The 131,121-nt window shown below is 31.6% G+C and overlaps 2 protein-coding genes across 22 annotated transcripts; one reads left to right on the top strand and one right to left on the bottom strand.

The window, feature by feature from the left end:
• Positions 1 to 29,476: 29,476 nt before the first annotated feature.
• LOC132742393 (thioredoxin domain-containing protein 3 homolog) lies at positions 29,477 to 92,043 on the bottom strand. 21 transcript variants are annotated; one of them, XM_060730783.1, is made up of 28 exons: positions 91,952 to 92,043; positions 91,369 to 91,401; positions 90,312 to 90,420; positions 88,493 to 88,596; positions 79,773 to 79,844; positions 79,176 to 79,292; positions 78,288 to 78,360; positions 73,529 to 73,594; positions 67,385 to 67,464; positions 66,440 to 66,532; positions 65,469 to 65,623; positions 64,588 to 64,772; positions 63,827 to 63,971; positions 62,827 to 62,934; positions 62,252 to 62,400; positions 61,227 to 61,371; positions 60,500 to 60,607; positions 50,118 to 50,248; positions 42,926 to 42,937; positions 40,042 to 40,101; positions 35,717 to 35,773; positions 34,247 to 34,273; positions 33,346 to 33,372; positions 32,608 to 32,769; positions 31,620 to 31,640; positions 30,746 to 31,051; positions 30,344 to 30,396; positions 29,477 to 29,975 (listed from the first exon to the last, which is right to left on the bottom strand). In XM_060730783.1, exons 2-27 carry the CDS (start codon positions 91,369 to 91,371, stop codon positions 30,383 to 30,385), a joined length of 2,529 nt encoding a protein of 842 aa, XP_060586766.1. In that variant the 5' UTR covers positions 91,372 to 91,401; positions 91,952 to 92,043; the 3' UTR covers positions 29,477 to 29,975; positions 30,344 to 30,382. The 21 variants fall into 21 exon arrangements, with proteins under 21 accessions (XP_060586766.1, XP_060586772.1, XP_060586774.1 ...); XM_060730789.1 differs by lacking the exon at positions 91,369 to 91,401 and having other exon boundaries at positions 91,952 to 92,037; XM_060730791.1 differs by lacking the exons at positions 88,493 to 88,596; positions 91,369 to 91,401 and adding an exon at positions 85,140 to 85,243 and having other exon boundaries at positions 91,952 to 92,037.
• Positions 92,044 to 92,184: 141 nt separating this feature from the next.
• On the top strand, positions 92,185 to 130,004 carry LOC132742392 (vacuolar protein sorting-associated protein 8 homolog; the record flags this gene model as incomplete). The annotated part of the gene is given in 35 exon segments (XM_060730781.1): positions 92,185 to 92,315; positions 96,533 to 96,753; positions 97,661 to 97,751; positions 98,313 to 98,345; positions 99,209 to 99,263; positions 100,232 to 100,356; positions 101,497 to 101,583; positions 102,743 to 102,810; positions 103,386 to 103,436; positions 104,245 to 104,347; positions 104,547 to 104,726; positions 107,404 to 107,484; positions 108,263 to 108,346; positions 108,770 to 108,856; positions 109,161 to 109,271; positions 110,139 to 110,276; positions 111,053 to 111,145; positions 111,523 to 111,569; positions 112,319 to 112,541; positions 113,064 to 113,205; positions 113,626 to 113,741; positions 114,729 to 114,848; positions 115,558 to 115,592; positions 117,282 to 117,348; positions 118,018 to 118,110; positions 118,735 to 118,874; positions 119,221 to 119,305; positions 120,343 to 120,441; positions 121,247 to 121,386; positions 122,224 to 122,380; positions 123,563 to 123,652; positions 124,238 to 124,301; positions 127,404 to 127,501; positions 128,900 to 128,981; positions 129,841 to 130,004. Coding segments are annotated over 35 exon segments (3,678 nt in total), but the record flags the coding sequence as incomplete, so codon positions are not given.
• Between the last annotated feature and the right edge of the window lie 1,117 nt (positions 130,005 to 131,121).

Raw genomic sequence — 131,121 nt, 5'->3', positions numbered from 1 at the left:
CGTGACTGAACACCAAAAACAGATCATGAGCTGGTGTTGTGACCCTTTGCCGACCTCCAACATGTCTCCTGGCGGATGTACCATGTAGCCGGTATCTCTCCACGGCTCTGGTGATGAGGTTGTGGTGTACACCAAGCGCCGCACAAACCTGAAAATGCTCCCTCCATAACTCTGCTTCTCTCAAATGCCGCCTAATATTAGCGTTCACCATATAGAAGTGACAGATGTAAGAAATGTAAGCCACTGAATGACAATAACCCGGTGATGTCGCCGTATAACAAAAGACATGTAATTGTACTCCGAATCAAGAACTTGAACAGATTGGGGTGAATGATTTCCATGCTACCTAGAAGAGTTGCAACGGATTAGTCAACACAGTTTCATGTCAGGGGTCTATCTTAAAACATTGCTGATTCAGAATTTTCGAAAAATTGGAAAGAAGTCTATTTTACACTTGTGATGATATAAAAATTAACTTATGATGCTAAGCAAAAGTTGAGTAATATAGTTGAACTAAAAAAAGTCGAATTCATCAGGTGGCACAACCTTTAGTCATGCAAACGTGAAGAAGTTTAACTTTTGACTGCATCAAGAATTTGTCACTGTAACTTGCTTAATAGAAGGCTGTATCATCTATCAATAATCCACCGATTTTTGTTCTTATTTTCTAGCAGAATATGTGTCTGCATCCAGAAATCGAAATTGTAAATCACTTAATTGTAGGCCGTTTAATTTATCACTATATTTATCACTAAACCGTCGGGTTTTATGTTTTTATGTATAATCTGTATATCATTTTATATAGCATTATCAAGCATTGCATGCAATGCAAATGAATCGTAATAATTTACGAAAACGGACAGATATTTGCGAAAAGCTTCCAAAGTGTGATTTTTACTAATCGATAAGACATTTTCCCCCATTTTTAAAGACTAAATTTCCCTGTCTGTGTTACCAAACTTAGGATAAATTGTTGTTAACTGTTAGTCACAATTTTTGTGCTAATCTTGCTTCCTCTTTAACAATTTAAAGAAAAATAACACTAAAACTTCACAATTTTAAGAAAAATTGTGCTCGCCTTTCAAAAATAAAAAAGACCCCTTCACAATTTAAGAAAAAACAAAGCCACCGCCTTTCATTATTAAAGCAATAAGATTTTTTCAAGCATTTTAACTCACATTTTACTCTAAACAAGCTTATAACAAATGTTACATTAAGAAGAAACTCCAAAGCTGGCCGCCGAGATCTGATTATTCTTTTTTCCACATAATGGACAGTTTGAGGAGTTTCTCTTACTTGAAACATGTTCTCATTTGTATTCATAAAAGACAGTTGTATAATTCCATGTATTCCATGCGAACATTGAAAATAACTTGCATCCATTGCTTACTTATTCATTGAACACTTGCTTTTGATGGAGGGAAAGGAAATACATGAAGTTAAAAAGCATATCTCCATGCTTTACTGTCTTAGGTTTATAGGTGATATGAAGTCTTCATAAGATCTGATCCCTTTTCAAAATTCCAATTTGTTTAGTTCCCGCCATTGTTTTCTCGTTAAGGACGCACGCTTTCTATTACTTGGGAACAATAAGCCGCTTTTCATGGAATGACACGGAAGTGTCACATTGAAGTTTCCATGATAACCTCCGTATGAACACATCTGCGGATGTTTCTGCATTCAAAATTTTGCCATTTCATTTTCAATTTCGTAGTTTCTCTATTTTTGTGTGTGTGTCCAGGAATGTTAAAACATCACTATCAGTTATTCGTTTGTGACTATAAAACATAGTGGAATAATAAAGAAAAAGTACGTATATTTCTTTATTATCAGTGATTATTGTTAAAATTTGGTTTTTCCCATCATAATTATAGTTTTACAGTTTTACATTATATAATTGAATACTCAAAATTGATGTTTTGTTTTGTTTTTACATTAAAAAAGCTCATTGAAATCAAAGCAGTTTCACTGGCTACAGGTAAACAAGGGGAATAATCCTAATGGAAAGGAAGCAAACTCGCCACAAATCTATGTTTGATGCACATGGTCGTTTGCATTGTTTTATTTTGTTCTTTTTCTTTGTTAATTGTTAAGCATTATGCCTAAAACAAAGTGTTAATTTCTGTATAATAAAGACTCGTATAAATTTAGTTTAAATACATGATCATTTCTGGAATTTAAAAAAAGAAAAAATGCTTGATATTGCTTATATCTTACTAATGTTCATTTTCCTATAATTCATTCATTGATGTTTAAGTGTTCTTGTTTACTAACGGTCAGTTCCAATTGACAAATAATGATTTCAGTGTTACTAGTTATTTCAGAAACTAAAACCCTAATAATCAATATCTTGTTCAACAGACAGGAACCATTTGAGCAATTTTTGTAAAGTACTTTTTATTGATAAGTCCTGTACAGTTTCATCAAACTCTACCTTAAATTTAAGAAGCTATCGTTTAAAAGTTTATTCTACATGTATTTTTAACTATGGTTGCCACCTTGTTCAACAGACAGGAACAATTTAAGCAATTTTTGTAAAAGGATTTTATATAAAGTATTCCTTTATACATGTATCTTCATCAAAATCTATTAAATAGGTAACTCAAGGGACGAGATATCGTTTTTAATTTTTAGTTTAAGCTAGGGCGGTAGACCGGCACCCATTAAGCCATTTTCAAAGAGGGCTATCCGAGGATCATTCCTGTGTAGTTTCATTAAAAATGAAATCCACAGAATAGTTAAATAGGAGTTTATAGCTTTTTTCCCTTTTTTAGGTTTGGTCGCCATCTTGTTCAGCAAACCAAACCAAATGGACATTTTTGAAGGATTATTCGAAGATTACTATTATTCAAAGGATTATTCGAAGATAACTATTATTCCTAACAGCTTCCGTTAGAAGATTTTTTTCTTATTTTAAGCTGTTGCGACCATTTTGTTTAGCAGACCAAATACGACTGACCAACTTTTTTCAAGGATTACCAAATGGTAATTTCTGTGAAGGTTTATCAATATATATAGGGTGACTGAAGATGAATATCAAACTTCACTTTTTCTTCTTTTTTTAAGCTCATTTGGCCATCTTGTACAACAAACCGGAACCATTTGAGCATTGTTTTGTAAAGGACTATATATTTATAATTCCTGTATAATTTCATCAAAATCTATCTCATAGTGAAGGACGAGATATCGTTTAAAGGTTCTTCTATTTTTTAGCTCTGCTGGTTACCTTGTAAAGCAGCTCGCTACCAAATGAGAAATTTTTGGAGGGGGCTATCCAAAGACCATTCCTGTATAGTCACTATTGGTGCAGGGGCTTAGGAGAAAATATTGTTTAAATAAAAATATTACCAACGGACAACAGACGACGGATATTTATCAGGCCGTGATCAGGTGATCTAAAAATGAAAAGTTTTTAAAAAATACTTATTAAGATGAAAGCAACATCAAATCTTAAATTTGGCCTTTAAAATGATTAAGTATATTTCTAACTGGTCAATTTGTCTCAAAAGCTAATGACATGGCTGCAAAAGAGTATATAACACTCAATATATATTTTGCTTGTCCACGAAATAATTTCCATCTATACAAGTAAAAGATCAGTGACATTAACACTGAAAAGTCCCGACAAAAGTTATTGTTAAAAAAAGAATTATTTTACAAGAATCCATCTCCGAAATAGGAAATTATTTTCGAAAAATAAATTGCATCTTCTTTCAGCTGAGAAATAGTAAGACAAAACTAACATAGGGTATTTGAATGACAGGATAACTTGAATTATACTTCATAGACACGTCATTTTGTACGGATATTAATGCTCGAGATTCTCCCTATTTCTTTTATGTTTCGTGAGGATTGATTTTAAATATTCTTCTAGAAAAAAAACCCAACGCAATAAAACTTAAAAAGTAATTTCACTAGACGCATTTATGTACCCTTAAGAAACATAATAAAGCAGAATAACAGTTATAATCCCAGTTAATCACATATTTCTTGGAAGAAATGTCTTATATACTCGTACGGATTGAATTATTATCTTTTATTCAGGAAATAGACAAGAACAAGAAACACATATATTTTTTTTGTAAATGATTAAGTTTTATTTTCAGCTTTTGTAAAATTCGATAACAAAATAAATAATTGGACGGTTTTCTTTGATATAATCACAGTTTTACCAGACTTTTAACAAATTTATCAACATAACTATACAAGACTTTAGTGTAAATAAAATATTGTTATATCACATCTAAAATAAAAATGCACTAGAACACTAGATTAAGATTTCTCTTCATTTTTTGTTTCTCTATTAGTTTCTCTCTTCAAGTTTTATTCGTATATAATTAAAAAAAAATAACGTCGTTTTATAAATCAAAGAAATATCTAGAAAATGACTGTGTATTATACACTTGACAAAGCCAGTCGCTTACACAACACAAATAAGTCATTAGGTCCCTTGTAACACATATAATACAAATCACTTTCACAAAACTAGAATAAAATCTTCATAATGAGCTCCCTTTGTTAATGATTGTTTTCCATAGTTAGCTCCCTTTGATAAGGTCTACTTTATACCTTTGGAAGATGGTAACACTGAAAGAGAAAACAAGGCACATAAGCATGTGATGATTAGATGTGGAACATGGCAATAATAAAAGAAAAACAGACAACTGAATGTTAAAAATAACTCAGAACAGAAATTTTTGTTGGAAGAAAATAAAGTTTCATTTTGGGGTGATAAGGCCCACAAAAAGTAGTTTGGTAATACGACGATTTTTCTAGTTTAAATGGTAGAGAAAATAAATTCCTATGCTTTAAAAGGGTATATCTGCGTTCAGTCTAGAGCTTTCATTAGCAGGCAAAACTCTTATACAAAATAGAAACAAAAGACAGTATAATAATTCTTAACTAATTCAAAATACAAAATTTTCTGTTCGGATACAAAAAAACAAAGTGTTAAAAAAAAAAAAAAAAACAATCAGCAACAATAATATACAAGACTAAGGCGCTAAATATAAATTGACAAAGATGTTGAACCGTAAACATCTAAAATAAACAAATTCAGCAGCTATACAGTACCTTCAGCAGGCGTTTCTTTTTTTCTTTTCAGCTTTTTGGATTTTTTCTGTTGTTTCTTCAACCTTAGGTTGTTCTGTTTTTGCCGGCTCTTCTGCTTGAGCTGGTTCCTCCGTTTTCGCTGGTTCCTCTTCTGTTTTCTTTTATTTTAGCTGGTTTATTTTCATGTTTTCGCTGGATCTTCTTCCGTATTTTCAATTAAACGTTATCTCTTAAGTAGCAGTTTTTTTTATTTCTTTCTCGTCACAAAAAGATCGAATTTTGTGGTAATATTAAATGATGATTAAAGTTTTAAATTTTTCAAATTTTTCAAATTAATCTTGGTCCCTAAATGCACAAAGAAAAAATATCCGAGATTATGATGGTAATTTTATTGTTTAATTAAAAACGTTGAAAAATTTTTAAAATATAAAATAACTCCTTACTTTATTACTAGGACCAAAGTTTGAAATAGTATAAGTTTAGCCCATCTTTAGTTTTTTTACCTATTTTTGGCATTTATTGGCTTATCTTTCATATTTAAGTTCATATCACTTTATCAATAAAAACGGGATTTGATGAACCCCAGACCACTCACATCCTAAACGTGCATCTCCTACCGAACGATTGCAGGGCTGCCTTTCGTAGAACGTCGCAAGTGTATACTAAATCCTAGGAGATAAAACCAACTTTGTGTCTTATCCTAGACCGTTTCAATTATCTTCATTCAAATACTGTAGATTATATTAAACAAATTCTCAAGAGAAAAATTCAGAAATGCAATAATAGACCCTTCTATTCGCAATGGGTAAATGCCCATCATCAATTAAAGAGTCATAATATGGGAGTCAAACGTTATGATATTTTCCTTGAAATGCAAAATTGTTTCAGTTTAAGTCTTAAGACTGTTTTCTGGCATAGCACTATCTATGAAACGCAACCAGTATATATTTATATATAAAGTTATCAGTAAAAAGGTTAGAAGCAAACAATAAATTTCTAAATTTAGAATTTCCTTTAGCGTTTGTAATCATTAAGAAGAAAAAAAAACAACAACAACAAAACCCAAAAAACAACACACACAAGAGTTGTCGGTTAGACACAGCGCTCGACTATTAAAAATACTTGCTTGAACTTTGGGATGATAGTCACTAACAAGAATGTTCATACCTCAAAGGTATAGGAAATATGTAGAGTGGTACGAAAAATTAACCAAAAATCTAAGTAGGAATAAGTGCAAAATTATGTCAAATTCCGTTAAAGAGTTCTTCTGCCGAAAAGTGGGGACGATAATCACTAATAATAACACACAAAATTGCCCAAAGGTGTGACGCTGACAACCGAATGAGGGTAGCTCTCCCTATTATATAAGTTATAATGGTTTCCTGCGGGGGAAGTTTTTTTTATAATTTAAGGATATGTCATTTAACTGTTCAAAATAAATTTTAAAAAAGTTTGTTATCAATAGAAGAAAGTCTTTGAATACCGGAGAGGGTCGATTAGAAGAACATCCGTCTGTATCATACAGACGTTTGAGATTTCTCTTCCAAACGTCTTGATGATAAAGACTACAATGCTATTTTAATGTTTATTATTCTTTTTTCTTTTTTAAATTGCACTTGAATATTCTTTCAAATACCCATTTGATGTTTGAAATGTTTGAATCGTAATATTTCACGAAAACGGACAGACATTTGCGGAAACTTTCAGAAGTGTGATTGTTACTAATCAATACCAAATTTCATATAATACATTCCTCCCATTTTTAAAGACTAAATTTCCCTGTCTGTATTACCAAACTAAGGAAAATCGTGGTTAACTGTTATTCACAATTTTTGTCAGAATCGTGCTTCCTCTTTCACAATCTAAAGAAAAATAACACTTTACAATTTCAAGAAAAATTGTGCTCGTCTTACACAATTTAAGAAGAAAAAAGGCACCGCCTTCCATTATTAAAGCAATAACATTTTTTTCCAACCACTTTATCTCATTTCTTACTCTTAACAAGCTTATAACAAATGGTACATAAAGGAGAAACTCCGAAAACTGTCCGTCGAGATCCGATTATTTTTTCACATAATGGACAGTTTGAGGAGTTTCTCTTACTTAAAACATGTTCTCTTTTGTCTTAATAATGAACAGTTGTATAAGTTCATGCATTCCATGCAAAAATTGAAAATAACTTGCATCCATTGTTTACTTATTCGTTGGACACTTGAAGTAATTTGCTTTTGATGGAGGGATTACCATGATTATGACCTTCTCATAATTATATTGAAATGTGATAATGTCTTTGTATGTTAACATATGCACTGTTCGTTATCTTGTAAATTTATATGCTGTAACTATGTCATCATGGGCTTATTAGCCTTATTTGATTGAAATAAAATGTCTGTCTTAACTGTTTTAGGTTTTGTGTGTTTGTCGAGAATTGTGAAAAAACATCACTATCGGTTATGAGTACATTATGAGTACAGTACATTATGTATATTTCTTTATCATCAGTGATGATTGTTAAACTTAGTTCATTCCCATCATAATTATGATTACGTCTTTACAGTTCTAAATTTATAAAATAATACACAATTGCTCTTTTGCTTTGTTTCTATATTATAAAAGCTCATTGAAATCAAAGCAATTTCACTGGCTACAGTTAATCAAGGGGAATTATCCTAATGAAAAGATTCACCACAAATCTTTGTTTTATTTTGTTCTTTTTCTTTGTTAATAACAATGTGCTTAAAACAAAGTGTTAATTTCTGTATAATATTGACTTATATAAACCAAGATAAAATACAGGATCACTTCTAGAAATTAAAAAAAAAACACATTTGTTTGATATTGCTTATATCTTATCAATGTTTTACAGCATTAGAAAGAGTACCAAAATACCGTTATCCGTGGAAGTTAAACAAATTGTTGAATTTTGTTAGAAAAAAAATATTTGAAGAATTTTTTTACAAATTAACTTAAAATAATAGCGTCAATTTTTACTTGGTAAGATTGTTTTGCCATTTTACCTGACGACTATATGGACAACTGCATGTTTGTTCTCGAAATCGTGACAATTTCCTACTCAATATTGGTTTTCCCAGGGTTAAAATTAGAAACCGCATTGCTTTCAAAATTATGAAAGCTTGCCGATGATTGGCTATGTGAAAGATCACAAGAAATAACTTCGTAATTGGCCAATGTTAGATCTAAAAGCGGTTCGTTATTTGGAGCTATTTTTAATCAGATTGTTATGCAATTAACTGTCATGTGTACGTTACATTAAAAAATTATAAATGCATGCATTCTAGGCATTTGATATCATAAATAATTACACTGTTTTTGTGAAACTGGCATTTACAGGAAAAAAACATGTTTGTTAAATAGCATGATTGTTTAGATAGTTAAGTATCTGAGTAAAATCACACACATACTGATGTTAGTGTTTTCTTGTTTACAAACGGTCAGTTCAAATTGACAAGTAAAGAATGAATTCAGTGCTACTAGGAATTCTAAAAAAACTAAAGCCCTAATATCAAATATCTCGTTCAAAAGATCGGAACCATTTTAGTAATTTTTGTGAAGGATTTCTTATTGATAATTCTAGTATAGTTTCATGAAAATCTACCATAAATTTAAGAACCTAAAGTTTTTCTATTTTTAACTATGGTGGCCATCTTGGTCAGCAGACAGGAACCATTTAAGCAACTTTTGTAAAGGATGTAAATGTAACATAAGGGAGGAGATATCGTTTTCTTCTAGTTTTAGCTTTTGCGGTCACCTTGTTCAGCAGACCGGAACCCATTAAGCCATTTTTGAAGTGGGCTTTTCGAGAATCATTCCGGTAAAGTTTCTTTAAAATAAATTCCACGTAATAGCGAGCTCGACGAGCTGGCCCGAAGGGCCTGCTCGCAAAGCGAGCTTTACGGTAACGCGAGTACCTGCTAAGTGATGGTTTTGAAAACTTTCGTTCGAAGTACCGAATTGGACACATCGCAACCTTTCGAATTTAAAGATAACGATAAAAACTGAGGAATTCTGACTGAAAACGGATGTGTAGACTGGTCACCCGCGCACCATAATTGGACAGGAAACCAGAATAACGGAAGCTGAACGGAAATGTAAAATGAAAATTGAAGGCGCCATTTTGTTTGAAAAATCTAATAAATTAAAACAATTTTTTGTCGAATTTTGTTGTGAAAACTATCTAGAATGAAAGAAAATGGTCTAACTAAGAAAATGAATCCGAACACCAATATCTTTTATTCAGTTGTTAACGCTGTAAAGACGTTTAAAGTATTGTTTACGTGACGTCACAATGTAGCACCAAACAGCACGTGCAAAACAAACAAATCAAGTACGCTATTTTAATGTCGCAAACGTTTTAACTTTAACATTTATTTCACTTTTAATAATCTTTATTTCGCTTGAAAAATTATAGAGTGAAAAAAAATAAACAAAGTTTTATCAACGTTTTCAAAACTCGTTATTCATTTAACGACAGGGGCGGAGCCATATTTAACATAGTACGTGTAACGTCACACGCATTCGTCACTGCATTTGAAATAAAAATGAGCGATTATTCCATACTATTTCACGTTAAAAGCACATCGAGCTCGCTTTGAGGCTTTGCCTTTTTCATATTAGTTATATAGGAGAGGCAGTTTATTGTTTTTTTCCCTTTTTTTAGTCTGCCGCCATCTTGTTCATCAAACCGAACCAAGTGGACATTTTTAAGGATTATTCGAAGATTACTGGTATTTCGGTAAAGTTTCATAAATATCCACCAAAAAGTTGCCTTTAAAGTACGAGATATCGTTTAAAGGTCTCTACTTTTAGCTCTGCTGGCGATCTTGTTAAGCAGATCGGAACCAAATGGGAAATGTTTTGAGGGACTATACAAGGACCATTCCTGTATAGTCACTATTGGTGCAGGAGCTTAGGAGAAAAGATTGTTTATGTAAATGTAAAAATATTAACAACGGACGACAGATGTGTATTCGGCTGTGCTCAGGTGATCTAAAATAATTAAAAAAAAAAAAAAAAAAAAAAAAAAAAAAAACAACAAAAACACACACACAAAAAAAAACTTTTAAAGATGAAAGCACCTTCAAGGCTTCAATTTGGCCTTTAAAATATTTTAGAATATTTCTACCTGGTCAATTTTTCTCAAAAGCTAATGACATGGCTGCCAAAGAGTATAACACTCGATATATTTTGCTTGTCCACAAAATAATTTCCATTTAGGAGTAAAAGATCAATGACATTAAGACTGAAAAGTCTCGACAAAGGTTATTATCAAATAAAGAATTATTTTACAAGAATCAATCTTCGAAATAGGAAATTATTTTCGAAAAATAAATTGCATCTTCTTTCAGCCGATTGAAAACCTTTTGAAAAAGTAAGACAAACCTAACATAGGGGATTTAAATGACAGGATAACTTGAATTATATTTCATAGACACGACTTTAAACGTTTTTTGTACGGGTATTAATGCTCGAGTTTCTTCCTATCGTGAGGATTGATTTCAAACATACTCCTACAAAAAAAACACCCAGCACAATAAAACTAAAATAGTAATTTCACTAGATGCATTAATGCACCCTTAAGAAACATAATAAAGCAGAATTACAGTAATAATCCCAGTTAATCACATATTTCTTGGAAGAAATGTCTTATATACGGATTGAATTATAATCTTTTTTTCAGGAAATAGACAAGAAACAAGAAACACACATATTTTTTGTAAATGATTCAGTTTTATTTTCAGCTTTTGTAAAATTCAATAATAAAATAAATAATTGGACGGTTTTCTTTGATCTAATCACAGTTTTGCCAGACTTTAAACATATTAATCAACAAAACTATACCACACTTTAGTGTAAATAAAATATTTAATAAATAAAATAAATTTAATAAAATACACACCATGACTTTTATGTTAACGACACCCTTATTGAACTGGTGAATTCATTCAAATATTTAGGTATCACTTTGTTAAAGAACGGAAACTGGTATAGAACTCAGAAATATATATCTGAACATGCCTCATTTGCTCTTTATAACGTTTTTACCATATTTAATAATATTGAGTTGTCTGTTTCTCAGAAATGTAAAATTTTTGATTCACTTGTCGGCTCAATCCTTAACTTTGGATCAGAAATTTGGGGAATGCATGACGGACGCGATGTTGAAAAAATTCATACAAAATTTTTGAGACGACTTTTATGTGTTCGAAATTCAACTAAAATCTCAATTAGGCTGTTACCCTTTTTATGTGATGAGACAAATTAAGATGATTCAGTTTTGGGTGAAAATTATTAAGCTTGACGATACAGAGATTGTTGAAAATGTTTATTCAATGCTTAACCAAGATGGGAATACATATAACTCGAAAAACTGGGCTTTTTGCATTAAAAACATTCTAACAAACCCATTATTTAGCGTATATATGGATCAACCAGTTTGATATAGACATCCCTTTTGTTATTATCAGACAAAGAATTATAGATACTTTTATACAGAAATGGTATACTGATAGAAACAATTCTAGTCGTCTGCAAACTTATAGCATTTTTAAACATGATTTTAAATGTGAAAAGTATTTTGATTTAATCACAGACAAAAATCATAGAATTGCTCTTACTAAATTTAGAACGTCATCACATAACTTATGTGTTGAATCTGGTCGATATGAAAACATACCAAGATCAGAAAGAATATGTAAATCTTGTTTAATGAGACAACCTGAAACAGAGTATCATTTTTGTTAGTCTGTCCACGTTATAGAGAATTGAGGAAAAGGCTTTTTAAACCTTATTATTGTCACTGGCCGTCTGTTATAAAATTCGATAGCTTAATGTCTTCTAACTCTAAGAAAACTATATGTGCTTTATCTAAATTTATTTACTTAGCAAATAGACAACGTATTTCATAATATCTCTTCTAGTAATATTTGAAAATGAAATGTTGTATTCGAACCATAATTTATTGTTTAAGATGTTTGCATTTGCATGTATATCTTCCAAAGGAACTGACTTGCAACAGTGAATATTACTTTTAGTCTGTAGGACTTTAGTGTTCTTCATGTCTTTATATTTTAGAAAATGACAGAATAAGTTAAGTGCAGACTATTCAGGATATTGTAGGTTGGCGTCTGTTTATTTGAAACTTATGCATGCAAGTGCAACATATATATTAAACATGTTAAATATTGAATATTAAACATAATATTCTATGAATCATCCTATGTTTACTGGAAAATCTATGTTTTGATCTCCATACATTGTATATATTACAATTAATACTTGTTATAAAATTCGGTAGCCTAATGTCTTCTAATTCTATGAAAACTATATTGTGCTTTGTCTAAATTTATTTACTTAGCAAATACACAACGTATTTCATAATATCTCTTCTAGTAATATTTGAAAATGAAATATATTCGAACCATAACTTATTGTTTAAGATGTTTGCGTTTGCATGTATATCTTTCAAAAGAACTGACTTGCAACAGTGAATATTACTTTTAGTATAAAGGACTTTAGTGTTCTTCATGTCTTTATCTTTTAGAAAATGATAGAATAAGTTAAGTGCAGACTATTCAGGATATTGTAGGTTGGCGTCTGTTTATTTGAAACTTATGCATGCAAGCGCAACATATATATTAAACATGTTAAATATCATATTGAATATTGAACATAATATTCCATGAAACATCTTATGTTTGCTGGAAAAATCCATGTTTTGATCTCCAAACATTGTATATATTACAATTAATACTTGTTATAAGCATTGTACTATGCTTTATACAAATAAACTTTTCGTATTCGTATTCGTATTCGTAAATAAAATATTGTTATACGTATGGAAATATCACATCTAAAATAAAAATGCACTAGATTAAGATTTCTCTTCATTTTTTGTTTCTCTATTTGTTTCTCTCTTCAAGTTTTATTCGAATATAATTTTAAAAAAGTAACGTCGTTTTATAAATCAAAGAAATATCTAGAAAATGACTGTGTATTATACACTACACAAAGCCAGTCGCTTACATTACACAAATAAGTCATTAGGTCCCTTGTAACACATAAAATACAAATCACTTTCACAAAACTAGAATAAAATCTTCATAATAAGCTCCCTTTGTAAATGATTGTTTTCCATAGTTAGCTCCCTTTGATAAAGTCTACTTTTAACCTTTGGAAGATAGTAACACTGAAAAACAAAAAAAAAAAAAAAACAGTTTTGATATAAAAATTAAGCAATCAACTAATATCACCTTTGAGAATACAATCAGCAAAAATAATATACAAGACTAAGGCGCTAAATATAAATTTACAAATATTTTGAACCGTAAACATCTAAAATAAACAAATTCAGTAGCTATACAGCACCTTCAGCAGGCTTTTCTTTTTTTCTTTTCAGCTTCTTGGATTTTCTCTGTTTTGTGCTCAGCTGTTTCTTCAACCTTAGGTTGTTCTGTTTTTGCCGGCTCTTCTGCTGGAGCTGATTCCTCTTCTGTTTTCTTCTATTTTTGCTGGTTTCTCTTCATGTTTTCGCTGGTTCTTCTTCCGCATTTTCAATTATACGTTATCTCTCAAGTAGCAGTTTTTTTATTTCTTTCTCGTCACAAAAAGACCGAATATCGTGGTATTGTTTAATGAAAGATAAAGTTTTAGATTTTTTAAATTTTTCAAATTAATCTTGGTCCCTGAATTCACAAGGGAAAATATTCAAGATTATGATGGTAATTTTATTGTTTAATTAATGATAACATGCATAATATACGGCTATCAGACGAAAAACGTTGATAAATTTTTAAAATATAAAATAACTCCTTACTTTATTACTAGGACCAAAGTTTGAAATAGTATAAGTTTAGTCCATCTTTAGTTGTTTTTTTTAACTATTTTTGGCATATACTGGCTTATCTTTCATATTAAACTTCATATCACTTTATTGATAAAAACGGACACTGGAACTTTGTTTCAGGAACTTTGATCAGGATTTGAACCCCAGACCACTCACATCCTAAACTTGCATCTCCCCCGAACGATTGCAGGGCTGCCTTTCGTAGAACGTTGCAAGTGTATCCTAAGTCCTAGGAGATAAAACCAACTTTGTGTCTTATCCAAGACCGTTACAAAAATCTTCATTCAAATACTGTAGATTATAAACAAATACATTCTCAAGAGAAAAAATCAGAAATACAATAACAGACCCTTCTATTCGCAATGTGTTAATGCCCATCATCAATTAAAGAGTCATAACATGGGAGTCAAATGTTATGATATTTTCCTTGAAATGCAAAATTGTTTCAGTTTAAGTCTTAAGACTGTTTTCAGGCATAGCACTATCTATGAAACGCAACCAGTATATTTATATAATTATGAAGTAATCAGTAAAAAGGCTAGACGCAAACAAAAATTCCTAAATTTAGAATTTCCTTTAGGGTTTGTTATCAGAAGAAACAACAACAAAACAAAAACGAAACAAAAAACAAAAACACACACACACAACAGTTGTCGGTTAGACAGGGCGCTCGACTATTAAAAATACTTGCCTGGACTTTGGGATGATAGTCACTAACAAGAATGTTTATACCTCAAAGGTATAGGAAATATGTAGGGTGGTACGAAAATTAACCGAAAATCAAAGTAGGAATAAGTGCAAAATTATGTCAAATTCCGTGAAAGAGTTCTTCTACCGAAAAGTGAGGACGATAATCACTAATAATAACACAAAAATTTGCGCAAAGGTGTGACGTACGCTGACAACCGAATGAGGGTAGCTCTCCCTATTATACAAGTTATAATGGTTTCCTGCGGGGGAAGTTTTTTTTTATAATTTAAAGATATTTCATTTAACTGTTCAAAATAAATTTTAAAAAAGTTTGTTATCAATAGAAGAAAGTCTTTGAATACCGGAGAGGGTCGATTAGAAGAACATCCGTCTGTATCATACAGACGTTTGAGATTTCTCTTCCAAACGTCTTGATGATAAAGACTACAATGCTATTTTAATGTTTATTATTCTTTTTTCTTTTTTAAATTGCACTTGAATATTCTTTCATATACCCATTTGATACTACATTATGTGCATGACGTATAGATTTTATTAATTTATTTTAAATGTTTTACAACGTTGATTAACCAATCAAGTACGATAAAACGTTGATTAACCAATCAAGTACGATTTACAGATCATTTGCTCCTTCATGTGCTGAAAACAGGTCACGTGCTCCTCTATGCCTCAAAAACTAATCGCATACCAATACATTGCAGGCCTCATCCTGCAGAGCTAACAAGGGTCGAATTCATCATGTGGCACAACCTTTAATCATGCAAACGTGAAGAAGTTAAACTCTTGATTGCATCAAGAATTTGTCACTGTAACATTTTTTTATAGAAGGCTGCATTATCTATCAATAATCCACCAAACTTTGTTCTTATTTTCTAGCAGAATATGTGTCTGCATCGAGAAATCGAAATTGTAAATCACTTAATAGTAAGCCGTTAAGTTTATTACTATATTTATCACATAACCATCGGGTTTTATGTTTTTATGTATAATTTGTATATCATTTTATATAGCATAATCAAGCATTGCATGCAATGCAAATGTTTGAATCGTAATAATTCACGAAAACGGACAGACATTTGCGAAAAGCTTCCAAAGTGTGATTTTTACTAATCGATACCAAATTTCATATAACACCTTTTCCCCCATTTTTAAAGACTGAATTTCCCTGTCTGTGTTACCAAACTTAGGATGATGAATTGTTGTTAACTGTTATTCACAATTTTTGTGCTAATCTTGCTTCCTCTTTAACAATTTAAAGAAAAATAACACTAAAACTTCACAATTTCAAAAAAAAATTGTGCTTGCCTTTCAAAAGTAAAAAAAGACCCCCTTCACAATTTAAGAAAAAACAAAGCCACCGCCTTTCATTATTAAAGCAATAAGATTTTTTCAAGCATTCTAACTTACATTTTACTCTAACAAATGTTACATTAAGGAGAAACTCCGAAAACTGTCCGCCGAGATCTGATTATTTTGTTTCTTCACATAATGGACAGTTTGAGGAGTTTCTCTTACTTGAAACATGTTCTCATTTGTATTCATAAAAGACAGTTGTATAATTCCATGCATTCCATGTGAAAATTGAAAATAACTTACATCCATTGTTTACTTATTCATTGAACACTTGCTTTTGATGGAGGGAAAGGAAATACATGAAGTTAAAAAGCATATTTCCATGCTTTACTGTCTTATGCTTATAGGTGATATGAAGGCTTCATAACATCTGATCCCTTTTCAAAATTTCAATTTGTTTAGTTCCCGCCATTGTTTTCTCGTTAAGGACACACGCTTTCTATTACTTGGGAACAATACGCCACTTATCATTGAATGACACGGAAGTGTCACATTGAAGTTTCCATGATAACCGCCGTATGAACACATCTGCGGATGTTTCTAAATTCAAAATGTTGCCATTTCATTTTCAATTTCGTAGTTTTGGACTTTCATTTTCTCTATTTTTGTGTGTTTGTCCAGGAATGTTAAAACATCACTATCAGTTATTCGTTTGTAACTATAAAACATAGTGGAATAATAAATTAAAGTAAAAGTACGTATATTTCTTTATTATCAGTGATTATTGTTAAAATTTGTTCTTTCCCATCATAATTATAGTTTTACAGTTTTACATTATATAATTAAATAATCAAAATTTCTGTTTTGCTTTGTTTCTATATAAAAAACCAAGCAGTTTCACTGGCTACAGGTAAACAAGGGGAATAATCCTAATGGAAAGAAAGCAAACTCACCACAAATCTACGTTTGATGCACATGGTCGTTTGCATTGTTTTATTTTGTTCTTTTTCTTTGTAAAATTGTTAACCATTATGCCTAAAACAAAGTGTTAATTTCTGTATAATATAGACTCGTATAAACTTAGTTTAAATACATGATCATTTCTGGACATCAAAAAAAAGAAAACATGTTTGATATTGCTTATATCTTACTAATGTTCATTTTCTTATAATTCATTCACTGATATTAAAGCGTTATTGTTTACTAACGGTCAGTTCCAAATGACAAATAATGAATTCAGTGTTACTAGTTATTTAAGAAACTAAAACCCTAATAATCAATATCTTGTTCAACAGACAGGAACCATTTGAGCAATTTTTGTAAAGTACTTTTGAATGATAATTCCTGTATAGTTTCATCAAACTATACCATAAATTTAAGAAGCTATCGTTTAAAAGTTTATTCTACATGTATTTTTAACTATGGTTGCCACCTTGTTCAACAGACAGGAACCATTTAAGCAATTTTTGTAAAGGATTTTCTATAAATTATTCCTTTATACATGTAACTTCATCAAAATCTATTAAATAGGTAACTCAAGGGACGAGATATCGTTTTTAATTTTTAGTTTTAGCTAGGGCGGTAGACCGGCACCCATTAAGCCATTTTCAAAGAGGGCTATCCGAGGATCATTCCTGTGTAGTTTCATTAAAATGAAATCCACAGAATAGTTAAATAGGAGTTTATAGCTTTTTCCCTTTTTAGGTTTGGTCGCCATCTTGTTCAGCAAACCGAACCAAACGGACATTTTTGAAGGATTATTCGAAGATTACTATTATTCAAAGGATTATTCGAAGATAACTATTATTCCTGAAAAGCTTCATGAAAAACATCACCAAACAGCTCCGTTAAAAGATTGTTTTCTATTTTAAGCTGTTGCGACCATTTTGTTTAGCAGACCAAAAACGACTGACCAACTTTATTCAAGGATTACCAAATGGTAATTTCTATAAAGTTTTATCAAAATATATAGGGTGACTGAGGATGGATATCAAACTTCACTTTTTCTTCTTTCTTTTTAAGCTCATTTGGCCATCTTGTACAACAAACCGGAACCATTTGAGCATTGTTTTGTAAAGGACTACGTATTTATAATTCCTGTATAATTTCATCAAAATATATCTTATAGTGAAGGATGAGATATCGTTTAAAGGTTCCTCTATTTTCAGCTCTGCTGGTCACCTTGTAAAGCAGCTCGCTACCAAATGAGAATTTTTTGGAGGCGGCTATCCAAAGACCATTCCTGTATAGTCACTATTGGTGCAGGGGCTTAGGAGAAAATATTGTTTAAATAAAAATATTACCAACGGACGACAGACGACGGATATATATCAGGCCGTAATCAGGTGATCTAAAATGAAAAGTTTAAAAAATACTTATTAAGATGAAAGCAACCTAAGATCTTAAATTTGGCCTTTAAAATGATTAAGTATATTTCTAACTGGTCAATTTGTCTCAAAAGCTAATGACATGGCTGCAAAAGAGTATATAACACTCAATATAATTTGCTTGTCCACGACATAATTTCCATCTATACAAGTAAAAGATCAGTGACACTAACACTGAAAAGTCCCGACCAAAGTTATTGTTAAAAAAAGAATTATTTTACAAGAATCCATCTCCGAAATAGGAAATTATTTTCGAAAAATAAATTGCATCTTCTTTCAGCTGATTGAAAACATATTGAAATAGTAAGACAAACCTAACATAGGGTATTTGAATGACAGGATAACTTGAATTATACTTCATAGACACGACTATTTTGTACGGATATTAATGCTCGAGATTCTCCCTATTTCTTTTATGTTTCGTGAGGATTGATTTTAAACATTCTTCTAGAAAAAAAGCCCAACGCAATAAAACTTAAAAAGTAATTTCACTAGACGCATTTATGTGCCCTTAAGAAACATAATTAAGCAGAATTACAGTAATAATCCCAGTTAATCACATATTTCTTGGAAGAAATGTCTTACATACGGATTGAATTATAATCTTTTATTCAGGAAATAGACTAGAACAAGAAACACATATATATTTTTTTGTAAATGATTAAGTTTTATTTTCAGCTTTTGTAAAATTCGATAACAAAATAAATAATTGGACGGTTTTCTTTGATATAATCACAGTTTTACCAGACTTTTAACATATTTATCAACATAACTATACAAGACTTTAGTGTAAATAAAATATTGTTATACTTATGAAAATATCACATCTAAATTAAAAATGCACTAGAACACTAGATTAAGATTTCTCTTCATTTTTTGTTTCTCTATTTGTTTCTCTCTTCAAGTTTTAAATAATTTATAATTTACAAAAAGTAACGTCGTTTTATAAATCAAAGAAATATCTAGAAAATGACTGTGTATTATACACTACACAAAGCCAGTCGCTTACACAACACAAATAAGTCATTAGGTCCCTTGAAACACATATAATACAAATCACTTTCACAAAACTAGAATAATATCTTCATAATAAGCTCCCTTTGTTAATGATTGTTTTCCATAGTTAGCTCCCGTTGATAAAGTCTACTTTTAACCTTTGGAAGATGGTAACACTGAAAGAGAAAACAAGGCACATAAGCATGAGATAATTAGATGTGGAACATGGCAATAATAAAAGAAAAACAGACAACTGAATGTTAAAAATAACTCAGAACAGAAATTTTTGTTAGAAGAAAATAAAGTCTCATTTTGGGGTGATAAGGCCCACAAAAAGTAGTTTGGTAATACGACGATTTTTCTAGTTTAAATGGTAGAGAAGATACAGTTTTGATATAAAAAATATGCAATCAACTAATACCACCTTTGAGAATACAATCAGCCACAATAATATACAAGACTAAGGCGCCAAATATAAATTGACAAAGATGTTGAACCGTAACCATCTAAAATAAACAAATTCAGCAGCTATACAGCACCTTCAGCAGGCTTTTCTTTTTTTCTTTTCAGCTCCTTGGATTTTCTCTGTTTTGTGCTCAGCTGTTTCTTCAACCTTATGTTGTTCTGTTTTTACCGACTCTTCTGCTTGAGCTGGTTCCTCCGTTTTCGCTGGTTCCTCTTCTGTTTTCTTCTATTTTAGCTAGTTTCTCTTCATGTTTTCGCTGGTTCTTCTTCCGTATTTTCAATTATACGTTATCTCTCAAGTAGCAGTTTTTTTTATTTCTTTCTCGTCACAAAAAGATCGAATAGTGTGGTAATATTAAATGATGATTAAAGTTTTAGATTTTTAAAATTTTTCAAATTAATCTTGGTCCCTGAATTCACAAAGAAAAAAAACACAAAGATTATGATGGTATTTTATTGTTTAATTAATGATAACATGCACAATATACGGCTATCAGACGAAAAACGTTGATAAATTTTTAAAATATAAAATAACTTCTTACTTTATAACTAGGACCAAAGTTTGAAATAGTATAAGTTTAGTCCATCTTTAGTTTTTTTTAAAACTATTTTTGGCATATATTGGCTTATCTTTCATATTAAACTTTATATCACTTTATCAATACAAGAGGGCCATGATGGCCCTATATCGCTCACCTTAAGGAATAGATCTTAACTGGATTTTTCTTATTTAAAACAAGCAACATGTTTATAAAATACTTTAATGTTATTTAGTTAGTGTCAAATGTAAAGTATTTTTGGCCAACAGCAACAGGAATTCAATCAAGTGTATAGAAATACCTCTTTTTTCTTTTCTTTAAAGTATAGGTTGCTAAAAAATACACTCCCTGTAGTGTGTTTACATCATGAAAATTTTAACAATGACATCATAATTAACAAGGCGAAGTACAAATTTGGATAATACTTCAATAAAAATGGGTCAAAGACAAAAATGGCCGGGTTGCATTTGTATACCAAATAACATGACTCATGAGGCTGTGATGTTACAAAAATGTACTACCATTGACCATTAATGTCGAACATTTAACTAAGTCAGTAAACAGGAAGTGGATAAGCGATAGACCTGAACTTGGGACCACATATTAATGCAGTAACATTACCAAATATCAAGAGGCTGTTATGTAGTTGCTGAGAAAACTGTTACGGAAATTTCCTTCCATTTACAATTAATGCCGAAAATTTAACTAAGTCATCAAACGGGAAGTGGATGAGCCACATACCTGAAATCATATCCCATTGTATGTGACTACATGTTGATGCTGTATACCAAATATCAAGAGGCTGTGATAAGTAGTTGCTGAGAAAATTGTTAGGAAAAATTCCTACCATTGACCATTATTATGAATTTAACTAAGTCAGTAAACATGAAGTGGATGAGTGACAGACCTGAAATCGAATCCCATGGTATGGGACAATGTGTTAATGCTGTATACTAAATATTATGAGGTTCTCTAGAGTAGTTGCGGAGAAAAATGTTACCAAAAATGGCCCAACCAATTCGTCTGCCTGCCCGGAATCAAGTCTCAATACATGATGGTAAACAGTATTTTTTTGCATATGATTATGTAAATTTTTTCGAAAACCAGTATTATAGTTGTACCAGATATCCCATTAGTGTTTAAATATTAAAATAATTTTTGATAAAAGTGTTTACTCAGGGGTATCATGTTGGGGACAGGATCTAACCCCCAAGCATCTATGGTTTATCATATTAGGACATCCCTTTCTACAAAAACTTCTTCCTGTTCACATGAGTAGCTCTATACACAGGTTTAATCATAAAATTAAATCATGTAATTATGTAAAATGTTATTAAAAAAAAACAACAGCAGGGATCTCAGGAAGGTCAGAATTTCACGTGGCAGACTGTTTGGCCAAAAATTTTCATGAGTCAAATCAGTTTTTTCTAATGTTATTTTTCTACACGAATCATTTTATGTTTTCAGAAATTACTGTGTGGGAAGTCATTTAGAGTAGATTTTCAAGTTTAAATTGATAACTATTGTAAGGTTAGGCAATTATAAGCTTCTTGTTTAGTTAACATGATAAAGATAATTAAGTATTTCTAGCACCATGGATAATTACCATAATTATTGTTCCATTTTCACTTACATTTATTGAGGTGATAAACACATGTGTACATGCAGGGGTAAAAGTTACAGAAACTGAAAATACTGAAAGAAAAAGTTGGGGGCCAGGGGGCCGCTAGGGCCCCCGGTGGGTCCAGGGCAACGCCCTGGCTAGGGGTTCAGGGGGCTGGAGGCCCTCGAAAGCTTTTGCAATTTAGTGAATTTAAAAGTTCAAAAAAAGGCTCAGATACATACTCAAGTGCTTTATTTATCTTCAGATGTAATTAATCTGATATGTTAAAATTTACACAAATTCACTGAGCAATACTATTTAAGCAATATATACACATTCCACATAACAAATTATGTTCATTCTTTTTACTATTTTCAATTTCATATCTTAAATTTAATCCTTTTCCATTGTCTTCCACTTATTGATGCAGCACACTTTCAACTGACTTGACAATTTCTTCAGATGTGGAAACATTTTGAAATCTCAATCCTACATGATCCATTACTACTTGACTAGTTTCATCATCAAAGTACTGAAAGATTATATTCAGTACTTTGTTATTGTTTTTTTGTTAGTTGCCTCATCCATATTCAAAGATATTAACTTATCTTTCACTTTTGACTTCACTCCATCCTTAACAGATTTGGCTACACCATGTGTTGTTATGTACATTGCACTGGTTGGAGAAAGAGTAGTTTTTTCAAGAGCAGGCTTGTCTTCAGCTAAACGTTTGGCAAGATGTTAGAGATCGCCTGCTATGGAAAATGGCAGTCAATGTTCACTAAGAAAGGCAGTTGTGATTGCTCTTTGTTTGGCAATGCGGTCTTGCATACTTTCAATCTTTTTGTCCACAGCTTTTGATGAGCCTGGCAGTACCTGAAAAGACAATTTTCAAATAAAAGATAAATTTTCAAATAAAAGATGTATGAAAACATATCAAATAAAATATCACACTCATAAATTGTCAATTTAGTTTGGAAACAAGGAGATATAATCAAACTAAAAAGTTTGGAAACAAGGAGATAATCAAACTAAAAAAAACATAGATAAAGAAAATCGTGTTCTAATCCTTAAAATAATATTAAGCTGGAAAAAATCTCCAGACCTATTAAAAATTTGGGCATAGGTTCCCCTGCACAAGGCCATTTTTTAATTCAACCCCCAACCCTTGCCCAGACCACATGAAAGTTGGGGGAAGACAGAAGAAAAAGAGGGTGGGGTAATGTGCATTGTTTATTAACTACACAATGCACAACTAAACCTCTTTTCGTTGCTTACTCTAGATAGTGGCTAAACTACACAGAGAAATGATCTTACTTGGTCTAACATTCTTTTAGTGGTCCTCATCTTCAGCTCATCGTGATTAAGAAGCACCTTTTTTCTGTTCGATTTGTCTAGTTGATCGTTTTGGAACAGACTTCACAAAAGCCCACTGCATTTGGTTTCTTCAACCAAGCATCCCATTTTTCACCTTTAAAGTCCTTTTCCGCTAACCACTCCCACCTCCATTTGTTTTTTGCACCCTTTTTCAGATCGTTAGTATTAAAATCAGGCGGTTAACACTTCACTGTTGTTGTCATTGTATTTGTACATGTATTTTGACATCAAATGACTATGCAACAAACGATTTCATTGGCTGGTAAAAATAACGACGACCAATCAAATCTGATCTTGTATATTCTAGCTCAATTTTTCATCGGCAATCTCCGTAATGTAATTGTTTTGATTCGTATACAAACGGGTCTAAGATGGACAAATTTATTTTAAAATATATATCAAGCATTATCAAGCAATGTGCACACGCTAATTAATGAGGCATGCACACACACCCTTCCCGATTTCTCATCGGATTTACGTCATTCAGAAAAATGACCTCGGAGATCGCCGAAAACATGTATAATTTTAGAAATCATATTACGGGAGGTGATAGTTACATAAATACTAAATGTCATCCCTTAATACTTCACAAATAGTTAACAAAATACCTGTTACAACGAAGCACACCGATAATTGTATTCATCTTCACTTCTTTGTTTTGAAATACGAGTTTATGTTACAAAATTTCTCAATTTCCTTGTTCAAGGCCGCCATTTTGTCCTAATTCCGGTTTAGTTTAGTTTATAGGTCAGATTGATACATATGTTTTCTAAGACTCAGGACTGATTGATATCCATTATTTAATGATTTGAATTGTATGTTTATAATCAGAATGAAATATTATGTCATAAATCGTTCAGCAGATTCAGTAAGACCGGTGTACATAATGTTGAAATATATGATTTTTCCCGCAAACCGGAAGGAAGAATTTAAGAAATATCCGCACTGTAAATTAAACTTTTATCTTAATAAGCTATTTTTTGTGAAAAAAAATACAACATTTTTTGTTCACTTTCGTTTCTTTGTGCAATATCTTACAAATAAAATGTGCAAGTCAATGTCAAGAACCAAAATACATTGCATTTTATTTCGGAAATGACACAGTCTCCTTTCTGATGATGTTACGAAATTAAAGGAAGAGTCCATTATTAAATGGGGAAATCAACTACACTGTATCTCTGAAATTGGGGCTATTCTGATTGACTTTGTTTTGAATTAACATTCACATTCAACAAACTTTTCATCCTTCTTATGCTTTAAAAGAAAAATCTCCATAACAATGTCTGTTGAGACAAAAAATACAAGATACACTGTCTCAATTTATCCCTACAAAGAAAGTCTTGCAATAAAAAACCCTTTAACTCCCAAAATAGAGACCAATTTTCAACTTTAGACCATAATTTGAATATACTTTGTAGGAACTAACAAGCTAATGCCTTGTGAGAAATATCTAAGCTCTAGCCCTTTCCATTTTGATGTATAAGAACTTTTAAGTTTTTTCTTTTAGTTGCCATAGCAACCAGAGTTTACCATGGAAATGCATTCTTTGAACAATCTTGATAGAGCTTCATAAAATGAGTATTCCTGACAAGTTTCATTAATATTGGCCAAGTGGTATTGTAGAAGATGTCGTCTGAATAAAATGTGGACGGACGCCGGACACCGGACGCCATTTGGTTGGCCATCCTAAAAGCTCACCTGCACTTTGTGCAAGGTGAGCTAAAAAACGGACACTGAAACTTTGTTTCATGAACTTTGAACGGGATTTGAACCCTATACCACTCACATCCTAAACCGTTGCAATCTCAACCCCTTCACCCTCCCCCCCCCCCCCCCGAAACGATTATCAGGGCTGCCTCCTTCCTAGAACCGTCGCCAAGTGTATCCTAAGTCCTAGGAGATAAAACCAACTTTGTGTCTTATCCAAGATCGTTTCAAAAATCTTCATTCAAATACTGTAGATTATAAACAAATTCATATTCTCAAGAGAAAAATTCAGAAATACAATAACAGACCCTTCTATTCGCAATGTGTAAATGTCCATCATCAATTAAAGAGTCATAACATGGGAGTCAAAAGTTATGATATTTTCTTTGAAATGCAAAATTGTTTCAGTTTAAGTCTTAAGACTGTTTTCTGGCATAGCACTATCTGTGAAACGCAACCAGTAGTATATTTATATATAAAGTTATCAGTAAAAAACAAAAACCCAAATCCCTGTTATCAGTAGACGCAAACAATTAAATTCCTAATTTAGAATTTCCTTTAGGGTTTGTTATCATTAAGAAGAAAAAAAACAACAACAACAACAACAAAAAAACAACACACACACAAGAGTTGTCCGGTGAGACATAGCGCTCGCACTATTAAAAATACTGCTTTGGACTTTGGGCGATGATAGTCACTAACAAGAATGTTTATACCTCAAAGGTATAGAAATATGAGAGTGCGCTACGAAAAATTAACCAAAAATCTAAGTAGGAAAAAAAATAATAAAGTGCAAAATTATGTCAAATTCCGTAAAAGAGTTCTTTACTTGCCCGAAAAGTGGGACGATAATCACTAATAATAACACACAAAATTGCCCAAAGGTGTAGACGCTAGACAACGAATGAGGGTAGCTCTCCCTATTATATAAGTTTATAATTGCGTTTCCTGCGGGGGAAGTTTTTTTTATAATTTTCAAAGATATTTCATTTTACTGTTCAAAATAAATTTTAAAAAAAGTTATGTTCTATCAATAGAAGAAAGTCTTTGAATACCAGAGAGGGTCGATAGAAGAACATCCGTCTGTATCATACAGACGTTTGAGATTTCTCTTCCAAACGTCTTGGTGATAAAGACTACAATGCCCTATTTAATGTTTATTATTCCTTTTTCTTTTTTAAATTGCACTTGAATATTCTTTCATATACCCATTTGATACTACATTATGTGCATGACGTATAGATTTTATTAATTTATTTTAAATGTTTTTACAACGTTGATTAACCAATCAAGTACGATTTACAGATCATTTGCTCCTTCATGTGCTGAAAACAGGTCACGTGCTCCTCTATGCCTCAAAAAATAATCGCATACCAATACATTGCGGGCCTCATCCTGCAGAGCTAACAAGGGTCGAATTCATCATGTGGCACAACCTTTTGTCATGCAAACGTGAAGAAGTAAAACTCTTGACTGCATCAAGAATTTGTCACTGTAACTTTTTTAATAGAAGGCCGCATTATCTATCAATAATCCACCGATGTTTGTTCTTATTTTCTAGCAGAATATGTGTCTGCATCCAGAAATCGAAATTATAAATCACTTAATTGTAGGCCGATTAATTTATCACTATATTTATCACTAAACCATCGGGTTTTATGTTTTTATGTATATTTTTTCAACATTTTATATAGCATTATCAAGCATTGCATGCAATGCAAATGTTTGAATCGTAATATTTCACGAAAACGGACAGACATTTGCGGAAACCTTCCGAAGTGTGATTGTTACTAATCAATACTAAATTTCATATCATACATTCCCCCCCATTTTTAAAGACTAAATTTCCCTGTCTGTATTACCAAACTAAGGAAAATCGTTGTTAACTGTTATTCACAATTTTTGTCAGAATCGTGCTTCCTCTTTCACAATCTAAAGAAAAATAACACTTCACAATTTCAAGAAAAATTGTGCTCGTCTTAGACAATTTAAGAAGAAAAAAGGCACCGCCTTCCATTATTAAAGCAATAAGATTTTTTTCCAAACCATTTTATCTCATTTCTTACTCTTAACAAGGTTATAACAAATGGTACATAAAGGAGAAACTCCGAAAACTGTCCGCCGAGATCCGATTATTTTTTCACATAATGGACAGTTTGAGGAGTTTCTCTTACTTAAAACATGTTCTCTTTTGTCTTAATAATGAACAGTTGTATAAGTTCATGCATTCCATGCGAAAATTGAAAATAACTTTAATTTCTGTATAATATAGACTTATATAAACTAAGATAAAATACAGGAACACTTCTAGTAATTAAAAAAAACAACACACATTTGTTTGATATTGCTTATATCTTATCAATGTTTTTACGGCATTAGAAAGAGTACCAAAATACCGTTATCAAACAAATTGTTGAATTTTGTTAGAAAAAAATATTTGAAGATTTTTTTAACAAATTAACTTAAAATAATAGCGTTAGTTTTTACTTGGCAAGATTGTTTTGCCATTTTACCTGACGACAACATTTCAATTCAATTCAATTCAACGGCATGTTTGCTCGAAATCGTGACAATTTCCTACTCAATATTGGTTTTCCCAGGGTTAAAATTAGAAACCGCATTGCTTTCAAAATTATGAAAGCTTGACGATGAACGATGATTGGCTATGTGAAAGATCACAAGAAATAACTTCGTAATTGGCCAATGTTAGATCTAAAAGCGGTACGTTATTTAGAGCTATTTTTAATCAGATTGTTATGCAATTAACTGTCATGTGTACGTTACATTAAAAAATGATAAATGCATGCATTCTAGGCATTTGATATCATAGATAATTACACTGTTTTTGTGAAACTGGCATTTACAGGGAAAAACATGTTTGTTAAATAGCATGATTGTTTAGATAGTTAAGTATCTGAGTAAAATCACACACAAACTGATGTTAGAGTTTTCTTGTTTACAAACGGTCAGTTCAAATTGACAAGTAAAGAAAGAATTCAGTGCTACTAGGAATAAAAAAAAAACAACTAAAGCCCTAATATCAAATATCTCGTTCAAAAGATCGGAACCATTTGAGTAATTTTTTGAAGGATTTCTTATTGATAATTCTAGTATAGTTTCATCAAAATCTACCATAAATTTAAGAACCTAAAGTTTTTCTATTTTTAACTATGGTGGCCATCTTGTTCAGCAGACAGGAACCATTTAAGCAACTTTTGTAAAGGATTTTCTATAAATTATTCCTGTATAACTTCATCTAAATCCATCAAATAGGTAACATAAGGGAGGAGATATCGTTTTCTTCTAGTTGTAGCTTTGGCGGCCACCTTGTTCAGCAGACCGGAACCCATTAAGCCATTTTTGAAGTGGGCTTTTCGAGAATCATTCCGGTATAGTTTCTTTAAAATAAAGTCCACGTAATAGTTATATAGGAGGCAGTTTATTGTTTCCCCCCCCCTTTTTTTAGTCTGCCGCCATCTTGTTCATCAAATCGAACCAAATGGACATTTTTAAGGATTATTCGAAGATTATTGGTATTTCGGTAAAGTTTCATAAATATCCACCAAAAAGTTGCCTTAAAAGTAAGAGATATCGTTTAAAGGTCGTCTCTGCTTTTAGCTCTGCTGGCGATCTTGTTAAGCAGATCGGAACCAAATGGGAAATGTTTTAGGGACTATCCAAGGACCATTCCTGTATAGTCACTATTGGTGCAGGAGCTTAGGAGAAAAGATTGTTTATGTAAATGTAAAAATATTAACAACGGACGACAGATGTGTATTCGGCTGTGCTCAGGTGATCTAAAATAAAAAAAAAAACACAAACACACACAAAAAACTTATTAAGATGAAAGCACCTTCAAGGCTTCAATTTGGCCTTTAAAATATTTAAGTATATTTCTACCTGGTCAATTTTTCTCAAAAGCTAATGACATGGCTGCCAAAGAGTATAACACTCGATATATTTTGCTTGTCCACGAAATAATTTCCATTTAGGAGTAAAAGATCAATGACATTAAGACTGAAAAGTCTCGACAAAAGTTATTATCAAATAAAGAATTATTTTACAAGAATCAATCTTCGAAATAGGAAATTATTTTCGAAAGATAAATTGCATCTTCTTTCAGCCGATTGAAAACCTTTTGAAAAAGTAAGACAAACCTAACATAGGGGATTTGAATGACAGGATAACTTGAATTATATTTCATAGACACGACTTTAAACGTTTTTTTGTACGAGTTTCTTCCTATTTCTTTTAGGTTTCGTGAGGATTGATTTCAAACATACTTCTAGAAAAAAACACCCAACACAATAAAACTAAAATAGTAATTTCACTAGACGCATTAATGTACCCTTAAGAAACATAATAAGGCAGAAGTACAGTAATAATCCCAGTTAATCACATATTTCTTGGAAGAAATGTCTTATATACGGATTGAATTATTATCTTTTATTCAGGAAATAGACAAGAACAAGAAACACATATATTTTTTGTAAATGATTCAGTTTTATTTTCAGCTTTTGTAAAATTCAATAATAAAATAAATAATTGGACGGTTTTCTTTGATCTAATCACAGTTTTGCCAGACTTTAAACATATTAATCAACAAAACTATACCAAACTTTAGTGTAAATAAAATATTGTTATACTTATGAAAATATCGCATCTAAAATAAAAATGCACTAGAACACAAGATTAAAATTTCTCTTCATTTTTTGTTTCTCTCTTCATGTTTTATTCGTTTATAATTTAAAGAAATATCTAGAAAATGACTGTGTATTATACACTAGACAAAGCCAGTCGCTTACACAACACAAATAAGTCATTAGGTCCCTTGTAACACATATAATACAAATCACTTTCACAAAACACGAATAAAATCTTCATAATAAGCTCTCTTTGTTAATGATTATTTTTTCATAGTTAGCTCCCTTTGATAAGATAACAATAGTTCGTCTACTTTCAACCTTTTGAAGATGGTAACACTGAAAGAGAAAACGAGGCACGTAAGTATTTTATACTTAGATGTGGAACATGGCAATAATAAAAGAAAAACAGACAACTGAATGTTAAAATGACTCGGGACAGAAAATTTTGTTATTTCATTTTTGGGGTGATAGACCCACAAAAAGTAATTTGGTTATACGACGATTTTTTCTAGTTTAAATGGTAGAGAAAATAAATTCCCATGCTATAACAGGGTATATCTGCAGGGTATAGCAAGCAAGGCAACATAATTATTATTATCAACTAATTAAAGGGCCACATTCAAAATTTTCTTTTCGGGTGCAAAGAAACTAAAAAAGTTATTTTCGAGTAAAAACAAATTTGAATTAATAATCCCAACACTTACATGTTTAATATGATAACAATTTTATAACCTATGCACTTCCTATTGGCCGCCCCCTGAAATAGTAAAGGATAATAATCACTTAAAAATAAACCACATCTTACGTGGCACACAATGAAGTGACACGAACGCAGAAGTGAAGAAACATTCTCATACGTCTTAAGTAATATAAATTTGATGCATTATTCCTGTCAATGAAACATTTAAGAAAATCATCAATAGAAAACGTGGTGCTACACAATATTCAAAAGCTAGTGCATGTAGTGCTACCTTTTGATAAAAAAATGAACAATTGCAGATACAATCACCAACAACAATATAAAAGACTTATGTGCTAAATATAAATTTACAAATATGTTGGACTGGTAACATCTAAAATAAACAAATTCAGCAGCTATACAGCACCTTCAGCAGGCTTATCTTCCTTCTTTTCTTCAGTATTTTCAGCTTCTTGTGTTGCCTCTGTTTTCTGCTCAGTTGTTTCTTCTGCCTTAGGTTCTTCTGTTTTCGCCGGCTCTTCTTCCGTTTTTGCTGGCTCTTCTTCCGTTTTCGCTGGTTCCTCTTCCGTTTTAGCTGGTTCCTCTTCTGTTTTTGCTGGTTCCTCTTCAGTTTTAGCTGGTTCCTCTTCTGTTTTCGCTGGTTCCTCTTCAGTTTTAGCTGGTTCCTCTGCTTTTTGTTCCGTCTGAGCTGGTTCCTCAGTAGGCTTTGATTCTTTTGTGCAAAACAATTAAGTGTGATTGACAATCATAAGTATATAATCAAAAGAGATGTGTTACGGGTATAAAGACTATAAAACTACTGGATGAACGTTGACCATATCATTACATATCCGTTCAACTCTTTTTCAGACAGGTACCATACAGACTCCCTGCAGTTCACAGACATTTTACAAACCTGTTCATGACATGCAATCTCTGTATCTTAACAATTGACAGAACAAATCATCTTTGATACATTTCCAACTAAGTAAATGCAAAGAAGTCAATATCTCAGCTTCAAGATTAAAGCATCACTCACTATAATGCTAAACGATTATCTTAAATGAAAATATAAAGTTAAACATCTCTTTAAAATCATAACATCGACATTATCTGGTGCTATGTGCAATGCTTTACCCATAATTGCTAAAAAATGTTTTCTAATCTAATCACATGAGACTTTTCACTTTGTGTAGCCATAACCATGCAATAAAAAAGTCTTTACATGCAAAATAAGAAAATCATCAGTGTTTTGTATACCTTTTAAAAATGTACAATAATAATTATAATAATCTAATTACCTTCCTTCTCTTCTGCTTGTTCTGCAAAATAAAAACAAATATTTTCATCAAAATAAAGTATAATTTAAAAAAATAATTATAATTATAACATGTATAATATTTTTTTAAAGTTGTTAGTGCTCAAATACTTTGTGAAGGTATCTAACTCAGTGCGTTAAGGAAAAATGGTAAGGGATAAGTAGATGACTTGTTAAATTAAAGCAACACAATAAAGATAACAGTGAATGGGTGATCGTTTTACATGGCGCTTACTCATTAACTTTTAATGTATATTTATTTAACATTGATAACTGACATACAACATTCACGATTTAAAGGATGTTCACTGCTGATGTTTGCTACATTTTGCATATTTCATCAAACTTGCTAGTGTTTAAATGCATTTACATGTAAACATTGTATCATAGTTTTGGATATTTCTGTTGAAAATGTCAGAGTATTATTTACCCGCACTTAAAGAGGATACTCATTGATTGGCTCATTTTTTCTGGGGTTTACTTATTGTTACGACAGAGAAAAAGATAGCGATGGAAATATCAGATGCTCGTTCATTTGTTACTTTTTTCTGGGTTTTCATATTGTGACATCAGATGTTCGTTCATTTGTTACTTTTTTTGCTGGGCTTTCATATTGTGACAACAAGGAACATGTTTTTATGTTTGCCTATGATACAAAAGAGAAAGGACATCAAAACACCCTAGTATTTCGATGCTTTTTCTATTACTTCTGTTTTACAATATACACACACAATATATAAATTTGTGTCTAAAATCAATAATTTAAAAAAAATTTAACCATTTTTTTAAACATTTATAAACACAAGAGATGCAAATGTTCTTGCCGAACTGATTTAAATATATTAGACAACATTGTTTTGAGTTTGTGAATACCACATTTCTAGTTTCTAATATGCAGATCAAGGTAACCTCATGATACTTTTAAGTGATATCATTATGCTACCCTACTTTAATACGTTTTACATTACAACCTTCAGGTTTTGTTTCAGGTTGCTGTTCCTCTTGCGTTTGTGGTTCAGGACTTTTTGCTTTCTCTTCTGTTGTTTCAGCTTGCTGTTCACCCTGTCCTTCTGTTTGTTGTTCAGGTGCTGCTTCGGACTCTTTTTGCTCTTCAGTTTTTTCTTGCGTTTCACCTGTGATGTTAGGATTGTGAAATTTTCGTGCAATATGTAGGTTCTCATGATGGTTAACAAAATTTCTGCTACTCTTTCCTTACTCATTTCAATTAATTAATTTTAATGCTTAAAAGTGAAGCAATGTGTTAACAAAGGGTTAAATAAAAAAGTGAGAGTAGTAACAATGGTGAATTTTGAGGAACAAATTGTGATTATGGAAACAGTACATAAAATTTGAAGACAATACCTGATAACTATTAAATACCAGATTGCCAAAAATACATGCATTTTCGCTACGAAAATAAAGGGCTTAAAAGTCGATGGTAAAACAGTTGATATTATTATATTAACTTCATTAAAATTTACTTAAAGATATGCAATGCTCATCTGTAAGTAAAATATCTAAATCGTACTTTCAAAAAAAATTTCATAGAGACATGTTCAAAGAGCTATCAAATTGTTTTGTTGTACACATCCACAGAGCAAATTGTATTATATAATAATGAAAGCAATGACTCGGAAGATATTAATTAATTGAATAATAATTAAAATATGGAAGATTTGTTGTTTTTGTTCATATTTGTGACAACTTACTTTCACTGGGCTGCTGTGGGGTTTGATCTGAAACAAACAGAATATAAAACTTAAAACTAAGAAAAAATAGATGTCATCTGTTTTTTTGCATGTAAAATATAATTTTATTTCATACAGTGAACACCAGATGGAAAATCAAATAAGTGGCTAAGCCACACGACAAAATAAAACTGCTTGTGTTCACGAGAGAGGTATAATTAAATCATGCATAGTCAAATATATCAACTCTATTTATTTCGTACTATTTAAGTGAATTTAGCAAAATTTTACTGATTGTGCAATGTAACGTCACACGCTCTTCTTCATAAGGCCATTAAATAGTAAAGAAAAAAAGTTCCTTTAATAATTATGTAGATATTCTCGAAGTATGTTTTAATTTAACATGAAGGGTTTGAATTCCAATAAACATGTATTACATTTCCCTAATGGGATTGGCGACTATTTTCTTAAACATTTACATTAATTTCTGATTTATGTTTTACATCTGCATTCAAATACAGTTCGGTTACAAAAACGGTTACATTATATTTTGCTATTTAACATTCGTGCTTAATTGTTAAACCGTGTGACTTTTCTTCTTATATACTATAAAACCATTTTAAATACAATTCCGCTATAGTGACACTATATTTTGGTATTTCATATTCGTGCTTTATTGTTTAAACGAGTGACTTTTCTTCTTTTTACTATAAAAACATTTCAAATACAATTCCGCTACAGTGACATTATATTTTGGTATTTCATATTCGTGCTTTATTGTTAAACCGTGTGACTTTTCTTCTTATATACTATAATACAGTTTATTCTCCACAATGACACATAGTAATGTCATTAAAATTAATCATCTTGAATGAACTCCCAATTTTCCTAAACGTTTAAATATAAAATGAAAATATGTTACCTTCGGCGGGTTTTTCTTCTTTTTTAGCTGGAAATTAAAGAAAAAAAAAGAAGATATATATTTCACTTTTAATGACAGTTAATGCCTCAATTTTCTAAGATTGATTTGTCTTTAAGATGTAATTTTCAACGTTTATCTATACTAACCAACATATGTAAAAAATATATTAAATGCACTTGTAAAAGAAATCGTGATTCCCTAATTGACATATCACTCATTGCAAATAAGATTCATTAACTGTGGAAAAAAATGTTTTATTCAACATGTGAGTGCTTTTAATCAACATGTCCTTTAAAGATCTGCTTGCTACTGGTTAGAGGGTGTGATAAACTGCGACACAAGTGGAACATAAACAACTGTTAGGTCCCAATTATCTCAATGAAAATGCAATATTTATCATATTCTGTAACTGTAAACAAATATGTTGATGCTTTGAGAAATATTCTGTCTGAAAGAGTAGCTTTTGAAGTTTTCTGAATATAGAAGCAGATAAAAAAGTTATGACTTTTTTTTGAAGTATAGATGAGAACTAACTATGGTGTCTTTTAGAGCTTTTATCACACACCCGTGCTGCTTTTGCGACTCCAATAATATGTACAGCAGTGCATATATTTTGACCTTACGTCATTTGCGTTATACAAACATGACGTAAAGACGCGCTACAATACATGCACATCAAAGAAAACGTGATTCTTTTTCACAGTTCCTATTTTGGGTATGTGATAAATATAGAATATTAAATTAGTGTCAATTCAATACTAAATTTATTGAACTTGTTGAATAAAACAATATTATGCTAGCCAGAGACTCGCATAATATGGTTTAATTTAACTCATTCAATAAACTTAGTATTGAACTAACACTCATGCATCTTTTACATACTAGTTATTTAAACACCAGCATGCACTTTTAGTTCAAAACAAGAACAAAAAGTATTTAAATTTAGATAAATTGGAAAATTAATTCTAGCACCAAGTACAGGTCTAAGAAACCCTGAACCATCCTTAAATCTAAAACTATCCGTTGGTTTAGCAAAAAAAATAAAATTATAAATATGAAACAAATACATGAAACAAATTTATAAGTAAGTAAAGAAATGAAGTACATTAAAGTAATAAAATATCTAAGTGATTTCATGTCAATTGCCAATAAAACTTTTAAAATTGAACATAAGAAGTATCTAAATGGATATGAAATGATAGATATTATGGGATCGAAAGCATCTTATAATTTTAGACAATAAAGAAACGATAGTTCGGAACCCAATCATCAAATAAATACAGAGAAGAGAAGAAAATACAGAAAACAAGAAATGTTCTGTTACATTTTGGCTTATACCAATACAGAATGAAATAAATACAGAATAAATAATAATAAAGCAGCAGAAAAAAAAAACACAAAAAGGTACATTGTCAGGTATATCTAGATTAATATACGAGTACATGGGAATTTTTATATCTTTTTCACTACCTTCATCGGGAGATTCACTTTGTTCTTGATTTTCTGCCTTAGTGTCGGTTTCCGTTTCTATAAGTTGAAGTTAAAATAACTCATTTAATGAGGAAAAACATTTGAATAATGCTAATCTTAAGACGCGGAAGGGCAAGTTGTGAGCAATGTATTAAAACATGATTCTATTAGCATAAATCTTGCTTTACATGTACAAGCAAATAAAGCAATTCTTATGAATATATTAAACTTATGTTTTATAAGGAAATTCGATAAAGAGTAATTAAACTTTTTCATTTTTAATTATGTATAGTTTTAAAGATACAAGGCAATTTCATCTGTGAATTTCACCTAGAAATGCCGACTCAAATGATAATTAGACGTCTGACAAAAATTTTCCTATAAAGAATAAAAGGTGTTTTAACTGACGTGCGTAGACGATATAATTTCATATTTCAAGTGCCTGGAAATTTAAAACATTCAAGAATGCATTTAACTTGTTCAATCATGACAATTCCAAATATCTGATTACTTAGTTAATACTGACGTTTAAAAATTTTGGTGATTTATTGCGCTAAATTGTCACATTTAGTTTATATGTTCAACCCATATAAATTCAACAGAAATCATGCGAAACTTCATCATTTTAGCTATTTATACATAAGATCATTTTAATTTTGCATTATTTCCTGAAAATTGAGATATCAATATTAATGATATCTATAATATCACAATCGAAATACTTAAATTTGAAAAGAACCATTGTAACTAGGTTCATGCACCTTAAAAGTTTTGTGATGTGAAACTTTAAAATGTCCGAAACAAATCTATAATATAAACCATGCAAACAGTTTTAATCATCGAATGTGGCTGTCTCTATAAAGTACAAAAATAAGAAACCCTAGAATAACAAATGTTTTCTTGCGTTGTTTTTAATGAACATGAAACATCATTATGATATGATACACTTGTATGATTGAGCTAGACGTTCTACAACTTTGATCCCGTTAACATAAATCCTACAACGAGCAAACAACATAGCTTCTAACCCCATATATATTATCTATATTACCTTCCTTGATAGATTTTCCCTTTGATTTCTTTACTTTCTTATCAAAATTTTTTACTGACAAAAGAAAATTACAGACATTTCTGATGTAAAATCACACAGAACAATGCAATCAACAGTTCAACGAAGGCTTCTCCCCCGCCCATTTAAAACATAGTCACTTAAAATAATTGAGTCACAACCACCAAAACCATGTCACATTGTCAGGTCAAGAGTCCAAAAGATGTCTCGAATATATAAAACATCTTCTGTCATAAAACTTACATGTACAGACTCAATCAAACAGAGTCTGCAATTTTCATGTTATTTTGCTGTTGCGTCCAAGGGATCACTTTTTTCCAGATATTTACGTAAGTAGAAGTACAATTTAGATGTTTTGTAGGCTCTTTGTAGTTTTACACTACATTTAAGTTTGAACATAGTAGAAAGCGTGCAAACACTTTCATCAGTTATCAAATAGACAACACGTCAATAGATAACATTTAACAACAAGTTTTCAATAAAAATCCGAACATTCTAAAATATCATGCTAGAAATAAAAGATACCGACTTGATTATGTTAAGTGGTTCAGTATTAGTTTCTCGACAAGGAAGAAAGACAAAACTAAAATTCATCCATCATCAACCTCTCAATTTCAATATTTTGTTTACAAATAATTCAGCCAAAGCTAAAATCCAATAAAACATTTAGTGTGATAGGGGATTGTCCCTAGAAAGTCATTACCACTAATGAAACAGCAACATGTAAAAAATGAACGGACATCTTAATCACCAAACAATTACACCATTACTCTATTGCTAATTCAATTAAAACAAAATTTCAACTCCTTAAGCATTTATAAATTATGATTTATAACTTTGAAAATAATTAGAAAGATTTAAAAGAAATAATTAAAACATTTTAATAGACATTTAAAATAAATTTCAACCAAACAAATAAAGAAAAAGGTTAAAAAGGAACACACATTGTTGTAAAAAAATCTAGCACAGATCCTCATGCAAATTAAAATTGTACTTCTGTAAGGAAAGCAATATCAGAGATTTTTTTTGGAAAAAAATATTATTCATTAACTGACTATATGTTCGAGTCAAACGGTGGATGCAATCGACAGTGTAAATGTAAAGAAACATTTAAATGCGCATTTTATTACACACAGAGCTTTATATAGACTATGGTTTTTGGAAAACAAATAAGGAAAGTACTTCTGATAAAACTCAAAGTAAAAAAATGCATAAATTGCTTTTTTTTTTATCTAAACTCCGATTATGGTTCCAATGAAATGAATTATTTCTAAATGCCTTTGACGAAATCTATGCTTTTTGATTATTTATGGTACATTATTTATAAACATAGCACTTTAAAGCCATTAAAGTGAGTGATTTACTTTGCAAAAACTCTCGATAACTGTCTCTCTGTCTCTTAAACATAGAAAAACTCACAAAACAGAAACTTATTGTACTAAGAATCGGGAAATAAATAAAACTTCATGCCTTGAACCATAGTAAACACAGGAGAAAAAACACTAATTATTTTATTCATTGCTGCCAAGCGAAAAAACGATAAATGAATAACTGCAAACGAAAGAGGATCTGAAAGCAAGGAAAGATAAAATTAGATATAGGTCAGAATTACAATTCACTTTTCTGAAACACCTAGATAACGAGCATTTCAGGAACTAAACTATCAAACTATTGAAGACGGAGTTGTCTTTTCTGAAAGATAGATTGGAGATATTTCAGCAATGCAATAATCAAGAAAAGATAGAAGCAGCCAGAATTTTAATATTGGGCCTTCATCAAACTATTGATTTAACATAAGATTATACGCTGCCCAATCAAAGGGCCAACTTAGATTATGGCCCAATATTATCTTGCTGACATGTACAAGGTGCTGGTAACCAAACCAACTGTGAAAGGGGAAATAGGTGCCTGTATACAATAAAGGTTATTAATATAAACATGGTGAAAAAGAGCAACCTGACATGTATATACAATTAAATACTGAATAAAGTTGTTTTGTAAATAAGTGGTACACACTTATTTGGTCGCATCTCGTCTTAACCGTTTGAATTAAGGATGATAGACAAATGAACATTATTTGTCTCATTTGACTCAATGCCCAAGATCAATTATCATAAAAAGATTTCAGCTCGACCGAGATTCAAGCCAGCATCCCATGTTTAACAAAATCGATGTATTCCCTTTAAAGCTAATTAAGTGGTCCGAGTAGATGTGCCGACAAACTTCTCTCACTAATGACACATTAGGTAAAGTAAAGGCAAACTAGGTTTAGTTTTCAAAATTCACGAAATAGTACGCAAATATAATTTTGTCTTATGCAAGTTTAATATTAGCGAAGGAAAACAACAAAAAACAAATGCTAGAAAAACACGTTCCGGAGCTTTATAAATGTCATAGCAATTTATTACTAAAATAACCTAATATTGTAACGATTTCAATTCAGAATTCATTATTTCGAAGTATGTAAAGAAAAACATATGTTTTATATTTAAGAAATAATATATCCCAAACAGTGATTTTATCGCTCAATAACATCACTGTTTGGAGTTCGGATGCGCGGAATTATATCACGAGGGCGTAGCCCGAGTGATATAATGATGCGCATCCGAACGACAAACAGTGATGTTATCAAGCGATAAAATCACTGGTTTTGGATATATTATTTCGATTCTAACACGACATCAACAAATAAATGTTGCCATACTTGATAGTTAAGAAAAATTGCGCCTGGTTTGTTTCCGTACTTATTTTCAGCGCGTCGGATTTTTAGTGGTTACGCCACGTGTATAATGATTACGTCACATGTCTAAATATAGAACGTCAAACTGTGCATCTGTTGCATAATAACACACACTTTCTGTTCTTCTATGTTTAATAGGGAAAATTGCGGGTCGTGTTAGAATTGGCATTTTATTAATGGCAAATACTAAGCAATAAACAAGTTAAGATTTAAGATAGCTATTGTTTAGCATAATAGTTCGTGAACTTAGCGTGAGGGATATTCAACCTTTTTATTATCCCAGTCAAACCGAGTCTGCGATTTTCATGTAATTTTGTTGTGATTAATGCTTCCGAGGGATCACCTTCTTCCAGACTTTTAGTAGTCACTCTAAAATGTTAATTCACAAATTTAATCAAACAAAAATGATATAAAATTGTCCTGTTATTTATAACGAATACAAAAAGTCAACAATCTACAGTCAGGTTGCTCTATGTTTTGCATATATTTGAAGGTTAATATTATAAAAGAAGTAACCTGTTTTGTCATATTCAGGGGCAGGTTCATACGTGGTTTCTTGGTGTTCTGCTATAGCCACTGTTTTAGATAAAAAATTAGTTTTAAATATAAAGCAAACAAATCGTTACGTTACATCTGCCAAAAAGGTTAAAGAAACGCAATAAATGAATAGTGAATTCATAATTTAACGTAACTTAGTTGTTTTATTATAAGTTTTTTTTTCGGGCATAAGGTATTTTTAATTTTTGTCTCAATATCAAAAGGAAAATCAAAAGAAAATCATAAAGTATTTCATCTCCTAAATACATAGAAGTACCAGCTACACTCATTTATTTTTCCTGCTTTTTTTAGTGTTTTGTTTTTGCAGCTACCATTTTTTTTGTAAATTGTCCATACAAAAACGGTGGGAAAGAATGAAGACTTCAGACAAAATTTTACTTTCATGCCATGTTGTATTACAATGTATTATTATTACAATAATAATATAATATTGTAATATCAAAGAAAAAAAGGTATTTGCAAAATGGGAAAAAAGGATCCGTAAAGAACTTCGAAAACTGCAAAATTTAAAATGCTACTATAGCCTGTTCTCATAGACAGCACTGGAAAGTGCAAATTATCGTCCATGCTCTCTAGCAACGGCTAATTCAAAATTTAACATATGTGAAGTCTTGCGAAGAGGACATGAAATATATATAAAATTGTGTAGCATAATTATACATTCTACACTAGTGCATTCAGGTCGCATACTAGTAATCAAGGAGAGAAGAAAATATACAAATAATGAATAAGCTGTACCAGTTGCTTTGAAATCTCACATGAACTTTGTTTGCATTTGTATTATGAATCACGTATTTCATTAAATGTAATGCAGTGTGGCGGCTGACTGTTGTTGTTTTAAGAGTCCAATGTTTCTTGTTAGTTTTTAACTGACAATGTCGTTGATTTACATTTTGTATGCACGCATGGTTTACCAAAATAGACACGACTTTCAGATTTATAGTCAGAAACAGTTGTGAAGCCTTCAAATTGGAGTGAAGGCTAAATAAATATACATAGCTTGTAATAAAATAATAGATTACTAATATCAAAGCGAGGATTATGATTAAGAATATGCTGTATAAGTTAGTATAAACCTTCTTCTTGGTCAGGATCAATAGATGGAACATCTGCTATTGGGTGTGCAGGAACATCTAATAGACAAGCACATCAAAAGCGAAATATTAGTGAGTGGCAAACTGAAGGTAAATACTTATTACCATGATGAATAATATGAAAGATAATTGAGTGAAGATTTGCAGCATGCTCAATTGAATAAGATTCACAATGGGACACGTAATATATGTTAAAGTTAACCAACAAATGAGGTCAATTTTTGGTCTCAATATTAAGAAATAAATAAAAGAACGAAAGACAAACACGACACAAATTAATCATCAGTGCATGTAATAAAAAAAGTATTTTAAAGTGACATCATGCCCATCCAAGTGTAAATGGTCATGTAGAAATAACTCGACATCTTGCTAGACTAATACTGTAATAAAGTAGATTTGACGTTGTGAACCTAATATTTCAAAGGGGGTGGGGACACCATGTACTGTCATTACTGTATTTCAAAGGGGTGGGGACACCATGTACTGTCATAATTGTATTTCAAAGGGGGTGGGGACACCATCTACTGTCAATATTGTGGTAGTATTTTTTTTTTCTTCTTTTAAATGTGAAACTCGTCTAAATATATACAAAAAAAATCCAATTTAAAAATGAGATAACAAAATTGTGAAGTGAGGTAAGAATATTTCTGACAAAGTGAAACTCATCTAGAACATATAACAACCATACTCGGATACAAATGTATTACATAAAAATGCTTCCCATTTTATGAAATTGACACAATAGGGTTATATTTAGGGTTAAATGCAAAAATATTGTTACTTCATAGAGATATAAAATATACAATAGTCTTGCACCATTCCCTTGAAACGACCAATTACTTACCTATACAAGATTCAAACAATTGGTCTGATTATGATTTAGCAAATAAAAAAGAACAAAACATTGAACAAGCGTACTGGGCCGAAGAATCCACGTCTTTGAAATTTAACAAAAAAATTAAACTTCTGGAAAAGGAAAACCCCTCAACAGCAATGAAAACACAAACTAGAAAGTTGAAAATTTGAGACCCTATTTTATTCCCTCTGTGCATGAGGGGTAATTTAAATTTGAATATCTATCTCCCATATCCCCTAGCACCGCCGTTGTATTGAATCTTAAACACATCATGTCTAAATCAAAATTAAATTTTAAACAAATTTAAAACAGGCATGTCCGATCATTTAAGCAGTAACAGAGCAAAAAAAACCCTTCTTTGAACGAACATTTGAACGATAACAACGAACATTTGAACGATAACAATGAACATTTGAACAAAAATTTGAAGGATAACAATAAACAAACACTAAATAAAATGTCAACTATTTTACTTTGTTGCTGGGATTGCACACTTTGATTCGAGCTGATTTTATAAAGTGACTCGAATTTCTGGGAGGGTTCTGGAGGCCATTGTGTAACAATAAACTCAACTACAAAAATAAAGAGAATAAACTAAATGGCTTTTAGCTTACAATTGCTGCTAAAATTGTTAATACATGTATATTTAATAAAAAAATTAAAATGAAAGACCTAGTGATGCATCCATGTTTTGATTGGGTCCTTAGTGCAGGAAATGAATTGATATAATGTGTGATCCATTTCACACCCGTGACCCAACCCAACACACCGCTTAAAGCAAAATGTGGAACTTTATGATCAACAATGAGTTGAATTAATAATCAAAAACAAACGGAAGCTTTGTTTGGGTAAAACATATTTTAGGTAAATAAAGTAATTAATGAGTACACACCTTCTGTTTCATCTGTGAGATCCAACATGAAAATTAAAACAAAAATAGTATTAGATTTGTTGAATATAAAAAGATAAGATCAATTTAAGAAATATATGTTGTATATATTTGAGAAGTGTACCTTTCTTAAATATTAAGGATTGAAATAAAACTTAAAAATCATATCATTAATAGAAAAAGAGAGGGGAAACTTATTAAAATTTTATGAAAATTTTATGATTCTGTAAAAGTATATGCAACTGAACATCATAATATCACATGAATATACAATTAAATCTATAAACATAAATTTCTGGTTACACAGTCTTAAAATATGTTTGATAATAAGAAATATATTGGGAAGTCTTTAAGACAAAGTTTGTGTGGCATATTAAAAAATAAAGATATGAATGAACAGCAATAAAAAACTCACACAATTTTTTTAATAAATAACATCTAATACATTATATTTAAAAAAAAACATCGTTTTTTTCTTTTTTATCAAAGCTCCACTCATGCCTTATAATGAGCAAAGAAAATTGAAAGAATTGTCAAGAACATTTCTCTTTTTTTTGCCAGAATAAACATAAGGTTTGTGCAGACTAAAAATTGATAAATATACATAAAGCAACTACTGTTATATAATATATATATATATATATATATATATATATATATATATATATATATATATATATATATATATAAAATAAATCCCATCCACCAAACTACAGGGCAATACAAAATAATAATAATAATAATAGAAAATAAATAATATAAAACAATACAATCGGGTCCTAAATTTCCTTAAGTTTTAACGGTTAAATGTTGTATCATAATTTTAATGTTTTACTGTCATAGCTGAGACCATAAGATATAAATATATCCATGAAATTTACATTATTAATAAAAATGATTTAACAACATTAATAAATATAGACGGTCAAAAGCCATTTTTTTTTACTTCTACAACTCGTACAAATATAAAACTCGTATCCATGGCATTTTTCACTTATGAAAAGTTTACAATGTTTTATGATACACATACGCACTATACCTATAACTTTTAAGTTACTATTAATCTATTAATTTCTTTCTTTTTTTTTAAATGTTCCACCCATTTTGGTAAAAAAAATCGTTTTCTTCTGCAATGAAATATGTAAAAAAGAGAAAACGGAATGCTTTAAGATCTCTAAAATTACAAGCTTCAAAATTTAAATGTTTTCATGCACTGCATCGCAGATATTAATTATAAATATAAAATTTTCTTGTTGACATAAGTTCACTACCTATCAAATTTCCTATTTTACAGCCTACCACAAAATAGACAGACACATATGAGGCAGAAATAATATTATCCTTGAAAATAAAAATAAATAAAGTGCAAGTTCAGATTAAAGAGGTGAATTCGAAGCAATATAAGATATATGTCAAGTTGATATGGCTATATAGAAAAGACACACAACAGAATATAATAAACTATAAATCATGGTTAATATGACTCCATATCCCATAAAACGAGAACGCAATCCTAAATTCTATATCTTGCGTATCAAGCTAATAATCAGAAACTAATTAGTTTCCATTCAACAACTTTCAGCGTGCTGAAACTTACCTAGATAGAAATCAACAACTTACAACCTGCATAAAAAGCTTTTGGAGAAAAAAAACTTGAAAATGTGTTAAAAGGGCGAGTGTTTTTTTTCCCCAAAAAAGATGGTGTATCTTTTGCATTATCAAGGTTTTACGGAGCTATTGATCAATATATGATTATCTAGCAGTATATCGAGGGCTTAGTGCAAAACTGTTGTAACCCATATGTTCCCTAAAGATGGATCCCACCAAGCAGTCGATATTATGTCTAGACAGACGTTTATTAGTGGTTAGCATCAGATTAATATCTGTAGCATTTACAGGGAGATATTTCAACATTACTTTATTATAAGGTTGTAAATACTGTTATTGCAATATATGATACATATGGTTTGATAAAATATTACCAGTACAATATACCGGTCATATCTGTAGATTTAGTACAAATTTGGTATTAGTTTGCAGTCATGACTACACCTTTATAATGAACTTTAATGCTATCTTTCGGTACAAGAATAATGAACTAATTTTCCGGCATGATCTAATGCTAGTTTGAATAGATTTGTGACAGTCTATTTCCATATATATTTAATATTACGAGCAGTTATCTAATTTTTAGGCCATTATAACTTGCAACATTACCTTTCCCTGCAAACAATGTTGTTTACACTAAAGGATAAACGGGACTAGTCATATTCATTGCTTTCTAAGAACTAACTCGTCATACAAAACATGTGCAAGCACAACAGCTTTGATGCTGCTTGCAAACCTTATGGGCAATAGACTTCGTTTTTCTATTAAGCTTACATAGATTTCTAGCTTATATTTAAACTACAAGTGGGTCTTAAATCTATCCATTTTCTGATAAGGGTCTATCATTCAACAAGAATAGAACGTAATTCGAAAGTGTCCTTGCTGTCACTAAACCATACAAATATTTCTGAATTGTGTACCATTTTTAACCTATCCATGGTGTGACTGTTAATTTTTCCCTTGTATTATAAAAGTCAGAGAAAGTAGGCAAAATAACCTTAATGTCTAAGGTCAAAGGTCAAGGACAATCTGCCCCATCAGGATTTGTATTTAAACCAATGGTTAGTATAGTAATAGGAGAAATTCTTTGAAATTTTTAATTTAGAGAATTGAAAGTCCAAACTATTGAATAATCTGTTGTATATACCATAGGTCTAGTAAATAATATTTTAACCTGGCAAGTGGCCATGTAATACAGAACTTAGTCTAAGAAAAGAGTAGTGTGTGTGTGTGTATAAACCAACAACCGCAAACAGATACAAACATGCTACAAATAACACAAATAGTAGTTCCATCGTTTCTTACATGTATAACACTGCGCATGCTTGTTGTCAACCTCTTATACAAATCTTGTATTCAAAGACCTGCTAACCAATTCTCAGGAAAAAAAATTAGGTTGTCAGTCTTTCTGTAATTTTCTCATCTTGATTTAAAACTTTAACTCATACAATGTATAGGAAACTATAATGGCATTACGTAATGAAAAAAACTAAAGAGCCTTAAGATGAAAATCGGAAGTACATATAATAAAGTCATCCTAATACAAAAGGAAAATTCGTATAAAACATGTGACTGGGAACCAGTTTATAACACTGGCATCTGATTTGCTGAATCTTTCTCATAAATTTGAAATCAACCAATGACAATTCCCAATGTCTGTATCACTGGTTCCCAACCGCAAATCTTATGCTGGAGCCAAAACAGAATGAGCTGTAACTCTTCTGAAGTAGAAAGTGAAGACTAAAGAATCTTACACTAAATAATATATATACTGAAGAAACAAAAATTCAGAGTAATACATGTGTAAATATATGTTTTGATAAAAAAACTAACTACTGAACATTTGTGTGTGCAAAGATCTTAGAGAACTATCTAGCTTACATCAAGAGCTTCATGAACAAATAGTTTATCTCCCACAATATTTCATTATGAGATATAATTGTATTGCACAAAGTTTTGATATAATGATTTGATACACTTGAAGGGAATATTTCTCAATGGAAAAAAAATAAAAATACATTTTAGACAATATAACATAATGGAAAGTACTTTTTTCTTCTTCAAAAAATGAGTAGAAATACTTTGCAAGGAATTCTTTCATATAATCACATTAGTGCAGTAATGGGTTAACTCCTTTTATAATTTAATAGGAGTTAACATGTTACTGCACTAAGATGAAGATATAATGTTCAAAAATGACCATATGAGATAGAAAAGGAATGCATGAATTTTAACCTTTAATCTACAGGAACCAACAGATTAGTCTTTGCAACCCGAGTATGCAGCCAGGCCAGCCATTAGGCTCTTTATCTTATTACCATTTCATTCTAACAAAATACAGTCACATTTAGCTTTATAAAACAATAAAGAGAAAAAAATCAGGATTATTTCATCCTGATCCAGATCTTTTCTTAGTAAACATGGGGCCAGGTTAAGGGTTGATTAATCTTTTTAATTATTAATTAAAGACATAATGAGCATTGGTTTACTCATGTAAAGATTTGGAACATCTAGGGTTGTTGCTGTTTTTGTTTCGTCTTTAAATATGATTTATTTTATTTTTCCTTTCCTTTTGCAATGTGATTTTGTTACTGTTTTGGTGAATTATTCACCAAACATAAGGACTGAGTTCTTAGGCACATCTAAATTTTCTGACATTCTTATATTTCTGGCAAAATAATGAACAAGAACAGTTCATGCTTTACAAATAAATAATAAAAATCCATTTCAAGCAAGATTTAAAGCAAATGTTCTAGACTGTAATAAACCAAAAGTAAATTTACTTTCTAACTGAGGGTACAAAGTTTTTTATTCGTATTTTTGTACATCTGACCATCTATGCTCTATGAAAACTCAAAATGCATAGTTACGGTTAGAACTTGTGGAAATTTTTGTTTATTTTGTGTTGTCATTTTTTTTAATTAAACAAATTTTAACATTTTTTTGGGGTCATATCTCTGTAATGGACCACCTAACTGGTATTCCTGGACAACTAACTAGTAAATTACCAATTCATCCTCAAGTGACCCACTGCTAATCCCATATGATCTCTTAATCAGCAGTGAGATCTTACAGTCATTAAATTCAATGTCCAATATCTATAGTCACAGAGAAATTTCGACTCACTCGAGCATCAAACAAGCAACCCATGGACAATAAATAGTTGTTCTCTCTTTTGAGCTCAGCAGGCTGACTGATCAAGAAAGGCAGCAACACCCTTGTTTACGTTCTTTCATACATGAACACTTGGTTGGAAACACCAATCTTACAAACATAAGCTATCTCCATTGCTTTCTCATATGCATGATTATAGCTTTTCTTATTAACAGACATTTCTTATTAACAGCAAAGAGGGCTACATGCTTTGAAGCCTGCAAGTTTAACACTTGTATCACAGAGATCACCATCTCAATTACAAGAATAATTCTGATAAAAATGCACTTTCAATAGCACAAAGTAGCTCTCTTTTATAAACTCATTTTAAGGTTTTCTTCAAAATGTGGAAACGTTAATACTACTTATTCTTATTTCATTTTTTCTTGATACAGCCAATTTGGAGTTCGGCTGAACATAACTGTATTTACAACAGTTACTGTTAGCTGTAGGGGGCAGAATCAAACAGTACTTGAAAAAACAAATTGTGCTAATCTTAAGAAATAAGGTATGCAAAATTCCAAAAACTTTCTATTCTAACATGCACATGCATTTAGATTTACAATTAATTGAAACATCTAGAATATTACTTTAAAGGGATATTCAGGCAAAATATTGACAAAAATATGAAAATGATCTTTTCTAATCAACTTGCGCTAAAATGACATTTCCAAAAGTTCCAGCATGAATTTCTGTTTAAATTCTATATATTTTGGGTTTGAAGCATAAATATATCTATATATGTTGAACAAAATTTAGACGCCAATAGAATAGCCGAATATTTTTAAAACAAGTCAGGTGACTTGAACAAATCCTTGAAGTTACATTAACAGATACTGTGGATATTGTATGATTGAAACAAGTCAAAATCATTCATTTGATATGTTCTTTAACGTTTCCAGAGTTCACTGTGACAACTATTGTGAAATTCTAGCGCTCTAACCTGACCCACGCGGGTGAGGTTATAAAACCGCCATTTTATTCTTTATATGGAGAAAAGTTTTGTTCGTTTGACTTTCTAATATATTCATTTTGAGGGCATTTACAGAATTAGGAATGAAAAATTCAAAACTAAGAAATGAAAATTTTGCCTGTGTCTCCCTTTAAATGGTGAAAAATAACTTGATTAAACTACATTATATTTGATATCATTATCGTGTGCTCAAAGAACATTTCTTAAACATGTAACATATTGCACTATTATTTGCACCTATTTTCGGTTAATCCAGAAAAAAATGACCCCATGTTAGACAGTAACAGTAAACTTCCACCGCATGCCAAACAGTTATCCAAAACCGACACTTTGGGGGTTAAAACACTTCAATTAAATTTGGAACCAATCTTCAATTCTGACAGAAAAAAATTTATAAAAATCAGAAACCAGTCTAAAGTTTGATATTTTGATTGGTTGAATGATTTCTAAATTTTAGAAATTGACCAATTTGAGAAATTCTTTACTACGACTATTCTTGAAAATCAAAGTTTATAACTTTTGACTATTTTTTCTGTTAAATAACTTGATATTGATAAAAAAGAACAGTCATGTGTGCAAGTAACCCTAATCTCAAATAATATTGTTTTTTTATCTATTTATTATATGCTTTATAAAAAAACAACTGATATTTCACTGTTTGAAACAATGAAATAATCAATTTGATTTCACAGTTTTAAATTTAAGCCCGTTACATTGTTTCAGTGAAATACCAGTGTGCAAGTCAGTCCCGGAAACCAACTTAATGACATGATGTTGTAAATGACGTCACATTGTATCATTGTTTGGCGCGCTTTTCATTCAAGGTAGGTTTTTTTTAAACGTTTCTTTGCATATAATAAAAAGAAAATTTGCTTAGTTTTAGTGAAATATATTTCACCTCGCGAACACCATAAATTTAAATTTCACTAGTGACTGTGCCACTCGTGAAATATATCTTTTGGCACTCAGCGAAATATATCTTACACTGAACTAAACAAATATCCTCTATTTATTTTGGTTTCACAAAATCAATAGAAAATGAGCAGAACTGTATTTCATGAGAGACAGCCAGTGATTTGAGAGAAGCAAAATAGCATTAAATATGGCCATAATTCTACTAATTTATAGCACAACTGTATCAAATAACAGTAAGTCTACCCAACGTTTTTTGGGGATTCAAAAACCTAACTTTAACAATTATTATAGTTCAATGCACATGCAACAAAATTAATAACTTAAATACAAAAATTTTCTTGCATCTATCTACATTTTTTTTTTCATTCGTTAGAGAAAACAACAAAAATCTGAACTAAGTTTTAATTACCAAAAAAATGAAAAAAGATAATAATACTGACATGGTATTATTTAAACCTAAACTATTGATTATGAAAAACATTCGCCAAATTAAGGTGGTTATATACATGAACAAGCAGTGCTGTACAGTGGAAACATTGGATCTACCTTTCAAGGACCCATCTCTATTGAAGTATAATTCACCGAAAATTTTGGCGATCTGTGTCTTGGCATGATCTGGATTCGATGAACCATGAACAGCGTTTTTAAGTTTGTCACTTCCATACAATGCTCTGATCCTGAAAGCAGAAAATTATAAAAATAAGAACATCTAGTGCTAAAAATAGAAACCTTAGGCTAAAAATAGAAATTTCTTATGCTAAAATTAGATATTTTGATGCTAAAAATAGATTTATTACTGCTCTAATACTGTGTAACACATCAAACTGAAAGCAAATGTAAGCAAACTATAAAATCAATCCAAATCTGTGAAATCTCAAATGTGTAACTCTCAGAATTAAACACTAGCATGCAATATTTTCGTAAATACAATAATTATAAACTGAAAAAATTAATCAGTCAAGAACTTTCTTATTGTGTATTGATAGATAATATGAAACAAAAAATCTCAATTATACAAATAAACAACTGTTATATGTAATATTTCATAAATTGGAAAAAGGACCACTTTCCATACAAAAATACCCTAGCCAATTACTTAATAATAATTGTCCAAATAATGTGTATAGATAGTTCCAAACCATGCATGCAAAGTTTTACTGGAAAAGCTCAACATTTTTCATAAATAGTAAGCCTGAACAAAAAACTAATCTCAAAAGATAAGTTGTGACAAATTTAAATTCTATTTTTTTCCCTCTCTCTCTTCTCTTTTAATGGGAAATTATCTAAAATTTATATAAATAATTATGAACATGAACCAAACACAATAAAAGATGCTTCCTTGACTGCTCTTTATAGTAAAACAAGAGTATTACGTTAAAATTTAAAGAATGATAACAAAGGGAAATAATTAAGTACAAATTCAGACTAGTTATGTTCCTTTGTCAGAGAACTATAATTATGACCCTGACCTTGAAGATGTGTTTCAAGTGAATAACTTTACTGGTTATGGAAATAAAACCTGTGTGCAAACCTTTACCATTAGTAATTTTGTATGATAATAACAATGTGGTGAAATACAGTACAATTCCAAGCTAGAGTTATAACACTTGGACAGTGAACTATAGTTGTACTCCTGAATATAACTGTGAAGTTTCAAGTGAAAAAGTTTGACCAACTTTTGTTAACAAGATATTTACCTAAATGCAAAATAAAACCAGAACCAAGTGATGTGTTCAAGACACCAGTGTGAAAAAGAAAGAACCACTATTATTTTGTTCAGTGGAGCTAAAAACAGTCAGAAAGATTATACAACAGATAGAAAGAAGATTATATATTACATCTAAGAAACATCTGCCTAAATATAACCATATATTTACATGCATAACCATATATTTACATGCATAACCATATATTTACATGCTTAACCATATATTTACATGCATAATAAAATCATTATAAAAAAAAGAAAGAACAATCTCTGAATATGATATCAAATTTATTCTTTGCTCTATAAAAATCATAAGGAACATAATAAAGGTTTTTTAAGGTCTCTATTTTTCAGGTATTCTAAAATCATCATTTAAAATTGAATGATGGCAAACAAAATAGAGGTGAACAAAATAAAAATCAAATTAAACTGAACAGAGCATTGAAAATAGGTCTACATGAACTTCTGATCAAAGGTATGAAATAAATGATGAACAGCTTCAAATTGAGCTTCTAAGGGGAGGAGTGTAGCCTAGTGGTGACAACTAGGGGATCACAACATCACTAAAATGCCAGCTAACACATAACAAGTGATAATAAATTGATAATGAAAAATATATTGACTCCAGTGAAATATTATTATCTTGGGTTGTAATAAAAGGGAATCTAGCTATTCTAAACCACCAATGACCACATAACAAAATACTATTTTAATCAATGATAACATCTAAAAGAGATTTACATGTTACGATGTATTTTGTTGTAAAACTCTACACCAAAGTTGCAGCTATACCTATTGTATGTCTAGTACTGGGGAGAGAGGGAATCTACAACCTTTTATTCTCTAACAGAAAAATCTACATTCTGTGAATTTTTGGTGGGTTTTAAATGTCACACAAACGCTAGTGTCATAAATTATAATACAAAAGACCGGTGGGGACATTTCTACTTCATGAATTCCTGATTTCATCTTCATGAAACAATTTCGTGAATTCGTGAAGTTGAAATCGCGAATTCATGAAGTTAAAATCGTGAATTGATGACGTTGAAATCATGAATTCGTGAAGTTGAAATAGTCCTACAGTTTTTTTGTAATATAATGAGTTTTCTACTTTATTGATGTATAGTGTGACATTTGGGAGATCTTCTCTGTGCATTATATTGCACACTAGCAGGCATCTGAGAAGAAGCAAAGACTCTCCCAACCTTTTATAACATAGCTTGAATTAAACTTTCAGATATGAAAAACTCAAAAGTCCTTGGAAGATTTATAAGTTACCCACTGTTAGGCACTGCAGTAATTGGTAACCACTTGGGCAAAAGATATTCTTAATTATACATTTGTATACATTTAAGTTATGGTCACAGACTAGTTTTTAACCAAGCTTAAATTGTAAGAAAAAAACTCACACCATTCCGTTTGCTTATAGTAACATTGTAATGTAACGACTTAATCTTGTTTTATCTTTATATTTATTACAATAATTACGATAATCATTACTTTGATCCTTATGCCTGTTGATACCATCTGATTCTACCCATGTAATCAGTACATACCAAGATCAGCAAGCTTATTTCGAGGGTTGATCACAAAACTGCAGTTACTTTTATGAAAAAAAGGAGGACTTACAACAGTTTTGCAATCAGCCCTCCATTTGTGCCGTCTCATCATGGTCGGCACTGTTTGCTGCTCAGTCTTACATTATTTTGAAATTTTCTCTAAAAAATGATGAATGATCTTTTCGGAATTGGAGATGGACTTAAGAGATGGAAAAGTCCATTTAAAGATATTAATAATGGTAAGAGTTAAAATTGAAAACAATAACGAAAAGGTTCCACAAAATGTGCACAAAACTTTCAATCTAAAAACAATTAATATAATATTAATAAGTAATAATTTAAAAAAAAAACCCAGCAAGAAACAGATTAGTATTGGACATTATAAACAAATTGTAGGAGTTCTAAGTTGAAATAATCATCATTAAGAAGATTGCTAAGTATATGATAGTGTAATTTTTGTGCAGCATGATGAAGATTTTACTTTGTATTTTAGTCTCTATCTCTTGCTTTTTGTCTTTCCTACTTTTCTATGTGTCTTTAAATAGATCACCGTCTTTTTTTTTATTATTATTGGGTTTTATGTCCCACAAACACAGTACAGGTCATATGGCGACTTTGCAGCTTTACTGATGGAGGCAGATCTAAGGTGCCCCTCTGTGCATTATTTCAGGCACAAACAGGCACCAGAGTAGAACCAAAGACATTCCGTAAGGTATTATCTGGATTATCTTAGGTTTCTCACATGATAGAATCAGAAGATGTTCACGTTGCTTGGACCTTAAGCCGCGAGAGGCAAGAGTTGGTGATTTATGTCAACAACCTTAACCAGGTGGCCATGGACAGCCTCTTTTTGCCACCTTGCATGCTTCATGGCCTTGTACATATAAATAAGCCACAATGCAAATTAACTGTGAAATAAGATTTAAACTCTTTGTAGCCTGTTGAAACTGAAAATGATTAGCTTTTGCCACCAGTATAGAGCCAGACCAGCCTGTATGTCTGTGCATTCTTACCAGGTTCAATACTGTTGGTAGCTCAATTTTTGTATTTTGATCCTGAAATCCCCTTAAACTTTGAATGAACTGTTCTAAATACAAACTTTGGCAAATCCATTACACAAATTCAGAAGGTTTAGGGTTAAAAAGGTTGTTAATTTGTGATAAATACAAATGACACAAAAAGGTAGGTAGGTGAAGCTGTGACAATTATAAGGACAAGGACAAGTTCAAGAACTGTACAAAAATATATATATAAAGTAAAAAATAACAACTAAAAAATAAATTCAAACAAAATATTTCTGCATAATATGCCACTGTGAGTGTAAAATGATAAAAAATAAACAAAAACAGGCTGACATTTTGCAGAGGGTAATTGTGATAAAATGTGAGCAAATTGATTAATTTGGGATAATCAATCATTGATTGCTTTGGAATGATCAATAATTAATTAATTTGGGATAATCAATTATTGATAAATTTTGGGATGATCAATCATAGATTTATTTGGAATGATTAATAATTAATCAATTTCGGATCATCAATCATTGATTAATTTTGGGATGATCAATCATAGATTAATTTGGAATGATTAATCAATTTCAGATAATCAATCATTGATTAATTTTGGGATGATCAATCATAGATTAATTTGGAATGATAAATAATTAATTAATTTTTTGGGATAATCAATCACTGATTAATTTTGGATAATCATTTGGGATAATCAATTATTGATTAATTTTGGAATGATCAATTATTGAATGATTTGGGATAATCAATCATACTTACGGAAGATCAGTTCTGAAATTGCAACAGACATAGGCCTCTTATATCAACGTTAAACTTAAAATATTTCACCAGAAGAGTTTTGTAGATCTCAATATAAATTATAATGGAAAACTTATATGAGTTCTCCAGTCTCCTCAATGGTATTTTTAACACATTAAACTAAAAGATTTTTAACATATTATACTAAATACTTAAGCCTTTATAAGGTAAAATTAGATATAAAAAAAAAAAATTGCTTAGGGAGATTTTTTTTCTCAATAAGGTTTCATAGTAAATTCATGCCATTTCCACATTGGGAATTTTAAACAAACAAGTGTTTCCAAAGGGATTCATCAACTGAATAAAATATATCATGGGATTTTTAACAAAAAATATAATATAACAATCCCTATGGAAATTTATACAATATGAGTGTTTGAAATTATTTTTTGTGCAATAGGTTTGCAGTATTTCAAATGAATCGCAACACATTTACTTTGGTAGATCGGCAAACTGTAAATTGGCCGCGTCTGATCAATTTAATTTTGTAAATACATACAAATAAACTGAAATAACCTATACTCAGCTATAGTAAAACTAAAGGAGTTTCTATCACAAGTTGACATAACTAAGACTGAGACAAAAATAAAAATGTCATGGGAGGTTTGCTTCCCGTAGCATTAAGACAATTTAAGTTTTAAATTAAAAAAGTTCTGTTTCACATAAAACTGCTGGTACCCAATAAGATCCCTATAAATTAATTATCATAATCATAAGTGTAATCAAATTTATGAGCTAAATTGACATTATATATATATCAAAATTAAAGGGAACTCCACTGAGGTTTTTTGACATGATGAGACTGGAAATAATTTTTTGAGATTACTTATATATTTGACGTAAGTCAATCAAGACCAATGACATGTGTGAAAAATTTCAGATCATTTAATTACTTGCTTCATTATCACCACGAACAAAATTTAAATTTCAATTATTCTAATTGTGAAAAATGTCCCAAAATTATAAAGCATCGCCGCTTTGCACTTAAATCGGGCAAAGTTTAGCACCAAAAAAAAAAACAAATTCAATTTCTTTCTGAGTGTATTTCCTTAATTTTCTTTTGAATATCTTTCTATTTTAAGTCCCTCAGTAGATCTAGCTATGTCAAAAAGTCAAATTGAAATTTTCGGACTTTTGGACCTCAGTGGAGTTGCTTTAAAAACAGTTTGAAGGAATTTATTATTACATAAAAGGTACACATAAAGGTTATCAATTTGAATTTTCACAACAATAAGAAAGAGAATATTGTTTCAAGTACTACATGACAGAGTTTCATGTTGTTTTTTCCTCATCGCATAATATAGCGTACACTCATAATATTTACAGCTGTGTTTCCCTATTAATACTCACATTTGTTCGCTACTGAAACGTTGAAAAGAATTATCGTAAAATATCTATAGATGCAAGTTTTGCGTAAATAAAATATTAGTTCTGTATTAGTTCTCATAAACATATAACTAAATGATATGCGTGTTTTTCGATTTAAATAACAAATATATTGAAGAATATAATTTAAAAATCATGTGATGAATCAAAATTTGTTTGTTTTAAAGTATAGTATCATTTTTGATGCTGATTTTAACCAAATTGTCTGGTTATCTGACTGCAGTAAATCTACCGAAACCGGCTTTCCCGGATAATAAACCAGTTAATATGCACCAATTTCTCTGACAGTGACAGACTACTAATCTGACATGATTTCTGAATCAGCTGTGAGAGACAAATCACCATTAGACTCATTGTCCCAGATTAATTGTCATGGAAAAACATTGCTTCCCCTCACATGAGGATTGAACTAGCCATTTTCTGGGTTACTAAACTAGTGCTTTCGTTATTGAGTTTTAAGTGGCTGCAGTCGTCATGCATCTCAAATTATAATTTCAAAAAAGGTTTCATGCTTATGAAATCTAAAAGGCTTAATAACCATGCTTTTCTATTGCAGGATAATGCAAAAAAAAATCCATACCATGAAAAACTAAGTAAGGTTGGTGATTGTACACAATAAACAATTGTAAAAATTAAAAAAAATCAGGTTATATAATGTATGTATATATGAGTACAAATGGAAGTATACTTGGAAGTATAAAAATAAATATGTTTATTTCATGAAATCATTTTTAAAAAATTATTCAACAGAAAAAAAATCATAGATCTTTGATGAAATAGAGAAAAAAAAACATAATTGCTTAAGAGAGCCTAAAATGACAAAATTGTAAATGTTGCAGGCTTGGTTTGATTGAGTCTTCTATGGATGGTACTGGAAAGTGCAAGTTACCGTCCACACCCCCTAGCACAGGCTTCAGCAGAATTCAACATTTTAACATAACAAGAGCTGTCGGAAGGACAGCACGCTCGACTATTCTAAGTGCTTGATAGTTAAAGAGTCTTGATAATGTTAAATTTTCTAAGTTCACAAAAGGGCTAGTTTTTTTTATAAATTCATGTTATAGGCCTTAAAGAGAGTCTAATTATACAGTATTGGCTTGACTATTTGGAAGGTAATGTCACAAGGGTGTTTTATTGAGTATAATAATACTAATTACCTATGAATACATAAAATTGACAGAAAAGGTACAAAGGCTTGTTATTAAGATGTTTTATCAAGTAAATCACTGTTTATTATTATGAATGCATAAAATTGTCCCAAAAAAGGCACAAACCCTTCAGTAGTTATGGCGATAACAGCTTACAAGCAAAACTTTACCATGAATTTTTTAAGTTGAAAAAGGGAAGAAAAATCAGCCTAAATGCAAGATAGAATTATGGATCTTTGTCAGTGACCTACAATTCTGACCCTAAATGCATATGTGAAGTTTTAAATAAATATCTTTCATAGTTATTGAGATATGTAAAACTTGCATGTAAACATTAACCAAGAGACTAAGTAGAAAAGGGGATATGAATCAGCCTTAATGCAAGATAGAGTTATGGAACTTGGTCAGTGACATACAATTATGACCCTCAAATTATGACCCTAAGTACATGTGTAAAGTTTCAAGGAAATATCTCTGAAGACCTTTAACCTTTAACCAAAATCTTTAAGTTTCAAAGAGGAAAATAATTCTGCAAATATTGCAGACAGAGTTATGCAATTTTGCAAAATGATGTACATTGTTACTATAAAACAGTATTGTAAATTTCAATTGAATATCTCAAGCAATAATTGAGATATTTGACTTTACAAAAAAAACTTTTACCAAAATTTCTAAGTTTCAAAGGGGCATAATTCCGTCAATATTGTAGGCAGAGTTATCCAACTTGTCAATCTGATGTACATTATTACTATAAATAAGTATTGTAAGTTTCAATTGAATATCTCAAACAATAATTGAGATATTTGTCTTAACAAAAAACTTTAATGGATATCTTAATTTGTGTCCAGACAATGCATTTGAAAACATTTACAAGATTTCTTTTAAAATACTTAAAATCTTCAGTCTGACCTTCAGAGTCTTTGCAAACTGTCTGATAGCTGTGAAATTCAATGCATTTGCTATTTTCAAAAATTTTCAGTTCATTATAGATACATACTGTAAAATCAATATTATTCATGGGGCTCTAATTTTTGTGTTTTTTCAATGATATGTCAAACCACAAATTCTAATATCCAACAAAAATTCATTCCATATGCTTTATATTACATTATTTGCATTTTAATCATCTGCAGAAACAGACAATTTATGAAAATATCATTTTTGACAAACCCACGAAATTTCATGCCCACGAAATTAAGTGAATTTATAGTAAATGTAAGATTATTCACAAATACAGTTTGTCATGAAATACTCATCATTTTCTTTTATTTTTGTTGTTGTTGATATTTCAAATGATATTTTCTGAGAACTGGACTCTTAAAGCAAGTTTCTTTCAAATTTTATGAAAAAAAAACCCAAAAACAATTTACTCTACAAAATATGGTATTTAAGACTCTTACTAGTTAATTAAAAGGAAATTATTAAAAAAGGTAAAATTTCAGTTTTATTACTTAAGCCTTACATTTGATATATATCTTTTAATTCTAATATCATGAATATTGTCAACTAAATGTCAAATATTGATTCATTCAGTTAGAAATCCCTACCAATTACAAATAAAATATGTTGATACCATGTTATGCAAACCACACTAAACCATTAATCACTGATGACTAAATATTGTACAATTAAGTCTATTAACAAACTAATAAACATGTTATAAATTTCTAATTGATATTCTTTATTGATATAAAGGTTTAAAATATATTACAGACAAAACTTTTTTCAACTGGTTCAAACTATGTTAAACCATTTCCCTGCAGGAACCAAAAAGTGATAACCCTTTGCCTCCAGCATAGAATCACAAGGCCCAGCCTCAATTGATAATTTTATATAATACAATGTCAGGTAAAAAACAAAACAAATCAGCTTGTTAAGCTAACATAGATAATAAGTACTGATTTTTTTTTTATTATCATTATCTAACAGGATAGAACTTTTGTTTATCATGATATCATGGCACTATTAAAGTTCACATCTTCATCTTCATGACTTGATTACATAAAGTTAAAAGTTTTCCTTTTACGCAGAAATTATGTTGTTTTTAGAAATTTTCCGACAAATATTCTTCTTTCTAACTATAAATAACAATTCTGATTCACAGCAGTTTGAAACAAAAAGCTGAAAAGCATGTTCTTTAAGATAATTAATGAAAAAAAAAGGTTAAAAAACAAACAAAACAAAAAAATCTGAATTTCTGATTAACCTTTTAACAAACAAAAAATTCTATTATGTGAAAAAGCAAATATTTATGGTTCAACACTATAAAATTTCAACATGAAATAAATACATTTCTGTTTGAAATTTTTGTTTTTAATTCCACAATTTTCATGTAAAAAGCTGTATAGAAATAATATCCAATTAATTTCCTTAATTCAAATACCAGTTATGTAAAGAAGAAATAAAAAATATAATTCAGACAAAACTTCCAATTTACAGTGTTTTTTTCTTTTCCATTAATACCTTAAGTTTCTGTTCAAACAAAATAGTAACTGGAATAGTATACTGAATATAACATTTTGCCTATTGGGCGCAAATGAATCAATCGTTGCGATCTGTGCACACCAAGATCAGCCAGCACATCTTTGCCTTCCGATCAAGACCTGCACTGTTCGTTATTCAGTCAATTATTTATTTAAAATGTATCCCTAAAATTGATATATGAAATCAAATCGTTGAGATCTGTGTTTTATCCCGATTAAAGCGTTGGACAAGTTCATTTCCGATATTTAGTTGGAGAAAGGTTTTTATTACATGCTTTTCGATGGATTATAGAAATATATCAGATTTATAAACTGGTAATTTCACTGTTTGAAACAGTGAAATTATCAATTTGATAATTTCACTGTTTTGAATTTAAGCCCGTTACGTTGTCTCAGAGAAATACCAGCGTGCACAGTACTGGGAAACCAGCTTAATGACGTGACGTCCTAAATGACGTCACGTTGTATTAGAATTTGGCGCGCTTTTCATTTAGTACTAGGATAAAATGTCTTTTTAAACGTTTCTTAGCATGTAATAAAAAGAAAATTTGTTTAGTTAAGTGTAAGATCGCAATATATTTCACCTCGTGAACACCAAAAGTTCATATTTCACTCGTGGCTGCGCCACTCGTGAAATATACCTTTTGGTGCTCACTCGGTGAAATATATTCCGATCTTACACTGAACTTAACAAATATCCTCTATATAAAATAAAATGTTCCCCAAAAATGATATATGGTTTTGTCCCGATTAAAGAGATGGACAAGTCCATTTCAGATATTTAGGGGAGGGGGAAGAAAAGTTTATAAAATACTTACGTATCTACATCAGCTTCCTTTGCCTGTGATGGGTCAGTGGGTCCAATAAGGGATCTCCATCCGTCCACAGCCCCTTCTCTAGATAGCACCATGAAGCATGTGGGTCCACTGTTATATCAAACATAAAACATTTCATAATCAATGGTGTAGAATAGTTTATACAGAATTTAATTAAGTTTGATAATGAAAGCTAAATGCTTTTAAACACTCTCTTAAATAAGTTATTTATCAAACCAGTACTGAGCAATGAGTGTAAAGTTTTTAGTGCTAAAGGAAACAATGGCCTGCCCCTGGCCAGACTGAGTTTGAACACATATGGAAAAGGATCCTTTGATTTACTCATCTGAAGCCTGTACCAAAGCATGCTTAAAATCCTAATTCAAACCTACTTAGAAACAGTTGAGTATATTTTGTTAAGATATATTATATATATTGCTTGATAGTAAAACAAGAGCCTGGATGATGTAGAATTTTCTTATTTCAAAAAGGGCTATAATTCTGTCAATTTCCATTTTAGAAATATATATGAGTCTTGCAAAGTGACCTATTATGCTCTAAAATAAGCATGTGAAGGTTCAACTTGTTCCATTCAGTTGTTCAAGAGAATTTGCCAACTTGCATGCAATAACTTAATTGTGACGGTGACGGTGATGCTGACGCTTGGGTGAGTACAATAACTCTCCCTATTACTCAAAATGGCAAGCTAATAAATGTATCTATCACTAACCTTGTCATGTGGTCTACAAGTTCATTATAATATTCCTTGTCTTTGTGGTCTGCATAGAACTCTTCGGCAATTTCTTTAGATAACGTGGTTTCTTTTCTCGCAGCAATTCTGAATCCAGCCTCGTGAATTTTGTCAATAATCTCATCTGAAATTAGTTAATACCAGATTTATTTTAAATTGCAGATTTAACTGACAACTTCAGGTACAAAACTGGTAATGATGACACCGTCACTTCCCATGTTTCGTTTGCTTGTCATCAGTTGTTTTCATTTTATGTCAGAAGTTTTTTCAGTATAATTGTATACAAAGCTATAAACTTATTGGCACACTGTCATCTGAAATTTCAACATAAACCTAATTTTTTACACATGCTTTTCATGCTTTATGTAAATAATCCATGTACATATATTTAGAAAGTTACCAAGCCTGGGCAATCAGAGAATAGGTGGCCTATATGGTGTCAGCTTCTTATCCTAGAGAACATAGGTTTGAGTTCATATAAAGCCATATACAGAAAATTAATCAAATTTAAACTTGTGTTTTATATCTTTACCCAGTGGCAACTGAATCTACCCATGCAACAAGTAGATATCTGCTGTCTGATATGATGGTCTACACTAGTTGCTTTTCTGAGGCAGTACTAATTTTGATTTCTTTTTTCCCAAAAAAATGTTGTATGCAGTGCTTTTTTCACTTTTAGGGGAATGGTGGCAGGGCACATGGAAAGAGGAAAATTGTGTAGCAGAGCGGAAAAAAGAGAAATTAAGAAATGAATAAAATAGTCAATTTGATGTCAAATTGAGATTCAATACCAATATTTGTTAGACAACAATGCCCTTCTTAGTCTCACTAATATGATAAAATAGGTCTCAAGAGAAAAAAAAAATTCTTTGAAAATGAGATTTTTTTCAGAAATAGGTGAAAAAAACATATACTTTTGTGGAAGATAACTTTTGCCCCAAATTGGCCCTAAAGAAAGCACTGAGATTTAAGATATTTAGCAAGGTGAGTGTTAAATGACATACCTTTGGTACCATAAGCATCTGGTTTGATAACAGCAACAGTTTGTTCCATTGGGAAGAAGTATTCTATTTCTTTCTTGGCCGTTTCTTCAGAGTCCGAGCCGTGTAACATATTTATCTGTGCACCCTCCTCTGAAAACTGTGCCCTCAAACTGTAACACAAAATAAATGATAAAGATATATATGCAGTCAAATTCCATACACTTCAACTCTTAGGGCCTCATGCAAATACATGTGAACTTTTTTTGATGATCAAGTGGGAGATTTTTCTTCAAAGAGTGGGAGATTTTAGAATTTGCAATAAACAAAGAAGGAAGTTCTGTCCTCAAAAATAGGGAGATTTCTTTAATTTGTGAAAATACCTCTTCAAAAAAATCTTTGACAATATGGCTGCAGAAAGTGGGAGTCTAACACTAAAAGTGGGAGAGTTCACACGTATGCATGCAAATTTGTCTGCTTAGAGTACAGACAATACTAAAAAAAAAAGTGTACCAAACAGTTTTCTATCTCAATGAACATACACAGATTACATTAAAACAGAGAAGATTGAGGTATAAGCTAAATTAATAGAACTGAACCTTTCTGGTGCTTTCTCCTTTGCTTCTTCAACCTTAGTTGGTCCTAACATTTCTCTCCAGCCTGATATAGCCTCTTCTCTAGCCAAACCAAGTGCCAATAGAGGACCACTGAAAGTAAAATCACAAAATATCTGAATATGTAAAGCTATTAATACCTTACAAATGTTTGGGTTTTTTATTTGTTGTTTTTTAAATTGAAAATATCATTACTAGGTTTAAAAATAGAGAATACCATGCAAGTGTCTGATATTATAAAAATTTATCAGCCTCACCTTTCATTTTTTTCATGCCAAGACTGATCAATTTTATAACAATGTAATGACATGATAAAAATACATATTAGGAAAAGAAAAAGATTAATTTTTTTGTTTAATTTTCATTACATAAGCACAAAGAAACAGAAATAACAATAATCTATGTCAATGGACACATTAAAACATAATTCATACATATGTTACTCGTCAATGGACACATTAAAACATAATTCATACATATGTTACTCGTCAATGGACACATTAAAACATAATTCATACATATGTTACAAATTCCTCCAATTAAAAGATGCTCCACTTCATCACCACAACTTCCACCCCCTAAATCTCAAGTTCATTCTGAAATACACCCTAAACTCCAATTTCCCCCACCCAAACCCCTTTAAAATGGTAAAACATACAGCCTCAGCCCTTTGCCCTGCTGGTCGCAACTTATTATACCCAATGGGATCAGTGCAGAATAAAATCAGCTAGCACATCCCTGTCGTCTCTACTGTGTACTATTCAGTGTATATTTTGAAAAATAAAATCCTTCAAATGGTTTTGTCGGGACTGAATGATGGACAAGTCCATTTCAGATATTTAGGAGGGAGATTGAATGATGGACAAGCCCATTTCAGATATTCGGGGGGGGGGGGGAGACTGAAAGATGGACAAGTCAATTTTAAATATTTAGGAGGCAGGTATGATAAACCTGACCATATTTATAGCCACCATCATTGACTTACCTGGACATTCTAGTTGTAAGTTCTTCAAAGTACTCTTGACCCTGGTGTTCTTTGTAAAATTCTTCTGCTTGTTCCTTTGTGAGGTGAATCTCTTTAGACATAGCAACTTTGAATCCTGACTCACGAATCTTGGCGAGAATTTGATCTATATAAATAGATAAAAGACTAAAATTAATTCTCTCAACTGTTATATAGTGTTTATTCTATTTTATTTCTTAATTTTTACTTTTTGGTTAGGTTATAAGTAACACCAGTAACATTAAGGTTATATGGCAATTTTACAGCTTTGATGGAGCAGAAAAAACAGTTTATCCCCCACCACCAACTCATCCCTGACAATTCAGGTTTATAGAGAATTTATTTTAGTTCCATTATGTGGAAGCTATAAGCTTATAGACACACTGTAGAATCCTTTCCTGGAACCAACCAGTACTGACCAATGAGTGAAAAGTTGCTTGCTCAAGGAAACAACAAAATGCCCCTGATTCTTCTACATTATGCTTACTTATGATAGAATTGAATTTAAAATTCTTACATACAGACATTCCTCAAGAGCAATAAAAAACAACAAAAAAACAATTCTTCAAATTGAAATCAGAAACTTGGATCAGCAAGTCTAATAATGACCATGATTTCATGTTTATTCAATTCCTAAAAGCAATCCAGATGGACCTTATTATAAATTTCCATCTGCATCTAGACTTAACTATTTCTCCCCTTTCTTTCCCCCTACTAGTCCCCGGCCCAACTGCTACTCATACCTTTGTTATTTTTATAAGCATCTGGTCTGACAAGGGCCAGTGTTCTCTGAAGTTTTGGTTTCCCTTCAACCTTTGGTGCAACAAAGTCTGGGAAGAAAAATGCAAGTTCTCTGGCAGCAGTGTCTGACGAGTCGCTCCCGTGTACAGCGTTCATGTACTTCTCTTGACCAAACTTGGCGCGTAAACTAAAAAATAAGAGGTCAAAATATTTTCATTACACTGATTCTATAATTATTTTACAGTCATATTTGAAACAGCCTACCTTGAATTGGGCTATTTGTATGCAAAATTTCAGTTCATTTGATTTTACATAATAAACATTTTAATTAACCAAAATGAAAAGCATTTAAAAGCTTTAAACTATGATTGAACTAAAATCACACAAAAACAAGAGCCGGTCCAACCAAATGATGCTCCCTGAATAGGTTTTGGATACACAGAAGTAGTTTCTTGTTGTATCTCTTGTAGTTCCAGACAAAATTCAAAGTGGAAAAAATGAAATAAAAGGGCAATAACTCCAAAATTAGACTAGGCAGACTTACAGTTCTTATGCACTGCACTTTCGCTCAATGAGATGTATCTAACTACAAAATTTCATGCTGATACCTCTTGTAGTTTAAGAATTATGTCCGAGACAAGAAAATGAGGACAGACGGACAAAGTGGCAAATACATGCTCTTCCTTCGGTGAGCATAAAAATCTTCATATTAATCCGGAGTTTATTCTATTATTACTGATTGCGTATTTTTCAATTTTTAGTGCTAAAGCTGATCTAATTGTAAGATTTTCATTTCTTTGTTTGTTTTGATTTTTAGGCCATTTTGGACGTCAAATGAGACCCTTAAAAATTAATGTAACTATACAATGTAAAACTATCCTACCTTTCAGGAGCAGCTTCCTTTGCATCCTCTACTTCAGGTGGACCAATCAGATCTCTGAATTCCTTGATAATGTTTTCACCTGTCTTTCCTTTAGTAATAGCCAGTACAATACTTGGACTACTTGTCATGAAAGCACAGAGTTCCTCAAAGAATGGCTGTAAATAAATATAAGAAATTCATTTTTTTTTTTTGTAAAATTAAAAGTACCTTAACAAACTGGTGGGGACTGAATAGGAACTGATATAAGTAATATTATTTCTTTACTAATGTTTTCCAATCCAATCTTTCTTTGTTGAAAAATGATAATGTTGTATAAATAGAGGATATTGAATGAGTGTAAGTTCAATACTGAATTTATTGCACGAGTTGAATAAAATTATATTATGCGAGCCTCTGGCGAGCATAATATTATTTTATTCAACGAGTGCAATAAATTCAGAAATGAACTTACACGAATTTAATATTCTATTTATCACATACCAAAAATAAATACAGTTTAAAGTGAAATAAGAGTCATTTTTCATTGACGCGCATATAGTATAACGCCAACATTTAGCGCGTCTTTACACTATGTTTGTATAACGCTAATGACGTCACGTCAAAATATATGCACGGCCGTGCAATACCATATTTATGGAGTCACAAAATCGGCACGGGTGTGTGATAAGTACAATTTATCCAATAAATTCAGTTGAAACAAATTTGGTGAAAAGGTTCCAGCCCAGTATTACTTTGCCAACAAAAGTATCTACCTATTCTTGACAAAAACAAGAGCGATCAGTAGGAGAGCATGCTCAACTATTCTCATACTTGATAGTATAACAAAAGCCTGAATAATGTGAATTCTTTAAGTTCAAAAGGGGTCATAATTCTGACAAAATCCAAATTGGAGTTCTGGGCCTTGGATAGTGACCTCTTATTATGCTCTCAAATAAATGTGTGAAGTTTTATGGGGGGGAGGGGTGTTTTACCTCATCTTGTAGGTGGGTGTATACATTCTTCACTTCATCATCTGTCAATTGTCTCTCCTCTTGTCTCAGAATTTCGATACCTCTGTTCCTCATCTGTAAAACATCAAATACTCATTAAATAATATATTTCAAACAATACAAACTTTGCAAACACATATTCTATTATCATTCACATTAACAAGAAATGCAAAATGCCCATGGTCTGTGTTATATTCCCTGTGCACAATCATGCCCAGACAAACAGGCATAGATCATGACTTATGTCGCATTGCCTGTGCACAATCATGCAAAGACATGAATCAATGCAGAACTTATGTGCACAATCACAATTCACAAACTATGAATTATGTTTAAATGCATCTGTATATTCTCATGTCCAGAACAGAATAGATGCTGAATTGCCTGTGCACAAACAGTGTACAGATCATGATTTATGCTGAATTGTCTGTGCACATTATCATGCCCAGACCATGATTTATGTTCATTCAATTGTCTGTGCACAATGGCATCTATATCATGATTTATTTTAAATTACCTGCACAGAATCATTGGGACAGTAATTTATATTAAATCATCTGTGCACAATCATGCCTGTGCACAATTATGTCTAAGACAAGAAATAGCAAAATATTCCTTAGATGGGTCTATGAATAGCAAATTTATAATGTCTATTAAATGACTTAGTTTGAGGGGATAAATATTAAATAAGACATTAAATTGTATTTCTAATTTTTTTTTGCTATTATTTTTTGTTTGAATACAAAGGGACATAAAAGTCATTAAACACCAAACATATTTGTATCTATTTTTTGCATGCATTTAATGAAGATATTCATTATACAATGTATATTTATACCCAGTAAATTGACATACATTTATGTCTAGAACAAATATGAATAAGTATGTCAAGTACTAAAATAGATATCGAAAATTTTGCCTGATTACCTCAGCTAGAATTTCTTCAGCCTTGCCTGATTGAACAGCATCTGGTTTGATTATCACCACTGATACTTCCTTCACTGGCTCTGTAAACAGGAAAATTTAAGTATTATTATTCTATGCAGTAAAATTACAAATCATTTGGTATGTAAACAGGAAAAATGAGAAAAGAGAATGGGTAAACAGGCAAAATCTAAGTATTATTCTTGCTGTGAAATAACAAGTACAAATAATTTGATATGTTAACAGGTAAAATGAGAAATGAGATTGTGTAGACAGGGAAATCAAAGTATTATTCTTGCCATGAAATAACAAGTACAAATAATTTGATATGTAAACAGGAAAAATGAGATTGTGTAAACAGCCAGATTAAAGCATTATATTTGTTGTAAAATTACAAATAATTTGATATGTAAACAGGAAAAATGAGAAATGAGATTGTGTAAACAGGCAAATCTAAGTGTTATTCTTGCTGTGAAATAACAAGTCCAAATAATTTGATATGTAAACAGGAAATATGAGAAATGAGATTGTGTAAACAGGCAAATTAAAGCATTATATTTGCTGTAAAATTACAAATAAATTGATATGTAAACAGGAAAAATAAGAAATGAGATTGTGTAAACAGGCAAATCAAAGCATTATTTTTGCTATGGAATAACAAGTACAAATAATTTGATATGTAACAGATAAAATATCAAATGAGATTGTGTCAACAGGCAAATTAAAGTATTATTATTTTTTGCTGTAAAATTACAAATAAAAATTGATATGTAAACAGGAAAAATGAGATTGTGTAAACAGGCAAATCAAAGTGTTATTCTTGCCATGAAATAACATGTACAAATATGATTTGGTATGTAAACGGGAAAAATGAGAAATGAGATTCTGTAAACAGGCAAATCTAAGTTACTTGTTTTTGCAGCAAAATAAAAATGTAAACAGGAACCATGAGAAATATCTTATCTTTTAGTATTTAAACAGCCAAGACAATATATGTAAAAAAGAAAACAGGCATATAAATGTTCTAAATGTTGCAAAAGAAAAATACATATTACATTTATTGGTAAACAGTTGAGTAAGATATGCCCAAAAAAAACAGAATAAAAAATATTTTTGGTCATTTAAAAAAAAAAGAACAACAAAATTATCAGTTGAAATCTAAAATCAATAAATATTTTTTATCTTATCTTTTAATATGTAAACAGGCAATTTTTGTTTGAGTGTAAAAAGGCAAAACAATCCCCTTATCATATAACAATGAAGTAAACAGGCAAAAATTTACCATCTTATTATGAAGGTAAAATAAATTAATAAAAAAGGTTATATTAAGTGCAAACAAACATTTTGAAATTATAGTCTTTCAGATAATGACTTTGAAAAAGCATTTAAAAAAAGCAAAGTGTTGTTTTTTGTGTGTTTATAATGCAATTCAATGCACAAAACTATCATTATGTCAGGTTTTTATTTCATTATCATCTTAATAAAAAGACAATATTTTTCCCCCTTGATGATATTATTTCATGAATGTGGTTTGGTTGAATTAAAATATTCTCTTTTTGTCTAATTGAATCAGCAATTATTTTTGTTCTGGGGAAAATATCATTCTCAGTTATAACTGCAGTTACACGATGTATTGGCGTGCTGATTAAAATTAACCTGGAGGGAGTGTCACTCAGTCATAGCAAATAGTTTAACAACAATCTTGTGTGCCAGAGCCACTTGCTACCCAACCTGCTCCACAAGTGGCAAGCAACTTCCCTGTAACATACTACACATAAAAAACAGCATTCTTAGAATTATAAGAACAATAGCATTAATCTAAAATCTGTTAACTTTTTCATTAAATTTTGTAATGTTGAAATCTGAATGGCCTATAATTTAAGAATTTAATGATGATGATGTCCTTGAAATATAAATGGGTTACCATTATTTCAAATTCACTACAGGATTAATATATTATAAAGAATATTATAACGGACTTTTAACAGCTTTGATTTTGGAACAATTAAAATCATAAGTAACATTAAAGGATCATACTGCAATGTTGATTTTTTGACAATAATGACATTTTTCCTGCAACAAGAAGTTGCGAGAGCAAAAAAAGTGGATGCACCCTCTTTTTAACTTTAAAGGAAGTCTGACTCTAATGCTTTCTTGCCAAAAAAAATGTAACATCTGCAACCAATCTCGTAGCAAATTGGTTATTTCCTAAATATTATTTTTTATTTTTTCAAAATCTTGGGAATTCACAATCACTAATCCTTTATGGCTATGTACTAAATTCTGGTTTGGAACGATTAAAAGTTATTGAATACCGAACATCGTAAATAATTATGTTCTCGAAATGACCGATTTATTACAATATTGGCCAATGTAAGATTATTTTTGGCGGGAAAGCAATATACAGACTACTATAAGACTACCTTAACTATAAGTGAGGTTACAACCAGGTTACGTCTAATGGTTGTAAGGTTTTTTTTCTATAACTCTTCACTATATATTAATAAGTACACGCAAACATTTGCAGCAAAAGCCAGTACAAGCACAATACTTTGATTATACCATACATAGAGGATATTTGAATGAGTGTAGATAAAATACAAAATCTATTGAGCGATTTGAAAAAAAACAAGGGTGCCATAGTCACAAAATACGCCCGTTTACGAAAAAGCTTTAGATGGAGATGGGGGCATTATGGATAAGTGTTATCTAGCAAGCAAGTTTTTATTCTTGGCACTGTGTTGTTAAATGAACCTTAAAACAAATCAATAGGGAAGATATGCACAGAATGTGTGACCTTGACCTTGGTTGCAGGGACCTGAATTTTATGCACGGCACTCAGCCTCACAATGATGAACATTTGTGCCAAATTATATTGAAATCCCTCTATGCATGTAGAAGTTTTGCTCCAGACAAGTGTTTTTCTATGAGCTCTAACTGTGACCTTCACCTTTGACCTAGAGACTTGGTTTATGTGCAGGGCACTACGTCTCATGGTGGTGAACAATTCTATAAAAGTAACATTAAAATTCCTCCATGCATGTAGAAAATATGCTCCGGACAACATCTGGATATTTAATCATCTCCAGTGACCTTGACCTTGCAAATATTAACCTAAATTAAATGTGTAACACCTGTAGTCATGATAGTTACCATTTGTGCTACAATCCATCAATAAATGATGACTCAATGGTCCCTATAACCATCTTCAAATTTTTATCTGAACTTTGACCTCTAAGTGTAACCTTGACTTTGGTCGCAGGGATCTGAATTTTGCATGCGACACTCAGCCTCACAATGGTGAACATTTGTGCCAAGTTATATTGAAAACCCCCTATGAATGTAGAAGTTTTGCTCCGGACAAGCGTTTTTCAATGAGTTCTAAGTGTGACCTTGACCTTTGACCTGGAGACCTGGATCATGCATGGAGCAATACATATCATGGTGGTGAACATTTCCATAAAGTATTATAAAAATTCTTCCATACATGTATGAGATATGCTCCAGACAAAATCTGGATATTTCACCATCTTTAGTGACCTTGACCTTGCATATATTGACCTAAAGTACATGTGTCACAGCCGTAGTCATTATAATGACCATTTGTGTTAACAATCCCTCAATAAATGATGATTAAATCGTCCCTATACACATCTTCATATTTTTATCTTTTTTTAAACGGGCGTATAAAAAGTACATGTAATTTAATAACTAAAAAATTCTGATTTAAGATTTTATTCTAGGGAAATACATTTCATTACAATTCTTAATCTTTGAATGAGCTGAACTGATATTTACTTGAAAATTAAAATATAATTAAATTTCTATGAGAAAGTATTTACATTTGATAAGGTAATTACTGTATGATCTTTATGAACAAATACCAAGTCTACAGAACACCATAGTTATCACAGTTAAGAATCTTGACCAATGAATGAAACATGTGTAAATAAATGTTACATTCTTTACAACATACTCAAGTCCAAGAAAGAGGATTATTTCATGCCCTTTGATTAAATTCTATTTTTAGATCAAGGGGAGTAATTGTGTAAGTCATTTATGAACAAAGTAATAACTTTGTTGTCTCCCTTTGATTAAATTCTATTTACAAAATCTGGATATTTCATCATCTTTAGTGACCTTGACCTTGTATATATTGACCTAAATTATATGTATCACAGCCATAGTCTTGATAATGACCATTTGTGTTACAATCCCTCAATTAATGATGACTAAATGGTCCATATAGACATCTTCATATTTTTATCTGAACTTTGACCTCTATGTGTGACCTTGACCTTGGCCGCAAGGACCTGAATCTTGCACGCGACACTCCGCCTCACAATGGTGAACATTTGTGCCAAGTAATATTGAAATCCCTCTATACATGTGGAAGTTTTGCTCCGGACAAGCATTTTTCAATGACCTCTAAGTGTGACCTTGACCTTTGACCTAGAGACCTGGTTCATGTGCGCGACACTGCTCCTCATAGTGGTGAACATTTATATGAAGTTTCATTAAAATCCCTCCATACATGTAGGAGATATGCTCCGGACAAAATTGGACGCCGCCCGCCCGCCCGCCCGACCGCCCGCCCCGCCCGCCAGGGGCGTTCCCATAATACGTCCCGTTTTTCAAACGGGCGTATAAAAATCAAATTTTAGAGATTGATTCTCTGGCAAGCAATACATTGTATATAGTTTTATTCAAGAAGTTCAATAAATTTAGTATTGCATCTACACAATTATAATATTATATTTATCACATATCTAAAAAAAGAACGGTTTACAGTTAAAAATTATATTGAAAATTCATTTTTTATTGATGCGCCTATAGTGTTATGTTAACATTAGCGTGCTTTAATGCTTGTATATATAATTATATTTGATGTCCAATTTTCAATGTTAAACATTAGAGTAATTGTGTTGCATTTATTAAAAAGCTTTTTTACACTTCAACGTGCTGTTGTTTATGTGATAAATATATATTATTATAAATATCTATATAAGTACAAAGCAATTACTCGGCACTAACTAAAATACAGAATTGAATAACAAAACAATAATAACTGTATTATAATACGGATTATATAATAATTTGTCACCTTAGTGCAGTAACAGGTTAACTCCTATTAAATTATATAAGGAGTTAACCAGTTACTGCACTAAGGTGACAATATATATTTAACATCATACAGGGCATAGTTTTCAATATGCACTTCGGCTAATTTTGCTGTTTTTCGGCAAGTTCTTGCTTTTTAGCACAATGTGATAAAAAAAATTGAAGATCATGTAATAACTAGTGAAAGTTATCAAAATTTTTGCTCATGTCACTCCCCATAGAAAACAACCTGAAACTCCAGCTAAGCTAAATTTTTTATTTTAATCAAAGCAGTCCATATCACTTATAATGTACCTCAATGCATCGCATGCAGGATGTAAGTCAATCAAAAGTTTTAGCATACAACAATAAAAAGTGACTTGAATGAAATGATTTCAAACAGCCCATATGTTTTATTTCAACTCTTGATACAGATGAAAGACAAAAAATATGCTATTTAATTGGGTAATTTATTTTGTTATTTTTAAAGACAAAACTTCAAAGCAAAAAAAAAAAAAATTAACAAAATATAAAGCAACAAATAACCAAAAAATATGTTATATTCATCATACATATACTATAAACAACTGTTTTTACATTTGTTTATCTTAACAAGAGCTGTCAGTAGGACTGCATGCTTGACTTATAATTCTCAGTGCTTGATTATAAGTAAAACAAGAGCCTGGATAATGTAGAATTTTCTAAGTTCAAAAAGAGGCCATTATGTTAGAGTTATGGGCCTTGGACAGTGACCTCCTATTATGCTCTCAAATAAGTGTGTAAAGTTTCACACCATTCTATTCAGTGGCTTTGGAGATACACATGTACTTAATTTGCACGCAAAAAAACTTAACCAAAGTGTGACGTCGACACCAATGCTGACACCGACGTCAATGTCAATAGCTCTCCTTATTCCTTGAATAGTCAAGCTTAAAAAAATTAATGTACCAAACTAAAATTAATTTTCTGACTGGGAATACAACAGAATAATATAATTACTATGGTTACAAGGGGAGCAGTGCTTATTTCAATGTACAACAATTTAACCTGATTCATCATGATCTATCTCATCACCAAAGTCAATGATTTCTCCCTGAAATTGCATTCTCATGGCTGGAAAAAATGAGCGAGAAAAGAAAAAGAAAATCAATAAAAATGATTTTTTTGCCTGCAGTTCCATGATATAGTGTTTTTGTGACTAAAAAAGTTTTATAACTGTTAAAAGCAGTATAAATTTAATTTAGCGCTGAATGTGACATTATTTGTCAAAAAAAGTGCATACAATGACTGCCAAAAGGCAACAGAAGCAAAAGTTCGCTCAGGTATTTGGCAAATAAGTAATTCTTTGGAAACTCAAACAGGGCACTAAAAATAGAAAGCTTTCGAGACATAAAAATAGTTATAAGCATTTCTGGGGGCATAATGGGCCTTTAATTAAATCTTCAAAAAGCTTTAGAGACATAAAAATATTTATAAGCAATTCTAAGGGCATAATGGGATCTCAATGTAATCTTCCCTGTAAAAAAATAAACAAACAACAACCAACCACACTAACTCTTGTAAAAAGAAAATCACGCTCTATTTATAATAATCAAATATCAAAATATAAAATTTTTTTTTTTAATTATTTCCTTTTCAACCTCATTTTGATATCTTAAATTGTAAATTCCAATACAAAAAGCTAACATTTCTTGAAGAAGATATGATTTTATGAAAAAAAAAAAAAAAAAATGTTGATAAAAGCTTTATAATTATCATGTTTTGCTTTTTTTCTCTAATTTTGATCATAAAATTAAAACTTCATGTTCAATGCTGAAAATTTTGCTGGAAAACAATAACAGCACTGTTAGAGAATGGGGCACTGTAAATATCATATGAAATAAGATATGGGCCTTAAACACTTAAATTTGCCATGGTCAGGTTACTGTTTCAAACTATATGCAAATTTCATCATAAAGTTCTTATTCCAAAAATAAAATTTACTGAAATTTAACTATTAGCCAAACCCAGTTGTTAAAACAAAGCTATTTAAAAAAAAATTGCAACACATTCTCAGCAAAATGTACTGAAAAAAAAAGAAAACTTTCCCATTAAAGCCTAGGTCATTATAGTTGCAAAAAACACACAAATGATCTCAAACATTTAAAACCTTAGATATTATTTATAGTTATTTCACCAAAAAAGCAACAAAACATAGTTTTTGTTTCAAATAAAAGCACACAAAAAAGTCATACATATATCATGTTATTTAGATTATCTGTAACAAAGTATATAGATCAAAACACAAAAAAAAACAACAACAAAATCACATCAATCTTAATGCCATCTTCTTTATAATTCTCTGATAAATTCAAATCCACATTTACGTTAGTTAAAACAGTAACATTCATTTCAACAACTTCTTTACCTCTACCTGCTGGGCCCTTTGGTTTTGCTTTACAAATTATAATCAATCAATTTATTTGAACAGAGATTTCAATTCCTTTGCAACATTTTTACCAAAAGGTGACAAAAATGTTGTTTTTTTTTAGAAATTTGTTACTTATAATTTGCTCTGAATTAAATTAAACAATTTTGATTTTTAGCTGAAAATACTGTTTTATCACTTGACAAAATAATAATAATGGACAACTATAAAAGTCAATTTCTTTAAAAACAACATCAATTTTTCAGGTGTTTTAATACAGGTAGATGTCACCTCAGTTCAACCAAAAATGTTTAAATCAGGGGTATTAAAATGTGACCAAATAAATTGAACTTTAACACAACTAAATTTTTATAATGGACTTTTCCTGCTTTTAATTTTGAAACTGTCCATTGTTACGTTAGAGGGTAATTTCAGAGTAGTTTTGAAAAGTTAAAGTTTAAGCAAATAACAGTAATATAGCCTGATAAAGACTTCTTGCATAAGTAACAAGTGCATGCCTAATCCTACGGAAACATTCTCCTTAGGTCTTAAACAAGTACTTCTGTTGTATGTTATAATTGTTAAGGTTTTTAAGTCAGGCCGATACTTGGAAAGCCATAAGGGGACTGTACAGCTTAAAACCGGTTCAAAGATGACCTCAGATTCCCCTTTAAGCATTGTTTCAGGCTTAAAATAGGCCCCAGAGCAGTCATCACACTCATAATTTTTGGCCAGCTGAAAAGCTACCAAACATATTGATTTTTTTGTCTAAAACTTCTATTCTACATATTGAACAAGTCTTTAAGCTAACAAGACATTTCTAGCTTCTAGCCTATAAAGTTTTTGAAGAAAAAGAAATTACACTTTGATAAAAAGAATACAAACAAAAAAAGCAAAAAAGTTATATTTTCATTTTTTTTTCCTGAAATCTAAAAATTCTTTAGTATTTTTTTTACAAATGCAAAAAAAACCCTATCTTTGTGAAAAGACACCCCCCCCCCCAAAAAAAAAAACAAAAACAAGATTGCATTTGAGAAAAATGCTATGCCACCGCATGGTTCAAATTTCATAGCTGTACATCAAAGGACAAGAAAGTAGGTCATATCATCAAAATCTAGGTCAAAGTTAAATTTTACAACTAAAACTGTGCACATGGTCAAAATGTCATTGCTGTACATCAAAGGACAAGAAAGTAGGTCACTGTCCCCTTGGGCAAGGCATAATTTTGACCCAAGGGTTTAATAACAATCTTGATACAGGTCCACCACTCAACATTTCACGTCAAATATCTAAGCTATAGCTTTCTCCCATTCAGAAAACATTTGTTTTATTTTCTGTTTTTACTACGTGTACATAATGAGAATCACTGCCCCCGGGCAGGGCCAATTTTTGACATTTGAACAACTTTGGTAGAGGACCTATAGATGATATTATATATCAAACATCAAAGCTCTATGCCTTGAACCTTCAGACAATTTTTTTTCACTATATGTACATTATGAAAATCAATGACCCCCGGGGCGGAACCAATTTTGACCCCAGGGCTATAATTTGAACAATCTTGCTAGAGGTTCACTACACAATGTTTCATGCAAAATATCTTAACTCTATCCTTTGTTAATTTAGAGAAGATGATTTTTTTAAGTTCTAACTATATACATATGAGAAAAACCTCTGGCTCCCAGGGGCGGGGCTAATTTTGACACAAGAGGCATAATTTGAACAACTTTGGTAGAGTACCTTTAGATGATATTATTTAACAAATATTAAAGCTCTAAGCCTTGTACCTTCAGACAATAAGATTTTTTTGTTTTTTTACTATATGTATATATTGAAATCAATGACCCCCAGGGCGGGGGCAATTTTGACCCCAGGGCTATAATTTGAACAATCTTGCTAGAGTTTTACAACACAATGTTTTTATGCAAAATATCTAACTTCTAGCATCTGTCAATTGCTAGAATAATTTTTTTAAAGTTTTTACTATATACATATAAGGAAAACCAATGACCCCTGGGGCGGGCCAATTTTGACCCCAGGGCTATAATTTGAACAATCTGGGTAGAGGTCTACCAGACAATGCCTTATGCAAAATATCTAAGCTCTAGGCCTTTTGGGTCTTTACAAGAAGGTGTTTAAGTTTTTACTATATGTACATATAGCGAAAATCAATGACCCCGGGGCGGGCCGATTTTGACCCAAGGGCTATGGCAAAATTTGAACAACTTTGGTAGAGTACCTTTAGATGATATTATTTAACAAATATTAAAGCTGTAAGCCTTGTACCTTCAGACAATAAGATTTTTTTATTTTTTACTATATGTATATATTGAAATCAATGACCCCCAGGGCGGGGGCAATTTTGACCCCAGGGCTATATTTTGAACAATCTTGCTTGAGTTTTACAACACAATGTTTCATGCAAAATATCTAACTTCTAGCATTTGTCAATTGCTAGAAGAATTTTTTTTAAGTTTTTACTATATACATATAAGGAAAACCAATGACCCCTGGGGCAGGCCGGTTTTGACCCCAGGGCTATAATTTGAACAATCTGGGTAAAGGTCTACCAGACAATGCCTTATGCAAAATATCTAAGCTCTAGGCCTTTTGGGTCTTTACAAGAAGGTGTTTTAAGTTTTTACTATATGTACATATAGCGAAAATCAATGACCCCGGGGCGGGGCCGATTTTGACCCAAGGGCTATAATTTGAACAATCGTGGTAAGGGTCTACCAGATGATGCCTTATGCAAAATATCTAAGCTCTAAGCCTTTTGGGTTTCTATAAGAAGGTATTTCAAGTTTTTACTATATGTACATAGTGAAAATCAATGACCCCCGGGGCGGGGCCAATTTTGACCCCAGGGCTATAATTTGAACAATCTTGTTAGAGGTCTATCAGACAATGCCTTATGCAAAATATCTAAGCTCTAGGCCTTTTGGGTCTTTACAAGTAGATTTTTTAAATTTATTCTTATAATTCCTTTTGGTTGCCATGGCAACCAGATTTCTGCATGGAATGAAATTCTTTGAACAACTTTGGAAGCCCTTCACCCAAGGAACAATCCTGCCAAGTTTGGTTGAAATTGGACTAGTGGTTTTTCACAAGAAGATTTTTTAAGTTCACTATATAATCTATATAACACACACACAAACACACACACACACACACAGGTGAATCGCTATATGCCACCGCATCGCAGATGCTGCGGTGGCATAAAAACAACACAACCCCAAAACAATCCCATCAGCCCCCCCACCCCCCAAACCAAAAAAAAAAAAATATCAATAATAAACTATTGCTGATCTATATTGCTTCCTTCCATGCTTTTCTTTCCCAAAAAAAAATGAAACAAGTATATGTATTAGTGAGAGAAAAAAACAAATATATAAATACCTTCTACTTCTTCTTCTTCGTCTTCCATCTGTTTGTCTCTCTCTTCTAACTGAGCTATTACAGTGTCCTTGATCTAAAGAAAAAAATATTCTTCCCTACATAATTAAAATAATAATAATAATAATAATAATATCAATAATAATAATAATAATTTAAAGGGTCTGCATTTCATCTAAAACCTTTGATATAGATTTTTTTTATGATGATAAGGGTTTTAAATTTTGAAGCCTACATGCAGTTGATGCTACCGTGGTCCAACTTTGAAAATTATATAATATACAATTAAGCAATTTTTTCTTCCCCCTAACATGTGAGTGAAAGCAAAGATAGGTTTTTGCAAGAAAAAAGCATGGTTTTATCAAACTTACAGTGAGAAGGAATTCAGAAAGGGATTTTACCATATATTGGCCCCAAAAGGACCAGAAAAAGAGCCAGGGGTTTGTAAATCCAATGTTAAAAGTTTCAGTTTTTCCACAGGGTGCAACCCTACATTACAATTGACTAGTGCAAAAAGATTTACGTCTTCTATTTAGAACAAGTTCTTCATGTACATGTGTGAAATTATTTTATAAGTTATCTAAGTCAATGGCTGCTCGAGATCATTTTACATAATATGTAAGAAATTTTTCTTCATTACGAAAAAAATTAAAGAGGACCTGTGGCCTAGTGGTTAAGGTGTCTGCCTTATAACCCAGAGATCATGGGTTTGAACCCTAACCAGGTCACGACCATGTTTCTTCATATTACACCAGTACTGGATGGTTTCAGGTATTGAACTCAAAAGTGATTAATATCAGTTGCAAGAACTTGTTTCAAATCAAACTTTAATAAAAATGTTTTTAAAAAAATAAAGTAAGTAAAATGAGAGACATGTAACAAACACTCTACCTCCTTCCTTTCCGCCTGTCCATCAAGAACCTTATGCTCCTGTGCCAACTGTTCTGTAATGGTTCTGAGAATCAAAGGAGCATTTGCCCCGCGCACGACCGCCACCAAGACACCACCCTGTAAAAACAAAGAACAATTCTGAAAAATGAAACTCCAGTATATACAGGAATACAGTATTTAGTATGGTGCTCCAACACTTTTTAGTCTTGATGTTTAAAAAAAACCCCACCAATTCTGAAAAATGAAACCCTTAAGGCCTTACAGAAATAAATTGTTTTTCCAAACATAATTATATTACACAGTAAAAATATGGTGAAAATTAAATACTGCAAAATCGGTCATTGCATATAACATGGATATTAATACTTTTATCTTGAATCTTTTTTACTTTTGCTTCAAATATCCATACAATTTTCTCAAGTTTGATTTTCTTGAAATATTTTGGCTGACGTATTGACACATGCAGCTTTAATTGTAGGTTAAAATTTAATTTGGCGAAGATCTCATATACTGTAATTGGTCTTGTCATAGGGAAACTATGTACGGGTAATGTCCTGTATTTCTAATAAATTTAGAAAACCCAAAACAATTACTTACAGCATAGAACAGGAAGCATGGTTCACAGCGCCCTCTATACTTCTCTAGAGCATCTATAGTATCTGCCTTAGCCTGTACGTATAATAGTAACTATGATAATATATGTTAAATGGAACTCGGCAAATGTGGGTTTTTCCCAGTTTATCCGTAGGTACAACCAGTTTTACTTTTACTGTTCTAGCTCTGTGGTTCACTATAATACCAGTCAGTGAGTCACAATAGATTAGTCATCCTAATGCACTTATTTTGGAAGCTGTAACAGTAAAAGTTTGTTTGTATAAAGTATACCTACGAATAAGCTGGGAAAAACCCAAAATATTCTTAATTCCGGATTGTCTATTTTAGATAAGAACAGTTAATTACAGATAATTATTAATAAATATCATTCTATTTTAAATACATGTACATTATGCCAGTATTACAGAAATTTAACAATCAATTTAATTAAAAACATAAAGCATATAAAATTATTTCATAAATCATTATCTTTATGTGAATTTCTATTAAAATATTATCATAATTTTTACCTGTAAATCATATAAATACAAATGTTAAATTTCTTTAAGGCTTATAAATGTTAAGACATTTCACCAAAAACATTAAAATTTTACAGAAATTCATATTATATATAATAAAGTTAGGAGAGATTATCATATAAAATATAATTAAAACCTTGAATGGTTATCACCATAACATTTTATTGTAATAATCTTTATCCACCCAATACTCATTATTCACCCAATACTACTATTATTATTATTTGTGAGGCACGAATTTTTGTGTTTTTCGTGGGTAGGTCAATCATGAATAATAAATTATAGATCCAACAAATATGATAATTCGTAGGCTGTAAAAACATTACATTATTTGCATTTAATTCTTTAAAAAAATAGACAATCCACGAATATAAGAAGCCACGAAAATGTCTTTTGTGACAAAACCATGAAACTTTATATCCACGAAATAAGGTGAATTCACAGTAGTACTCTTAAAAATTTAGTAACATTGAGTATAATAGTCTCATTAAATAACATATACATGATATATAATGACCCTAATTAAAGCTTGCTAAAAAAAGAACAGGGAAATCAAAGTGATATGCAAAAGCAATGCATGATATATAATAAAGGAGCAGAAGATTTGTTAATAAAGATAGGTTACTCAGGGAAATTAAGCATTATGCAATACATGTAATATCTTTGAAGTAAAAATGTACTAAAAGATCTCAGCACAACTCTAATAATATAACTTGTCATGTTCATCGATGATCATTCTTATCTTAATGATTTTTTTTTCCATTTTTGAATCACTATAATAATTATCATCATCATCATCATTATTATCATCATCATTTATATTATCCTCCTTTTAATATTCATCATTATAAAAATTATTGTTTCCTATTTTTGCATCATAATAATAATAATAATAATAATCATAATCATTTTTATTTCATCATCATGATCAACATGATCATCATCATCATCAAATTCATCATCATCATTATCAAGTTTGAATGTTAATATTGAAAAAAGCTTACCAGTTCTAATATACTAGCTGTTAAAGAGGGAAAAAAGGACAAAAGAAAAGAAACAAAAAGCCAAAAAAGAAAAAAACGTAACTCTAGCTGAGGGAAAGTAATGGAGTAACTAGCCTAAGAAAGAATGGGCACATTTTACTCTAGCCTCTTAACAACTTCAACATGTTTTGAAACCCTCCCAAAATCTAATGAAAGCATTGCTGCACATTGCATGAAGTGTAACCAAATTTTCTAATCTAAATAGAAAAATATCAACAAATATATCATTTGCATTTCCTAACTTAATAATTAATATCATTTGCATTTCCTAACTTAATAATTAACATTTTTCTTCATAACGTGAAGGCTGTAGTCTAAGCATAAAGTATAGTTCTAATTGCTACTTGAGAAAATATTTCATAGAAAGTAGCATGAAATTCTAAAATTTCCGTTTCAAGAGACGAGACATGCAGATGTGAATAGATATAAATTCCGTCACCAGGGTGCCTACCTACATACAGATGATAGAGATCTACATCTTGGATAAAATATTTAAAAGGTACTGTTGTGCAATCTAATTTTTGTTCTACTCTTAACTTACGACAAAGAATTTTAATAAATCATCGCCAAGTTCATTTTTAAGTCGGCGTAAATTTGGAACTAATGGAGTAACTGGGCCAGCCCATTCCTGATATGCATCCACCACTGAAAAAAATAACAGCACAGCAAAGGTCAAAGACACAGCAAAAAGGTCAAAGGTGAACAAAGGTGAACAATCTTTGTTTATGTATTGTGTGAGACCAAGTGATGGAGTCTGAGTGCATATAAAATATCCTTAGAAGTTCTGAAATAAATAAGAACAGCTGTAAAAAAAAATAAAGCTTTAAAATATAAGTTTTGTTATTCAAAACACCATACAAACAGAGGTAACATGTGTTAGTAAACAATAACCAAGTTAGACAGCAACAAGTTGTACATATAGAGGATATTGAATTAGTGTAAGTTCAATACTGAATTTATTGCACGAGTTGAATAAAGTTATATTATGCGAGCCTCTGGCGAGCATAACATTATTTTATTCAACGAGTGCAATAAATTCAGTAATGAACTTACACGAATTTAATATTCTATTTATCACATACCCAAAATAAAGACCGTTTAAAGTAAAATAAGTGTCATTTTTCATTGACGTGCCTATAGTATAACGCTAACATTTAGCGCGTCTTTACACTATGTTTGTATAACGCTTATGATGTCACGTCAAAATATATGCACGGCCGTGCAATACCATTTTTACGGAGTCGCAATTTCGGCACGGGTGTGTTATAAATTAACTTAATCAACCTATTTTCTATCAAAGCAAATGGTTTCATTTCCATTCCTGCAGTTAGTATTATTATAAAAGATCAAATTCTGCCCATTCCATACTGTGATTAAAGAGGAAAACAATTAAGCAAGTGGTGTAAGGAGAAAAAAATAATATTAGAACCAGCAGGTCCAACCCACTGACGGAAAAATTAGCCAATAAGTGCATAAAAAGTTAGAGCCAGTAGGCTCTTCCCACTGACTAAAAATATCAACCAATCAGTGCATTTATTAGAGCCAGCAGGTTCATCCCACTGAAGGGAAAATTAGCCAATCAGTGCATATGTTAGAACCAGTAGGCTCTTCCCACTGGATAAAAAAATATTAACCAATCAGTGCATTTATTAGAGTCAGCAGGTTCATCCCACTGAAGGAAAAGTTGTGCTTGACTTACAATAACAAATTTAAGAAGATCATCCCCTAATTCATTTTTAACTCTCCTGAAGGTTCCTAGCATAGCGCTTACAGGACCACACCACTCTTGGTAAGCATCAATCACTGTGAAAAAAATTGGACCATTCAGTAATTTAAGTTAAACTTAAAAACTTTCAAAGTTTTCCACCATGCATAAAAGCTGTCAATCAAAACAACTAACTCCGCCTACTGAAACAACAGCAGCCAATTAGAACTCTGTAAGAGATTAATTGATTTTTTTTCCACCTGAAAATGTACAAAGCATAAGCTGAAAAAGACAAACAAGCTAAAAGCCCGTTAGACTTGGTCATGCACATAAAGACTCCCAAATCTATAGTAATAGATTAAACAACATTATAATTAAAAATTTGACCCCAAAATTTAAAACTTGGTTTAAATTTAAATTAATAAGAATTAATTACAAAAATAGTATCCAACTTTATCTTAAAATCTTTCAGTCAAGACTATTGTACTATAGAACACTTTGGTAAAAAAAAAAACAATAGCTAAAAGCAAGAAAAACCAAACTGTCCTATAGTCCATTTTTCACTAATACCCCTTTTATGGAGAATTAGTATTCTTGCAGAAAGTTAGTCACTCTTAAACATCAAACAAATTGAATCAAATTCAAGAAGCAAGGTGAAAGTTCCAGAAGCACTACTGTAACCTGATTGACAAACCAATCGAGTTACAACAGCCTTTCCTTAAACCTGTAGAGTGTTCCACTTACAATAATAAACTTAAGGAGAGGATCTCCTATTTCGTTATTGATTTTCTTAAATACTCCTAGCATGGAAATACATGGACCGCACCAGATAGAGAAGCAGTCCACAACTGAAATTGTCAAACAAGAGCTCAAAACACGGAACCAGTCCACAGTAAAATGTAAAATAAAGTGAAGCAGTCTGCCAATTTGAAGAAAGAAAGAGCCAAAAAAAGGCAGTCCAGTCTGGAACTGAAATAGTAGTAAATACAGTGTTCAAACACTGTAACTGACATGCATCTAAGGTTGTATGTTTATTAAAGGCCCATAAATCAGCTTGTGTGGTTTATTTAAGGCCCATAACTCTGAAAAGTAATAGCAAAGAATATCCAAATCAAGATAATGATTTGAATAATTCCAAAAAAGAAAAAAAGAAAATACAGTTTTCCACATGTAGAGTCCTACAAATAATGAAAGAATAGCTCACACAAGCACTGGAAAAAGCAAAGACTTTTTCCTATCATTTTGTTCTATCTCTGTTTTCTGGTTGATTAGGGTCCTAAACAACATAATGTAAATTTACTACAATTGTATAATGCAAATCTTAAAATAAGTCTAAATAGATGAGATTTATTTTAACGGATGAACCTTTTCCGATGGAACATAGAATATGATCTTTGGCCTCGTGTAACAATAACTATAATTATAACTAAAATGAAAAAAAAATGAAAAAGAAAAAAAGAGTAATTTTCTGAGCTTTATTGCAATGATTAGCTTGTAGTTAACCTTAATTAATGGGGTAATAAATAGCTTTTACATAAAAAAAATAAAAATTTAAGGGTGTAACTTTTAATAATTAAGAGAAAAAAGACCCTAGGAAGAAGAAATCTGCAGCAAAGGAAGTCTTAGATATTTAATATGTAAATTATTATCGGTGGTAATTGCCTAGAAATTTAGAAAGGAAAGTTGTGTTAGAAAATGTATAGTTGTTAACAATTATTGTTAATAGTTTAACAATAAATAGTTAATGTGATTAGTCAGACTAAATATTATTTATATAAAATATATATATCATAACATTATCTTGTTTGACAAAACTAATTCAAAAGAGGCAGCCCACATATAATTTTTAACTCTAAGCCAATCAAAGCTCATTAAAATTTAGGCTCCTCCTTCAAATGATCAAACAATCAATCAATGCACTTACAACATGCCAGGCTTTAACAAATACTTATTGTTAGCCAATAAACATGCACACTGAGTTTCAAAACTCCACCCATAGATAAGCAATTAACCAATCAACATGTAGTCTAGTTATAAGACTCCACCCATGGATGAGCAATTATCCAATCAACACGGGACTTACTGTGATGAATTTCAATAAGTCATCACCAAGTTCATTTTTGATTTTCCTGAATACACTAACTATACTGGCTGTTGGTCCACACCATTCAGCATAAGCATCTACCACTGAAACAAAATGCATATACATTTCTCTGATGATATTCTTTTTTTTTATCAAAGGTAGGCCATTTAGAGTTCCACTTCAAACATGCGATGAGGCAACTAAACAGATATCATTTTAACTTTGCGTAAAAATTCTCTAACAGATATCATTTTTATTCACAGACATAGATTTTTTTCATCAATAATAAGCAAATGAGAATGTGTCTGGGTCCACAGAATAGGAAGGTTTAGAATTCTGAAAATATGTACATATGGGAAACAAGGATCTTGACAAACCCTGGAAGAGTGTGGATTTTGGTTACTGTATCAGGTCTGTATCCAAAAGAAGGAATGATATCATAATGTTTTTAAATACTGAAATATAATGAAATTAAATTAAACAACAATAATTATGCTGTGTCTGAGATCTGAAAAGGTTTGAAATGAGCATATAAATAATAATAAAAAAAAATCAAAATCAACGAAAATCAATGAAACTTTCTGAAACAGAAACAAATGATATTTAACATCAGTATAAGAATTTATAAGAATATATCATTCCAAATTAAGAAATTTACAAAATTCATCAAGCAACCAATAATAATTATACTGTAATTAAATGCATGCCATATCAATACATACCAATATAACAATTACAGCCATACCATCTTTTCTTGTTTTATAGGGCATATTTTTAATAGTCTTCCAAATTCTCACTTAATAAAATGTTTTGAACATCCTAATCCTTCTAAGCATGTTTTTATGTAGACCACTTGAATTATGCCTCAGTTTTTCATGGTTCTTTGTTGTTTTTTTTACAAAATATCTTTAGACAGACAATTTTTATAATATATAAACATTTTGACAGTTTAAATCCTGCTGACACTAAGACTAAAAGAGTATTCCGATATTTGTTTCAAAAATGCAAATTATTCATCGAAATATTGCAGCGATTATTCCGGTTTAGATGGTTTTTGTAGTTTAAATACCCTCTAGATCATGGCCTTAAAGCTACTTTGAATTCACCAGAGCACGCAGTTCAGCCACTGCATCATTCCTGGACAATCTGTCAAGCAGTTTTACCAGTACTAAGTGCCAAAATTCACTATCACAAGGAACTGATATATTATTTCTGTAAAGGCCAACATGGAGGTACAGTGCAAATGACAGTAGAAAGAATTTCATGATCATTCACAACGAAAAAAAGAGTCAGAGACCTATTTATAGCAAAATCAACTTGCGCCCCTTTCTTTCGGAAAAGATGGTTTGGCACAAATTATTATAAATAAATACTACACAACTAACTCATATAACTCATAGTTTCAGTCTGTAAAATGCAAGTGAAACAAATTCATGGTCATATAACAGTGCACTTTGTGTGGAAATCTGTGAAATTTTCAGCATGCTTGAAAAAAAAAAGACACAACAAAACATTAAACAAAACAAAAATTACAAATTATTTACACAGGCTTTGACATTTGATTCTGTTGTACTTTCGTTTTTTTTGTAGGTTTAAAAGTACATCAGTGCTCTACAAAGCCCTTAGATCATAATTATGAGGAGAAATAATGTACATGTACTGCGTGTATTGAAATTTTATGCTTAACTTATTCTGCATTTTGAAATTTGAGATACTAGAAAATCCAATTTTTTAATTTGTTATCAAAAGGAAATTTCCATTAATTAAGGGCAATCCGAAAAAAGCAATTTAATCTTGCCACCAAAATGTTACAGTCTGACTTAAGGATTTATACTTTTGGCAGCTCAATTTTTGTATTTTGATTTTGAAGACATTTACATTCTGAAAATGGACTGTTGTAAAACTCAAATGCTGAATAAATTAATTTAATTATACAAGTTTTGCAAGGTTAATGGGTTAGATACCCGAGTACTGCAGCCAAATGTTAACTGCAGACTTAAAGAGTCTGTTTCACAGAGAAGCTTTATGAGTCCGACCCTCTCTTGGGTGACCTGCAAGCTTATTATTTATTACACATTATCATAGCTGTCATTCAAAATTTAACCTGCTAAATTTAAGGAACAGCTTTGCCATTATTATAGCTCTGTTCTTAAATTAGAATAAGTCCATTAAAAATCAAAGGGACTTCAATATCAAAATTCAGAAATTTGAGATACCTACAGTATGGATGTCATATCCTTTAGTCAGACAGACATATATAGCCTGGTAGTGCAGGCCCTGACCTGGATCTTTACTCATGGGGGACGGCAAAAATTTAATCACTTTTGATTCCAGTAGGTAATGTGGGTTAATTATAATGAATGTAATCAATATATCATCTGAATAAATTAATTTTATTGTCTACAGACTAAATGAAAGTTTTGATAATGATATTTTCATCATCTATTTTATTATAAAGATTTCTCATCATAATTAATATCGTCTTTGTAAAAATTGACATCCTGAATGCATCAGTGTAAAGGTGTTGTTTGAATAATTTGTAATAGTAATATTTCAACTGGAAGTTGTTGGCACAAAAAAACTTATGAAAATGTATAGAAACAAATGTGACACCAGTTTTACAATAAATTCATTCAAGAAATCATAACAACAATGAAAATGTTATATAAACCTGAATTAAAGACTATTTGCTATACCAAAGACCATTGAATCTTACAAGTATTTATCAGTAATGATGAGCAAAAGGTGTAGGGAATATATAAAGAACCAGTGTACAAATTTCATTTGCAGCGTTCATTTTTCCAGAAATCTTATTTTAATTATTGAGAATAATGACCCCCAAAAAATGAAAACAATTTTAACTCAAATCAAGCTCAATGTAACTTTTAATTCACTTCTAAGTACATTTCTTTATTATCTTTTATTATTATATATTGTTTTGTTTTAAGTTCTAGCCACTTTATTTTATTATTTTTAAGTAAGAAATTCAAATTTTATGTTTTAAGGCTTTTGGACATCTGCAGCCAGGAGTCAGTTTTTTAAATTATCTTGACTCATGTAACCTTTAAAATTTTCATAAATCGTTTGGTCAGTTACTGTAACTTATGGCAAAGCAATCTTAAATGCTTTTTTTTTCTATAAATTTGTAAAATTAAAAGCCTTTGATATAGCAATTACATGTAACAAACAAATCAATAAAGTTTTCAGTACAATAATAAAATGTATATGAAAATTATACATATAAATATACATATAAATTACACACAAAACCTCCATTCATAATAAAAATAACACAAAATGCAAACATTCATTCACAACCGGGAGTTGAACAGCGCCAGGTTTTTCTTACTTACTGCATACAATAAAAGTAGCTCATCATCAATGTCCAAACGATATTTTCTAAAACTGCCTATCATTCCAGAGCACAAGCCGCACCAAGCCTGGTACACATCTATCACTTTATCATAAGGAGAAAAATGTTTAAATGGACAGAATCACAAAAATAAAAATAATAGAATAAGTATTAATATATTAGGACATCCTTAATTAATTAAATGTTAATTATTTACAAGTAATTACAACTAAGTTGTCCAAAAGAGCTCTAAACTGAAATATATATAGATATTTTACAAAATTAATGCCACCATTTACCCCTTCCTTCTACTTTTCAACATATATATGATTTAAAAAAGAATTCTAATTGTTTTCATAAACATCTTCCAATGTTTTTTACAAGGTTTTCATTAGATGGCAGATGTATGTCAAACTTTCTTCACTGCACTTTGTGCGAGCAGTGATTTTTCTTACTTGGGATTCGAGCTAAGTAAAGCTGCCTCTTGATTTTGGGAAAATTTATCACTAAAATTGCTAATTTGGGAAGTGAAGAAGCTGATTAAGTTCAGATTTTTGGAAAAACTGCAAGATTCTAAAGAAAATATTAATTGGGAAGAGGCCTTAGGCCATTTTGTAGGCTTTGGTTATATAAGGTGAAATATCACTGGCCAGTAATACAAATCACTCTGTGCTGTCAGTGATTTTTCACCTTAAATAATAGAGACCTATAAAGGGTCTCTTCCCAATTGATTTTTTTTTTTAAATCACATAGTTTTCCCAAAAATCGAAACTTACCCTAGATTTTTAATTCCCAAACTAGCAATTTTAGCAATATTTTTTCCCAAAATCAAGAGGTTAAATTCTCTTCCCAATTAATGATAAAAAATATGTAATAAATAATGATAATAATAAAAAAAAAATGGCAACAACCCTGTTTTTAGCTGCAAACTAGCATTTTTTTTAAAAAGATGACCTTAAGCTGAAAAAGAGCAAATATTATAATGCTATCACATATCACATTCAAGTATTTTTAAGTTTGATTAATATAATAATACAAAAGGTCTGTGACATTTGGCCTACATGTTGTTAATAATATGAATTAACTTATTCAATTTAATGACAATTCTTGTCATCAGGCCTTTTAAAAGACCTATCTGAATGCAAAAATGTGAAATTATTATCAAAATGTAAAGATATTTTACATTATAAATAATACAATGTACTTTCTTTTCAGGAATTACCAATGTTATTCTGTATAGATTCCTTAAATTTGACAACCTCTGTATTTATTAAAGGCCCATTATGCCCAGAAAAGTTTTTATTTCACAAAGGCTTTTTATAGTTGGTGTCCTGTTAATTAGTTTCCAAAGTGACACTTATATTGGCCAATTACTTGAACTAAATTTTGCTTCTGTTTCTTTCAATGAATTTATACAGTTTTAGTAATTTAGTATTTTGTACAAAGTCAAAATACTGCTTTAATTGATCCCTATTGATTCTTTCTTTAGAAAGGGCAAACATCAGTTTTATAATGTTAAAATAATAATTTTATAGCATGCTAGATGCTTATTACCTTAAAAAATAACCCTCAATGTGAAATTAATCATCATAAGAATAGCAAAAGGTAAACAAAGCAGTATTTTGACTTCAGTACAAAATACTAAATCAATATAACTGTATTGATTCTCAGAAAGCAACAGAAGCAATTTTTTTCCTTGGTTCAATATAAGTGTCATTTTGGAAACTATAACAGAACACCAGCTATAAAAAGCCTTTTTAAAATAAAACCTTTTCTTGGGCATAATGGGCCTTTAACATAACTACCAAATTCTGTCTTACCACAAAGTCCCTCTTTAGAGAGCATATCCTCCCACTCCTCCTGTGTTTCTATCTCCCTCTGTAACTGAATTTCCTTCCCTTTTCTAGCCATGCTTTTTTTCTTTTCACTCTGAAGTACAGCGAGAATTAAACTTGGTGACAATTGATTATATAATTAAGGTTAAAGTAAATTGGAAGGTTGGGATATAAAATTGAAAGGTCAAGGCAAACCGATAAGATTCTGGATAAAATCCCATAAAAATGGATGTCTTGAATTAGCTTAAGAACGTAAAACAGTTAACTGTGAAAAATGTTAATTTAAAACCAATTTCATAGTTGATAAAGTCTTAACTAGCTAAGCAACAAAATCATATGCTTTAAATGTCAAAATCAAGTAAAATTTAATGAAATATTATGAATCTTTAAGGGAGAAAAAATATTTTGCAAAGCAGGATAAGACCAATGAATGAAATTAAAATTTCAGAATAAATAAAATAATAATTAAAAACAAAACAAAAAATCACATGTACTACAAGTAGTAAATGTATACTTATTTAAAATTGAAAAATGAAATGAATTTTAGTTAATCATTTTTGATATTCTGTTGGAAAAACTTAATAATTATAAATGTTTAATCAATATTAACATGTTAAATTTAATGTAATTTTATTAAAATTAAAAACTGTGAGAAAAAAATGAAATTTTTAAAAATAAAGAATAAAAATCAACAATACAGATATAATGGGTAAAACTTGACAATAATATAACTTTTGAACATGAAACAACATGTATACATATCACACATTTCATTTCACACATAATGTAACCCCTTTAACATGAACTTCAAGTATTTTATTGATACATAATGAACATAAAAATGCTAACTATTTTGTGGTTATCTAATTTCATCTGTGGTGAAATTGAATATATATACCCATTAAAGTAATTAAAGTAGTTGCAACATAAAATTCCCACTCAAAAAGGGACCAAATTATCACCTTTGCCAAAATTCTAGGAAAAAAAGTGTACATCATCTTATTATCAAATGAAATGTGTGATTTTAAATAAACAGGATTACCATTATGATACACTGCTTAAAAGCTTAGCAGCCCTGAAATTCATATATGTCCAAGCAATTTTAATTAGCTTGTTAGGATCTGTGCAACAAAACAATATCTTGTCATATAACTTTTAAATCTTTAACAGTCAAAACAAACAATTGCTCATTAAAATTACTATTGCATTGTATGTCATCACTTAAAATGTCTAATAAGAATTTAAAGAAGCATTTTTATTTAAGTTGAAAATAAATATATCACGATACTTCCAGCTAACTAAATTAAGTAAAGAAAAACTTCTTGAAAATCATGTGTTATTTTTCATAACAAATCCCAACTGACAGTGCATTACACTAAGGACATAACAATCGGAATAAGACACTAGCAAACAATCAGATGCACCCAGAAGGAAAAAAACAACAACAAAAAAAACTTTATGACATTACCCCACCCACCTAGAAACATATTGGAGGCTTGCATTATTTTAGCAAAAAAAAGCTGTTTTAAATATAAATGATTATTAAACAAGGTATGAATATATTGCACTAAGTAACAAATAATAAATTTATTCACGATAAAATGTTATCACTTTGTTTTACTTACTGAATCCTTTGTACAATTTAATTTTGTGTCAAAAAACACTAAAACAAACGCGCACCTGTCGAATGTTTATGGTTGCTGCCGACAGCATAAACTTCCGGTTAAATTTATATTTTAAATTGTTTTGTAAACGAAATAAAAAAAATGATATAACTCTTTTTTGCTTAAATTGATATCAGCTTTCATAAATGCGCATATTTTTTATTTGAATATGGTAATATAAACATTTTATATGAACATGTTATATTTCTAAAGTCGGATGATTTTAAAATTATTTCGTCTACAAAAAAAATGTTTTATTATTTTAAAGATGGCTTCCGAAGCTACTGCGGAATCATCCAAACAGGAAATAAACTTTGATATTGAGGTACTTTCTCGCTCCTTTTCAATGACACTTATGGTTTTCTTTGTTTATAACTTGTTTATTTATTTGCATTTGTTTAATTTACATAAGCTTTTGTTAAAGCGTTGAATTTACTGTAAGATTTAGTGGGTGTATTTCTATATTCATAATTTATTGTAGAAAAAAGTGGGTGGGGTACGTCTTAAAAGAATATCTGAATCTGAATGTATACACTGCAGAACCTTCCGGTATGTACGCAGCGGGAGAGAGGAGCTAAGTAATTTAGTAGCACTGTTGGAGAGCTGTTTTAAAGCTCTGTACTGTCTCTGCGCACACAACGGCACTGTCTAAGTTATTCCAATCACTAATAGTCTTAGGAAAGAATGAATGTTCAAATTGGTCACTTTTTGAGATAATAGGTTTATAGCACTTATGATGGTTTATAGCTTGGTTTTCTACAATGTTTTTAGTTATGTAATTGTCTAGTTTCTTAGGTTTAATTAGGCGTTTACCACAAATAGGGGTCAGATAGGTATCGGTGGGCATAGCTGGCACCAGCCCCTCAGCCACCTTGAAGAAGAATGTCAATCGTGCCATTTTCCTTCTGTCTTGTAATGGAGATAGCTCAAGTTGCTTCAACATCCTGGTAACGCAGCCTTGATCTCTTGATTTGTAATCCCAAGAAATAAATCTAGCAGCCTTCCGTTGGATCGACTCAAGCTTGTCTATATCATTCTGTAGGAATGGGTCCCATACAATTGAGCTGTATTCAAGAGTGGATCTAACAAGGGATAAATAAGCTGTTTTCCTGCAGAGTAGCGGGCAGTGTTTAAGGTTTCTCTTGAGGAATCCGAGTGTAGAGCTGGCTTTGTTGGTTATCTTCGTGATGTGGGTTCCAAATTTTAGATTGTCTGTAAAAGTGACACCAAGGTATGGATTTTCATCAACTTGTTGTACGATATGATTGTCTAGTTGGTAAAAGTTAGTGGATCTGTTGTTGATACTCATAACATAACATTGTTTGGCATTGAATTTCATACCCCAAGTAGATGCCCAAGTTTCCAGTGATTTCAGGTCTGTTTGTAGTTGGAGATGGTCTTTTCTGGTTTTAATTTGCCGGTATAGGAGACAGTCATCGGCGAAGAGACGGACAGTTGATTTAACGCAGTCTGGTAAGTCACTTATATGGCAGAGGATGGCTAGTGGTCCGAGGACAGTACCTTGCGGAACTCCTGAGTCTACTGTGACTGGTTCGGATGCTTCACCGTCTACCACTACTCTCATAGTTCTGTTGGTGAGAAAGTCTCGAAGCCACCAGTTAATGTTTCCGTCAATACCATATAATGACATCTTGTGAAGTAAGCTTTCATGAGGGACGGTAATATATAAATGAAAAACATATAAGAAATGGACGCTTACCCCGATCAGTTATTTTTATGGAAGTCAGTTGTTTCATGAATGCCTTTTTTTGACAAAATTTGGGATGCCACGAACACAGTTGGAAATCATTAATATGAAATTAGGCAAAGCCTATGAACGGGGAAGTCGTTGAAAAATTCCTTTCATTCTTTCCGTTTTAAAGGTGTCATTCGGTATTACATGCGTCGCTTCCTTTTTCACTCGGAACACTCGACGATTATTATTGATTCGAAAAGTTGAGATTTGTTCCGTTATCGGAATACCCCGCCTATTATCATTGATTTACATTGTAAATAGCGGCGCCCGACTAGAACTGACACTGAAAATTTCATTGATAGGTATAGAATTCTATATATTTTTTAATTTTTTTTTATTTGATTTTCTTTTAAATATACACGTGTAGTCTATAGCCGGGCAAGCCAAAGCCCGGACCAGCTTCGCGGGCCCGGTCTTTGACTTCCCCGTATTAGCCAGCTGTCATTTGAAATTGGTAGTTTATGATAATCATAATTTGAAATTAAGCAATTCCTCTGAACAGGGTAGTCGTTAAAAAATTTCTTCTATTTTCTGTTTCAAAGGTGTCATTAGGTATTTCATGCACCGCCTCGGTTTTCACTCGGAACACTCGCTGATTATTATTAATCCGAAAAGGTGAGATTTGTTCTATTATCGGTATGGAAGTGGCTACCCGTTCTAGCCGTGCGTGAGTCACGTACGACTAGCAAGGACACGCTGTATTGGCTAGCCGTACGGCATTTTCAAAATTATATATATATAAAATGCATAATGATGTTATTTTATGACTTTAAACAAGGATTTTAACCAAGAAACAGCAATTGTCTTCGTACATGTATGTTTACTTTTTAGAGATTAATCGCCTTGTTGGCTACAGTGAAAAAAGTACGAATATGTTTCTTTGTCATCTCAACACGTTGAGAAAAAATAGCGTTTGGTCGCAGTTAAATAACATCAATTGAAATAGTTTACAAAATTTTGATGATAATCCTTTTTTGTTTCATTAAGTTTAATTTTCGACACCTTTAAAATAAAACAAAAAAAAAACGAAAATTATTGTTGTTGGGCTCTGATAATTGCGTCAATTACCGACGGTATAGAAGTTTGTCCATCACTAAGGAAAGTTTGCATGTTCGGTGAAACGCATTTTAAAATTCTATTGTCAGTCCCTGGGTAGGCTTTAATTAAGGCTAATTAATTGATTGTGCTTTTATGTTGGATATTTATCTACTGTATTTGAAAATTATACAATTATTTATGCCTTTCACCGTTTTTTTTTTCAATATTCTTTTTATTTATTCCACTCTGACACGGATTTATATTACAATAAAATATAAATCCGTGACTCCGATCATTATTTATTCGATCCATGTGCTTAATTCACAAAAATTCAACTTTCATACAAATAAAACAACAAATCATAATCATGAGGCACAAAATAACATATGCATGTTTGACTTCCATATAGGTAATTTTGAAAAGTGCCGTACGGCTAGACAATACAGTGAGTCCTGGCTAGTCGTACGTGACTCACGTACGGCTAGAACTTTTGGCTAGCCGTACGGCTAGCCACTTCCTATCAGTATACCCAGCCTATTATCCCTGTGTTAATTTGTAAATGGCGGCACCTAACTAGAACTGACACTGAAAATTTCATTGATAGGTATAGAATTCTATATATACTTTAATTGTTTTTTATTTGATTTTGTAAATATATTGTATACACAATCATGTAGTCTATAGCTGGGCAAGCCAAAGCCCAGGCCCGCTTTACAGGCCCGGTCATTGACTTCCCTGTATTAAAGTGATACAAAAAAGACCAGAATTTGATCAATGATATGATGAAATCAATAATATCTGCACAAAAATCAGACAAACTAACATAATAAAAATAATCATGAAGAACAGACAATGTCAATCTGATTTTATTAAAATGAAATTAGGTATACCTATCATGAGTATGACACAGAAAAACCTTATTTGATAATATGCATAAATTTTTTAATATATAAATCAGATCTTTCAAAAATGATGAGTAATTGCAGGTATTGTGAAGCATTAATTAGATACAAATGAATTGAAAGTGTTCCTTATAATCATTCAAGTGTTCGGAATGATTCAGAATGTACAATGTATCGTCCATCATTTTTGTTAATCACTAATCAGAGTTGTTCAAGGTTTTACGCTATTTAAACGTGATACTAAAGTAACTTACATTTAGTCAATATGAATGCAGTTTGTAATGCTCAAGTTTTTACTTTGCTAATATCCATAATATTATAGTTCTGTTTTATATCATTCTGTTTTACCATTTTAGTGACTAGATCTTGACTAGAACAAACTTTAAATCTCAAAATGAGTATTTATTCATCATTGCTCTGGCTTGAATTATGTCAAAAAGTAATAAATGATAATCAGTTACAATTCTCTGAAAGAAGAGTGCTGTTTGAACAATTAACCTAACAATATAAAAGTGTATTGTTAGATACCAATATGTCTTAACATTGTATTGATCACAGTATTGTATTTTAAGGGTATGTCAATGATCTCAATTCATCTATAGTACATGTATCATTTAATATGTATATAACACCCAACAGGTTTTTTTTTCACTTTATAAAAGCCTCTTTCCAATATAAAATTTCTTCAAAATTTTGCAGATATCCCAAAAATCTTTCACCCCGTTTTACTTTCCCAAAGTGTGTTTCTTCCCAAAATTCAAGAGGCTAAGGCCTCTTCCTGATAAAAAGGAGAAAACTGCTGCTAAAGGCTTTAAATGTGATATACATGTAATTATCTTCTTACAGTTTGATGATTCAGAGTTTCAGTCCGATCTACCTGTGATAGATGCACCTCCTACACTAGAGAGTATTCTGAATGAAGATGAGGCGACTTCCATTTTGGAGGATGATGCTATCTCCATTCCATCGTCTATTCAGATGTTCAAGGACTCACAGTCGCAGGACACTTCATCTCTGTCCAGCCAGGACAGCTCGGCTATTTTAGAAAAGCCAAACAAAAGGGACAGGTATTGATGTATTTGATTTTACGTCTTGTCATGCAGCATGCTTTTTAATATTCATAAAAAACAAAGGGTCCACTTCCATCCATTCATGATTACTTTAAACATAAGGTAAATAAATAAATAGAAGTGTGAGTAGTTTTTCTTACAACTCATATTTTTTTATATAAAAAATGTAAGTAATGGTAAATTGACATTGATTTTTTTTTTTATTTCTGTGAAATGTCTTTTTTATTCATGAAAAATCACTAAGCATACCCCGGTATATTAATTTTATATATAAATCAGCCAAATTGAAAAAAAATGTGTTTTACAGAATAAAAATTGCAAGTTCATGCAATTACAATTTTGGAATTTCTTGTACTTGCTAATATTTGCAAGACAGTGTTGTAAAAGAAAAGTTTCAAACATATATTGTTTATATTATTAGCAGACTGTGTATTTTTTCTCAGAAAAGTGATTGATTTTTATCAGTTAATAAGTTTATATTATAGATTTATTTTTGTTCGTTTAGTTTTGTTCATTTACATTCAATACAAAGCTATTACACCAGGCGTGCATGATAAAACAGGTAGGCTTAATTTAAAATCAAACATGTCTCTCAACGCTGATTCGGAAATAACGTAGGATAAGTAATGGTCATTGGTGATAAAATTGGTTCTCACTGGTTAGTTATTTAGGAAAGCCTGTTGGGTGGATCTGCTGCCAAAATATTACCAAAAATGTATCAAAATCAACAGAAAAACTAGATAAACAGACAAATAAATTTCCATTTTGGTCCCTGTCATTTTTGGTGTGACGCAAAATGTCATGTACTTTTTTGTCAAACAGCAGTGATCATTTTACATGAAGTTAATTGCTTCGACTCATTATGATATGCATCATTAAATATATTTTAAAAAAAATATTTCAGGCATAGAATTAAGAAGCAGAAGGCAATTCACGGGTCTGTGTTAAAGCCAAGTCGACTGAAAAGCATCGCAGCTCAGTTACAGTCTGCCGCAGTAAGTTGTCTAATGCATAAAACAGCACTCTTCTTGTGCTATTTTTAGCTTGACTATTCGAAAAATAGAAGAGCTATTGTACTGTATCAATTACTAGTTCACAGCTTTAAAATCTTGTTAGACTCGCCTAGTGGCTGGTCCAATATGGTTTCCTTAGCTGTGTATTTCTCCAAATATATTCTTGTATTGTACAGTTAAATGTTTAATAACAGGGGTTACAATTTGGAAGTCAAAACTGAAAACGTCTGACATTGGAATTCATGTTGTATACGTAAAGAAGGAAAAGCATTACATTTTGGAAGTCAAACTCAAGAGTAAATGACTCCCAAACTTCCACTAATGGATACCCATGAAATAACCTATAAATCTCTCATTAGTTGTCCAATAATATCATTTTAGATTTCAAGAAATTGTTACAAAGCAAGCCTCTGGTTAACTTTATTAATAATTGTATATCACATTGAAAACAAGCTTATATAAAGAAATATGTATTGGTTTATATCTTACATGGAAAACAAGTGACATCTTATGATAAAAAAAAGGAATCTGTTCTATTTTCAGGATAAAGTAGATGCTGGAATGCCCACAGCAATGGTATGAAAGTTTCTTTTTTGTTTACTACAAGCATAAAAACATTTCTATATTTTGATGTGTAGCAATTAGTAATCTACTTTAAAGAGTCAAATTGTTTGTAATAAGTTTTACAATTTAGCGATTTTTTGGAGGCTTATTTTATAGCTAATATTTGGTCGTATTCCCAAATAGTTTATTATTTTCCCAATCCACAGAAAAAAATTCCCAATTGAAAGTTACCAAATAGAAATATTGAGTAACAAATTCTAAAATCTTTGAAATTAAGGCTTATTCACTGTTATGATGCTTAAATGTTTGAAAATGCCTTCCTAGACAGCAGTGATTGTTTGCATTCATTTAATCACTACAAAATTTCAGTCATGCATTTTTCCCAATTTTAACAAAACATCGCTTATATTCCCAATTCCATGGGTATGGGTCATATTCCCAAAATTCTGGAGAAAAACCTGCAATTCTTGTGACCAAGGAACCTGTAAACAAGTAAAATGTTTTTTGAATTAATTTATATTATCTTTGTATATAGTTGCTGCAAATATATGTATTTAATTTAATGTCCATCTTATCTTGTGCAGTATTATAATTTTTAGCCCATTTTTTTTTTTTTAAGAAAAAGTCAAGGTATTATGATCCTTGCGGCACATTGTTGTCGTTGTTGTTCAAAAACTTTGACATAGCCCATTATTCATACATTTAAATAGTTACCAGTGTGAAAAATACTTGCTAATTGTGACATGGTGCAGTTGTTAGACATTGGTATAACTCTGTTTATACTGGCCATTTAACTCACCAAAAAACTTCATAATTATATTATTAATAATATACTTATTAATTGAATTGTGTGATTTTGGTATTTTAATTTTCAGGCAGTATCCAATCTGATAGCTATTGGAACATCTCATGGTCTTGTCTTGGTCTTTGGTAAGCACTTGATTCTTTATGGTTCAGATTATTAAGGAGGAAAATCAATCACAAATAAATGAGCATGCCATGACAAAACCAACATAACGTATTTGCAACCAGCATGTGCATCTGCGCAGTCTGATCAGGATCCATGCTGTTCACTATCAGTTTCTCTACCTGTAATAGGGTTGGTAAGCCAACAGCATGTCTCCTGATCAGACTGCGCGGATGCGCAGGCTTGTCTGGATCAATGCTGGTCGCAAAAGCTCTATGTTGCTATTGTTGTGATGCGGCTCAAATGATAATGGAATTTCCCTTTTGATGTTGTTTAATGTTTACTAACTTACCTGTTTCTGCACTTTGATCGTTATTCAGAGCTAATTTTAATCAGATTGCCTGTTTCTGATATTTTAAAGTCTTTCCATAAAATTGTAACTGTTCATTGCTACAGCTATTGTAAGTTGTGATTTATGCAGACATGGGGTACATGTATAGGGTCTTCATGGCCAAGTGGTTAAGGTGGCCAACTTTAGATCATTTGCCTCTCACCGCTGTGGGTTTAAATCATTTCAGGGACTTTGGAGTCTTTCATGTGAGGAACCTGTCCAGCTAGCTTACAGTAGGTTGGTGGTTCTTGTGTCTGAAATATTGTATCTGAAATATTGTATCAAGTGGCACCTGAGTTCTGTCTCAACCAGTAGGCTTAGAAATAACCATTTGACCTTTGCAGTGCCGGTGTGGTTTAAAATCCAAGAAAACAAACAATGGAGCTTATGTTTGCATATTTGGAACTAAATAGTATAACATTTGAAATTTTGGCTGCATTTGTGGCATGACAACACATTTCTAGTTATTTTTGCGATACAAGAAATAATATTCACAACAATAATGGCAAAATTTAAAGTTATTTTATCTTTAGTTTGAAAATATTAAATTATAAAATATGTCGTTATTTTTTAAAATTTATTTATTTTTATTTTTTACAGATCCTAAACAAGTTTTAAAATGGTGTTTAGGAAGCACTGCTGTTGGAGCCCAGTATGGTGCTGTTTCTTCTCTCAGCTTTAATAAGGATTGTACCCGGCTTCTGAGTGGCTTCGCTAGAGGACAGGTATGCATGCTTCATCCCAGCAGTTAAAAATAGATTTGGAGATTTTTTTTAGCTCAACTATTCGATAAGAATAAGTAGAGCTATTGCAGTCACCCGAGCGTCGGCGTCAGCGTCCGCGTCGGCGTAACCACTTATGTTAAAGTTTTGGTAATAGTTCAAATATTTTCAAAGTCCATTGACATATGGCTTTGAAACTTTGCACACTTGTTCACCATCATGACCCCAACCTGTAGACAGGAGGAGGTAAGTCTATCAAGCATTTTGACAGAATTATGCCCCTTTTTCGACTTAGAATTTATGTTAAAGTTTTTGTAATACCTCAAATATTTTCAAAGTCCATTGACATATGGCTTTGAAACTTTGCACACTTGTTCACCATCATGACCCCAACCTGTAAACAGGAGGAGGTAACTGTATCAAGCATTTTTTTTACTATCAAGCACTAAGAATAGTCGAGCGTTGCTGTCCTACCAACAGCTCTTGTTGTCCTGTCTGGTCTGGATGTCCCTCTGTCGACCCCTGTTACAGTAATCATACCCATAAGTTCTTTAGTCTATAAACTAGTGCATTTATACTGTATAACCTATTTTAAGGGAATTTAACTCAATACAGGATTGGAGCAGTACCTCTAGGCACTTGCAGAAATCATGATCACAAAATAGACAAATATTGTTTTTTTCGCTGATTTTTACATTTTTCATTCATTATCATACATAAATCGGTGTGAAAAGATGAATTAGTACTGTTAAAGTTCATTCCGTTGGGTAAAAAGGCAAGATTTTATCATTTTATCATTCAAGCGCCTTATCCGGTATGTACCGGAATACGGTATTTGGTGTGGTGCTCCAATCCTTTTTTTAGTCTCACTCATTTTAAGGACCACCTATGAATAAAGATCAGTCACTCTTGAACAACCCATTATTGATTTAACAGAACAGTGTAACCAACTCCAAATAAAGACTATCTGTCTGGTGTATATGGTTTATATAAATGGCACAATTATCCAATAACAAAAGTGATGTTACAAACATGCAGTATTATAAAGACTGTCTAACATACTGGTATTGATGTTCCAATTCAGAGGTTGTCTGCATCTGGTATCTGTACGAAATAATAAGACATATTCTGTTTTTCCTACAGATAACCATGTGGGATCTCACCAATGGAAAACTGATTCGAACAATCACAGATGCCCACCCACCTGGTACAGCTGTTCTTCATATAAAGGTAATTATATTTCTTTACCTTAAAAGATATTTGTAGCATTCCCAAGCATTCTTAGTTTTTACTACTTTTTCCTGGTATTTTTTAAGAATACTATCCCACACATTGTAGTTTGGGCGTTTTTGAAATCAGATATCATCAAAAGATAAAATTTCACCACAGACTCGAATAATCATATGGAACTAGATGATTAATATATGACTTGTCCGATGAAAAAACCATCTTAGTAAAGTGTTTGCAATGTTTATCCTGCTATAATTTTAAACTGCTGCAACATTTTATTTTGTAAAGATTGACTTACATTATAAACACACCTGTTAACTGGTTTTTAAGTAGATCAGTTTGTTACGGATAGAATAATTGTGCACTGATAAAATATGTCTTTTAAAAGAGACAAAAAAAAAAGAACATAATAATTATCTTGGTAATCCAGCTTAAAAATTATTATATATAAATATTCCTGACAGGTTATACGACCCTATATAAACTGTTGTTTGGAAATAAAACCCGAGCTGCTAAGTGAGCTTTATATATCGCAAACAACCGTTTATATACAATTATATAAGTTAACCTGTCAGGAATATTAATAACAAAGTTATGATACAGCAAACTTTACCTTTTTAAACATTTTTTGTCACAGTATAAATACAGATACGCTGAAAAACTTACGCTACCACAGTGATAAAATATAACGCATGCTTTACTGTATCATGATATTTGAAAGTTGTAAATATTGGTTTACTAGGTTACATGCTGCTATATTAATTTAAGAAACATTTTTAAAGTGTCGCAGAAATCAGTCTGGACATTATGGCATGTATGACTATATAGATGTATATTTCTTTTGTTTGTAATTCACAGACAGTATGTGTGATTCCTGTGTAGTTTACTTACAGAATGTATGTTGTTTTATTAGAGCCGTGTCACGACAAAACCAACATAATGGATTTGCGACCAGCATGGATCCAGACCAGCCTGCGCATCCGCGCAGTCTGATCAGGATCCATGCTGTTCGCTTACAGACCCTATAATAAGTAAAAAAACTGATAGGGAACAGCATGGATCCTGATCAGACTGCCAGATGCGCAGTCTGATCTGGATCCATGCTGGTCGCAAACCCATTATGTTGGTTTTGTCGTGACGTAGCTCATTTGTTTTTTAGTTCACAGACAGTCTGGTGTTTGCAGTTTGCAGTGACAGTGGCGGTTCTGTATTTGAACTGGAATTCAAGTATGTATAGTGGTTGTACTATGTATGTTAAGTTTTTTACACTTAAAGCTTCAAGTTCCATATGATATAACCAATTAAAAAAAAAATCCATGATTTGCTGGTGAGATGGAAGTTTTAACCACAATAAGTGATTTTAGACATTGAGTCTAATGTCCATTTGTCTCTTAATTGCTGACTGAGGAATCATGTGATATAAGTGGTCGGAACCTTGTAGAGAAATTGGTTGTTACTGGTTAGTTATCCAGGTTCCGGAAAGATGGAATGACTGAGATATGGTCAAAAGTGCGTTGAAATTAGCGCCAAAAAAATCAGATAATTTTAAACAGTTAAATCGTAAGAAAAGTAATATAATTGATTGATAATTAAAGAAATGTATACCATATTCACAATCTATATAATACGTCGGGAGTTTAATGCAAAATATGATTATACTTACTTTCGTCACCATATTTCTACACTGTTGCGATAAAGAAAGGGCCTATTTCTGACAAAGTTTATGTTTTTTTTTTAATTCTTTTTAATAGTGTCAGAGGCTTCTTTTCAAAAGAAAATATTTGTTTTATTTCTATTTATAGACGATTGATAGGCATGAGAACATGCGAGTCTAAATGTCTCTTCTCTGGAAGGTAAGGCCGTTTTACTTGTTTGTACGCAAATTAATACTTGTTTGTACGCAAATTGAAATTTTACCACTTTATCTTTCGGTACTTTCAATGTTGACGATCTATATGAATACGGAAAAGGATCGAAAACTTGAGGTCAATGTATTAGAATGCTGAAAACTGCATGCCTCAAAATAAGCCAAAATATTTTAAGAAAATAAAATTTGAGAAAAATGCATTAGGATTTAAAGAAAAGTAAAAAGATTAAAGTAATAATTTACATTTTTGTGGGATGAATGACTGATTTTGCAGTACAGTACAGTAAATTTCCTCTATTAAGACCACTAACAGAACTGACTTGGTGTTCTTAATAGTGAACTGGTCTTAATAGCGAACTGGTCTTAATAGTGAATAAACCACTTTGAGAACTTATGCAGTCAACTAAACTAAAAATACTACTTAGTTTACATTTTGCTACCTTTACAGTAAATTCCCTCTATTAAGACCACTAACAGGACTGACTGTAAAGAATGGTTTCTGATGTGCCTTTAAAACCAAAATAGCTTACCAAAATCACCTATAACATGTTGGAATTGAAATGGATTTGCCCTCTGTGCCGTCTGACATAGCTATATACTGGCATACTTTTAACTTTAAATTTTTATCGTGACATCCCCTAAATTTTAAATGAACAGTTCCAGAAATGGAAGCTGGACAAGTCCATTTTAGAAACTCGGCAGATTAATGGTTAAAACAACACAATTGTTACATGCTCAAGGTGTTATACAAGTTCATTATCTTGTTGGGCTTGAACTTTAGTTTAACGTTTCAGCCGAGGAGAGGTTTGCGTCATAGAACCACTTCACATGAGCCTGGCCAGTAAAGATCACCCAATGCAAGATGTCTCTATTTTAGCCATGGCCTCCCTGTCAAAGGTAAACAGTTGTTTCTTTTGTTTTTGTTTTTTTTTGCTGGCACCAAGTCTATCAAAAGAGGATGTAGTTTATAAAATTTATGCTTATAGCTTTTTGTATTTCAAATTTGGCAATATATATATAACTCGCTATTGAGCTAAGTGGAGGAAACCATTGGATCTAAATATACTGTATTCCCATGTGTGAATATATTTTTCAGGTGCTGTTAGTCACTTTAACCCCACAGTTGAAGGTTGTTTTCACACATCCGTTAAAAGGTAACCCATCGACGCTTCCTTTGCTAGCATGGCAGTTTGTAGTTATACAAGTATCGGAAAGTGACAGAGTTATAGACCCTGTTCTAGCATTTGCTCGAGAATCAACAATATATTTTCACCAGGTTGGTTGTTTCTATAGATGTTTTTCACATTGCACGAATTACCTCCCCTGGCTGCCATTTTGAAGATCAATTTATTTTTATGCCACCGCAGCATCTGCGATGCGGTGGCATATAGCGATTCACCTGTGTGTGTGTTTGTTTGTGTGTGTGTGTGTTATATAGATTATATAGTGAACTTAAAAAATCTTCTTGTGAAAAACCACTAGTCCAATTTCAACCAAACTTGGCAGGATTGATCCTTGGGTGAAGGGCTTCCAAAGTTGTTGAAAGAATTTCATTCCATGCAGAAATCTGGTTGCCATGGCAACCAAAAGGAATTATTAGAATAAATTTAAAAAATCTTCTTGTAAAGAACCAAAAGGCCTAGAGCTTAGATATTTTGCATAAGGCATTGTCTGGTAGACCTCTACCAAGATTATTCAAATTATAGCCCTGGGATCAGAATCGGCCCCGCCCCGGGGGTCATTGGTTTTCCTTATATGTATATAGGAAAAAAAACTTAAACATGACTTGTAGTAAAAACTTTAAAAAAATTTCTTCTAGTAATTGACAAATGCTAGAGGTTAGATATTTTGCATGAAACATTATGAAATGAACTTCTAGCAAGATTGTTTAAATTATAGCAATGGGGTCAAAATTGCCTTTGCCCCGAGGGTCATTGATTTTCAATATAAACATAATTATAGTCAAAAAATCTTATTGTCTGAAGGTACAAGGATTAATGCGGTGGCATAGCATTTTTCTCAAATGCAATCTTGTTTATGCCTAAGATAAGATACAAAAAGTGTCTCGCAATTCTGTCATTTTTATATAAGCTGATTAGATTTTTTATATATTAATGCTTGAATAATATTTTCCTTTATATGTTTAAAGGAATTTCACAATTCAATTTAATTAGCTGTATATTTTGTACTTTACATGTTTTGTCAAGAAAATTATATGAAATACTGACACCCCCAAAAATGGCTGCCACTTTTGGCAAGGGAGGTCAATATTGTAAAAATTGGAAAATATCTTACATATATTAACCTGTACAACTTAAAATTCTATAAATGGAGTTGTGCTGTTTTTTATGCCACCGCAGCATTTGCGATGCGGTGGCATATAGTGATTCACCTGTGTGTGTGTGTTTGTATGTGTGTTATATAGATTATATAGTGAACTTAAAAAACTTTCTTGTGAAAAACCACTTGTCCAATTTCAACCAAACTTGGCATGATTGATCCTTGGGTGAAGGGCTTCCAAAGTTGTTCAAAGAATTTCATTCCATGCAGAAATCTGGGTGCCATGGCAACCAAAAGAAATTATAAGAATAAATTTAATAAATCTTCTTGTAAAGACCCACAAGGCCTAGAGCATAGATATTTTGCATAAGGCATTGTCGGGTAGACAATTGTTCAAATTATAGCCCTGGGGTCAAAATTGGCCCCGCCAAGTGGGTCATTGATTTTCACTATATGTACATATAGTAAAAACTTAAATACCTTCTTGTCTGAAGGTACAAGACTTAAACCTTTGATATTTGGTATATCATCTATACATACTTTATCAAAGTTGTTCAAATTTTACCTCTAGCGTTAAAATTAGCCCCGCCCCGGGGGCCATAATTTTTCCTTACATGTATATAGTAAAAACTTAAAAAATCATCTTCTTGAAATTGACAAAGTATGGAAGTTAGATATTTTGCATGAAACATTGTGTAGTAAACCTCTACCAAGATTTTCAAATTATAGCCCTGGGGTCAAAATTGGCCCTGCGCCTGGGGGTCATTGATTTTTACTATATGTACATATAGTAAAAGCTTAAAATACCTTTCACTATATGTACATATAGTAAAAGCTTAAAATACCTTCTTGTCTGAAGTTACAAGGCTTAGAGCTTTGATATTTGGTATATGATATCATCTTTAGTTCCGCTACCAAAGTTGTTCAAATTTTGTCTCTAGTGTCAAAATTAGCCCCGCCCTGGGGGTCATAGGTTTTCCTTACATGTATATAGTAAAAACTTTAAAAAATCATCTTCTGTAATTGACAAAGGCTAGAGGCTAGATATTTTGCATAAAACATTGTGTAGTGAACCTCTAGCAAGATTGTTCAAATTATAGCCCTTGGATCAAAATTGGCCCCACCAGGGGGTCATTGATTTTCAGTCACTATGTCATAAAGCAAAAAATTAAAATTCTTCTTGTCTGAAGGTACTAATCTGATAATAACAATTAGATAAGTCAGTTATCTGTGCATTATGGCAATCTTCAATTGTATAGAAACAAAAATATTGTGTTCCTACTATTTAGTGTTGTATTAATGCAGTGGCATAGCATTTTTCACAAATGCAATCTTGTTTTTTTTTAATTTGGAGCTGTATGTTGTTAATCACTTTCAGTTCCAGCCAGTAATGGGTGAAATAAAACTGATATCTTTTACAGTGAAATATTTTTATACAACTGCTATTTATCTCTTCCAGTGCAAAATTAATGTTTTTATCATCCCAGAAATACACAATTTAAAAACAGATTTCACAAACTTACATGAACATAAAATGTGCATTGAAAGGCAACATTTTCCGATGAAATATGAATGTTGTATGAAAAAGAAGATAAAAAAAAAAAAACAGCAACAAAGGTACAAGCAAATTGAATTTGTAATGACATACATTTTTATATATTTTTTGAATACAGGTTGTGTGTACAAGTGCCCAGGATATAAGATGCACAGGGCTTCAAAAGATCTCCTTGTCTTATAAACTACTTAATATCACTGTAAGTGTACAAGACCCTTGGGCATTGCAATTTATGGAATCTAGTGCCATGAAATTATCTTTTTCTAAACTGCTGCATTAGTTTATACGATTTGTTTTAGTTCAATTGTGTTGGAAGCTATAAGCTTAATGAAACAGTTTCGAATCCATTTCTGGAACTAACCGGTACTTAGCAATGAGAGTAAAGTTTTTTGTTCAAGAAAACAACGGCTTGTGTTGCTGAGTAGTTAAAGTATCTGACTAGTAATCTAATGACTGCTGGCTGCATGGGTTCAAACACGCACATTGCTTCTAGTATTAATAAAAAATCATTTGGGAAATGCCTTAAAAAGAATTGGTCTATAATAGAAAGTGTGTAATACAAAAAACAATTATGATGATAGTACTTAGTATTACACATAGCAACAAATCATGACCAATAAGTAAGTTTGGGAAACTTTAGTTGCAAAAAAGCTTTTGAAAAATGAAAATTTTTGCTTTAGGATTGATGTGCATTTTAAGGCTATCTCTTTTGTTGAAACTAATTGTACTGTCTGTATGTGTTTACTGTGAATTCACTTAAGTTTTTGGGAATGAAATTTCGTGGTTTTGTCAGACATTAAATTTTCGTGGGTTCTTATATTCTTGGACTGTCTGTTTTTGCAAATTTATTTGAATATAGTTTTGTTTGATCATTTATTTTGGGATAGACGTATCAACGAAAAACCACAGAAGTTAGTGCCCCCACAAATAATATAGATTTTACAGTAATAGTTATATTTTGTATTTGTTTTCTGAAGTGGATGAATACAAGAACTTTGGTTACCATAGATACCAGAGAGAAGATGCATGTGATTGATGTGAGGTCGGAGGAAGAGTTGGAGGTAAGATATTTCCAGAAAACCGGAAACAAATTTTTATCTCTAGTTTCAAAAATCTTTAATGCCAACTGTATAGATTGATTAAGGAGGTAGTCTGTGTGTCTGTCTGTCAGTATTTCAGTCATACAGATCAGGTATTTAGTTTCTCAAAACTTCAACATTGCATATAAAATTAAAACAAGAAATCATGCCGGACTAAGTTGTGGAATTAGGGATAAGAAGCTATCAAAATAGAATATTTTCACGGCCAGACCCACAGTTCTTTGCACAAGATTAATTGACCCGTGAAGTTGGTGGATTTACATAATCTTAATGACATCATAGCTTCTGTATTAAAATATAGCTCTGTGAATATAGTACTAAACTATGATTGTAAAACGTAAAGATATTATCAGTCCTTATCTTAGGTGTTTTTCTTTATTGCAGATTATTGACATGAGTGAAGTTCAGTTAATATATAATACAAGTTTCTTTAAATCTTTGGCCACTGGAGGAAATGTCAGTCAAGCTTTGGTAAGTGTGTGTTTTTTTTTGAATATTTACTTTCCACATAAATCATGTGAAACTTCAGGAAAGAGCAATTGATAATAAGTGTATTTTTAGCTCAACTATTCACCCAGGCATTGGCGTCAGCTGCATATTTGCATGCAAGTTGGTATCTCCACAACTACTGAAGGGAATTGGTTGATACTTCACACACTTATTTTAGGGTGTAATTGGAGGTTCCTGTCTAAGGCCAATGACTAACATTGATTTTAATAGAATTATGGCCGTTTTTTTTAAAGTAAGAAATTTTTACAATATCTTATTGTTTCAGGCTTATGCTGGGGACCATGCCTGTTACCAGACAATAGTTAGTCATGGTGGACAATTATTCCTGCTGGGAACCAAAACTGTTCATGTTTTCTCTCTCAGGACTTGGAGGGAGGTAAGAATAAGAGAAAAAGAGAAAAAAAATCAAGTCTGCCCACATAGTTCAATAGTTGTAATTCAGGGGGCCAAGGTTATAAAGAAATACTCTAATCTCAAACTCAGATCATATGTATTTGATTGATCTGAAACAGGCACAGAAAGTGAAATTACCAATAAAAATTCTGAGATTCAAGCCAGATCTCAGGAAAAGGTTTTATAACCAACCTTGGTGCCAGGAATTGCTGGTTCAATCCTTGAGAAATGTGAAATTTCTCCCAGGACAATTGATCTTGGACATTGAGTTTAAGGATCATTTATCACTGGCCTCCAGTTCAGAAATCACATGGGATATGTAGCTCATCACTTGCTGAAAAATTGGTTATTACTGGTTAGTTATCCAGGAAAGCCAGTTTGGTGGACAGACCATGGAGATATTACCAAAAATATGTAGAAAAATGTCCATAAATCTTAACAAAGAGAAAAGTTTAAATTTTTTCATAAATGTAGTTACGTTCTGACACTATGATATTTGCCTTTTACTTAAGGATACTTGATATTTATTATTAGACACTAAGGAAAATAGATTGGAAGGGACTAAGTAATGAATGAATTCTTCTTAAGCATCACTGTTTTTTGTTGACAAAAAAAAATACAGGCCGAAGAATTACAGCTCTTTGTGAACTTCTACATTCTACATTATCATCATGGCTGTTGTTTGCTATCAAGCACTGATAGTCTGTCACGCTGTCCTACCAACAACACTTGATAGAATGCTGTATGCTGTATTCATTTTACTAAGGCTGAATGTTGACTTTCCTTTTACACATTGTTGGGGTTTTTTTTGTGTTATTTTTTTATACACATATTATCAACTTGTTCACAGAGAATTGACGTGTTGGTGAAGGAAAATCGGTACCAGGATGCCTTGTCCCTGGCTCTGTCATTCTATGAAGGCAAGGCTAAAGCTGTGGTAGGACTGCAGGGACCCAGTGCTAAGAAAAAAGAAGTGGTTGCTGATTTGGTAAGGATTTTATAAGATTAACTAAATGAAAGTTAAATGAAAAAATATTACTGAAAGCTCAGCTATGTGTTACAAAGTATCATAAGTTTTAAATTAGATTTGATCAGCTGACGAAGCTAATAAAGCGAAACATGTAATGATATTTAAATTTGTGTTGGTTTTGATCTATATGTCCTATACAATTAGATTTTATGTAAGCCAAAGATTTTAAATGCTGCTAATGGTGATAATAAAATTTTGAGACTCATCTTGGTGTCTTATGTGAAGCTTGAAAGTTACCATGTTACTCTGAAATAAGTAAAAAAACAATATATCAGAAATATACCAGAAATAGAGGATATTAAATGAGTGCTGGTTCAATACTGAATTTTTTGTACGGGTTAAATAAAACTATATTATGCAGGCTTCTGGCACACATTATTTTAATCAACAAGTTCGATAAATTTAGTAATGAACCTGCACAAATATAATATTCCATTTATCACATACCTAAAAAAGAACCATTTTTCAATTTAAAATTATTTTTTTCATTAACACGCCTATAGTGTAATGCTAACATTTAGTACAATGTTTATACTTGTATATGTTTGTATAATGCAAGTGTCTTCGTGTCAAAATATATACAAGGACATGCTATTCAATTGTTATGGAGTGTCAAAATCGGCGCAGGTATGCTATAAAGATAAGAAAAGGAATGTAAAAAGAGTAAATGTTCAATACTTTGTTTAACTTAAGTATAAATGTGTAAGAGTTTTTGTTTTGAATTTTAATTGCAGATGCTAGAGTTGTTGTTTCAATTCGTAGATTTAGCTATGACCCAGTTTTGCCCTGAGAAGGGAAAAATTGAAGAGCTGGAGGAATATTATCAGGTATTGATACTTGCCAAACTGTAAAGATTGTTTTGATTGGTTGAAATTTTCTGTCATGTACATGTCAGACTGATATCAAAATGCTTTGTACTTTTCACACAGATATCAATTGTTATGTACCTTTCACACTGATGTAGAAAATCTGTCAATAATGCTATGTACTTTCTACCCTGATATCAAAATGTCATATATTTTTCACATTGGTAACAAAATTTTATGAACTTTTCACATTGATATTAAAATGTCATGACTTTTTTACACTATATCAAAATGTCATGTACTTTCACACTGATATCAAAATGTCATGTGCTTTTCACATTGATATCAAAATGTCATGTGCTTTTCACACTGATATCAAAATGTCATTTACCTTTCAGAGCATTGTGCCAGTGTGTGTGGATTATTGTTTACATTTAAACAGGATGTAAGTTCATCATGTTTTATTGAGTGATCTCCCTTTATATGTAATTTTCAAATTTATTAAGAGAAGTGGTAAAAACGTAAAAGTGCCATATAACTTTATTATCTTGATGGTCTAGTGAATGGAATGATCTTTCTGTTTAGTTTTTATTTTGGGGCATGTCTTAAACGCATATTATGTCTCAAAAACCAGTATTTTTTTTAAAAATTTAGGAAGGGCAGGCATTAATTTTATAATGGATAAATAATGATTATAGAGCACGTTAGATGCTTGTAATCTGAAGAAAGTAGTTTAGTGGTCTAAACCTACATTAAATGGAACATTTATCTGGCAAAAATATTTTCAGTCCCATCATGTCAAAAAACCTCAGTGGAGTCCCTTTAAATAATGCCATACTTTTATGAATGAATTGCATTCTTAGGATGACATCATTTTGCCATTATGAATGAAATTGTAAATTCTTACACTTCTATAAGAAAAAGTGCTAAATGGAAATATTAGTTTTTTTTGTAATTTGTGTTAAAAATGAAATTAACATGTTATATGCAAGGAAAAGAATCAGACATTGGCTGTTGTAACAGACCTGAATATCTAGCACTGGGGTAATTGTTTGGCAGAAACTTGGCAGAGCCTCTTAACTGCCGTAAACAGTTACCATTAAGCTAGATAGTTCGGTCTGTAACGGCAGCTGATGTAAGATCCTTATAACCCATTATTGCAACCAATATTCTTATCTTGGTTTTACATTACAGGGATATACTATTCGGTCGTATATACGAGAGATTCAGTATGGACGTTATTGCTATGGGAACGTTTCTTGAATGCTTAGAGCCATATATAATCAATGATAGGCTGAGAACGATGCCTCCTGTAGTAATGAAGGATTTTGTGACACATTACGAGCAGAAATCCATGTTAGAGAGTGTGGAAGCCTGTGTTGTTCACATGGACGTCGCCAGTCTTGATATTCACCATGTAAGTTTTCTTTATAATACTGCATGTTTGTAACATCGCTTTTCATTGGATAATTGTGAAGGTAACTTTATAATACTGCCAATTGTAACATCGTTTTTCATTGGATAATCCTGGCATTCAGATACTTTAATATTCTTCCAATATACTGCCAATTTATTAAGAAAACTCACTTTTTTCTCTTATAAATTTGTCATAAATATTTCTGACAGGTTATATGACCTAACATAAATGGTTGTTTGCAATATAATTATTTCAGGTTGTTCACTAATGTTGGGGCCATGGTCTCTCTGATTTTTATGAAATATTTAAGATTGTTTACCCAGGTTGGAACCATGGTATCACTGATTTTAATGAAATACTTCAGGTTGTTTACCTATGTTGGAGCCATGGTCATTTTAGTTTTGATGAAATATTTCAGGTTGTTCAGCAATGATGGAACCATGGTCTCTCTAATTTTGATGAAATATTTCAAGTTGTTCAGCTATTGGAGCCATGGTCTCTGATTTTTATAAAATATTTCAGGTTGTTCACCTATGCTGGAGCCATGGACTTTATGATGCCATAATATATGTATATAATAAGGGGATGTTTGATTACACTACACCACTAGAGGAACTACTTTCAACTCTAAAAGCTGCTGTAGATACTGGAAAACAGTTATCAGGTACTTGGCTGTTTTGAGGGGTTCTTTTTACCTTGACCATTCTGATAATTATTTCTAATAATGCCTTTAATTTGACACACTAATTAAAAAAAATGTCTGCATCTACACATAAGCATAAGCATAGACAAGCTTGCTGTTTGAAGACTGCACCAGATTGTTCTTGTCAGGTGTATTCTCTCAAAGATATTTTATTTGTGCAACTATTACAATTTTGTTAACGACTTCCCTGACTGAGTGGTTAAGGTTGCTGACTTCAAATAATACATTCATAGTTTAATCTGAATTGTGAATATTTACATATTTCATCATCTTGAAAAAAAAACATTTTTAATAATCCAATTTTCTTCATGATTCAAATATATATATTTTACTTATCTGGTGGTGTGTGACTTTAAAATGCCTATTATTTTTTTTTAACAGATAGTCAGATAAAGCTGGGGAACAAGTTGCTGGTATACATTAGTTGTTGCCTAGCGGGGAGAGCCTATCCTTTAGGTGATATACCTGAGGAATATGTGGGTAAAGTCAAACATGATGTAAGTCAATAAAGGGTTAATGCATGTTTTTTTCATGCAATAACATCTGCAAAAGCACAAGGATACATTTCAGGGCCAAATCCATAGAGCGAGGGATTGAATAAGTCAGGGGGCTTCTTGCATAAAAGTATATACGTCCATATTGATTATTCTGCTTTTCGTTGTTTGAATTTCATGTAAAGAAACCCTTGCATTTTTATGGGCTAGTGCAACGTCATTTGACAATTATGTTTTGATTTTATGTTGGTGGGTCTACTCAGGTGCCTGGTTGTGCCTGAAATAAAGCATGAAAGGGCAACTGAGGTCTTCTGTCACCAGTAAAACTGCAACCTCGCCATATGACCTATACTGTGTCAGTGTGAAGTAAAACCCAATTAAACAAGCAAACAAATGTTTTGATGATACAACTACCAGGGCTATCATTGCATTAAGCTGTTTTTACATTGTGCCCTTAGTCAGGCATATTCAAAAAATGTGCCACAACGGCATGTGGTCACAAGATTCTTCTCAATTAATGCATGTTCTGTCCTCCGTTAATGTATACATGTGTCCGCAGTTATTATGCAAGAATATTTTATACTGTACAGCCTCTGTGAAGCAACATCGTTTTGGAGACAAATATTTTGGTTTGTTGCTGACAGGTGTTGCTTTTTGAAATTAGAATTTCACATCAAAATTTATTTTAATTACTTGTAAGTATCTTCCTGAAATATTTTTTGCATATTTTTTTCATTTTATGTGCCCCAGTTGATCTTTATAAGAATTTCAAATTTTGTGTGTTTAGACTTTTGGACATCAGTAGAAGGAATTTCAAATTTTGTGTGTTTAGACTTTTGGACATCAGTGGAGCTCCTTTAAAACCCAACTTTTAAAAAAAATATCATTGAAATTGATCGGGATAAAAATAGGATGGCAATAGATATATTATTTTCTTGAATTCATAAAATGCATCATTCTGCAGATATTTACATTTATATATATTTCCAGGTGTTTGAAAGTCTCACCTGTCGACAGTCAAAGGGTAGTTCCCCAGATGAGCTGCCATACCCATATCTCCGTACACTTCTTGCCTTCGATACGAGAGAATTTCTTAATGTCTTGGCTCTGGTAAGAATCTTTCATTTCAAATTTTATTGTTTTTATATAAAAGGGTGTTTACAGATCACAACAGAAGGCTAAGAATTTAACTTTATTATTATTAATTTCATTATTAATCCTACTATTATTACAACAAGTATTTTTTCTTTAGAACTTGAACATACAGTGTAGGCTTAATCGAATGAACTTTTGAACGAAAGTTTGTAATGTAAGTTTAAATGTAGGGAATTTTGCACAAAAAAAATGATTTCAAATGCTTGAATGTAGAATAAACTTGGCATGATTTTTTTTCAAACAAATGCTTGAATGTAGAATATTTAGCTTGGCACAAAAAGATGGTTTCAAATGCTTGAATGTAGAATAAACTTGGCATGATTTTTTTCAAACAAATGCTTGAATGTAGAATATTTAGCTTGGCACAAAAAGATGGTTTCAAATGCTTGAATATAGATTAAGCTTGCCATGATATTTTTTTCAAATGCTCTACCACACAGACAGTTACAGAGACATTTGATATGAAACGATTGATTTCAATGTTGAAAAGGGTGTAAATATGAAAAAATATAATTACCATAACAACGAAAAAGAAAAAAAAAATGAAAAAAATATTGATTTGAAAAATAGTACTTTTAGTAATTAGTATATTATTTCATTATAATTTTTTGTTAATTTACAGTTAAAATTATATTTCTTTATTATTATTATTGTTATTTTACAGGCATTTGAAGAAGAGGAGTTTAATACGACTGAGGGGTAAGTTATTTATCACATACATTTGGTATATATGTATGATCCAAAACAAATGATATATTCGTAGAAAAAAATTTAAAAAAAGACTTTAAAAATGACTGCCTGTATTCAAAAGATCAAAAGAATGCTCAGCATTGTTATTTTCAATGCTCATTGTATGAAAATATTTTCAAACGCTTAGGAAGTGGTGGGGTGTGCTTATTTCAAGCAATATGTTGTTCGAAAATTTAAAAAAATTGTAAGCAATTGGGGTTTGGGCTTTTTTGAACCAATATGGTAGTTTTGTCTGTTTTTAGCTCACCTGTCACAAAGTGACATGGTGAGCTTTTGTGATTGTTTATCGTCCGGCGTCCGTCCGTCCGTAAACTTTTACTTTAAATGACATCTCCTCATAACCACTAGGCCAATTTCATTCAAACTTCACAGGAATGTTCCTTTGGTGGTCACCTTTAAAAAATGTTCAAAGAATTTATTTCCATGCAGAACTCTGGTTGCCATGGCAACCAAAAGAAAAAACTTTAAATGTCTTCTTTTAAAAATCCTAAGAGCTAGAGCTTAGATATTTGGCATGAAACATCTTCTAGTGAGTGTCTACCAAATTTGTTCAAATTAAAGCCCTGGGGTCAAAATTGGCCCCGCCCCAGGGGGTCATTGATTTTCCCTATATGCATATAGTAAAAACTTTAAAAATCTTCTTTTAAAGAACTCAAAGAGCTAGAGCTAAGATATTTAGCATGAAACTTGTTCTAATGAGTGTCTACCAAGTTTGTTCAAATAAAGGCCCAGGGGTCAAAATTGGCCCCGCCCCAGGGGGTCATTGATTTTCCCTATATGCATATAGTAAAAACTTAAAAAATCTTCTTTTAAAGAACTCAAAGAGCTAGAGCTAAGATATTTAGCATGAAACATGTTCTAATGAGTGTCTACCAAGTTTGTTCAAATAAAAGCCCTTGGGTCAAAATTGGCCCCGCCCCGGGGGTCATTGATTTTCCTTATATGTCTATAGCAAAAACTGAAAAAATCTTCTTTGAAAAAACCCAAATAGCTAGAGTTTAGATATTAAGCATGAAACATCTTCTAGTGAGTGTCTACCAAGTTTGTTCAAATAAAAGCCCTGGGGTCAAAATTGGCCCCCCCCCCCCAGGGGTCATTGATTTTCCCTATATGCAAATAGTAAAAACTTAAAAAAATCTTCTTTTAAAGAACTCAAAGAGCTAGAGCTAAGATATTTAGCATGAAACATGTTCTAATGAGTGTCTACCAAGTTTGTTCAAATAAAAGCCCTGGGGTCAAAATTGGCCCCGCTCCAGGGGGTCATTGATTTTTTCCTATATGCATATAGTAAAAACTTTAAAAATCTTCTTTTAAGAAATCAAAGAGCTAGAGCTAAGATATTTAGCATGAAACATGTTCTAATGAGTGTCTACCAAGTTTGTTCAAATAAAAGCCCTTGGGTCAAAATTGGCCCCGCCCCGGGGGTCATTGATTTTCCTTATATGTCTATAGCAAAAACTGAAAAAAATCTTCTTTGAAAAAACCCAAATAGCTAGAGTTTAGATATTAAGCATGAAACATCTTCTAGCGAGTGTCTACTAAGTTTGTTCAAATAAAAGCCCTGGGGTCAAAATAACAAACAAAACCATTATTATATACATTTTATACAGATATGTCAGTGATATCTTTGTATTGTAGAATTGCAAAGCGTCAACACACTGTTGATATACTGCTACAGATAATGGTGGAAAGTGTTGGGTTCACTGTAAGTAGATACTGCGTATACTTTATATTTATCTTATATCACAACATGTTTAATACTGATAATCAACACAATAAACTTAAAAAAATACTTACAACTTATAACACTTTTACAGCTTTATTCAAAATAAATGTTGGCACAATGCCAATTTCAAGGACTACTTTGATGAATTTAATAACTGTAGTAAATGAAATCCTATACTAAATATTTAGTAAGATAATAAAAAAGAATTGTTCTAGAACAGTATAAAAATGAAAATCCATCATATGAATGTTGATACTTAAAACGATATCAACATTTTTTTTTTAAGGAATATTTCATAAAAATGTGGAAATGATATATTTCAGTTGTTTTTGTCTTAAATTGATAAAATTTACCCATTGGAGACCAATCCACTTTAAATCTAGAAATGAAAGTTGTTTGACAATTTCTGATAAAGCTGATGTAGCATATGCAATATATATGCTAAGCCTTCAAAAAAAATTAGATGAATATTTTGCTAGGGGAATATTTCATTCTTTTTCATATTAAATTCATGCGTGTGAAATAGCACTTGCCACATACAATGTGATTGTAAAACTTGTGTTTTATTTTAAAACTTGTGTTCTATTGTAAAACTTTTGTTTTATTTTAAAACCTTTGTTTAATTGCAAAACTTTTGTTTAATTGCAGCCGACTCAGGTTGGAATACTGTTTACTTTTCTGGCAAGGCAGATGGCAAGACATGAAAATACAATTACTGTCAACAAAATTTTATTTGAACAGGTAGGCTAACTTTAAACTATTGGTATCAATTTTGAATAACCTGTTCCAACAAGTGTTGTTCACCCTTTCATCTTAATACAGTGAGAATTGGCAAAGTAATACAGGCATAATTTTTCCGTGACAATTGATCTTGGACATTGTCATTGGTATCTCTCACTAGTCACTACTGATTCAGAAATCATGTGGGATTAGTAAAGAACTTGCTAATTACTGATTTGTTATCCATGAAAGCTGGTTTGTTTGATCAACCACTTAGATATGACCAAAACGTGTTAAAATAGTGTCTTAAGACACTACAGGCACATCTACAGCTTTAAAGGCAAACAGCCACAAAAACATTACACTCACTTTATTGGTTGTGTACAATTTAAAATTTGATAGTCACATGAAATATTATTATCACATGAAACTAAGATAGCACATGAAATTTGAATAAAAATATCACATGAAATTTTAATCAAAACGTCACATGAAATTTTGTCATCACATGGGACTTTTTCGGTCTTCTCCTAAAAGTAAAGCTCAAGAGTTGCTGTACAATCTGTTGGTGTAACTTTACACCCAACAATTTACAAATAACAACATATATGTTATCTATATGTCAAATTATTGATTATATGTCAGGTTTTGGAGTTTTTGTGTAATCCGGATGACGAGTCTAGGCACGAGGAGAGACAGCAGGCGTTATTAGAGCTATCACATGCCGGGGGTCTACAGCAAGTGGACGAGGAAAGATTTCTATACTTGGCTGAGAGAGCTAAATTGTAAGTTAGTTGTCATCCTCTCAAAGTTCATTGAAGAAAAAGCTACATGATTGTATAATTGTTGAATAAAATATTACCAAATAAAAAAAAAAATGTGTTAAAATTGATGTTAATTCTAGAAAAATAAACAAACAGTGGTTGTTTGTGAAAGCTAATCAGTTAGCTTACAGATAGACTTCATTTATATTCAGATGTTTGCTTGAGCCTGGAATAATGCAAAGGAGGCCCAACTTAAGGTTTCTGCACCAAAAAAAGTCGGAAAGTATTTTATGCTGTGCAAGTATTTGATCGCCCTATCTGTTTAATAGGGGAATAGTGTGTAAGAATATGAATTATATACTTTCAGTTACCGCGTCTGTGAGTTGTTGTATGAGAAGAGGAGACAGTTTGACAAGATTTTATCCTGTTACTTGAGAGATTATGCTAGAAAGGTATATCTATACAAGTTGATTTGTTGCCAAAGGGCGTCCTTGGCCAACTGGTGAGGTTGTTGGCTTCAAACTACTTACCCCCCACCGCTGTTGGTTAGAATCTGTCTATTAGTAAGGACTATGGTTTCTTTTATGTGAGGGTGTGATCCTTCTAGGTTATGTTTCTAGCTTACGGAAGTGGGTGGTTCTCCTCGGGTGCCCGTTCTTGCCCTAAAATTTGCAGTGAGAAGCTACAAAGGTCTTCTTGGCAGTGTATTGAAAATAGTTTTAATCGTGAAATTGTTTTTCATTTTCTGAATTTTAGAAATATTGCAAATTTTAGGATAGGTAGGAAAGATTTTAGTTCTTTTATAGTTACTGCCCTTGATTTAGTCAAATTTTGCAATTTTCAACTTGTGTCGCATGTAACTCAAAAAGTATTTGACCTAGAGTCATGAAATTTTACAGGAATGTTGATCAGCATGTGTAGTTGTGCACCTGGGTATTTTTGTCTGGATATTTTTAGTATTTATAGAGTTACTGCCCTTGACTTAGTAAAATTTTGCAATTTTCAACTTGTGTTGCATGTAACTCAAAAAGTATTTGACCTAGTGTCATGAAACTTTACAGGAATGTTGATCAGCATGTGTAGTTATGCACCTGGGTATTTTCGTATGGATATTTTTAGTATTTTTAGAGTTATTGCCCTTGACTTAGAAAATTTTTGCAATTTTCAACTTGCATCGCATGTAACTCAAAAAGAATTTGACATAGAGTCATTAAACCTTACGGGAAGGTTGCTCAGCATATTTAGTTTTGCCTTTTACTTAGTAAATGATTTTTAGTTTTCAAAAAATATTTGTCCTAGAGTCATAAGATTGACAGAACAGTGGCCCGGTGGGGGCACCCGTGTCCTATGGACACATTTCTAGTTTACCATGGAATGCAATATTTTGAAAATATTTTACTTCAGTTATGTTAACTTTACCATGAAATGTGATACATAGAACTGTTCTGAACAATTAGCATGATTTATAATATTCATATTTATTTTCCAGTACCATGCTTTCAATTTCATCATAACAATACTAGATAGTGGGAGATTTTCAGCAGAAGAGAAAGCCAGTGTCCAAGCAGAAGCCCTGAAAAATCTGGAGGTATGTTTATTTATCACATAAACTGCGGCACAGGCGTGTAACAAAGCCATTTAATAAAAAAGATATTACACTAAGTTATTGTAATAACACTTTGATGTGATGTCATTTGCGTTATATACAAACATAGCATAAAAAAGCGTGCTTATGTTAGCGTTACACTATAGAAGGGTCAATGAAAAGTGACTCTTTTAAACAGTTAACAGTTCTTATTTTAGATATGCGATAAATATAATACTATATTCGTATAGATTCAATATTAAATTTATTGAACAAGTTGAATAAAACAATATTATGCTTGCCAGAGGCTCGCATAATATTATTTTATTCAACTTTTTCAATAAATTAAGTATTAAACCTACACTCAATCAATATCATCTATTTATATAATTGGATTTTTAAAAAAAATCATCTTTCTTTGCTTCTTATTGTTCATTTTTCCATAAATGTTAAATATCATACTTTTTTGAGTTGGCCCGATTGACCGCTTCTTAGGCATCTGAACCAGTAACCACAATTGAGAAAAGTTAAAGATAATGTATACGGTCGAGTGGTTAAGGTTGTTGACTTCAAACCACTTGCCCTTAACCGCTGTAGGTTCGAATCTTACCATGGACTTTGGAGTCTATGCATTGCTTACTTACAGGAGGTGAAGTGGCTTTGACCCCTGTATTTGGTTTGAAGTTCGTTACACCAGATGTTAGCCAAAAACCATCTTTTCTGTTTCGGCGCCTTATTACCCAAATTGTGTTGGTGCGCAAGAAAACCGGACAAACCCCACACCACTCTTCTTGTTTGTATTATATAGGAATTGATTTCAATAGACAGCAAGCAAGCGGCCCAGATGATAGTGTCAAACCTGTCCGTAAGTTTAGCTGATGTCGTCAAACAACTGAAAACGGAAAAACCTGTTCTGTTTGAATTCCTTCATGGTGTAATGGCGTTCAGGTTAGAAAGCGATCTTTTATGATATCAGTTTTTTATGTTTTGATTAAAGGTGGGTATTTATTAGGGCAATGCATTTTATTTGAAAATTAAGAAGAAAAAAAAAGACTAAAGACAGACCATACTACAGTATAACCCCTTCAGAGCAACACTGATTGGAAGACAAAGGTATTGGTTTTTACCAAGAGGGAAGACAAAGGTATTGGTTTTTACTAAGAGGGAAGACAAAGATATTGGTTTTTACCAAGAGGGAAGACAAAGATATTGGTTTTTACCAAGAGGGAAGACAAAGATATTGGTTTTTACTAAGAGATGTTGCTCTAGAAAGGGTTAGTTTGTTGTAAAGTCTCACGTTGGGTAAGAATTGATGCAGTTGTTGTAAAAGAGGTTGTTGCTTTAAAGATGGCCACTCTGTGGCAGTTACACTGTATGTAATTGTTCCTTACCTTGGTTTTAGATGGCCATCCTGTAGAGGTTTCACTGTAGTGTATATATTAAATCTATTGATCAGAAAAATATTGTGAACATGCATGTAAGTAAAGAACAATTACCTATTGAGAAATTTTGACATGATCAACGAGTTGTTATTACTTTAAAATTTTGAAACTGTTATAATTCTTTCATCAGGGACACATCTGACCGTGTGATTCTTATGGAGATATGAGTCTGTTTGTAGTATTATACTTAAAGAGTTGTTACTTCAGGTTTTGAAACTGTTATAATTCTGTTATCAGAGACACATTGGAAGTGCGATTTATATAGAAATACAGTTCAGTTTTTGTAATATGGTCAAAAGAGTAGTTACTCTAGGATTTGAAACCGTTATAATTCTGTTTTCAGGGACACATCTGGGAGTGCAATTCATACAGAAAAGCAAGTGCATGTAGAGGCTGGTATATTTGAACTATACATCGACCTTATGTGCGAGTTCAAGCCCCAACAAGTAGAAAATTTCATCAAGACGAATGAAGGATACAGACTCGAGGAAACTCTGGCCGTAAGATCATTTAATCTTAAGCTCATTGATGACTCTTTGTTTGTTGCCTGTACATTCATTTTCAACAATTTTTTTCTGGACTGTTCAAAGAATAGGGAGAGCTATTGTAGTAACTTCAGAATCGTTGTCATACTTTGCTTAAGTTTTTGCATCAATCTGATTAAAATCAGCTTCTAATTAATGCTACCCATTAGGATCTGACTGGCACCAATTGGAGTATACCTACTCATGACCTTTAAAGGGACTCGAGGAAACTCTGGCTGTAAGATCAATTACTTTTTAGCTCATTTGATTTCTTTATGCTCAAGGTGAGCTATTTTTGAGAGCTCTATGTTTGTTGCCTGTACATGTGTGATCAACAATATTTAGGTTGACATATAGGGAGAGCTAGTGCAGTATTGTCAGCGTCATCATCACACTCTGGTTAAGTTTTTCCTTGCAAGTTGGTATTTCAAAACCTATTGAAGGGAATTGCTTAAAACTTCACACATTTATTTCAGAGCATTATAGGAAGTCACTATATAAAGCCCATAAATCTAACTTGGATTTTGACAGAATTATGGCTCTTTCTTAAAAATAGAAAATTTTACACTATCCAGGCTCTTTTTTACTATCAAGCACTGAGAAAAGTCACAAACACTCTCCTACCAACAGATAACTTCTCTTTTTAACCTATTTTTCCAGTTTAATGAAACTTTTCGGAAGTGTTGTTATTTTACTGCTTCAACTATTTCTATGTTAGCGATAGAATCTTTTGAGTCTATTTTAGTTTAGACTTGTCACAGTTAACAACTGTTCACTAAAAGACGAGGACATGCTTTGTGGTAGAGCTGGGTAAAGGTATTCTGAGTGTCCTGTTTTTGAGTTCCATTCAGACTGCATATTTCTGTGACCATGTGACCGACTCAATGTACATGAACTTCAAGAATTGACTCGGACTTAATTTATAGCATGTCAAAATTCTTCGCTGTCACATTGTTGGTTAAATTTTTGCATGCAAGCTTGTATCTCCAAAACTACTGAAGGGAATAGGCTGAAATTTCATACACTTGGTTCTTCATAATTTCCCTTAAATGATGGGCACAGGTTCCATAACTTTGAGCCGCATTTTTACAGAGTTATGCCCCTGTTCTTGTCAAGTACTGAGAATAATCGAGTACAATTGCTATCAAAAATTTTCAGATATGCAGACGACATCATCGGTCAGAAGCCACTGCTTATCTGTTAGAGAAAGCTGGAGACATACAAGGGGCTTTTGGAATCTATCTTGAGGTTGGTGAATATTTTACTTAAATCTCATTGTTAGGTTGATAATATATTACTGGAATACCATCAAGAGATTGGTTACTACTATCTTGAGATTGGTAATATTTCACTGAAAATCCCATTGTGAGGATGGTAATATTTACTTGAATACCATTTTTAGGTTGCTTATATTTTATTTGAATACCATTTTTAGGTTGCTTATATTTTACTTGAATACCATTTTTAGGTCGCTTATATTTTACTTGGATACCATTTTTAGGTCGCTTATATTTTACTTGGATACCATTTTAAGGTCACTTATATTTTACTTGAATACCATTTTTAGGTTGCTTATATTTTACTTGAATACCATTTTGAGGTTCGTTACATTTTACTTAATATTGATTTTTAAGCTTGTAACATTTAATTAATAGTTAAGCTAGCAAATTTATATTTATATCAAAAATACTGATCTTGGGGTTGGTAACACTTGATATACATGTATTTATCTTGAGAATGGTAACATTTAACATGGAAAAATTTGTTTGGTAACATTTTTCAAGCGATTTTAAGTACATGTTTATAAATTGATATAAATATAATTTTTTGCAGAATTTGACTGGAAAATTAAAGAAATTGACAGAATGCCTACTGAATAAATCGGATGAGGGAAAAGGTAATATTTATAACCCCTCACTATTTTTGTAATAGTAATTTCTGATAGGCCAATGGGAGTTATTCTTACTGTTAATTCAAGAGTACCATGTGACTTGAAATTTTGTGCTGTTACCTAGGTAACAGTGCTTTTTCACAGTTTTAAAAATGAAACCTAAAGAAACATTGTTCTAATGAAGTATCCGTTCAGGGTAATAAAATAAAGCCTTTGGTAACAGTTTTTCCCTGGCGATGATATTTTTACTGTTACTCACAAACCTATGTGTTTATATGATATTCATTTATTAAGGGCATTTTTTTAGCTCACCTGACCACGAAGTGGTCAAGGTGAGGTATAGTGATGGGGCTATGTCCGGCGTCCGTCGTCGTGCGTCGTGCGTCGTGCGTCGTGCGTCGTCAACAATTGGGTTGTTAACAGTCTAGCAGTCACAGTTTTGATTGGATCATCATCAAACTTTGTCAGAATGTTTATCTCAATGAAATACAGGTCGAGTTCGAAGATGGGTTATCTCGGGTCAAAAAACTAGGTCACAGGAGCTAAAAATAGAAAAAACCTTGTTAACACTCTAGAGGCTGCAGTTTTCATCCAAATATTCTGGAAATTTGTCAGGAAGGTTGTTTTTAATGATATCTAGGTCAAGTTCGAAGATGGGTCATCTCCGGTCAAAAACTAGGTCACAGGAGCTAAAAATAGAAAAAGCTTGTTAACGCTCTAATAATTGGGTTGTTAACAGTCTAGCAGTCACAGTTTGATTGGATCATCATCAAACTTTGTCAGAATGTTTGTCTTAATGAAATACAGATCAAGTTCGAAGATGGGTTATCTCGGGTCAAAAACTAGGTCACAGGAGCTAAAAATAGAAAAAGCTTGTTAACACTCTAGAGGCTGCAGTTTTCATCCAAATATTCTGGAAATTTGTCAGGAAGGTTGTTTTGATGATATCTAGGTCAAGTTCGAAGATGGGTCATCTCCGGTCAAAAACTAGGTCACAGGAGCTAAAAATAGAAAAAGCTTGTTAACACTCTAGTGGCTGCAGTTTTCATCCAAATATTCTGGAAATTTGTCAGGAAGGTTGTTTTGATGATATCTAGGTCAAGTTCGAAGATGGGTCATGTCCGGTCAAAAACTAGGTCACAGGAGCTAAAAATAGAAAAAGCTTGTTAACACTCTAGTGGCTGCAGTTTTGATCCAAATATTTTGGAAATTTGTCAGGAAGGTTGTTTTGATAATATCTAGGTCAAGTTCGAAGATGGGTCATCTCGGGTCAAAAACTAGGTCACAGGAGCTAAAAATAGAAAAAGCTTGTTAACACTCTAGGGGCTGCAGTTTTCATCTAAATATTCTGGAAATTTGTCAGGAAGGTTGCTTAGATAATATCTAGGTCAAGTTTGAAGATGGGTCATCTCAGGTCAAAAACTAGGTCACAGGAGCTAAAAATAGAAAAAGTTTGTTAACACTCTAGTGGCTGCAGTTTTCATCCAAATATTCTGGAAATTTGTCAGGAAACTTGTTTTGATGATATCTAAGTCAAGTTGGAAGATGGGTCATGTCTGGTCAAAAACTAGGTCACAGGAGCTAAAAATAGAAAAAGCTTGTTAACACTCTAATGGTTGCAGTTTTCATCCAAACATTCTGGAAATTTGTCAGAAAGGTTGTTTCGATGATTTCTAGGTCAAGTTCGAAGATGGGTTATCTCCGGTCAAAAACTAGGTCACAGGAGCTAAACATAGAAAAAGCTTGTTAACACTCTAGTGGCTGCAGTATTGATTCAAATATTCTGTAAATTTGTCAGGAAGGTTGTTTTGATGATTTCTAGGTCAAGTTCGAAGATGGGTCATCTCAGGTCAAAAACTAGGTCACAGGAGTTAAAAATAGAAAAAGCTTGTTTACACTCTAGTGGCTGCAGTTTTGATTCAAATATTCTGGAAATTTGTCAAGAATGTTGTTTTGATGTTTTCTGGGTCAAGTGCTAAGATTGGTCATGTCCGGTCAAAAACTAGGTCACAGGAGCTAAAAATAGAAATTTTTTTTTAACACTCTAGTGGCTGCAGTTTTGATCCAAATTTCCTGGAAATTGGTCAGGAAGGTTGTTTTGATGATTTCTAGGTCAAGTTTGAATATGGGTTGTGTCCAGTCAAAAATTAGGTCACATTGCCCAAATATGGAAAAATCTTTATAACACACTATAGGTCACATGTTTGACTCAGTCGCATCAAACTTGGTCATGATGCTTGTTTAAGACATTGCTTGGATGCGGTTGTGTCAGGTGAGCGATCCAGGGCCATCATGGCCCTCTTGTTTGTATTTATACCTTATTAAAAGGAACCTCCCATTCTGTGTTTAAAGTATTTTTATATATTTGTACCTTTTTGTTTCAAGGTGTCCTTGCTAAAAAAAAACATTATCTCATAGTGTAAATTTACTTAAATATTTTAGCACACTTTACCTGTAAAATATACCTTTACAATGTTGCTGTATAATAGACAATTGTGGGAATATAAAGACATAAATAATTCATACCATGGTATGTACATGTAGAACATGCAGCTATGATTAAAAAAGATTTGTAATAGTGAATAGTAATAGTGATTCATACAAAAGTGAAAGAAAGGGAATGAAAGAATGAAATAATAGGCTTTACATGCTTTTTCAACAGCACAAATATATATAAATAAGAAAGTACATTTATTTATTGCAGAGTGGTTTCCAGGGCATTTGTGGCCAAATGGTCAAGGTTTTTCATTTCAGAGCACTTGCCTCTCTCAACAAAATGTGTTTGAATCTCGAGAGAAGCTTCTGAGGCTTTCATGTGAGGAAGCTACTAAGCTAGCTTTCGGAATGTCAGTGGTTCTACTCGGGTGCTGTTCATGCCTGAAATAATAAGTGGAAGGTTACCTGAGATCTTCCTCCACCAGTAAAGCTGGAAAGGTCGCCATATGAACTATACTGTGTTGGTGCGATATAAAACCCAACTAGAGTGATTTTTAATGTTTTTGTGACGACAAAACCAACATAGTGCGTTTGCAACCAGCATGGTCGCAAACGCACTATGTTTTGTTTTGTAATGACACGGCTCATTTGTTTTTTTTTTCTTGTTTTCAGATAGTCAGACACAGTTTGGAGAGATACAGACAGTATTGTTAATGATAGTACAATTATGTCAGAGAAATTCGGGAAAAATGGACGAAGCATCAAGGGAGGTAATGCCAGAGATTTTGTTTTCTATTTGTATAAATCCTTTTTACTGCCAGTGCATTTATTTTCATTTTTATGTGTTCTTACGGTCATGTTGGTGTTTCCTTTGCCATCAGCAAACTTTGACCATAATCATTAAGTTACTTTGTGTATTGTCTTCACACTTGGCCACAACAACTCATGGAACCAGACCTTGAAATAGACCAGACTAACCTTGACCTTCATTCATAAATGACATTGACCTGGATTTTGCTTGACTTTTGCTGTTAGTGGATGTAACTTGGTTATTTTTGATTGGATTGTCTTCAAATTTGAACACAAGAATCTTTTAGGATAGACCTTCAAGTTAAGCAGACAGACCTTGTTTAATTTCAAGGTAGGTATTTGCCTGGCATATTTTTAAGCAATACAAGAATCGTCTATAAAAGGGGATGTATTGTTAAAGTTTTTACTTTATGTTTATCTAAAACCGTCTTGAAAATGGAAGAACATGGACAAAGTTGAGCTATAATGATCTTTTTCCATCAATAATATGATATCATATTCCAAAGATGGGTGCACCTGACATACATTTATTTTTTGGACCAAGTTTTGGATTAGTCCTGTTTTGAAGAGATCAGTCTATAATTAATCTGAAGGATATTGATATCAAATTCTTGAATTTTACCTTTAAAGGTTGTCTGTTCTGAAGAAAAAGTTGAACTATTATGATCGTTGCATTGTTGTTGTTGTCATTGTCATGCATAAACTTCGATGTAGCCCATTATATCTACATTTTAAAAGATATTGACACGAAATTTGAAAACTCGCTTATCATGACAAGGTGCATTTGTAAGACAAGGGCCATAATTCTGAAAGAATTATTTTCAGAGTTATATCCCTTTGTAACTTAGAATTTTTGTAAAAGTCACTAAGCTGTAGTTGTGGCCCTCGACAGAGGAGTGTTTTCACAGCATGCAGTGTTAAAAATCTTGTTAGTTTAAGGCATTTCAAAATCAAAATGCTAAAATTGAGTGGCCAACCATATAGAGTGTTGTCAAATTGCATTCAAGTATAAGATGGTCCACCTTTATATTTGTTGCATGTACATAAGTCATTATGAATGTACTTACTCTAAAGATAGTTATTTCAATAAAAGGCCCATTATGCTTCAGAAATCCATTTTTTTCTTAATTCTTTAAAAATGCCAAACAGGTGTTTAATAATGTTTTTTAATACTTGAATTAAGTGCATGTTACATTTGTAACTAATGAAGAAAGTAGGACAGTAATTTTTATCATTATGAACAGATTTCATTATATCCGAGGGAAAACCAATTTAAATTCAAGAGTTGGGACCACGTCAACAGCATTGTTATTATGCGGTATATTGTTATAAGTGATATACATGTAATTTAATTTCAGGCATTATGGTTCCCACTATTGGATGCACTCATGGTTCCACAAAGAAGAATCAAAGATATTGATAACAAAGATATATTGAATGGTATGGGTTTTTTTGCGGTTTGACTTAAAGGAACTCCATTGAGGTCAAAAAAAAACCTAAAAACATAAAATTTTAGTTTCTCACTTAACATCATATGGGCAATTTAAACATGAATATATACAAAGATAACTAAGAAATATACCCAAGAAATACATTGAAAATTTGCAAGTTTGTGTTATTAGTCCAATTTTAGTAAAAAGCATTGTAACCCTTTTCAATTTTGAGTCATTGTTCACAATAAGAATAATTGTTCTTGGAAAAAACTGAGCAAGCTAATGATCTGAAATTTTGTACATAAGTTATTGGTATAGACCTCCATCAAATGGAGAAATAATCTTTAAAAAATATTTCTAGTCCCGCCATGTCAAAAAAACTCAGTGGAGTCCCTTAGAATTGATGACTGTGAATTTCTTCACTCGTAAACTTTAAGTCGTTGATTAATCATGTATTTTGCAGATTCTTTTATTTCTAGACTTTAAATTGTTACTCATCATTTATGTCTATACTTTAACTCATTATTTATGTCTATACTTTAAATTGCTAACTCATCATTTATGTCTATATTTTAAATTGCTGACTCATCATTTATTTCTAGACTTTAAATTGCTGACTCATCATTTATTTCTAGACTTTAAATTGCTGACTCATCATTTATGTCTAGACTTTAAACTGCTGACTCATCATTTATGTCTAGACTTTAAACTGCTGACTCATCATTTATTTCTAGACTTTAAATTGCTGACTCATCATTTATGTCAATACTTTAAACTGCTGACTCATCATTTATTTCTAGACTTTAAATTGCTGACTCATCGTTTATGTCTAGACTTTAAACTGCTGACTCATCATTTATTTCTAGACTTTAAACTGCTAACTCATCATGTACTCAACAATATGATGGGATATATAGCATTGCCAGCCATACTTCAGAAGATAATGCAGGATCCAGCATATAATACTGGGAAATTTGGCGAGATTCGAGAGCTCATTTTAGGAATGTTGGAAACTTACAATTATGAACAGGTTTGAGGCTGAACAATTTTTTTGTTTGTTTTACACTTTTGGCCAAGTGGTTTAGTTTCTTTATTTCAAATTATTGGTCTTTTATAACTTTGAGTTCAAATCCTGCCAGGAACTTTGGAGTCTTTTTTGTGACAAAATTTTCCCGCAAGTTATACAACTTTAGTGGTTCTACAGTTTATGTGTAAAATGAAGCATATAGGGGTTCTTTGGGTTTTTCTCTACCAGTAAGTGCTGGAAAGTGGCTTTATGACTTTTTCTGTGTGGATATGTCTAACTACAAAACAAAAAAAATTGTAACTCAATTATTTTCTGTCAAGTTTGTTTTAAGTATTGCACAACAATTGATATCATAATTGAAGAGCATAATTGAAGAGAAATGAACCCAGAGGCCATTGACCATTTCGAAAATCTAGCTAAACACTTTTTTCCGGTACTTTGCGGACTTAGCTCTGGGGAATTAGGCCTAATTAATGCAGTACATAACATTACTATGTGATATTTCTATCTTTTATTTCTATTTTACCGTTTAAGGTGGAAAAAATTTGGGTGCTAGAAAATTATCAATATTATTTTACCATAAACCTAAAATTTTACAAAAATTAAATTGTTTACGGGGGCATACCTTGGCTTATTTTGAGTATACGCCAATTACAGTCCCTTGGGCCAAAGTGTCCTATTTGCATGAAGTCTGATGTGAAGATTGCTTTTATTAGATAATTTAAAAAAAGTTATTTCCCATTAGGAAAACAAAATAAAGCCAGATACCTCTATTGTACTTAAGATGGTTAATTTTTTTTCTTTTTCAATATACTTAGACATGAGATCATCGTCGGAAACCACGGTGCACATTCCGAATATATGACATTTAATACATGTGTACGGTAAAACGCCTGGGTTACCAAGGATGACATGAGATATAATCAAGGAAAATATTGCTATAAAAAGTATTTACCATTAGAAAAACAAAACATAGACAGATATCTCTATTCTAATCATGATGTTTAAAACAACATTTTTTGTTTCATTTTTTCTTTATTTCAACATACCTAAGCATAAAGATATAATCAAGGAACAAGGAAAATATCGCTTTTAAAACGAACATTCAATGTTTAAGTGT

Source organism: Ruditapes philippinarum, unplaced genomic scaffold (genome assembly GCF_026571515.1).
Source record: "Ruditapes philippinarum isolate M1 unplaced genomic scaffold, ASM2657151v2 ctg1533_1_1_1_1, whole genome shotgun sequence".
Classification (NCBI taxonomy): Eukaryota; Metazoa; Mollusca; class Bivalvia; order Venerida; family Veneridae; genus Ruditapes; species Ruditapes philippinarum.
Note: the sequence above shows the minus strand (reverse complement) of the source record. Positions and strands in the feature narration are given on the sequence as shown.

Excerpts from the sequence above, each read along its gene's own strand:
- LOC132742393 (XM_060730783.1), bottom strand. Across the intron at positions 73,595-78,287 it reads CGAAGAAGAAGAAGTAGAAG|CCATGAGAATGCAATTTCAG; the intron begins GTATTTATATAT and ends CATTTTTTCCAG. Across the intron at positions 31,052-31,619 it reads ACAAGCAGAAGAGAAGGAAG|AATCAAAGCCTACTGAGGAA; the intron begins GTAATTAGATTA and ends TTTGCACAAAAG.